At 47.0% G+C, this 139,328-nt stretch overlaps 2 protein-coding genes across 6 annotated transcripts; both read right to left on the minus strand.

Annotated features, from left to right (window-relative positions):
- Positions 1-13,441: 13,441 nt before the first annotated feature.
- On the minus strand, positions 13,442-85,875 carry PFKFB3 (6-phosphofructo-2-kinase/fructose-2,6-biphosphatase 3). 5 transcript variants are annotated; one of them, XM_074975634.1, is made up of 17 exons: positions 85,745-85,828; positions 41,577-41,691; positions 34,387-34,512; positions 33,684-33,780; positions 31,976-32,042; positions 31,092-31,166; positions 30,506-30,562; positions 27,324-27,448; positions 26,247-26,454; positions 25,824-25,970; positions 25,131-25,235; positions 23,200-23,329; positions 22,724-22,786; positions 22,468-22,532; positions 20,880-21,053; positions 19,571-19,593; positions 13,442-16,296 (listed from the first exon to the last, which is right to left on the minus strand). In XM_074975634.1, the coding sequence occupies exons 2-17, from the start codon at positions 41,653-41,655 to the stop codon at positions 16,290-16,292; spliced, it is 1,548 nt and encodes a 515-aa protein (XP_074831735.1). In that variant the 5' UTR covers positions 41,656-41,691; positions 85,745-85,828; the 3' UTR covers positions 13,442-16,289. The 5 variants fall into 5 exon arrangements, with proteins under 5 accessions (XP_074831735.1, XP_074831743.1, XP_074831762.1 ...); XM_074975642.1 differs by lacking the exon at positions 85,745-85,828 and adding an exon at positions 42,752-42,871; XM_074975661.1 differs by lacking the exon at positions 41,577-41,691 and having other exon boundaries at positions 85,745-85,875.
- Positions 85,876-103,712: 17,837 nt separating this feature from the next.
- RBM17 (RNA binding motif protein 17) lies at positions 103,713-125,901 on the minus strand. The gene is made up of 12 exons (XM_074984184.1): positions 125,751-125,901; positions 121,562-121,703; positions 118,630-118,746; positions 116,635-116,801; positions 114,649-114,746; positions 113,474-113,530; positions 110,646-110,787; positions 107,815-107,966; positions 106,721-106,797; positions 105,810-105,908; positions 105,396-105,468; positions 103,713-105,256 (listed from the first exon to the last, which is right to left on the minus strand). Exons 2-12 carry the CDS (start codon positions 121,682-121,684, stop codon positions 105,153-105,155), a joined length of 1,209 nt encoding a protein of 402 aa, XP_074840285.1. The 5' UTR covers positions 121,685-121,703; positions 125,751-125,901; the 3' UTR covers positions 103,713-105,152.
- Positions 125,902-139,328: the final 13,427 nt, after the last annotated feature.

The following is a 139,328-nucleotide window of genomic DNA, read 5'->3' on the forward strand; positions in this document are numbered from 1 at the left end:
CTAGGAAAACATTGGGGGAACCCTGCCATACGGCTGGGCCTGAGCCCCTGCAGAATCAGTCCTGCTGGAACACGAGGCCTCCTAATGAGGATTTGATTGCTAGAACCACTATAAATCGTTCCGGTCGCAGCCAGGTAAAAAGCCCGAAGAGACTGGCCAGGCTGAGCAAACAGCACTCCAGGCGTGTGGAAGAAGCAGCCGGAGGTGCTGAACCAAGGGGTAGCCAAGACACTGCGGCACCCCTTAGCTCAATGCAGTTTCCATCACATCCTGAGCGTACAGCCAGGTTAGATGTCTCCCAGCACCCCCCACTCTACAAACTCTTCCCATGCCCGTTTGTTGGGCAGAGGAATTTCTTTCCGTGCCCATCCGTGGCAAGTGCCACTTCTTTAGGTCCCAGCAGGGCAAGCACTGTCCTGTGGGGATGCACACCACATCCCCTTGGTAGGCTGGGACAGCTGACGCCAGTCAGTTATGGCGAATCAGCTGGCCCTTTAAGACCTCAGGGGTGAGCAGTGAGATGGTGTCATGCTCTCCCTTCCCCCACTGCCTGCCCATAGTGCACTGAACATGTAACAGGGAGACAGTGGTTTGTTAAGTAGGGCAGAGCAGGAGCCACACAGCCCCATTCTTCCGCCTGCTCCTTCCGTGCATGCAAATCCTCTGTGTCCATGGTTTCCCTCCTGCGCCCGGCAGCGATGCATCGCCTGATCTCTCTCAGTGGCCAATGAGAAGGCAGACCCTTCCGGCCCACTCCCCCTTGGTGAAGGCAGGAGTTGTCCTCCTTGCCCTTGCTTGGCCCGCCTGTGCTCAGTCACCACGGTAACGCAGCACAGAAACAAGCCAGGCCGGCTATTTTGGGCCAGCTCCCTGAAGGATGCTTCGGCATCCATTCACCCTTTCATTGCCACCAACCTGCTCTGTGTACATCCCACCCTTGCACTCTGCCAAATCAGTCACAGCAAGCAGGTGAACAGATCCCCAGGACTTCTCTTCCCCTTGTCACTCAGCAGGTTGCACCTAGGGACTCCCCAGTGCCTTCCCTCTTGTTTCCCCACATTCAGAATAGCCTGGGTCTTTCCTTTTCTTTCTGCACACAGTCACTATAGATTCAGGGCCAGGCATCACTGCCCCATCGCTGTGCAAATGCAACAACCTTCCCTTGGCCTCAAGAATGTTTTCTTCTTAAGCCCCAAGCAAATGCAGCAGCAGCAGCAAACACCACTCCATGCGGTGGGAAAGGCCACCTCGTAACAAAGGCAGGGAGGGAAACGTTGCATTATTAGCCAGGGTACATCCAGGTGCCTGACTAAAGGGGCATCTCTCTAAGGTACTTAGATCCACCTGGTACCCTAGTATCTGGGCACCCTGCAATCCATAACACCACGTTCTTCACACACACACACTCACGCAAAGTAGGGCATTGCTAACATACCTGGGATTACAGGCTTGCCCAACCACACCCAGGACTCCTGCAGCAGAACTCAGGTCTCTGAGGTCCCACCCCAATGCCCTGACTACTTCCTCCTTCAAAATACAGCTGGTGGGTGTTTGAACCTCACTAGGTCTGTAATTCTTTATTATTTTATTATTAAGCGGAGAGGAATCTGAGTCACAAAACTCAGATGTGGACCTAGGAGCTAGAATTAAGAGTGCGGGAGTGCTGGGGCGGAGGGGTGGGCAGTGAAGTGATTTCCATTAGATACAGAATTTATAGTTTGGTTCAATGGCTCTGAGCACCCCAAACTGCACACATTATTCCAGCTCCGTTAGAGGTGAGGGGTAGGGGTGGGGGGAGTTGGAATTCAAGGCTTTGGTCCTGTCCCTTCTCCAGGAATCAAAACAGAGGGGGTTGCCACACCACAACAGCACTCCAGTTAGCCCAGTATCCCATTTCCTACAGCAGCCAGTGGTGTTCCCTGTAAGCTGAGTGCTTGGGCCACCACCCAGCTGAGATTCAGGTGTTCCCCAGCTGATTATCAGAGGGCCCACAGCTGCCCACAAGCCAGCGCCATGTGTTTCTATTGGTGGTGCAGATCCACACACACCTCTTCACGTAACATTTATTCCATACACACGGAAAAAAAATTAGAGGGGACAATTGGTAACCAGTACCAGAGGAAGATGCAAGAAACTCTAATAGATCAGCTGCACAGATGAAACTTTTTCTTTATCTCAGGATATGAGATGACTCATGCCCTGAAGGTAGAAAGTTTCTATCCCCTTTCTAAATGTGGAGGTACAGAACAGTTTGTTAACCTACTAGGCTCCAGGCCTGCACCCTATTGCCTAAAAAGGAGTTTCACAGACTAGCTGCCATCTGCGTTAGCACTGTGAAAGCTGTTGCTTTTTCTTTCATTTCACGGCCCTTGAAAGAAGGGCTGAGTTGAATAAACCACAGCTAGGCGTTCCTGAATCACTTCCTCTGCACCATTTAACAATGAGGAGTCTTGTGGCACTTTAAAGACAATTAGATTTATTTGGGCATAAGCTTTCATGGGCAAAAACTACTTTGTCAGATGCCTCTGATGAAGTGGTTTTGAACCATAACAATCTATGCCCAAATAAATCATGTCTTTAAAGTGCCACAGGACTCTTTGGCCATGTCTACACTAGCCAAAAACTTCGAAATGGCCATGCAAATGGCCATTTCGAAGTTTACTAATGAAGCGCTAAAATACATATTCAGCGCCTCATTAGCATGTGGGTGGCCGCGGCACTTAGAAATGGACACGGCTCGCCACCACTTGGCTCGTCCAGATGGGGCTCCTTTTCGAAAGGACCCCACCTACTTCGAAGTCCCCTTATTCCTATGAGCATAAATGGGAATAAGGGGACTGCGAAGTAGCCGGTGTCTTTTCGAAAAGGAGCCCTGTCTGTTCGAGCCGTGCGGCGGCAAGCCGCGTCAATTTCGAAGCGCCGCGGCCGCCCGCATGCTAATGAGGCGCTGAATATGTATTTCAGCGCTTCATTAGTAAACTTCGAAATGGCCATTTGCATGGCCATTTTGAAGTTTTGGGCTAGTTTAGACATGGCCTTTGATGTTTCTGTAGATACAGACTAACATGACTGCCCCTTGAGGCTTGGTCTACACTAGGCAGATAAGTTGATTGCAGCTAAACAATTCCGGCTATGACAATTGCATAGCTAGAATTGACATATCTGCAATCAACTTACCTGGCCTTCCTCACTGAGGAAGGTCAGTGGGAGCATTTCTCCTGTTGACCTCCCTTACTCTCCTCATAATAGCGAGGCATACAGGGCGTCAACTTCCAAATCCTGTTAGGTCGATTTGTGCATATTTGCCAGGCATGAAAAATCGAACACCGGAAGATCAGCCATGAGCAGACTGATCTTCCAGGCAATGTAGACATGGAATCACTTCCATTGTCTCCATGCAAGTTAAATGCTCCCAATTTTATAATGCTCACCCCACCACTTCAGCAAATTTTTCCTGGCTTTCATCTATATCCTTGCCTCTCTTTGAGCTCCTTTCTGTTATGAGGGAGGAAACCATGAGTGCCATAATAGGCCTAATTCTGATCTCACAACTAGGGCCGGTTGAAATTCTTTTGATGTCAAGGGATATTTGTTTGTTTTACTTTTAGCTTTTTTAAACAATTGGATAATGAAAAATTGTATGTAAAACATCACTTTTTGGAAGTGAAACATGTTGGCTACATCTACACTAGCCCAAAACTTCGAAATGGCCATGCAAATGGCCATTTTGAAGATTACAAATGAAGCGCTGAAATACATATTCAGTGCCTCATTAGCATGTGGGCGACCGTGGCACTTCGAAATTGCTGCGGCTCGCACTGCGCAGCTCGTCCAGACGAGGCTCCTTTTCGAAAGGACCCCACCAACTTCAAAATCCCCTTATTCTTATCAGCAGATAGGAATAAGGGGATTTCGAAGTTCCTGGGGCCCTTTCAAAAAGGACCCCCATGTTGATGAGACGCGCAGCTGCGAGCCGAGGCAATTTCGAAGTGCCACGGCCGCCCACATGCTAATGAGGCACTGAATAGGTATTTCAGCGCTTCATTAGTAATCTTCAAAATGGCCATTTGCATGGCCATTTCGAAGTTTTGGGCTAGTGTAGACATGGCTGTTGGGGTGGGGGGAAGCCTTAAAATTTTCAAAATTTTTATAATTTTTTTGTACTTGTGGGAAAACTTCCGCACGTTTTTCCCTCTAGGAGTCTCTTCCTTTCCCCTTTGTCCAGTGGGCATTGGAGGACTAAGAGAAAGTATAAACGTGACAAAGGAGACCCCTGAACATTTAAAAAAAAATCAAAATGTTTGCCCGAGAATGGTGGTGGAAAGTGCAAACTTTCCAACTCAAAACTTTCATTTTTCTTTTCAAACTTTTCCCATTACACCCCTACCAAATTTCAAGCAGATCCCTACAACATCATACTGTCCCAGTATACCAGGGTATGGCTCACTGGTCAGGGTTGATCTTCCAAGGTTTGATGTCACGTGCCTAGTAGAGACGCGCAAAATCAAACAATCTGGGGTCAGCAGTCAACCCCTTTACAGCTCAATCTTGCAAAGCTTAAGGGAAGTCAATGGGAGAGTTTCTCTCAGCAACCTCCCTCTGTAAGGATGGCCGCATAAGTCAACTGTAGATAAGTCAATTCTAGATACACAATTGCCATAGAATTGTGTATCTATAATCAACTTTAATGTCTAGTGTAGACCTGGCCTCCATTTACGTCAGCTCTCAATCCAGCTCTAAGCGCTTCAGAATTCTTTTTGCATTCCATTTATGACTAGCTTGCAGAACCTTCCGACCCTATGACTCCTTTCCCTGTCTGTAGGAGACAAGCACAACCGGAGGGTCCAGCTGCCTTGCGAGCACCCCCAGGGGTAAATGCCACCCCAAATGAACTAAAGAGAAGGCCTTGCAGTTGGCAGTGGTAGCTTTAGGCTCTCCCTGTGCTCTGACCCCTCCCAGATTGGGGGTGGGAGGCAGGTCTGACAAGAAGCACCTTATGGCTACACCTGCTTAGGAAGAAGTACAGGTTGAATGTCTCTAGTCCAGCAAGTCAGAGCCTGACCAGTGCCAAACCACAGAATTTGCCAGACCACCAGAGGTCAATATTGGCTAGGAGCATTACCAACACTCCCACTGCTTACTGGGCTCAAGCCATTTAGGGCTAAATTAAGGTTACAGTATTTGAACTTTCAAAAAAGAGGACACCCCGGGGCTGGGGGGGTGTATCTGTATCAGTAGCTACCAACTCATGTTGTATTAATGTGTTATACTCTGTGTTTACACGAGCCCCTTCCTTTTGGAAGGGGCATGATAATGAGCAGGTTCGAAAGATGCTAATGAGGAGCTGCAATGAATATGCAGCACCTGATTAGCATAAGGCGGCCTCGGCAATTTGAAAGTGCAGCTTTTCGAATCGCACGCCACCTGTGGAGACGGGACCTTCCAAAAGGAACCCCTCAGTTTTCAAAAGCCCCTTCTTCCTATCTGGTTTTAGGAAGAAGGGCTTTCGAAAACTGGGGGGTCCTTTCAGAAGGTCCTGTCTCCACGGGCAGCGTGCGATTTGAAAAGGCCCACTTTTGAATTGCCGCGGCCGCCATTATGCTAATCAGGTGCTGCATATTCATTACTGCACCTCATTAGCATCTTTCAAACCCGCTTATTGACATGGCTTGTGTAGAGCCAGCCATAGTGTATATAGTACACTAATACACCATCAGTTGGGAGATACTGATACACGCCCTGTCAGGAGTGTCCTCTTTCTGAAAGTTCAACTATGATAACCCTACCTGTAAATTACAGCTAAATAACAGCACAACACACAGAGCCAGGACTGGTGGCTGTAAACAGACTTCATCAGACCACAGGAAACCTGGCCACACCCATGATAAGTGGTCACCCAACTAACTAAAATCATGCCAGATTACGGCTGTTGCTGGACCAGAGATTGCCGGACTAGAGGGGATTAACCTGGAGGGTCAAGTGATGATAAAGCACAGGCCTGCTTCCTTGGATTCTACTCCTGTAAGACCTCTGGGCAGAGCCTTTAACGTTTCTCTCGCCTGCTCAGTTTTGATTCTCAGGAAGATGCCAAACAATGCAAAGTATTACTGATGTTATCTCTTGTTGTTTTTTTGCCTCCCACCCCAGGCCTATCCAGATGCTGCTGCTACTTCAACCCTCTTTCGGCTATTGCCAGAAGTGGTTCATGTGTGGTTAGCGATAACCTCAAAGTTCTTCTAGCAAACACAGCTGGGCAGTGCTATTGCTGCAGGCAATGTTGGCTCCACACACAAGAGGGCAGACGGAAGAAGAGCAGACGGTCAATCTAAAGGGTGTTGTAAGGAAGTTGGGATGGAAAGCCCATGGCTAAGACAATGATGTCATCTGTGTTCTGAAAGAACATATCAGAGCCCATCATAAAAAAAACAAACCAAAAAACTATCTATCACAGGATGGCTGGTGGAACTCCTCCAAGGGGTGCCTCAGAGACAGGCGTGGTCTGAACTACCAGCGGCGTGCGCCTCCATGCTCATACCATGGTTGGGTTGTAAGGAGCATGGCCGTACCTGCTAGGACAACCCATGGGGAATGCAGGATGGCATTGAGTTGGCTCCACTCCTTCTGGGTTATCAGGATTATCATACTGAAAAATGGACACCCCTATAAGGGAGAGTGTCAGTATTAGTATTTGAGAGTGTATGTAGTACCTTAATATGACGTGAGTTGGAAGATGATACTGATACACTCATGCTCAGGACTGTCCTTTTTTATGAAAGTGCAAATTATAGTAGAACCCTATGGGTTATTAATGGCTTAGGAGTGGCCAAGGCAGGATGCAAAGCCCAACTGGATGGGATGGGCATTCAGAAACAATTATTCCAACTCTTCAGGCTTCATGGACCCTTAAGGAAGAGGCTGAGATGTGGTGGGAAGCAGCAAAAGCTGCTGGATCATGGCAGTTAGATTTTGGCTGGTTGCTCTGTTCTCACTCCCTCTGATTTCAACCCACTGCAGCAGCACTGGCCCCTGCCTGCCCAGAGCATAGGCTACCAAAGGTCACATTCAAAGCTGCTGAGCCTGATATTACAGGGCCACGTGCCTTGCAACTACGAGGGAAGCTTGTAGCCCAGGACTCACCTGTGTGTTTTGCTTCTCTCTCTTGAGCCATCCTGTTTATTTTAGGGCCTCAAGGCATGGGACTCCAGACTCAGCCATGAAATCTGCAAGGGTCGCATTTCCTCCAGCCCATCAGTGGTTTGGATCCTGCCAGCTGTAGAATCTGCCCCTCCCAACTCAGGCATTTCCCAGCGTCTACGGGAGTTGGTGGTACTTGGTGCAAGACTGCAGAACGGGGCCCCAGTTCAGGAATGACATGATCATTACTGTGCATGTGTAGCAGGGAGGATCAGGGCCCAGAGGTGAGCAGCGACTCAGGTGCTCTGTGACTCTCCGAAAGTGCTGGGGAGGAGTAGGAAGTGAGGGGCTCCAGTGCAGGAGAGAGGCATGAGAGAAGGAGCAAGAGGGGGTGGCAGGTAGAACCCCAGTGGGTCACGGGCTGCTGTGGCTCTCAGGAGACCCCTTCATTCAACCCACTCACTATTCATTGCCCTTTGCTGAGCTAGAAGGCAGGACATGTTGGCCAGGAAGCCCCAACCCATCTCCTCCAGCCCCTGCACTGAGAGAGGCCCAAGTAGCCCTACCAGCTATTTGTCTAGCCTGTGTGTTAAGCTCACAACTTCCAGAGCCTCATATCCCTCAGAGTCAGTGAGGCTTTTCCTGTGGGCTATCCTGAATCTCCCTGGCTGCAGAGTCAGCCCCGCGTGGGCCTAACTTCAGTGGACAGGAAGAACAATTAATTGTTCCGCATTCCTTTTTATAACAGCCTTCAATATCTTATCACGCTTTCCTTCAGCCTACGCAAGCCCAGTATTTTTCTCATTCCCTCACAGGTCAGGTTTTCTAAACCTGTGCGTTGTATTGCTCCTCTCAGGCCTCTATTCCAGTTACTTGAGATGGGTTCGGGTGCCTGCCGTCAGCCTAAGAGGTAAGTACCTCTGGAGGGCTCGTTTGTTATGCTGTAAAGGTTTACGCCTTTGGTTGCATCCTGGCCTGTGGTGCACAAAGGTAACATTGCTTGCCAATACTGTGCGGCACTGGCTTTGGCTGGGGGAGGACCCACAAGCTCCATGGGTTTGCTGCTGCTGGGACAGTGCACGGAGCCTGGTGAGAGGGTGAGGATTAGACTGTAAGAGCAGAGATGTGAGTGTCCTGACAGGTGTAACCTTTAAAGCTGCCCTGCCCAAGGGAATGGCTCCTTTTTGTGAAGGTATTGACAGCCAGTGAGAGCCCTGAGCCAAAATGGGAGCAGACCCCAGCTCCACACCCTGGAAGGGGCGGAGCCAAGGGCAGAAGGGGTGGAGCCATGGGCAAAAGTGGCAGGGCCTAGGGCAGCAAGCCCTATGCACTGCTCAGACTGCAGTGCTGGGTGCCTCCTCCCTCCATCAGAGCCACGCACAGGGGCAGAGCAGTTCTGTCACAGCAGTCCAAAGGGGCCCAGAGCTCCACCTTATGCCACTACCACAATGGTGCTGGCTGGAGCCAAGGGCTAGCATCCTTCAGTAGCAGAACGAGATCGCTTGCTGGCAGCCAAATCCTCAGCCACCACGGAATGAACACACAGATCTTTCCATGGTGGCTTCTTCATGCAGTGGGCATCATTGGAATAATCCCCCTGGCACAGTCAGGCATTGAGTGTTGGTGCTTTTGCACCTGTCTGGAGACCCTCAGCACGCACGATGGATAGTGATTTGTGTAACACGGCCACCCCGGACCAGAGACCTCAGGTCAGCAGCAGTTTCCTGATAGCCTTGAAAATACCCTGATCCAAGTTGTGCTTATTCAACAAGCTTCTTATCTGGGTCAGCAGAGCAAGGCCAATGCTATCGGAGCTCTCTGCACAGCTCCTGCTTGTCTGGTAAAGCAGAGGCAACGTGCTCATGTGTTATGACTAACAGCTCTTTCCACCTTTGGGTAACACATACCAGGGAGATTGTTTTTTTGGTCAGGGCAGCCCCCGCCAGACAACATCGACATTTAAACACTTCATACTTCAAACAAAAGGACAGTGCAAGCCCCTGGTGTCCCACCCTGGAGACCAGAGTCCTGCTGAGCCACAAACAAGGTAACAGGGGCAAGTTCACTGCCACCCTCAGGTCATCACCATCTGCCAGGGCACTTCAGTGGGTGTCTTTGGGCCCATTTAGGTTTGTGTGTGTGTCAGAGGCCAGCTCCTCAGCCTAGCTTTGTTATGTCAATGGCACTTCACTGACCTACACCAGCCGAAAATCTGGCCCAAGGCCTTTCTCACTTGGGGGAAGATTTTACCTTTCATGACCCCAGGGTAAATCCAGAGCAGCTCCACTGAGCTTAGGGGAGCTACCCTGGAGGTATACCTAGACAGCAAAGAACACAGTTTAGGGCCTGGGACAGTGGTTTTTCTGCCGTGTGCTAGCCTGAGGTGAGACACCAGAGTTTGTCTTTAGGCTATGGCTATGCATGCTACAAACGAGAACTGCCCCCATGAAAGAAAACATGGACATGGCCTGGACTGGAAACCTAGAATGGTGTGGTCTATGACCCTGAATAAATGAGCCAGGTATGGGGTTAGCTTTGGAGGTGCATTACAGCCTTCGGAGGCTTATCTGACCATGAGGAATCATTCCACTCTTCCAAGGCCCAGAGCCACCCTGGTACCCCCTGTTGGGCTGTGGACCCTCATGGGGAAGGAATACTGGCATTTCCTCTTCAGGGTCACCAGGAAGATGCTCTCTCCTGACTTCCCCATTCCCAGCTTCAAGAACAGCTCTCTAAACCACCCCTTCTCTTGGCCTCTTCCAAAGGTGACTGACTGGGCCTGCTCCCTCCTAGTGCTAGTTTGAAGGCTTGGGATGAAGCCTAGTGGCCCAAAAATCTTCATCAGAACCTGGGGCCCAGACCCTCAGTTTGTGTGACTAGACCTAGTTCCACTGATACTGCTCTATGGACCAGTCTACCTTGGCTGAGGCTCTTAAAATGGCCCAGTGCCCTCTGGACTCTGACTTTATGGGTTTTGTCCTGCAGCAGTGCACTCCAGGAAGTCGTAGTCTGTGAGTTTTTGGATGCTGTTGCTAAAAACGTAAGGTTGCTGGGAGCAGGGGCTGGATAAGTCACCTGTCTCCCAGGAGAGTTGGAGTAGAAAGTAAGCCTGTCAGCCGAGCTCCTTAACAGGCACACAAAAATCCCCAGAGAAAAGGCCTGCCAGCCCTCTTTGGAAGGGAAATTCTGGGAGTGCAATAAGCAGCAGGCAGGGTCCCCTGCAAACTGAGCACTTGGGCAGATGCCCAGGAGAGAGCCATATGCGGCCCAGGTGAGTAGCAGAGCGCCCCCAATCAGCCACACATGTTGCACCACATGGAGAACTTTCACACAGCACCCTCCTTTATGGCAGTGAGACTTGGACCCTGTATGCCTGCCAGGAAAAGAGGCTGAATGTCTTCCACTTGCGCTGGCTCAGGCGCATCCTTGGAATATCATGGAAGGACAGAGTGACCAACACCACCGTCCTCGAGCAAGCTGGAATCCCAACCATGCACACCCTCCTCAGGCAGCGTCAACTCTGCTGGCTTGGCCACGTCCACAGGATGAATGATGGAAGGATTCCAAAAGACATCCTGTATGGTGAGCTAGCCTCTGGCAAAAGACCTCCCGGATGCCCCCAGTTGCGCTACAAAGATGTCTGCAAGAGAGACCTCAGAGAGGTAGACATCGAGCTGGACAACTGGGAAGAACTAGCAGACGACCGCAGCAGATGGAGGCAGGGGTTACACAAGGGCCTTCAGAAGGGCGAGATGAGGATCAGACAGCTAGCAGAGGAGAAGCGAGCGCACAGAAAGCACAATAAGGACTTGCCAGACACCCACCACACCTGCAAGAGATGCAGCAAGGACTGTCACTCTCGTGTGGGTCTTCATAGTCACAATAGACGCTGTAAACGAAGTCCTCAATTGAAAACTTTAAAGGGCGCGATCCATAGTCTATGCAGACTGAAGGATGCCTACTACTACTACTACTAAACCAGTCCAGTTGGGACAGAGTGGAGGCTGACACCTGACTGTGACTAACCCATTCTGGAAAGCCTATTTATAGGGTGCACCATCTTGAAGGGGAAGGAGGGGCCAGCATCAGCCAAGGGGCTAATGAACCAAGATGCACCCCAACCATCTGGTCCAAACCCCTCTGGCCTGCAGAGATGTTCAGGACCTCCCCCAAGCTTGAATCTCTCCAGTCCAAAGCAAGGGGAGGTTTGCCAGTTGACTTCAATGGGAGCCAAATGGAGACCTAGATGGACAGATAGTTCCTCAGGAAGCAAAGTGAACACACTTGCGGAGGAGCTAACTAACAGCTGCCCCAGGGTCCCTGCTATCTTTTGTTTTGGCTGAAGGCACAGAGACTTTCATGGTCTCCAGAGAAAACTGCATGCTGGGCCTCTACCAGCATTCAGCATGGAAAGGGGAAGGAGGGCTTGAATTCTACAACTATCAGAGAGATAGCCATGTTAGTCTCTATCTTCGAGAACAACAAGAAGTCCTGTGGTACCTTATAGACTAAAAGATAGTCTATAAGGTGCCACAGGATTTCTTGTTGTTCTTGAATTCTACAGTTAGCCACCTTTGAACACCTGCCTGATGGCAGCTATTAAATCTCTTTCACATTCAAACCTACAGTGCTGAGTGGGTGCAACTGGTCTTTGTGAGAACCTCTTTTTAAAGAAGCTGGAGCCATTAAGTCATGAGCTTGTTATTCAATTGAGACATAAACCCCGTAAATCTGGCAGTCAAACCAGGGTTGGCATGTACTGCAACCCACCAAGGAGGCTGCATGGCTGAACGTTCACCCTGCTCTCCAGGGGCATCGGGACATCCATCCAGACTGTGATACATTTAGGAGCAGAGGGCTGTGTGTTCTTTTATCTCAAAGCACCAAGCGTACCAATGGAAGGCCCCTAAATGCCTTGTCTGTTCATTTTACAGAGCGTTTCTATTACGCTGTTACCTAAGCAAGAGTGGGCCAGTTTCCAAAGGTGCTGTGCATCAGTTGCTTCCATCAACTCCACTGGAAGTTCCAGATGTTTACAAGGTCTTAAAACAAAAACAAACAAAACCTACTCTGGTATCTCAGGTCTGGATCTGCCTGTCTCCAGACACCCAACTTTGAAAGTTCCGAGTACGGTAGGTGCTAAGGATTCCACAGTGCAAGTTGAACTTCTCTCATCTGGCACTCTCAGGATCTGACCGGACGAGAGAATTTGCTAGACCACAGATTAATATGGCCTAGCAGTATTACTAACATGTCCACTGCTTACTGGGCGGGCTCTTGGAAGACATTTATGGGTAAATTACAGCTAAATAACAGCACAGAACACAGATATAGAACTGGTGGCTGAAAACAAACTTCATGGGGCCAAGGGCAACTTGGCCACACTCATAAGCGGTCACCCAGCTAACTAAAATCATGCCGGATTACGGATGTTGCTGGATGAGAGAGGTTCAAGCTATAGTTTTCCACGTGAGTTGGATCTACCCCTGGGCTGCATCCGCTACTGTCACTATCTGCAGCATGGTGGTTGCCTGTCACTCTCCAAAATCAGAAGTGACTGAAACAGGAATGTCTACAAAAAGAAAAAACCCATGACTGGCCCATGCCAACCATTTGGACCCAGGGGGCTCGGACTAGAAGCTGATCTCATTCAACAAGTTGCCGAGATGGCACAGCAATGAAACCATTCTGCCTCCCGAGTTGTCTGGCATGGGTTTTTCCTTTGCTGTGCATACATATCCACAGTGAGAACCAGAAGTCAACAACACAAGAACTAGAGTAACTGAATGAAATTAATAGGTAGCCTGTTTCAAACAAAGGAAGTATTGCTTCACACAACCTGTGGAACTTTGCCAGAGGTTGGGGTGAAGATAAGGAATTTAACAAGGCTAAAAACCCCCAGGGGTAGGTTAGGTCCATCAATGACTATTAGCCAAGATGTGCTAGGATGGGGTCCCTAGTCTCTGTTTGTCAGATGCTAGGAATGGGCAACAGGCTGTTTATTCCCTCTGAAGCACCTGTTATTGGCTGCTGGGCTAGATGGACCTTTGGTCTGACTCAGTATGGCCGTTCTTAAATCACCATCGTAGTTTACATAGGCAACGTTGCCTAACTGCAATGAGGTGCTGTATGGGTTGTCCCTGTGCAGTTCCCCAAAGAGACATGGTAATGCACCAGAAGGCCTGGGGTTGATCTATACATATGCAATAAGTCAAACATGCTCTGTAATTCAACAGGTGCTTGTCTGTGCATTGGGCCAAACAGGGAAACACAAAGACCACTGTCAAATGAAGAATCATGTCCTGTGCATATTTCAACAAGGTATTTTATTGGTCCAGCAACTGCAAAATATACACATTTCTGAAAGGCATACCCTGTTCTTAAAGCTGGCACAGCTTTCATCTCAGGCAATTATTCCAGAAACACACACACAGAATACAAGTAACATCACAAGTCAAAACGAGAGACACCCAAAACACCCTACCCTTCTCTCCAAGCCGGGCAATACACATTAAATAAATAAACAAACAGCACTTTGCTATCAAAATCATTTAAAAAAAATTCAAGTATCACAAAAACAAAATCATTGGTGTTGGCTGAGTTAGTGCCTTCTGCCCATCCACGCTGTGTTAGAATGGCATGGCCCATGCCTAAGAGTTGCTGTTCACAGAAACAGGGGTATTGGTGTTAACATTCCCAAACCAAACAAGCCCTTTTCCCCCTGCCTCCTCTAAGCCACCAATCTTTGCCACAGAGATTGGTCTAAAGCGATATTCCACCACTTTCCCTTTCAAGTAAGCATACTCCTCTTCACACAGATTAACATTATTTTTTGTAGACCCTACCGATGCCAAGTTATTTTCAGAACAGGAGATAAAGTTTGTTTTGAAGTTTGGGTGTGTGTAAAATGGATCACAGGCCCGCATGTTTATGTCTGCTGTGTTATCTTTCCATAGCAGGGGGAGAAAGTTCCCCTCCTCGGGAAGTGGCTCAGAAAGATATGTCACTCATGCTCGAAAAATTAAGTCTCCCTAAAAGGAGCAAATCGAAACGGGAGACACACACACACACACACACAGTGTCAAAAAAAGAGAACTCACAGCTATTCCAAAAAAATGTCTTCCATTCCATCTGTACAAGAATAGCTGTATAGAAACAAACCTCATACTGGCAGGTCACCAATAAAAATATCTCCAATGGTCAGATATGGGCAGAGAGCCACTGCTGGCCCCTCCCTGGTGCTGCCTGAAAACATACAAATGTACAAAGCATTTTCACTGTGCAACACTAATGCACTAGGCACTGCGGTTGGTCTTTCCAAAGCAAAGTAACCCCCTTCCACTAGAGCCTTTCTGCTCCCACCTGGAGTAACCTCACCTACTAACCGTTACCTGAAGCGAGAACAAATTAAAACCAAACCAGAGCAAAGGACTCCCTGGCACCGAGAGTGCTCAGGGCCTCCGCCTGCTTCTTTAGTGGACTGCACAGCACGTCGGCTGAGCTTTAAACCCTTAAGACGGTAACATATTGCTTGAGCTCCATTCCTTTTAGCCCAGCAGCTGCGCGCTGGAAAGAACATGTGGCAGGGTCAAAACACAGGTGGACTAGGACTCGGAAGGCCAAGGAAAAACAAGCGACTACTCAATGTTTGTCTCCTCCTCTCCCCACTTCTGGAGTGAGGCTGGGCTGGAGAAAATGCCGTACAACGATAATCCAAGTGCGCGTGCGCACATACACTTCTGCAAAAAACGACAGTAGTGGTTATTCTGGGGATGAAACCCCCTAACTTGAAGCACAGAACAGACGGACTCACACAGAACAACTAGAAGTTGGCCAGTCCTTACAACCAGTCCATAAATTAGTACCCCATGCCCACACCTGTCCCCTCCCCACTGTGAATACTGGAACAACCCTCTGCTTTGCAGCCTTAGTCTGTCATCTTACGCAATACAACCTCCAGCTATCTGTAAGAGGCAGGATTTGAGGGGGTGGGGGTGGTGGAGGAGGAAGTCACACCCCTGCCACAGGTAAAGTGCAAAATCAAGTGGGTTTTTTTTTTTAAAATAAACTATTGTTTAGATGCCTCCGATTATGGGTTCTCACACTCTTACGTGCACACACACACACACACACACCCCCACCCCCACCCACCCCTTCATGGGCAGACCTGGATGCATCCTTAAAAGGGCTGTTGTCTGCCAAACCCACTGAGCCTAGCCACCCACTGTAGATCAGTAAATCCTGCTCACGTACGGGGTAGGAAGTGGAGGGTGGGGAGATTCACGACAAGGAAATAGAAACAGTGCGTATCTCTTAGATCTCGTAGGCCGTGCTCCCTCCCTTCCCCCACTCTCTCCTCAAAACAAAAACCTGGGGCTCCCCTCCCTGCCAGTCCAAGTCCCACTGTCATGTCAAGTCAGCAACTGGTTCAAGCCATCTCCCTCCGCTAGCGCATCTCAGCTCTATGGTAAGGGCAGCGTACGTGCTCTGCAGCGCTCTGTGATATTTACAACACAATCCAATTGTCCTTTTATTGAAGCCAGCAGCAGAACTCTGCCTGAACAGCCAAAGAGGTCATCCAGATGCCTCTGCAGCCAGATCACATGCCTTCAAGAGACTGGACATGTGTGTGTCACAGCGCATCGCTGGTGTCCATAAGCGGAGTTAAAAAAAAAAAAAAAAAATACAACCACCACCACCACTCGCTCCCCTTTTGTGTTTCTCTGCTCATCCCGCCTCCTCCACCTATCAACACAAACTGGAGGAGCTGGGGGAGCACCAACCACTCCTGCAAGGTCACGCTACTCACAAACAAAAATAAAGTCCTGGAGAACTCAGTGTGCTAGAAGCACTTTACAGCTTGCTACATGATGTCAAAACACCCAAGAGGACACACAAAGAGAAGGCCAAAGGATTTCCTGTTGAATCCACTTGCTCTGGGTTGATAAGTTCTTCTCTCTTCCGCCCCTTCCCCCCAACTCGGCACAGTCCAGCCTACAGATGAACAGCTATGGTAGAAGCAGCCATGGGTCGACCGCGAGTCAAATGGAGGAGTGCGATACAAGCAAGCTTCAGAAATGACGATGGGATGGAGTCGGCGTCGTCTGGAGGCTTCCAACGGCCCTGAAGAAATCATGAGTGCTTCTGGGGGCTGTTCATGTTCTTGCAAAGAAACAAACAAAACAAGGGTTAGATTTGCTCTGCAACTCAGAAACCAAGACAGCAAGAAACAGAGGCAACCTGTGCATGCAGATGGGACATAGGGAGGGGAAAGCTAACGGACCACTGTCGGGATTACTGCAAAGACACCTACGAGAGAGGCAGGTCAGACAAGGCCCATCCAGGGAACAGCCATGACAGAGGACTTTTGTCAGCATGCTGCCTGCCTGTCACTTGGGTCACACCTAGTTTGAACCCAGACAAGGACTAGGGACTGGATTCTACACTGCAAATCAACATCAATGCAGCAGGGATGGGAAATGTTACCAGCTCAGCCTACTTTGCACAGGCCTACATGAACACACAAAGCCCAGGAGAGCCGAGGCTCAGGCCCAAGGTCTTGCCTTCTTGTTGCCACAGACCTCCTGGTCCTTATGAATTTGCACTAGTAAAGTGGAATCACAGCTCTCTTTTCAGGAAACCTATGCTAAGTGCTACTCCTGCACTGCTGGTGAATAAGCTATGCGCACACTGGCTGTTCAAATGAGCAAAGGAGCTCTGCTTTCCACAGCTTGCCCCACCGCGAGTTAAGATTTTTCACTCGCCCCAGTACCAACAGACGTCCAGTAAACACCAAGGTCAACCAGAGAAGCACCAACTAATCCATGCCCAAGAGGTGACAAGGACACACGCACGTCTCAACGGCTAAACCACACACTAGTCACAATACAAGACTGACCCTTCCCCCACCTGCAGTGGTCACTACACTGAGCGGCTCCCGCTAGCTGTGATATTTGAAGGTTAGTTGCAATGTGGAAAACTGGCCAATTGCGACACCCAAGGCATGGGGAAAGGGGATGGGGGCAGGGGAAACAGACCAGTGTCCCCAACAGAAACCTCAGCCCTGGATGGTTTTACAGCATGGACCAAGATGCAGAAGCGGGTGGAGATCATCTCACTGCTTTCCGAAGAGACAGGGTCAGGTTAGGGATGCCAGAGCATGCACTGAGCCATTTACCTTGGAAATATTAGTAAAGAGAAAACTTTAAGGAAGTGATAAACAGTTCCTCTTTAAGCATGGAAAGTGAAGGGAAGAGAGAAGGGGAGGAGAGGGGAGGGGAAGAGACTTTAAATTTGACTTAATAAAAGTTCATTCAGGACCCAAACAATAAGACCACATGCATGCAACATTGTAGTCAGAAGGCAACAAAACATCTTCCCCACCAGCTCCCCAGTGCCTGAATCCTACAGGGATGGAGACTCTCTGTAGTTTCGTCCCTGCAAAGGTGTGCAGACACTCCCATTCAGAACAACAACAACAAAAAATCCAACTGGAGGGAGGGTTTGTCCTCCAGTCCCTGATGTAGAAGGTTGAGATGTTAGAGACTCTGCCCTCAGCTGGGGTAAGTGGCCAGAGTTCCAGTCAGGATATGACAAATTTACTTCAGTTAAGCATCTGCCCTCAGGGTCCCCCCTTTAGGCCTACTGACACCCACAAACCAAATGGGCAAGGGAGTGTACATTAGCATAACACATACACCCAAACAGGGGTGAAAGTAGAGGTTGACTATAATTGATGGAAGTCACCTTCTCTTCTAGCTGTGCCAGAGGCCCCCTGGATGCCTACGGAGATTTAGATCAAGAGATGTGTATCACTGTACACCTCCAAGTCAGTCGAAAGTGGGAAAATATACAGTCAGGGGATTGGAAGAACAAGCCTGCTCAGTAGAGTTCTTGGCTGGGCAACTGAAGATAGCTATCCCCAAAAGGCTGCAGGCCTCTGCTTCAGAGGGGCATCATCAGTGGCACACCCAGTCAACAGGCAATCTGCCCAGTGCCTTTCGATTACAACGTGGACAACATTAAGGGACATCCTCGAAGCAGTAAGGAAAGGGTAAAGCAGCCCATGCATGCCATGCCAAACCAATCAAGAACAGCCAGCAAGACAAGACTGCATTTGTCCTTCAAAATACAAGAATCCTCAGGGAGGGACTGCAAAACCCCCCCTCCCGATCCCAACAGCAGAGGTGGCAGAACTGGACACTGCAGCCACTCATGCACAGGATGAGAGGGCGGGGATCAGAATTAATGAAGGTTTGTCAGCGTGTTACAGCGGCTGTGTTCCAGCAGAGCTGAATTCTGCCTCTGCAGCATCTTGGAATGAGCAAGGGCAGAGATGCCCATTAGTGATGACTCAGGCTGAGCCAAAGGGTGTGTAAGAGGATGGATGTACCTCTCCCCTAGCAGACCACAGCACACCAGCGTGCGCCAGTAGGGTCCCTCTAACCAACATTCAGTTACTCTGCAACTGCTCTGCAGAAAGCCCATGCAGGATGGTGTATAAAAGGAGCAGGGGTTTGGGGCATTCATGCAGAGCTCAGATACAACAATGGCAAGAATCATATGCCTGGCCATAGGTGGAGGGGTCGGTCTGCTTTTCTGCCCTCTGTCCCTAAGCCAACGCGGATAAGCTATTCCCAAAAAGCCTTAAATCCCGACGTGTTTGTTAGTTTTGCAGGCAGATAGTGTGAGCTGCCGGGTTTCAGCCCAAGTCTAAACAGCCTCCTTTCAGGCAGGAGATAAAATCCTTCTCGGGTGGGGGGGAGCAGGATCATTTGGTGCAACCTCCCACTTACTCCAGTCTACAGAGGCAGAAAAGCTAAGGGGAAGCCTGCCCATGAACCAGGGACACAAGTCACACCTGGCCAGGTGGGAGCAGCATTAACCAGCCACGGGTTGGCGAGTGCAAGTGGAGAGCTGCACCAGAGGCAACACAGCCCCTCTTCTCTACTAGCTAACCAAGACATGGCAAAACCAATCAACTGATAAGTCATCTACTCAAGTAGGAGCATCACAGCCAATAGGAAGCCAAATTTACCCCGCCCCCCCCCCCCCCCCCCGCCATGAAGGAAGAACAAGCCAGACTGCAGGCTACAAGCACTGGTAAGAAACCTAAACAGGGTCTAAAGTCCTCGACCAAATGGTTGGAGAGGGCGCAGGCAGGGAGACACACATTACTTTCCTTCCCAACAGGAGGAGGAATGGGAGCTAGTGTTAGACCCAGGACGGTTTTCCATGTTTGTGCCGCACTGGTGGCTTACCCCAGTTGCACTTCCCCCTGCCCCAATGACGCAGGAATTTCTGACTTCTGAAGGAGACAGGAGCCACAGAATTAAAACCCAGAACTCAAGCCTAGTTTCAAGCAATGCCAACAAACAAGACAGCCAGCTGGAAGGTAGGAGGCATAGAAAGGGAAAACGCACAAGAAGATACTTACAGACACGCCTTCCCTAGTAAAGGCTGCAAAAAGACAGAGAGAGAATGGAAAGAGAAGGGTCAGTAACAGAGCACACGCCAGAAGGAGTCATTTGAAATCAATAAGAAAGAAAGAGCAACTCCAGGTGGAAGCCGGGCAGAGGGTTAACTGGAATGAGCACAAGCATGAAGGGCCCCAACACCCAGGTGTCTGTGAGCACCCTCTTTTGTGCTAATTGATAACCAGAGATTAATGCAAATCCGCCACCAACCAGAATCCCCCGCAGTTCATCTCAGCCCGGCAGCGTAGGCACTCATCACTTTTCCCAACGCGGCACTTGGGAATGGCAACCAAGGCAGTGGAGAAGGAATTAACATGGACCTCAGGGTGCAAGAAGAGAGCGCAGACCAGGCAGCAGGCTTTTGTAACTGAGGTCACTTCTGAGGCCTGAGCAAACCCCTCAAAGGTCACTTTTATAGGGGCTCGTGTAACTAGCACCTGGATCTTTAATTGTGGGGGGGAGGTGGAGAACTGACTCGGAAGAAGACATTTTACTACAATGTTAAATATCAGACAGGCGCATGGCAGGAGAAATAAGCACTAAGCAGGGCCCCTGGGGAGCTCTCTCCCTCTTTAGTGGACAGAGGGAAGCAACCCAGGAGTCCTGCTGGGATGGTGCAACCATACACAGCAGATGGTTCCTACCAGGCTGCGAATCAAGCCATGGCCAAATATAGTCAGTCAATTTATCAGCTCCATGGCAGATGGACATTAGGGCTGCTCTTCAATAAAGCAACACAGGTTGTAGTGCTTCACCTCCAGCTAGGCTGGGATTTTCGTCCAGCAATGAGAGGGGAAATAGGGCTGGTATATTGGTTCCTAAGGGGTCATTAGTAAGAAAGCGCAAGAACTATTCCCTTCCTGTAGCATCTAGAACTAAGCTCCCATCTGAGAAGGGACAGCTAGATCCCAGGGAAGTAGGGTGCAGATATCAATTAACGATATGCAATGGATAAGGACAAAACCAGCATCATGTGTCTATTTAGGAGCTTCACCATAGCTAAGAAGAGGCATTAGAATGGGGCTAAAGAGAACACAGTTGCTCAGTTCAAGCTGGATTTGGATTTTCCTGGGCTTCCAAAAGTCTCAATAAGCAAGAGAGAGAACAGCCAGTTAATTTAGGTGCTTTAACCAGAAGGGGCTACACCGGTGGTAACCTCTGCACTGAATCTGACTCAGAGACAGCAACATAATGAAAATGCTCAAGGCTGTTCCCTAGATTAATAAGCAACAAGAAGAGCACAACAATGAAGACAAGAATTCAACTAACTTGTCCAGGCAGCTGCGTGGGCACTTCTTGGGGCATACAGACTGGCAGAGCAGCAGAAGAAGAAGCCACATGCTCGTCAAAGCTGTTGATGCGAGGTTTTTTGGTGGGTTCTGGGCTCGCTAGAGGGGTAACGCTATTACGTCTCATGAGCGGGTTAGGTCCCTTCTTTGCTTCCTACATTAGAGCAAGACAAAGACAAAAAGGAAGAAGGCGAAAGTTATGAAAATAAAAGCAATTTTAAATTCTCCACTATTTCTCCCCACCCCCTAAAACCATCTATTTGTGTGGTGCATGGCTCTGATCATCAAGTGCAATATGAAAGGTCAGACCCTGGAGAGACATTTCCCAAGGGGGAAAAGCCCTACGCTCTGACTTGAGAATTCACCCCTTCCAGAGCTATGCACACAGAAAAGACCTTGGTTTGCAGGGATGGCGAATTAGAACTGGAAGGCTCTTCTGTCTCCTTTGAGATCCTTCCCTCTAACCCATGCAGACAGGCAAGAGGAGAGCAGAAACGCAAGTAGCACAGGAGGGTGCTAGCCCAGCCAATGAGAGACACCCGGCAATCAGAGCAGCCAGTGAAGTTTCGCTTACAAAGGATTGTGCTCACCAATGGGATGTTCCGCTTACCGGAACTGCCCGAAATTCCGCCGAGAAAGGGAGTAACAGCTGCCCATGCAGCACATTAGCAGAATAACCAAAGCACTTTGCACTCATCTATCACCACAGCCTACATCTTGCTACTGGTGCAGAACCCATGGCTAAAATACAGCCGCTCTCAGAGGATTTGGAAGCTCATGACCTGCACTACCCCTGCAGAAGTTGCTTCATCGTTGCCAACTACACAGACACCTCCAGACGTAAGAGGCTGACCTCTGGCAGCACCACGTGCCACTGAGCGCAGGCAGCAAAGAAAATGCCAATCATGCCCCACGCAGCACCCCCAAACACCAGGCCAGAGAATGCCCTCAGTGCTAACGCTCTGCATGGGGGCTGGCTCCTGTATTAACAGCACCAGATTCTATAACATCTACATGTTCCTTGGTGGTCTCCCACTGAAGTGCTGGCCAGGCTTAAACCAGCTTAGCTTAGAAACCCAGAGCATCAGCTGTTACACCACAGCACATCAACCTTCCTCCCAAAGGAGAGTGACATTCTTCCACCCTCTCTGAGCACAGAACCCACTTTCCCTTCTGCTTAACAAGTTACGAGGCCTGGTGGGTTTGTCCCTAACTACAGCATTGCAGAAATCATTCCCTGCCTCCTCCCTCGGGTGTTTATCAGTCTAGGCTCATTGGCTTTCAGAGGTCCTGATCCACAGCCTGAGGAAAGTCTGCCCACTGATATCAGTAGCCTTGGGATCAGGCCCCTAGGATCTAGGGGAAGGGCCTGAAGGAGGCAGGGAGAGGCCAGTCTTTACTTTTCGGAGCCTCTTGGCCTGCCTGTGACTCCTGGAGCCAGTTCACAAATGGTTTATACAGCATGCAGCCAAGGGATTCCTCGACTGCCGCCCCGTGGGACGTCCTTGCTGCCAGGGAACATTAGAAGAAAGGAGAGAGACTGAGATCTGAAGCCAAGCGCCACTCACCTCTGTCTGGTCTCTGTGGGTGTTCACCGCTTCCACGTTCAGGTAGATGGACTCCACTCGGCAGCCTACAGGAAGGAGCAGATCAACAAAGAGACTGTCAGCAATTTGCAGCTCCTCGTGGCTTTGAGGTAGATCCCCAGGGCCTCACTAAGGTCAGATCAGGGAGCCACCATGCTGGGCAGTGCACACACGCACCAGAAGGAGGCTCCTGTCCTCCCCAAAGAGCCATCATGCCCAGGAAAAACGTTCCACTCACCATAGGCCACAGGCGTCAGCTTCAGCACCGTGTGAAGGGGGCATTTCAGGTAGGGCATTTCCGCTGTAGGAACAGTGAACAAGGAGCGTTATAGCGACCCCACAGGTGGCAAAGTCCTCTCTGCATGCCACGCTAGCTTCAGAATGTGGTGGGAGCTACCCTCCCTGTGGGCACACTGCGTAGGTCACCAGAAGCCCAGGCAAAAGGAGCATCCACTTGGGTCTCAACTCTACAGCTGGCCCAATATCCCTGGCTACTTCTCAAGTCAAGTCCCACCTTCCACATCACCAGTAGGATGAGAGAGACTGACTGAGAGCCCTGCAGGTCACTTGGAGGTGCCAGAGCTGCTGCGGATACTCAGGAGAGTAAACCAGTCCACTTCATGAGCCACCCTCCTTCTTGAATCCCAATGTGGGACAGCCCAAAGCAATATAGGAGCCAAGTGCCTCCTGCTAAGGCTAGTGGGTGACACATACCCGCGCTCTTGTCTAGGAAATAAGCCAGAAGGCACCGCATCACAGCCTGGTGACAGATCACAAGGACGTTCTCCTGCCTCTCCAGCTCCATGATGACTGGCTCCAGGCGCTGCACCAGATCTTGGTATGACTGCAAAACAAAACAGAGTTCAAGATAAATTCACAGAGCTGAGTCAGGAGTTACAAGGAGTCAAAACAAAGCCACCGCTTTGGTCCATCCACCGAGGTCATGCTTTAAAAAACCCTGCAAAGGTCCCGGAGTTTGGCACCGTGCCCAGGACTTACAGCACAAAGCAGCCGGAACCCTACTGAAATGATGCTTTACATGTGGTCCTTCCCCTGCTGGAATCTTACACACTGGACATATATTCACAACCCCCACTTCCTACTACACAGAAGAAATCACCCACCGCCATTTGCAGTCCACCAAAGCCTTCCACAAGGCCAGCCAGAGTTTGCCTGATGTTCTCCTGAAGCAGGTCTGTACTGAACCATGGACGAAAATGAATTTGTGAGGTCTTCCCTTTAGTCACAGTACCGGAGGCAGAGGCAGTGGGAGATTCCACACAATACCAAACTATTTTAACTCTGAAGGATACGGACCACCCTGTCCCCTCTATGAATCAGGAGGCAGTTTTGCCTGAGTGGATTACGTGGCTTGGCTTCACTGAAGAGACAGCCAGAAAGGGGGCTAACCACAGTGGCCATCTACCTGCTAGAAAATGGACTTGTAGTCACTAACAACATGGATTTGAATGGGTGAACTCAGGATAAAATGGATTATTAACTCCTTCAAAGTAATTTCAGAGGATCCTAAAATGAACGCACCACATCTCACAACAGAACACTAAACACAAGGTCACTTCTCTGCTCAGGTACTGGGAGGCAGAAAGAACCTCAAGAGACACAGAATTCTGCTCTCGTGCTAAAGCCTGAAGGGTTTATTCAGCTACATGGAGTACGAGGATAATGCATGTCCATGTTTCAGCAGCTTGTTTACTTACAAGACCCATAAACTCTGGAGGCCTAGAATGCAGAAGCGCCCACATACCAAAACAAGAGCAGTAGCTGGTAGGGATTTGAGCCCCTATCACCAGTATTAGGCAGACTGCTATTCATACATGTTTGAGATAAGCCTAAGCTACGAACCCTACACGCCTGTATTTTTCCAAGAGCTTTGTGGATTTTCCTTCTTCATCTTTGTCTTTATCCCATAGCACTGAACTGACCTCCCATGTCAATGAGCACAAAACTTCATCCTCCTCTTAACAATACACCATCAGCTCACTCCTCAAGCCTGCAGGGAGCGCTGGAAGCAAGCAGAGGCGGGAAAAGTACCCAAAAAGTTACTTGAGTAAAAGCACACCTGCTTTTGGGGGGGAGGGGTGAAGGGTGTCCTTAAATCACTAGTGTCCCTCTGGAAAACTACTTGAGGGAAAGTACATATACACACAGACACATCTTCTTTGTAAGTAGCTGCACTTTATTACTCAAGTCATTTTTGGACACTTTTTCCACCTCTGGAGACAGGTTACCATCAACCCATGGCTGGTGCCTCCCGTAGGGGAGTAGAGATGCTAGGAGAGATGGGATGAGAGATGCTATTTTACATTAAATACAGGGCCAGATTCAAATACCTTTACTCAGGCTAAGCAGCACTTATGCCTCACGCAGCCTTGGTGTAACCAATGGGACCATCCATCACCTTGACTAAGGTATCAGACCCAGCCCATAATAATTTGGCAAGAGCCCAGAAGGGGTCAGCACTCATGTCTCGTTACCACTTAAGCTCAAGGCACTCTGCGATCCTGCACCGACCCATCTCTCTTCTGCCTTCTAGGACAGACGTAATGCCGGCAGCCATACGGGGAGGACAGGAAAGGATGAGACACTTTAGATGAGTCACAACCCAGAGGGCTTCCCAGACATACCTCTCCAGAAGGGTAGCGGTAGTAGTATTTGTCCTGATCACGTAAAGCAAATTCCTCTGGATACTGCTCCTTGATCTCTTCGTAAGTCATCTCTTCGCATACACCCTGAGGGAACAAGGCCCCCCGGAAGGTTATTTACAGGGCTCCAGACAACAGAGATGCAGGTGCCAACCAATGCCAGTACCAGGCAGCCCTACGGCAAACCCTTCTCCTACATACAGAGGATAAACTACACTTCACCCCCTAAGAATTCAGCTGTGCAGTGGTCAGGGGTGGCAGCAATTTTTACCCAGCTTTTGTCTCAAACCTACTAACGAGCTTCCTGGCAGTACCTCATTGGCTGGCAAAACCAGGCTAGGAAAACAAGATTGCCTCTTCCTGCCTCCTTACACCTCTTGAGAGTTTCATCGTCGCTGCTTCTGAAAACTCAGCATCAGCAGTAGCTGTCAGAGCTTGGCACTGAGTCAGAACTGCCACAGCACCTCGCTTCTGGCCTTTCTCGCCCCACGCTCACTATTAGAGCTCCAGGACTCTTCTGGATAGAAACAGGTGAACTAGCCAAGTCCTAGTGTGTTGGGAGTGGACAAACCTTGCTTCCACAAGGACACCTGGGCAGAGCTGGAAGGCCAATGCCATCAGGGCTCTGCTCACTGGTTGAGAGTCAGCGATTAGTAGCCCAATTAAGATGCTTACAGCGTCGATTTCATTGAGCGCCTTCCACTGCTCGTAGGGCAGCTCGAGGGCTTCTGCCGTTTGGATTGTCCTCTTGAGTTGGCTGGTCCAGACTTTGAGGTCCTTCAGGTTCTGCTCCTCAACAAATTTGTTCAACGCGTTGGCAAACTACGGGGAGATAAGACAAAGAGGTTGGTTGGACTCGACCTCTTGAGGTCCCTTCCTGTTCTAGTGTTCTATGATTCCAGACAGTCCCGCTTAACCCTGAGTTCAGAGGAGCACATTTAGGGGCTCTGAAATGCTGCCAATTCAGAAGACACGTCCAGGTCTACACCAAATGTAAAAAAGTGGCATCAGAAAATGACATGTTGCATACACAGAACAATATACAACCTGGGTTTTGGCTCCCCCTTCCCAAATACAAGAAGGATATTGCTCCCTTACCTTCTTGCCCCTGTTGGAAAGTCCCGAGTCGCCTCCGATCTTCCCTTTGAGGTTGAATTCACTCTCGCCGTGCCGACACAGGTAAATGGTGCGTGGCTGGACGTGGATGTTCATTAAGTAATAGACAATCCTGCTTTGGATGTGATCCTGGACCCTGTTCACCAGGAACCTCCGGCCAACGTCGATTACTTTGATCAGAGACAGATCCCTGTGGAAACCATGGCAAGGGGCAATGGAAACAGGAATGAAGGCAACTCAAGAATGAAATGCCAAGAGTTTTAATCCCCCTGCTGAAAGGATCTGTGGTGGTGCTAATCCACGGTAGCTGTAAGGCACTCCTTTGAAATCACTGCTACGTGGAGACCAGCTAGGTAATCTCCCTTTTCCTTGCTGTTTTGAAAGGAGATTCTATAAGATTCTTCTGACTCCAGGCCCACAGCTGGGAGCTAAGCGTAAGCCTCCACTGGACGAATGATCTAGAATAAGGCAGCATCCCCCATGTGGCTTTCACACCTTGTGACGCCTGGGTGTGACAGCCCACACTGAATGACTGATGAACACGGACACCCTAAAGGCCCAGAGAAAGCCACCTGCTGCTCCACACCCAAACCAGGTGCAGAAGGCCACAGGGTGCAGGAGGAGTTACTCAGCATAAACAAGTGTTCCCAAATAGACACAAAGGAGGAGATAAACAGGGCAGCATCTTGGACTAGAACTGATTCTATCCAGAGTCACTTAGGAGGACCAAGGCCTCCTGTGCCTCTGCTCTGACTGGAGAGTTGATTGTAACAGGGGATGGGTCGCTCCAAGGGCTTGCAACATTACACAGCTTTGATGGGACAACACCAAAAGGTTCAGAGAAACACTTCAAAGCTCAGCTGCTCCTCCAAAGCTTTTTGGGCCTGGTAGCTTGACGGAGAGCCTCAAAAAATTAACACATCCTGCTTCTGGAGCTCACTCTTCTTTTATTCTAATAAATTCACCTTATCAAACAGCAAGTGAAATACAGATCTGCATTTGATTACCCTTTAAAACACCTTCAACCCTCCGTATCTCAGAATCAAAAAAACTCCATACCTGTCATAGTCATCTGGGTCAAGAGGCTGGTAACTGGCCTGGTAACAACTAATTCTCTTCATGAAGTCTTCCATGGCATCTGTTGAGTTACAATCCCTGTAATCTGGGCTGGACAATTTAACTTCCTGCAGTGACACAGAAAGCAAATCAATGAGTCATCAGAAAGCTTTCTGTGCTGAAAAAACCTTACAGAAGAGTCAGTCAATGACCATGCAAACACTATAGGTCTCGGAATAAACTACTTGTTCTACTACCAGGTGTTAAAATTGTGCTGAGAGTCACTGACTGAGCGGCTTACAATGAGAATTTGGAAATTATTGAAAAAGTAAAATAAGAACTAATGAAATGTATAAGATCGGTAAAGATACCGGAATCAACGGTTAGGTAGCTCAAGCGTTTCTCAATATTGTCAGCCTCGGTACTGTGTTGCCAAGAAGTGAGTCCGGCAACAGTCACAGCTCCCTAACAAGCTGGCTGAGGAGACTCACACCACGCAAAAAAAATATGCTATCCAATGGCTGAAAGGAGAACCAGCGAGATCTCCCTGGATAGAGAGAAAAGTGTTCTGTGCTTTAGTTTCCCCCTGCGCATAGAAGTAGCAGTACTTTACTTCCTCCCTCTGGCCTCATTAATTGGCACTTATTAATTGCTTTAGGATCCTTTGCGTCAAGCTCTGGCATTGCACTTCAGGGTGCTGGAGATAGCACACTATTTGCAACGACATCAAACAAGCTGATCCTGCAAGTCTGAGAGGGGTAACCGAGTGTCTGCACGCACAAAAAATCATCAAGGAAGTCCCATAGCACCTTAAAAACTTGGGATTTATTTGGGCATAAGCTTTTGTGGGTAAAACCCTACAAATTGCTTATGCAGGTCAGCGATACTGTGAGTAACATGGAAGCCAATGCAGCATTCATTCAATGAAAGTTAAGTGTGTCCAGAAGTGATTGCAGGACCAGGGCTTTCTGTCATTACTGCTTTAATAATGTATTTACTTATATTACACCTGAGCACAAACAAACAATCTGTAATGGCCAGTACAGCAAAAGGTTTACATACACTTTAGATAGAAAATTGGCTCCTATTGGCATATTAATTAACTTGAAGTTATTGATTTGTGTAAAATAAAGCAATCAAAAGGGAAATATCCAAAAGAAGGCTTAAGACAGAGAAAAACCTGGTCAGCTCCCAAGAATTTGCTTTCGGTCCTTCTTGGGGCCTGACCATGGCAGCCAAACACTCACTGAACTCTATGAGAGCTGTGCACACATAAGACTGATGAGATGGACCCCACTCAAGCATAGGATGTTCCCACGTGCACCCTCATGTGTCTGAACACAACTCAAAGCTCTGCATGTAGCTAACGCGATGAAGGGAATTCTAGGGAAAGGGAAGAAACGAGTTGGCTTTGTGTGTGGCAGCACCAGACAAACCCATGCCATAAAACTGTGTCACCAGTGTTCCCTCTCTGGTTTTTAACATCCAAATGCAGAATAAAGTTTGTTATGTGCCCCAGGGAATATGCGGATGTGCACCACCCACAAAAGCACATGCTGCCCACTCACTCTCCCTTGGGCGGCTGCCCAAGTGCTTGCCTTACAGGGAACACCGCCTGTCACCATTACAAAGGGCATCAAGGCAATGGCATTTGAGGTACTGGAAAATGACCTGGAAAGTCATGGAGACAAGACTGGGGTTTGGAGCACTCAGGCAAAGTTCTTTTTCAGGACAGAAGTAAAACTGCCTGTCTCTCCGCTGGCCAACAACAAGGAAGGGTGTGATGGTGGGGGGGAATCACCTGTTATGACACAAGAGCAGGCAGGGCAGGGCCTTAAAAAAAAGACAACTTCTCAAGGAGGAAACAGAATTGCCATTAATATTTCTCCCTCGCGAAGATTTCATCCAGCAAGGGATAAGCGCATAGTGAGGCCTGGTTACCATCTTTTCTTGTGTGTGTCTGTAATAGAAGACCTTGAGTCAAGTTAAAAGCTCCAGAGACTTTCACTGACAGTTAGGCTTCAAGGTCATTTTTGAAGCAGTCACTTAAGTACTCTTGGGGGGGAAAAAAAAATGCCACTTGTTAAGGTATTGTGACAAAGTGGGAATATTTTGAGGCATGCGCGTGCCTCAGTTTCCCACATACTCTAGTTTTGCTACCCAGTCCTGGGAAAGAGGTGAGATTTGCTCTCAGGGCAGAATGATCAGAGTCCTTACAGAATTGGCTGAAACCAGCCCAGGCCAACATGAAGCCCAGAACTACAAACAATGCAAGCACAAGTTATGAGTCACCAGAGTCTTACTAGCAGGAAACTCCAGCCAGGGGCGGGGGGGATGTCGCCCTGAACTCAGCATGGCCCTGCCTGAAGCACAAAGGACAGACATGACCAAGAGAGAGGAAAAGTTGACTTCTGGAAGAAGTGCAGGGCTCTCACTTGAAAAGGACAAAGGAAGGAAGTCAGAGACACAGAGCCTGAAAATGGGGTTTACTCCAGCTTGGCTGATGAATTGTGGCTTGACCGGAATGGACTACACTTAAATCTTTGTTTCTCTGTGCTAACATAACAACTTTCAATGTTGTGTTCCATTTGAGGAATAAACTTACTCATGAGAAATTACTGTTTAGGGGTGTCAATGCAAACAGCAGCTGGGGTGCATTAGTCACTGAAGAGCAGACATTTCTACCAGGAATCTACTTCAGCTGGACTTGCTGAGCAGAGCAGAGGGGTGGCAGGAGGAGGGGGCAGAGCTCAGGATCTCAATCTCAGAGACTGTGAAGCAGCGTGAACTGCCCTGAAGGAAGTGTCAAATCCTGGGAGGAGTCTTGCACACTAACAGACCTTCTGAGAGACTGTTCAAAAGGATAAGTGCAGACACACCCTGTGCATCCATGACAGTTGTAAGTTAAAAGAACAGGCAGTGAGATGCTCAAAAAGGATGGAATTTGGTGGCTATACTATAATGCTTTTTTTTTTTCCCCCCCCACTGTCCTGAAGGTCCTGGTGCCAGAGTCTGGACTCGCTTTCTGCCCTGAGGCAGGTGAACACTAAAAATCCTCAGCTACTACCCTAGTGAACTAACTACCCCAGTGCCACTGAAGTACAATACGCTGATCCCCAGCTAGGGCCAGATGCAATATGTGCAAATAGAGGATTTGGAAACAGATAACAGCTTTCCCTTCTCACCATAACGTTGGTGGCCACCACGGAGGGGTCATTGCAAACAGATTCAATGAAGAACACCTGGAAGACAAAGCAAATGCTAACTGAAGACAGGCAGCAAAACAGGAAGTTTATTACATCCAGCCTGATGTCTGCACTCGCTGCTCCATGCAGTTCTGAGAAGAAAGTTTCAAAACTACTTCCTAATCCACCACAGCAAAATTTCCACTGTTGTCGGCTCATCTGTTTTATTCTCCTTGGCTTGGAGATCTTACAGGGGCGGGGGAGTAGGGTGGAAATGTTCTTCAGTTTGGTTCCCACTAGTCTGGACTCTGGAAACCCCATGTCAGTTCCCTGTTCCACCACCCAGAAAGTCCATGACCTCCAGCAAATGATTTAGGCTCCAATCCTTAAAAGGTATTTAGGCATCTAACTCCCAAGTTAGGTATCTAAATATCCTGGACAACCTGGGTCTTCACACCTGTGCCTTTGTTCTCCCACCTGAAAACAGCACCACAAAGGTGTGTTGGGAGATCTGAGTGTTTCTCAGACACTATGGCACTGCAGGCCTGATAGGCATTTGGTAGGCAGAAGTCTGGTGAATACTGACCTTGAATCCATTTTCTTTGGCAAAGTTTAAGATCATTCCTCTTCTCTCCCTTGTTGTATTGGTAGCATCAAAAACCTGTGTAATAAAAATGCCAGTGCCATCAACTTCTGGGGGCATTTAAATAACACCTGGGAGGATGGGGGAGGATGGTCCTGACAATATATTTGCAGGAGTAGAGACTCAGAGAAAGAAAGTAACAAATTTGTCACTTAAGGCAGCATTCAGTTATAATCCTTAGTTTCTTAGAAATACGTGAGTAAAAACCTCCAGGATGGAAGCAAGGGAGACAAAAGAGTTGCCACACACTTAATGGAGTGTGTGTCTGGTAGTGACTGAAGTTGTGGGTTCAGTACTTGGCTCTCCCAGAAGCTTCCTTTGTAACCTTGGGCATGTCATTACATTCTTCTGCCCATTTTCACTCTTGCAAGCAGAGGTACAATACTCACAATGGGGGCTGCGAGGAAGACTTGGCTGATGTTTTGCAGGCTCTGGATACTGTAGTGACAGAAGTGTAACCCACACACCTGCGTGTGGTTAACTGTCCCATGTAGTGGTACCTAGACCACTTCACAGCAAAAGAATAAGTGTCCTCTATAGCCTAAGCTGAGAGCCAGCAGGCCTTTAGCTCAAGCTGCAGAGGTGCCGGCACTAAGTTCCAGAGGGCCCAGGTTTGAGTCTGCCTTGAGGGCAGTTACAAGAGGACTAAGGAAGTCCTGCAGTAATGATGGGAACTGCCTCTTTCCCAAAGTGCTGTTCCAGCACGCAAAACATTGGGCAGCAAGATGTGGTTTTGCTGAGGGACCATCTCAGGACATGCTCACGGGGGAGCATTTCGAGGATGGAAATGGATTGAAACCTGCTAGTTGAAACGAGGTCCAACTTACAGCGATTTGGCCACCTTCCTCCGACAGGTACAATTTGACGTCTCTCAAGGCAGCTAAGGCACATTGTCTGCAGCAGAGGAAGAAAGACGTGTTTCTTAAGTAACTAGAGATGCAGATTGGGTTTAACGAAGAGGACAAAGTTCCAACTACTTCCAACCAAACTACAACCCACCATTCCTGGTACGTGCAAGGACTGACATCCACTGATCGACAATCTGGACCCGCACGGCCCAAAGCCCCATTTGGGTCTTTACCACCAGGCCATGGGCAAGCAGATTGACACCCAGGACCCTCAGTTTACTCATTTTGCAGATGGACATCACATCCCTGATGCCCAGCAAGCAATTGATTAAAACTAGTGCTCTGGGAACATGAAGCCACTGTGCAGACTAATGTTATTCAACACCCCAGTGGAGAGGGGCAGCCCTTGCACCTTCTTGTGGCTCTGACAACCTAAGAGGGAGCTGCTCCCCGACCCCTGCTGCCTCAGGGTTTGCATTTCAGAAATGCTGAGTGCCCACAAGTTCAGCAGACATCAGTGGGTCCTCAGCAACTCTGAGGAATCAGGACCCAAGGTCCAGATCCTCATTGAGAGCTGGTTCTTAAATGCCTTTCAGAAACATTCCTCACCCCTTCCCCCCAGCCCCACAGCATACCTGGGACCACCCTGAATGGGGCAGCTCTGGCTAGCTGGAGCATCCCCTTCCATGGTGTGTCCCGGACCACCACACATGGGAGCTGCTCCAGCAGGGATGGAGAGCTCCTACCTGCAGTGCTCCCAGACCAGGCTGCTGGGGACAGGGGCTGCTTTGGAGTGTGGCAGTACTATGGGCAGGGAAGCTCCAGCCAGACCAGAGCACCGGTTAATATGTTAACCCTAGTGATTAGCCACTTAAGTCATTAAATGAGATTTTCCATCCCAAAGTGCAGATCAGACTGTGCTTCCAGAACAACAAGAAGTTTTGTGGCACCTTATAGACTAACAGATATTTTGGAGCATAAGCTCTCGTGGCCAAGGACCCGCTTCATCAGATGCATGAGTGGGGGGGTGGTTTCATGGGGGTATTTAAAGAGTGGGGTCCCAGTAAGAGGGAGGGCCAGAGCTGACAAGGTCTATTCAGCAACAAGGTGGAAATGGCCCAGTATCAACAGTACTTATCAAAAGAGGACAAAACAAGTCAGATCAGACAGGGGGATGTGAGCCTTTGTCAGAGTCTAATGGGGAGATATTAGACCCACAGCAGAGAAACTGCCTTTGTAAGCTGCGAGCCACTCCCAGTGTCTGTTTAATCCATGGTTAATGGAGTAAAATTTGCATATAAATTGCAGCTTAGAGATTTCTCTCTCCATTTGGCTTTTAAAATTCTTTTGTTTCAAGACTGCTGAATAGACCATGTCAGCTCTGGCCCCTCCCTCTTACTGTGACCACACTCTTTAAATACCCCTCTGAAACCACCCCCACACTCATGTATCTGATGAAGCGGGTCTTCGCCCACGAAAGCTTATGCTCCAAAATATCTGTTAACCTATAAGGTGCCACAAGACTTCTTGTTGTTCTCAAAGCTACAGGCTAACATGGCTCCCTCTCTCATACTATGCTTCCAGTTACACTAAGGGCAGGGTAATCCCGCTGCATCAGGGGAAAGGTTACCTCCACACTGCAGAGAGAGCAGGGGGGGTTAAGAGAACAAGCCAACAGCTCACTTACTTCCGGACTCTCATGGCCTCCTCGTTGTCGGGGCGGAAGAAGTCATAAGAGCTGTAATGCTTCACCGCCTCGCGGCGATACTCCCCCACGTTGAACACTGAAAGGTGAAGGCAGGCAGTGAGCACGGCGCTGGAAAGGGGCCAGCGAGCACGTCCCGTACACAGCTCAGCAGGCTCTGAGAACACGACAGCATTTACAGAACCCATGCAGAGACTGGCAGGAAAAGGGTTAACCTCCCCCTCTCTTTCTCCACACCCCCACTACAAAAATAGCATCTCCAGCAGATGTTCTCCAGGGAGCCCAGCTGCAAGGGGGTCAAACATGGCTGGGCCCTGCAAGGAGCTCCTGGGAAATTGCTGTTCCCTCCGGATATATCGGAGAGCCAGATTCACCCTTGAAGGTGAAGCAAGAAGTCTTTGGGAAATCCCTCAGGCCCTTTTGACACGTGAGCCTCACAGATGCGGCCCCCTTGGCGGAACAGAAACATCTCTGCAGAGTCACTGCTCAACAGAAGAGTTGGGAGACTGGCTGGAGCTGGGTAGACACCGCCACGTGCTCAGGATCCTCCTAGGGATCTCTTGCCCAGATGGACACAGAAGAAGGAGATCCTGCCAGCTGCAATCCACTGGAGTTTAACCCAGCAGGAACATCCCTGGCAGACCAGGGTACGTCTTCGAGCAGGAACAGGTGGTTGGGGCCTCACCTTTGGTTGGGACACCGATCCAGTTGAGGTAGCGGGTGAGCTTCTTGGAGATGTAAGTCTTCCCCCGTGCCGGAAGGCCAACCATGACAATCACAGTGGGGGAATTGGTCAGCTGTGGGCCGCAGGCTACAATGAGAGAAAACACACAAGCAGCTATTACAATCCTTCAGCCTCAGACCGTCAAGGTTTGACAAAGCCGGCATCAGGGCGTGTGCTGCTCCTCCAACATCCCCTCAGCCCATGGACAGCAGGATTGAATCAAATACCTCCCCTTTTTACATTAGCCCCCCCTCCACCACCCAAACCACTGGCGCCAGCCACTGAAGCCTTCTGCTGAGTCAGTCTGGCAATGGGATCTGCTGAATGAACCCATGTCAGAAGGAGCAAGGCTGGACAGCAGTCAGCTCTGGAGTCACTGGGTTTGCGAATGGGAGGTGGAAATCATGAGGTGATTATAAGCACTGACGTACCAGGAGGAGGGGTGGAGAAGTCTTACAGTTGAAACGTAGGATTGGAGACATAGGTCTACTCCCTTCTCTGCCACAGACTTCTTGCATGACCTTTGGCAAGTTACTTTGCCCTTCCATCGCTCCATTTGTGAAAACGGGGCCAATGATACCTCCCCCACCCTCACAGGGATGTGGACTATTTCACAGCTCTTCCTCTTTGCCCATGAAAGCTTATGCTCCAAAGTATCTGTTAGTTTATAAGGGGCCACGGGACTTCTTGTTGCATTATAGCCAAGTCCTTTAATGCTCCATGGTATGCCACATGCAAAACCTCCCAGCCTTCATGCTCAGCATAAAAAAGCCTTAAATATCAACACAGAGTGAAGTTATCTGCAGTCCTCATTTTTATACACAATCCCTTCAAGGGCACACTGCTTCACACACAGATAGTTCTGTCTAGTCTGTCAGACTCATCGGAATGACATGCAAGGAGTGAATGTCTAGTGTTATTACTGAAAGAAAAACTTGGCAACTGTACAGACTGAACACGAGTATTGCGCACCAAATACACAGGACTCCGGTATCCTCTGGCTGCATCAGATCAATCCGGATCATGTGATTTGCTGAGCTCCACCAACATTTTTAGATGGTGGAAAGCAGCAAGGAGGCTGACTGCTGAAAAGGAAGGTGGATGGGCCTTTTCTCAAACTACATTTGGGGGGGTCACAGTCCAATTTAAGGCAGGTAGATGCCTTTCAACGCTGATGTAAGTTCCTGCACATCTAGATCAGGAGAGATTTTCGCCACTTGGAATCCCCCCCCCCCCCCCCCCAAAAAAAAAAAAAACAACCCTAAAGCTTTTGGAAAAAGCACAACCAAGTACAAAAACTAAAGCAATGGTGAAAAAGATCAGTTAGCTCCTCAAGCCCACTCTCCTTGCCAATGCATGATAAAGCAATTGACAGAGTACTGGAGCCTAGCCAAGAGGGGTCAATACTGAGAAATAAATAAAGACAGAACTAGCGAACAGAGAGGTTGATGTGTTAATCTGTATCTTAACAAAACGAAAAAGCAGTTGTAGCACTTTAAAACTAACAAAATAATTTATTAGGTCATCACCTAGTAAATTTTTAGTCTTTAAAGTGCTACAGAACTACAGATGCTGAAGAACTATTTCTAGTGTACAGGACATCTTGTGAAGATGCAGAATCACCCCCCTATAGAGGGATCCAAGCAGTCTGGGAGATTTCCCACATATTGCAGCCTCACAAAAGGCCCAATCCAGCTCCCAGTGACTTTTTTTTGTATTGGGATGAAGCCCTTGTTCTGCAGGAAACTCATCCAAACAGCAAAATACCAAGAGAGAAACCTTTGAGGGGTTCAGAGAGCCACTGGCTTCCCCCTTATTGGGCAAAGCATATTGTTTAACAAACACAAAACAAAAAACTTTAAAACAAACTGAAGTGGATCTGTCCCACAAAAGGTCATCACCCAATGCATTATTTTGTGAGAGTCTTTAAACTGCGACTTTAAACTTAAAGACTAACAGATGTACTGGAGCATAAGCTTTGGTGGGCAAAGACCTGCTTCGTCAGATACCAAAGCTTATGCTCCAATGTCTGTTAGTCTTTAAGGTGCCACAGGACTTCTCGCTTCTTTTTTGCTTTGTGAAGATGCAGACTAACACAACTACCACTCTCTGATTAAATATACACGTGTTGCTTGAACTAAAGGGGAAGAAGCAAAGAACATCTTGAAACACTACAGTAGAAGCTTAAAGCAAATCTAGAGTTCTCACCTCTGGGCAGGGAGGGTGGGAAGTGAAGGGAGAAACTTACTTTGCTCCCTTCCCCCACAGCAGACAAGAAGAACCACAACACTGAGCCAAGAGGCATGTTGCCAACTGTGCTGACATTAAAAACAGATACTTGAATAGGGAAGGGAATTGCACCATTCGCTCTACTGAATATTTCATTATTCTTATGCTCCAATTAATTAAATCTGACCCTGTGAGGATGCAAGTGCATAGACACACAGGCAAAACTACCTATCTTAGGGTCTGATCCTCAGAGGTGCTGGGCACATATCCTGCTCCCAATGACTTTAAAGGGCATTACCAGGCATCCTCATTTGGAAATTTTTTCATCAGGTGCATTTTGTGAAAATCCAGCAACTCTGGGCTGGAGAGAGTCACTGGAGTAAAAGAGAAATAGCAGCTGGGAACAGGACATGCACTTGCTTGTTAAGAACCTGGTCTAAAGCCCACCAATGTCGGGGGGAGGGGTGTTAACAGGCGCTAGATCAGGAACTAAAGGAAAAACCTGGAAACATGCAGCATGGAGTATGTAAAATGAGCCAAAGATTTAGTTAATCCTTTCTGGCCACCACTAAATATAATACAGGTTTTAAAATAATCAGGACAAGTTGGGACTGTAAAGAGGATTCAGACAAGAGCTTCAGATGGGCAGAAGTCAGTGTAAGCATTTTCCAGTGTGCCATTGTATTCACCAGAGCGTGCAAGGGGAATCTTCTGCCACCACCAACAGGGATTTAAAACAGAAAATCCCCCCATCAGTGTTTATTTTCGCTTTCTAAAGAAAGGTCAAACACCAGATGCAAGATCAAGACAAAACAGAACACTCTGTTACGAGGGAATGCAAAAGAGAGCTAGGAAATATACCTGTGCAGCCATTTCTATGATGCATACACTTTATAGCAATATATGTGCATGTACATTTATGAAGAGATCAAAACATCTAGGTAAATTAGAGCATAAAGCGTTTCCATTGTCTTTCCAGCAGTGCATGGAACCTGGTAGTCCACCCCACAGAAATGTGTGTGTCCACGATATGCATACGCATTAGGCATACAACAACATTATGCATATAACCATGCACGCACACTGCATATGCAATACTGCTACACATGCACGGTCAGCAAGCACAAAGGAAAAGTACCAGCCCGGCATGCTCAAATATTCCAGGCACACACCCACCCCCCTTGTAAACCGAGAGGCGCTGCCCATTAAGCCGTCTGCAGTAACGTAGCCTCACAGACCCTACGTGAGAGACGTGCAGCTTGACAGAAATTTAATGGATCCCCACCAAAAGGAGGGAGGAAGGCATCACTTCACATCCACTCAATCCCTCCTAACGCGAAGCCACGCAATTAGCCTGATTATTTCACAGGCGCGCACGCAGCAAAAATGCAAACTGCTGGCCCTGGGAGCTTTCAGATGGTGCTGAAGGGAGACACTATTTCACAGGCGCGCACGCAGCAAAAATGCAAACTGCTGGCCCTGGGAGCTTTCAGATGGTGCTGAAGGGAGACACCCTCCCCGCCTCTTTTCCCAGGGGTTTCTCGCTATTTGTATGAGATACGGGTCTCGATTGTTGCTCAGCAGTGGGAGTGATTTGTTTGTGCAGATTTTGAATGGAGGAGATGCAGGAGGAGGCGGGGGGGTGCGGGGGCGGAATCCTTCATGCCCCAGTAAATAACATTTAATAAGTATCAGAGGGGTAGCCGTGTTAGTCTGGATCTGTAGAGCAACGAAGGGTCCTGTGGCACCTTATAGACTAACAGAAAAGTTTAGAGCATGAGCTTTCGTGAGTTAACTCACTTCTTCAGATGCTGGCATCTGAAGAAGTGAGTTAACTCACGAAAGCTCATGCTCTAAACTTTTCTGTTAGTCTATAAGGTGCCACAGGACCCTTCGTTGCTCTATTTAATAAGTATATTCCCCAGACTGGGAACCACCCCCGAGGGGACCCACTCCACGCTAAGGGAGAACAATTACAAGCTCCATTATCACCTTAACTAGCACCTTCCCGGAAGTCTTGATAAACCAAAATACATCACAAGTTCTCTCCCCACCACAGCAATTCAGGCTGATGACTGTGAAATACCGGGGCTAGGGCCATGGATGTTTTAGAGGGATTTCTTTAAAGAGCCAACCAGCCAAGTGGAGCACCCTGTAAAAGTCCCATCTGCCAACTGCATATCCCCAGAAAAGCAGCGCTCAATTGCAAAGCAGATACTCGAGCCTCCTCCACAAAGCTACTTCCTCTGCACATCTGCCTGACAAAGGAAGGCAGGGGGTGTCACCCAGCCCCTCACATAGCCCTGTTCTGCAGAAGCCCAAGGGGTTGGTCTTCTTCCTATGCTTTGGGCTTCTGTCATGGTATAATGTAGCAGAACAGGGCTATGTGAGGCCAAAGAGTCAGAGACTGCATTTGTTTTCCTTACTTGTGGTAAAGCCATATTGGCATTCAAGTACTACAGAGGCAGTCAAGTTAGTCTGTATCTTCAGAAACAACAAGAAGTCCTGTGGCACCTTATAGACTAACAGATATTTTGGAGCATAAGCTTTCGTGGGTCTTTGCCCACGAAAGCTTATGCTCCAAAATATCTGTTAGTCTACAAGGTGCCACAGGACTTCTTGTTGCATTGGCATTCAAGACGCATCACAAACCATTACATATATTTCATAGGCAAGAAGCTGGTTTTTAAACCCCAGGGGCAGAATTTCTGGTCCAGGGACACAAATGTGCAAGCCACTTGAGCACAAGTCAGCTGAAAAGACTGCTGTATATTCCCACAGGGCAGGGTCCGTGCAACCCTCACCTCACAACTGCAGTACTTTTGCAAAGGTTTCTTTGCATGCATCTTTAGGAATTGTCAAAAGGGACATCTTTACAGCTTTACTTATAAGTAAGCTGGTCAGCTCCCGGATGGTCAACATTTATATTGATTATTTGTATTGCGGTAGCACCTCCACAAACCCAGGGGTCCCACTTTTAAACTATGAGGCTTTATGTTCATGCCATTTTTTTTTTAAAAGTAGAATTACGAAGCTGTTCCAGCTTTACTGCACTATTCTCTCTGCTTACTCCTTTCGCCTACCTCCCAAAGGGATCACAACCTGTCTGTTAAAGCCCAGGCACTTATATGGCTCATTCTGCACAAGAAAGCAAAGGGCCGAAGGGACTCTCAACTGCTAAATCTGATCCCACTGAAGTCAGCAGGAAAACCCAAGCTGAATCAGGCTTCTGCCAATCCCAGTGGAAATAAAAGAGGAGCGAATGGGTTAACAGCTGGAGTCCGGTCACTCCAAGGTGATCTCATATGTAATTTTTAAAAATTAGGGCACACGTGCCAGCCCATCAGCAAGTCAGGGGATGCGCAAGTGGGTTAGAGAGATCAGTATTAGCATCCCTGATGGGGGGGGGGGGGGAAGTGTCGCGTCCTTCCAATGTCTCTGTGTATTTGGGGGCGGGGGGGGAAACGGCTGGACTTTCCAGTGCTAGATAATGGCAAATAAACATGTGATCTGCCACTCCTGCAGCACTCAGTCACCAGAGCTTAAAGGGCCCACGGGGAGAAAAGGAGGTGGGGGCAGGGTAGGAAAAGATAGAGGGAGGAATGCTACAGACTCGTTTTTGCTCAAGAAAACGGGACTTTGCAGCACTGCTCCAGGGAAGAGCCCCTTTAACCAGCTGTCGTGGGGAAGAGGGAGGGATGATGCTCTGCTGCAGCCACCCGGCTCCCAGAGGTGGGAGAGGGAGTATCTGCTGGGGAGGTAGCAGCTTTGGCGTGCACACAGAGGTCTTCTTCGGGGGCGTAGCGAAGTAACGATGGTAGAGAGCGTGGAGCTTTCCAATGCACGAGCCCGGAGAGATGCAAACAGGGCCCGCGCCCTCCGCAGCTCCTGAGCCTGCCGGGGTTGGGGGGGTTTGCTGTTGGAGAGGGCTCCCCCCCCGGCTCCACGGCATCTTTCCCAGCCCGGTCGCATCAGCCATCTCCCGGCAGCGCTAGGGGGGTAGGACTGGAAGGCGGCGGCTGCCCAGCGGATCTGGCCCGCTCCCTCCGGGGCTGGGCCGCGGAGCACGCACGCAGCCGGCAGCGCCCAACCCACCTCCGGCACCCGCACGGAGACGTCTCACCCGACAGCGGCCGCAGCCGGCGGCACCGCCTCTCGCCCGGCCGCAGCCGGAGGCGTGCCGCGGCTAGACCCGGCTAGAGAGCATTTCAGGTCATCCACATGGGCCGTCGTCGTCCCCCCCCCACCCCCGGCCGCACGCCCTGCTGGCGCACGCACTGAACACGCCCCAGCTCAGGCGCGCGGCTTCCCGGGGGATCGGCCCGCCGCGTGCACGCTCACGCCCCCGGGCTCAGCCTCCCAGCGATGCTTTGCTCCAGGGAGCTAGGCGCAGACGCGGGGACAGGCCCCCCCTCCCACCGGCCTCTTCCCGCTCGGCTGGTTGTCCGGATGGGAGAAGCCACATGACAAATACGGAACGGCACTTGGATCCCAGGGACATCCCATTTCCTGAGCCCGGCCGCCCCCTGCCCACACAACCCCCCTCTTCCGCCCCCGCTGCTGCAAACAGGCAACGCAACGTGGGTGGTCGCTGGAAGGGATCAATCAGCGGCACGCGGGAGGGCCCCTTCCAACCCCCACCCGCACCCAGCTGTGCGGGACGCACCCCGCTCGCGCCGCCCCACGACACGCAGCCACCGCCAGACACCGCACGTGGCAGGACCCCACGGCTTGCGCGGCGTTAGCGCGCAGAGATGTGCGATGCGCTGCCCCTACGGCTCATTCCCGCCCCTTCCCACAGAGCTGTCCTCCGGCCGCCCCTCCACCATCGCTACCTAACGCACGTCCGCAACCCACCCCCCACCGGTCTGTCCTGTACCCCCATCTGACACACACACCCGCCTAGTCTGCGCTTTACTCACATCTGCGGGGCAGCGTAGGGCGGTTGTCACTGGGGAGCCAAATCTTCTGGATCCGGCTTTGCGTCAGCTCCATGGGCATTTTTACAACAAAGGGGGGCGTGCGCTCCAGGTCCGCCTTGCACGGGAGAGAGAACAAGGGGCCTTTAGCCGGCGGGCCCGCGCGCTGCAGCACTGAGGGCGTTAGTCCCTGAAGGCTTCGACGATGCAATTATTGCAAAGCGGGAAGGGGGCTGGGAACGGCCGGGGCGGGGGAAGATGCCCGAGGAAAACCCGGCGGCGATGCACGTGTCAAGGGCAGGGAGGGCGAGCTGGGCGCTGGGCTCCTCCGCGGACGGAATTTCACTGGGACCTCCCGGGGTGTGGGGGGGGGGTAAGATGTGCTCCCGGAGCCTCCTGCAACCTCTTGCCTCTCGCGTGTGAGTGCCCCGGCTCCCACCTCGCCGCAGCTATTTCTACTGCAAAAGACCGGCCGGCAAACGCTGCGTCACCCGCAGCCCGCCCCTAGCAGGAGGGCGGGGGAATTCGCGCCCGGCCCGGGCATTGCAAGCGCCGGCTGCTGCCCCCAGGTGGCGGCTCGCCGGGCTGCAGGAACCCACCGCCCGCTTTGCCTGATCAGACAAAGGGCTCCCGCCCCACGCGTGGGACGAGCCGGCGGGAGTCAGTCCCGGGCAGGGCTGGTGCGCTCCACTCCGGAGTCAGGCCCGCGAACCTGCCCGGAGAGCGTCACAGGCCAAGCTGGGCAATGCCCCCCCAACACACACAGAGAGAAACCCTCCAAATTATTAATTCTCCCAATTAACCCTTCTCCTATTCCTAGGAGAGGGCAAACGCCTGGGTTTTCCAAGGCCCCGTTACAGCGAAGTAGCTGCACTGCAGTGGGAATGCACGAAATGCCAAGGGCATTTTTTCCCCTGAGATACACCCCTAATATCAGGACATTGCTCCCCAGCATATTGTGTCTCCATGAGCTAGCAGCGGGGGCGGGGGGAGGGAATATCTCTTCCCCCATTAAGGGATGAAAGAGAATTTCCAAGACCTCGTTATTAAACCACCAGAAAACTCCCCTGGCTGGAGCCCTGTGCTGTCTGCCCCGGGCCGGCTCCGGGAACTGAAACGCAACCGAGAGGAGACAAGGCGCTGCTTTGGCTAGTCAAATGCAATTTTCTATCTCCTACCGAGCATTTGCTTCCTCGTAGGGAGCTCGGCTGTGGCAAGCGCCACAAAAGGCAGGCAGAGGTGTGGGCAGCCGGGTGCAGGCACGTCCCTCACGTCCCGCATGACTCTGCGGGGAAGCCTCAAGCCCGGCTACAGACGCGCCTTTCGGTGCAGCTGGATGCACTTGCCGCGGCGGGGAGCTGCAGTGCGCCGGCGCTGGAGCGGGTCGTGCGCCAGCTCTCCCCCTCCTCCCGGCCCGCCGGCAGCTCTTGCTGCAGGGTGGGGAGCCAGGAATCTTCAGCATCCACTACGGAGTGCAGTTTGCTTCTTACTACAGCAGCAGTGCCTCGCTTCTCCTGCTCAGCGGTCTCCCCCTGCTGGCCTGGCAGAGGGGTATTAACAGCATAGCCGACTCACCTGTGTTTGTTAACAGTCATTTACACAATACAATAATAAAATCAGTGGTGAGGGAGGGAGAAATGTCACGAGTCTCCAATATCCAGGTATTAAGGACACAGAACCTCCGCGGACACGGGACCGATCTATGCCCTTAATACTCCCTGAAGGCTACAGAAATGTTGAGTCTCCCCTCCCCGGGCAGTGGACCTAGGGACTCAGAAAAAAACCCTTCCATTGGGTTTTGGATTATGGACTTCAATAGGTTTTGGATCAGGCTCACAGTGATTGAGGGGAGAGGGAGCTCTTGTGCCCAAAACGTTAAATACATCATAAGGTTCAGGGCTGGAGAGGGGAAGGATAAACTATATATTGTCCTTGGCAAAGTTAATTCCCCATAGGATTAATAGCTTATTATGGTTAGGATTCCATTATACATGGGGAGTGACCTATAGGGACCATTAGCCTGATGGGGCTAGGTCAATATTTGACAAGTAGGGCAATGCACCAGATTGGTTAAGGTTTAAATGGACAGATTATTATCTGATGGACAGAGATTCCTGCAAGCTACCTTTTCAGTTTAAAGCAATGCTTCTAACAGATGCACCACAACTGCCCTAATAAAAGCAATCCTAGGACAGCTGAAGTAAATTAGCACAGAAAAGAAAGATGTAAAGATAAAATTATGAAAGAGCCAGAAAATAAATATACTCCCTGCTTGTTAAATGGCATGCCCCCAGCAGCCCCAAAGCTTCATTTCAGAATCATAGGACATATCTCAAGCTGGACTAAAGGTGTTATAACACTTTCAGCAGAGCAATGACAGCTTAAGACAGGAAAGGAGCTGTACTTTATTTCTGTAGAAAGTTAAAAGCTGTCAGGAACTCAAGCCGGGCTGATGAGCACAATGTGAACACAAGCGCACCACAGGTATTTACTCCCCTTATGCAATAGTGGGAGTCATCAGTCTGCTTTAATCATTTTAAATCATTACAACAAATTGATACAGTATATAGTGTTAACTAGTTTCTTTTCCTATGTAATAAATCCTTGATCCCTGTTATAAATAGATATGCATACGCACACACACACACACACAATTGACCACAATTTTATTTTGTTACACACACACACTATCAGCCATGTAAATGTCATCTGGATTAAAAAGATCAAATTTAAGACCCCAAAAACATACTGGTGGGGTGGAGAGATGTCTAATAAGGAAGCTAGAGGAAAAAAATCCCAAAGGGCTTGTCTAATTTAAAAAAATGCATATCAAGAGCAGAGACAGTTGTTAAAAATCTGGACATGCTGGTCCCTACAGATCAAAACAGTTAAAAAGTACACCATGCAGTTTCTGTATTACCCATCCTTGTTATAGCCATAGGATACAGGTAGAATCATCAGTTTAGAAGGGACCACAAGGACCAGTTTAATGTTCCTGCTAAGGTACGGTATAGCCTCGTCAAAACAAAAAAGCAGTGGGTTTATCTCATGAAAGCTCACCACTTAATAAATTATTTTGTTAGAATAGCCTCTGATTTGTTTATAACCATACGGGTAAAGACATGCAGTTTTCTCCTTTCATCAGTAGAAAAAGTTTACACGAAAAATTCTTTCAAGGAGTCACAAGTTTCAGGGAAGGGTTTAGTTGTGTCTGAGCTGCAACAGGCTGACCTGATGCTGTTTTCACTGCCAAGGTACAGGAACACCATATCCAGAATAGTCAGTGGGTTCACTCCGCATTTAAAGGTAATATGAGAAGGCACTGAAAAATTTTTGTGCCTTATTCAATGGATGTATAAACTTCTTCCTTCTGCTTGTTCCTTTGCATGAAGAATTCAGATCTCTTGATGCCATGCTTCCCCAGAAAAGGGTTACAGTGCCTGATGGAGAGAGGGTGTATTAAGTAACCTGACTGTCTACACCTGAAGGATAGTTAAGCTTGATAGTCAAGCACCTACTGAGGATAGAGCCCAGCTAGGCAAGACTGGTATAAGGTCAGGAAGAAGGCAGAAGTGTAGTGTGGATGCCCTACAGTCAGAGAAAATGAGGAAACCCAAGAAGGGAGTAAAGATGCTGGACTCTTGGTCCTCAGGGGCGATGGAGGAAGAAGTTGGACAGAGGGGGAATAGACAGGAAGCAGCACAGGGAAGTGGCAGGAGGAATTTCAGAATGGAGCTGACCTTGGCTGTTTATTAGGGTCCCTGGGCAGGAACCTGGAGTAGTGGGCGGCCCAGGTCCCCCTACCTGCCACAGGGGAAGTGACGTAAGTGTTGAACTGGAAGACTGCTGGAAATGATACCCAGAGAGCCAGGGCTCAGACACTTTGGAAGAGAAAAACCACATGGCCTCTTTGCAGGAGGTCTGAGTCACAGAGGCAGCCCCACAATTCCTGGAATGTCAACAAGGCCGCAATATGGATGAGAGATAGAAAAGGGACATCAGACGAGGCAGAGCTGCCCCCCCAGACACAGTCACAAGCAGGCACCTGAGCACAGAACACCATGGCTCTTGCATAGCCTGCAAGACTTGTGGATGACAGGAGAGCTAATAGGGTAACAATATCACAATTACCAAGGAAGTAAAAGCAGCTTGAATTAAAATCAGATCCCCCCCGTTCAATGGGACTACATAATAACTATTGGCCAAGTTTCCCAAAACAAAAAGAAGCCTAAAGTTAGGTTCATGCTTAAGCACAAATGATCTGATTTTTCAAAGGTGTGAGCAACTAGCTACACCTGCTGAGTCAAACCCATGATATGTTCACTGGTGTCTGTCCAGCACCCACATGCTACAATGGGATCATATAAGTAAACAGACCACAAGGAAAAGCACTAGGTGCTGTAAGACAGCTTCTGTCTAAAGTCCAGTGGTTAAAAAGCACAGCTTCTCCTACACCGACAGGCTTATCACTCTTGTAAGTACATTTTCACACTCTGCTTCCCCTTTCAGGGACCATGAGTTGTTTGGTTAATTCCCTTTTATGAGGGTGAGAGACTGGAAGTCGTTTAGCAGTGGCTGTCTGTGTGTTACTCGACTGTGGAGTCATGTGGCCAGTCACACAGTGTTTCCCACGGGTCACCCAAGGTGAGGGCTGCCTCTGTCAAACAAAAAGGAAATAGCAGTTCTCTCCAGATGCGACGCCACCACAAATGGACAGAATCTGGCAGTAAAGAAAGCAGCAGAGGGAGAATACAAACAACTAGTCGTTATGGGGGTATTCCGGAATGAATAAATCTCATGATTTGGACCCAGAAAGCTTCCTGTTCATTGGCCAGCCAAATCCCATCAGTGGAAAATGGTGTGATTAAAGGACCTAACTAGAGACTGATCTGGATGGGGATTTGGCTGCAAGAAGGTTCCATCCCTTTCGTATTTGCCATACTGCTGCCGCAGAAATAAAATTAGACAACACAGCGTTCTTATCCTTCATCAATTCATATGCAGCACTGCAGCCTCTTTGTACGGCCGTAGCTTATGTCTTGGAAATTTCACCTATCCATGCAGGGGTTTAAGGAGCCCCTCTGCCCGTTATCACCATAAGGCTGAGTGCTTCCAAGATCAGAGCTGGAGTTTCATGGACAGAGCTAAAACAACAAGGAATCCTGTGGCACCTTATAGACTAACAGATATGGACAGAGCTGCACAGGTATCCAAGACTGGAGTAGAAGGGAGTGATCCTTGGGGAGTATGTGGAGATGCGATGCAAATATCCCATGCAACGAATCTCATTCTTTTCTATGCTAGGTCCTTGCTATCAGGAGAACCAAATGTAAATAATTTTAAATCAAACAAGCAAATGTGCGTGTAAAAGTAACCTAAATGAGGCACAAATCAAATGGAAGAAAATGTGTAGAACTTAACAAGTAAAACCCAGGACTTCCTGTCTGCCACAGACAGCAGGACCCGAAATCACAGTACAGTACTATTTCCATTACCATCTCCCTTTGCTGGCTTTAGGAATTTAAAAGTCAGCATTTGAAATTGGATTTGCTTCCAGTCTCTACCAGGGAGCATTTCTGGTGGTTGGTTTTTTGTTTTTGGAGTGGGGTGGGGAGTCACTTTGGTCCATTTTCCCTTAAAAGGGGAGGAAAATCCTATGCACAATATTTTGGTGCCTTTCTGATGCTTTTTAGCCTCTACCAGATTCTAGCAAAGTGACTCACATTAAATAATACCTTCTCCTTCAAACAGCTTCGTTAGATCAGCACAATTAAGTGTGTCAGATTTAGGCTCTGGATAAGCCCCAGGGCTCCTACTCCTGTTGGAGAGAGCGGGAACTGGAAGTGCCTTTAAATAGCTCTGAGCCAAGAACCTGTGAGTTCTGACCTCCTCAGTAATAATCTCTCTCTCTCTTTCTCTTGTTAAAAAAACAAATCAGCTGTCACGCAGCACTTTAGAGACTAACAAAATAATTCATTAGGTGATGAGCTTTCGTGGGACAGACCCACTTCTTCACATCTACTAGTTCTTATTAGATCTGATAGATCTTATTAGATGTGAAGAAGTGGGTCTGTCCCACAAAGGCTCATCACCTAATAAATTATTTTGTTAGTCTCTAAAGTGCTACATGACTGCTGATGTGTTTTGTTAGAATACAGACTAACACAGTTATCTCTCTGTTAACTACCCTTCTCTTGTTGTTCAAGGATGCTGTTGTTCTGTAGATGATTACTAAAAATGCACTGTCAGCTTTTTCAATCCGTACAGCAGTGCTGCGTAACAATTCACATTCAAGTTAATGGGAACTGGATGTCAAATGACCTTTCAACCATTGTGAAAATCCCAGCAAAATCGCTAAGAGCCACAGACTGCTCAGCAGCACTTTAGATAATCAAGCCGCATACTGAGGTGCCTAAATATAGTCTGAGATGCCTTCGATTTAGATGCCTGGTGGATTTCCCTTGAACTCCTTTAAAAACTGAGACTTGTGTTTTTGAAGTCTTGGCCTATGTGTTTAATTCACTTTTGTGTCCCAGCTGTTAGAAACACGAGTGTCTGACACCAAATCCCACATCTGCATATGCTCCAAGTCTTTGGAAGCATGAGTCAGGACTTAAATATAGCAGCTGGGCCTTGTACCTCTGATGGGCCAAAACAAACCCATAGAGAGCTAAATGCTCCAGATTTGACCCAACTTCAGTAAAATCTCTTCTTCTGTTAATAGCTACTGTACAGAAATAAACAATGAAACCAATTTGTTTTTGAGAACACTGATTCCAAAGGAACATAACTCTTTTTCTTATTCCCAGGGAAGTCTAAGAGGAAAGCATGTGTCATATCCAGGTTCCATGGTGTGATGTTCTGAGGGGAAACCAAGTTCACTTCTCTACGATCTGACACAAAAACCCACAGAATGTAGACTGCAGAGGAAGAGACTGAGTCAGCCAGAGCATCCTGATAACAACATATAAAATCTCAGGGAATCAGAAAGGGATTTTACCTATGTATCATTACAATGACTCTGGACTTAGTATGCATGCCAGATGATGTCAGTGTGTATTGGGAGTATTATGCAACAGCTGCCCAAAGCTTACTTGCTCCAATGGCCCATCTCAGATGCCAAAGAGAGCTACTTCCAAGGCCAACAAGGATAGTTACAAGACAAATAGTGGGCACTCACTGGTAGATTGGGATATAACTGCAAATTCATCATTTGGATCACTTGATTACTTATCTCTCTCAAGCACTTGGTATTGTCCAGCGTCAAGATGACAGGCTACTGAGCTAGATTAACCTTTGCTCTGACCCAGTACAGCTGCTCTTATGTTGTTCTTATTGGGAATTACTTCACATGCTGTTATGAAATACTTGAAACCACTGCGCTTTCCTCCTGGGACGCACAGGAAATGACTGAAAGCAATATAATGAGGATTCGAGTTTTTTGAAGTTGATGACAAAGGCATGAGCTGAATACAGGCCCAAGGAGCCAGGACCAGAGGCCTAAATTCAACACAGTACATAAGAAAGTGCTAAAAATGAACTATGCCTATTATTAATTATAATACTGATACCTTAAGCAGCTGCTTAGGAGCATGGCTGAATTGATGCTCAAGGCCCAGCTCTCCAAAGGTCTTTAGAAACTTAAATAATTTTGAAGATCAGGGCCCAAATCCCTGACCTCCAAGCGCCCTGCAACTCCCTCGTATCTACGGCTATGTCTGCACTACAGCAATCTGTCGACAGAAGTTATTGTTGGAAGATATCTTCCAACAAAACTCCTGTCAACAGATTGCAGCCAGACAGCAAAGAGGATTGAAAAAGCCCGGCTGCTCTCTCAACAAAACGGCCAACCAGAGGCACAACAGACAGGGCTGCCCAGTGACCCGGAAGCCCTGTCTGTTAACAGAGGGCCCCCTGGAGCGTCCACACAGCTTTTTTGTCAACAGATTGTGTTGGGAAAGGTGTTCTGCCTTGTGGGATAGGGGCAGAAGGCTTTTGACAAAAGCGCTGCGTTTTGTCAATTTACTGTTGACAGAACGCATTTTGAGTGTGGATGCTCCCTGAGTTTCATCAACAAAACTGGTTCTTTATGGAGGTGAATACTAATTTTATACCCACACAATGCTCTAGTGATTCCTACAATAGAGATAATTATTCTGTCCTCTCCGCCATTTTTACCCCATATTTCCACCGTACTTCTCTCTTTTCTGTGCCTCCCTTTTTCACTTAGAGCTTTTGCTCTTTTTAGCCCAGGCTCTATTTGATAGATGACAAAATGCTAATTAGACAAGCCAAGAAAGAAAAAGAAACTGAAGAACAACTGGGAAAAGAAACAAACTAAAAGCAATTTTTAAAGTATGTAAGACACAGGAAGCCTGCCAGGCAATCAGCAGGGCCATTGGACAATTTGGGTGCTAAAGGAGCTCTCAGGAAAGGGGAGGCTGTTGAAGAGAAGCTGAATCATAGGAGATTAGGGTTGGAACAAACCTCAGAAGGTCACCTAATCCAATCCCCTGCTCAAAGCACAACCAACCCCAACTAAATCATCCCAGTCAGGGTTTTGTCAAGCTGGGACTTAAAAACTTCTAGGGATAGAGATTCCACCCTCACTGTAGGTAACCATTCCAGAGTGTCACCACTTTCCTAGTAAAATAGTTTTTCCGAATATCCATCCAGATCTCCCCCACAGCAACTTGAGACCATTTCTCCTTTTTCTCAGTACTGGCAGATGACAGCACAGCCTAGCTCCATCCTCTTTCGAACACCACTACAGGTAACTGAAGGCTGTTATCAACTCCCCCTTCAATCTTCTCGTGCAGACCAGTTTCCTCAGTCTTGCCTCCTAAATCATGTGTCCCAGACCCCTAATCATCTTCGTTGTTTTCCACTGGACTCTTAGGTGGTCCTCAACCTGGGATTTTTTCACCCTAAGTGTGGGACTGACTCTACACGTTTCCTGTTAAACTTCATCCGATTTCTTTTGTTCCAATCCTCCAATAAGTTTATGTCACTTTGGGCCCTATCCCTACCCTCCAGCACATCTCTCTCTACCGCCAATTAAATGTCATCCATGAACTTACAGCTCATGAATTCCATCTTCTAAATCATTAATGAAGATGTTGAACAAAAGCAGCCCCAAAACCAAGCCTGGTGCGCTCTTGATACTGGCTGCCAACTAGGCATCAAGCTGTTGATCGCTACTCATTGAGCTCAATAATCTAGCTAGCTTTCCAGCTACGCTTAGTACATTCATCCAATCATACTTCTTTAACTTGCTGGCAAGAATACTATGGGAGACCATATCAACTAGGTTGGGGGACTGAGAGGCTAAATCAATGAATACTTGGTATCAATATTCACTGCAGAGGATATAGGGGAGATTCCAAGACCCGAGCCATTCTTTTTAGGTGAGAAATCTCAACCATCAATAAGAGATTTGGAAATAAATTTATACACTATATAGTAAAATCACTAAGACCAGATGGTGTTCGCCCAGAATTCTGCGGAAACTCAAATATGAAATTACAAAATTAATAACTGTGGTATGTAACTTATTGCTTAAATCAGCTGCTATACCTGGTGAAGGGAGGTTAGAAATACTGGGACTGTTCATCTTAAAAAATAGAGACGGAGAAGGGAGAATATGATTGAGATCTATAAAATCACAACTGGTGTTGAGAAAGTATTACTTAACTTTTCTCATCATAACAATCAAGGGTCATCTAATGAAATTAATAGGGAGCAGGCTTGAAAGAAACATAAGGCAGAATTTCCTCACACAATGCACTGGCAATGAGTTTCACCCACTGATTGAAGATGTTGTGAAGGCCAACAGTATAACTGGGTTCAAAAAAGAATTAGATAAGATCCTGGAGGATACATGGCTATTAGCCAACATGATTAGGGATGCATGCAACCACATGCATGCAACCACATTGCTAAACCTCTGCCTGCCAGAAGCCAGGAAAGGATAACAAGGGATGGATCTTGATCATTTCCCTGTGCTGTTCATTTCCTCTCAAGCATAGGGAAACGGATGCTGCTGGAAGACAGGAAATTGGGCCAGACGGACCATTGGTCTGACCCCGTACGGCTGTTCTTAAGAGATTCCACCAATGCCAGAAGCTCCAGCAAGCAGGGAACTAATTAGGTCAGATATGCCCAGATATCCTCATGCAATAGAGGAAGGCAAAAAAAAAAATTCTGTCAATCTCTCTTGGGGGAAATTCCTTACTGATCCCACATCTGGCACAATTTTCCCAGACCCAGTATGAACTATTTCAAAACATATATTACAATGTAGCATATAGCTGAGCATGTAACATACAGTACCCACCCACAAATTCAGAGTAAAATTACATTCTCCTGTCAGGGGTCTCTGCAGAGCAGTGCTGTCACTTGCTAGGTCACTTTAACTACCCCTGATTTCTAAAGTCAATAAATAGATTGATAATTAGTATACAAGAAATACAGGTTGAACCTCTCTAATCCAGAACTCTCTCATCTGGCAACATCCGTAATCTGGCATGATTTCAGTTAGCTGGATGAACGCTCATCATAGGCGTGGCCAGGTTTCCCGTGGTCCCATAAAGTTTGTTTACAGCCACCAGTCCTGGCTCTCAGTGTTCTGTGCTTATTTAGCTGTAATTTACCACAAATGTCTTCTAAGAGCTCAGTAAGCAGTAGAAGTGTTGGTAATGTTGCTAGACAGTATTGGTCAGCAAATTCTCTTGTCTGGCACCGGTCAGTTTCCAAGGGTGCCAGATTAGAGAGGTTTAACCTGTATTTCAAATTCTCCAAGAATTTGGGTCCATTTTCATCCAGCCACAGGGCAGCCATTGCAAAGCTACAAAGTGTAAGTGTGCATACATAAAAGCAAACCACAAACACAGATCATGAGCCAGACATTTCGCTACAGCCAAAATGCTCACAGTGGCTGGTATGCAGAGCTAGCCTAGACTTCCCCGTGGTCCTGAGCTTGATGTTCTATGCAGTGCATCTCTGATGTGCTGTGATGTAATAGCTCAGAGGATGCACTGGTCTGTAACAGCCCAGGGTCGGCATGGCGTTCCAACCATGCTCTTCATTCACAGCCATGCATCCTTTCTGAACTGGCTGAGCAAAGGCATACAAGCCTCTGATTTGGAGCTATGTCTTTGTACTGGTGTGATCTCCCTGGGCCAGGCTTTGCTGGAAGCCTTACTCAGGCAGTGATTCAACTGGGACTACTAGAGGATGAAGAAGCTGTAATCAGTGAGTAAAGGTAACCAATTCTGGGCCCCTGAGAGAGCCAGAGAAGGACACCATCCTCATAATTGCAGCACCAAAGCACTCAGTGTCCAGTTTTGTAACATTCAGATTTGTCACTCGACCTGATGTGCAAGTGAAACTCCTTCCTTCCCCATTAGACAATAAAAAAACTACCCATTCTGAGAAATGATGATACATCATTACAGCCGTTGATCACTTGGCCCACTGCCGAGCAATGAGAGACAAATGTCTGTCCTCTTTAAAACTGCTGTGGGTGGAGCAGTTTGAAGAATCTTGACTTACTGTGTTCCCAGGCAGAGTAATTTCTGCTGCTGAGGGAAGTCCCTAACAGCACAAGAAGCTCAGTTCAAACACTGCCCTGGGAAACCTGTCCTCCAATTTCTAAATACAGGTTGAACCTCTCTAATCCGGAACTCTCTCACCCGGCAATATCCATAATTCAGCATGATTTTAGTTAGCCAGACAATCACTTATCATGAGTGTGGCCAAATTTCCCGTCATGCCATAGTGATTTTTACAGACACCAGTCCTGGCTCTCAGTGTTCTGTGCAGTTATTTAGCTGTAATTTATCCCTAAATGTCTTCTAAAAGCCCAGTAAGCAGTGAAAGTGTTGCTAAGGTGTTTAACAATACTGACCTTCCACGGTCTGACAAATTCTCCTGTCTGGCACCAGTCAGGTCCCAAGGGTGCCAGATAAGAAAGGATCAACCTGTAGTCCAAACTTGCATCTGACGAAGCGGGTGTTTGCCCATGAAAGCTTATGCTCCAAAAAACCTGTTAGTCTATAAGGTACCACAGGATTTATTGTTGTTTTTGAGGATACAGACTAACACAGCTATCCGTCAGATCCTTGTCACCATGAAAGTTTTAGCTGACTACCCATTTACGACAATGTACTTTGTTATGCACTGTGGGATCCCTTGGGATAGAATGGATGCTACAAAGATCATGAGAGACCTCCCAAGCTACCCCAACACTAATACTGCCAGCCACAGGAAATCAAACAAACATGAGTAATAAGGGCCCCCCACAACAAATAACTTATTGAAAAAAAAATTATCCTGTGTCTTTTCAAGCTACCTTTTGATTTTTGAATGCCCTTTGCTCAACCCCTATGTGTGTGACAGTTACCCACTCACACAATTATTGAGTGAGGGGTTTTGGGGCCTCACAGACACACCCCAATACCTGCCTATCCCCTGACCAGAACTTATCCTGTATTTCAGTCCTCCCATCATTTCTATACCCACTCAGTCCCTGTCCCCGCAATTCAACTCCCCAGCAGTCCTCAGCACCCTCCAACTCACTTCTGCTCCTCAATTCCCTCTCCACCTTAGGGGGGACTCCAGCCAGAGGTGGGGGAGCTCCAGCAGATCCCCCTTCAGGCTGTGTGCTTCAGGGGTGTAGGAAGGAGAAGATACACCTTCTGTCCCCATTGCTCACAGGAGGGGAGAGACCAGGAGGAAGAGAACACGAGTGGAGGGGAGAAACACTGCCAGCTTGCAGCAGGGCTGAGCTACGCAAATGGGCTGGAGCTTCTTGTGTCATTCATCGCGAGCTGAGCTCTGGCACCCTTGGAGGGCCCATCAAGAAAATGGCAGGAAATGGGAGTCAGCAATGCTGGGACACCAACACCACTGAGGAATAACCAAGGCCCACAAATACAGACCGCGTGCCGACTTCAGAAAAGAAACAGCCTGGAGAAGGAGAGTGTTGTCCAGAACAAAGATCAACATCAAACGTGCCGAGAACAAAATTTATGAGCTTCTGAGGGACTGTTACTAAACAAGTCAAACAAATATCACAAATAAGCTTTTTAAATGTAAGCTTGGCATCCTTTCCAATCTATCACTTAACTAAAAGCATTTAGTCCCAATTAATGCACTTAACCACAAGAGAGGAAAAGGAAGTAGAAAATAATTCACAAACACAGGGGAGGGGAGGCATGTATGAATAGTACAGAAAAACCATCAGGAACAATCAATAAGACACCTGAACAAAGATGGGAGAGTCGATTACTTAAGAACCCAGTCGAACAGCAACAGAAGCAGTCTGAACTGCACAGGTCTAGACCTACCATACACATAGAGGATTAAAATCCATCTCCAGGTAAAATATTTAACCTTGAGAGTGGAGTATCAGAGTGTTTGTTCCAGCACAAGGTTTTGTTTAGTCGTACAGGCTGTCCTGGTGGCCTGCAACAGAAACCGCTGGGCAAGATTCAGGAATAACAGTAGTTTTCAAGCACACAAAAGTGGACATCTCCAGGGCACTTGAGCAACAAACTCAACTAGGGAGATCCAGGCCCTACAGAAGCCAATGAGAGTTCTGCTGTTGCCACTGGTGACAAGATTTCATCAGGTGTGACCTCACATCTCTCTCTTTTAAGAGGGAAGACAGCCATGGAGAGATGTAATCCAACACTGACAACTTTGGGAGCCTAAAACGAGCATTTTCAACCATATTTTAGCCACCGCACTACAGGCCCCAGTTTGCTGAGGCTTCAGTGATATCATACCCTTGACCAAATGTACATGGGAGCTGTAGGCCTCGAAGTCAGGCCATTTCCTTATGCGCTTCAATTAAGGCACCTCTATTTGAAAAATGAAGGACTTAGAGAGTTGTCCAAAGCCCACAAAGCCAATCAGGACCCGAGAAAGAACTCAGAAGTTGTGGAGTCTCAGCACTACGCTAAACCCGTTAGTCAATTTTAGAGGTATTTTTCTATTTAAGAAACATAACCGCTGACAGTTGTGAAGACAATATGCATTTATCATGGCTTTTAAAAGAAATGACTCAGTCTGAGGTGGCCAACCACTGCTCTATGGAAGCCTTCCAGATACCACAGATTTAACCCATTCACTACTGGTCCTCCAAGTTAGCTACCTACTGAGCTGCCAGAGTTCTATGAAAATCAGTGGAATCGTGGAACCCTGCGGGCCTATTTGCACAGCTGACAAATGTGTTTCACTGGATTGAATGAACCCTTGGCATTAGCCAACTCATTTAAAGGTACACTCCGTATCTTTCCTCTAGTGTCTGAGGAAAAGGTCTAAAATGATGCAGGATCAGTGGCGCACATCTGTCCGTGGCCAGCACCGTTTACTAGAACAGGAACTTTTCTCAACGCCGTACTCTAGGAAGAGTATGCAAGAGGCTTATGCAATGTCCTCTGAACCTACTTGTATGCGCAAATCTAACACTGGACAAAACCAAAGCATGAGGCTATTTAGCAAACTGATACATCATGAAGTAAGCTGCTGTGGCTTTCTAACCCACAAGCATAATTCTTCCGTCTCACATGTGTAGAAAGTAAAGATGGGGCCTCAGCATGTTCCAGACAGGGGAATCTGATCCAGTCCTTCATAGAAATACACGCTGAATGCAAAATTCAAGTATGGAGCCAAATATCAACATTCAGGGGCATTCAGCTCAATCTGTAATAGACATGGTCTGCTGTTCTCAGGCACCCACATCTGTACCAGCACAGATTGGGCCTTCAAGATTTAGCAACCAGATTCTATTACCAGGTCTGCCACCCACTCACCATCATCACAGTCAGGTCACTTTTTACTATTAGTCTTGCATCTTCTTCACTGAAACAATGGGAACAATAACTCTTTACCTATTGGGGTACATGTGGAGCTTTAAAGTTCATAAAGCAATTTGGATAGTGGGGTGATGATTCAGATTCACGGCTGCTGAAAATGACCACTCAAGTCAAGGGGGCTACTCAGATTTATATCCGCTAAGATCATGGCCCTTTATAAGTAGGGTATTATTATTAGTCATACAGTTTTAATAATAGGGGTACAGTGGCTTCCTTTAGGGTCATGGTTTTGTACCCTTTATACCTCAGCCTAAGAACCTGATCCATAGCCCATTGAAGCTAGTGGTCTACAGAGAAAGCCCTACTACCTTATTCTGTTATTAGTCCCATTCAGTTTAATTGGGCTAATTGTGCCACTCAGCATGAGTAAGAGAGTCAGACTCTCACCCTTAGAAAGCAAGTTACTCTATCATCCAATAAACTTCACTGCAAGGAAGCTTTTTCTGCTCTCTCGTTTATATTTACCTTTTGTCTTTTGCCCCAGTTATCTCATCACTGCCATGTCGGAAAGCTGAGGTTGCTGTGTCCTTCAGCCCAGCCACCTTCCTGGGCCTAACTTACCCAGTGACGTCATAAGCCAATGGCAGTGACAGCCCCATTGCTACCGTGGGAACTAATAGTGGCCTCCTACATGAACACAACTCCAGGACTTCATGGAGTAGCAAGGTTAGAGAGGAAGGAACTTCTCCTTTGACTAAAATCACCATAACAATCAACAAAGATGGAAAAGGAAATAAGACATTTTTGGCAATATCAGCTGTTTAAAGTTCTCCTGATCACTGTTCACAGCCAACGGGAGTGGCGAGAAGTCATGCTCCAATTCCCACTACTTCCCGCCCCTCCCATTGGCTGCCAATGATGTTCCACAGCCAACGAGAGCTGTGATTGCTCGATTCCTGCTGAGGTGCAAGTGAATATAGAAGTGGGGACTAACCCGGTGGGCCACTGCTTTTGTATTGCCCTGATATAAGTTCGTGTCAGAAGTGGACATAAAATCCAAGAATCCTGACTATCAGAACAGCTTCATCATACTCCTTCTCCCCTTCCCATGTGGCAATGACTTTTGGATACTACTGTCTAGGGCTAGATGGATCAAAAAGTTAGAGATGAAAAGCTCCATATGCCACTATCTCTCATGCAATTCAGATCCCAAACTTCTTTTAGATGGGATTGAATCTAGATGCCACAAACACATCACCTCTTCATTGTACTCAAGTACCCAGAAGTGAAACCAGCTGCACTTTTACTCAAGTAACTTTTTGGGTACTTTCCTCACCTCTGCACAACACATCTTCATTGTACTCAAGTGCCCAGAAGTGAAAGTACCCGCACTTTTACTCAAGTAACTTTTGGGGTACTTTCCCCACCTCTGCATAACACCTTAGGGTGGATGTCAAAGGGCAGCTGGGTCTTCTAAAGAGGTTAGGGGCAACATTCACCCTAATTTTTTCCATCCAGCTGCAGAATAAACTTTGTTTTGTGCACTGAGGCATGTGCTGATGTGTACTATCCAAAAAAATACATGATGAGAGTTGTGAGCGCTGTAGAAGCTCTGTTAATCAATGGATATTAACATAGCTATTGAAAGTTGAAGCCTGCCATATGTAATCATTCAGAACCTCAATTTTTTTCTTTAAAAGCAATCAGCATTCCTAACAATTTCTGGAGTAGGAAAGAGATGAGACTAATGACTGTAATGTAGATGGGGGTGCTCAAAGTAGGGGGGCGTGAAATTTTATAAGGGACCCGCAGTACCGTCAGCTGCTGGGTCTCAGGCTCATCCATCTCATTAAAAACATTGGAATATGTTGCTGTTTTTATACATGTGTATTCACGTTCATACACCGGTTAATACAGTTGTTATATTTTACATACATTTTTTCTGACACGTGCCCAAAGGGATTTTTTTTTTTATTGTGAACATAACCAAAATGTTGTCAATTTGGATGACATTAGACTGTTGGTGAAGTGTCTTTCTAATTGCAGGGATGAAAAGCGGGCGCCGACATAAAAGATTTGCTCATCCTGATGTAAATGTGGAATAAGAATGTTTCCCCCTCCAGTGTCTTCTTGGATTTTCCTCAATGCAGGGCTACAATTTAAAGTAATTAATTTATCCTCCAATCTGAACCAGCTGTAGTAATGAAAGGCTTGGTGTAAGACTAAAGGCCCAGAACAACAGTCAATGCTTTGTTAGCATTCAGCAAAGCTAAAGGCCTCAACCCTGAACTACAGCGGGTTAAAGCAAAAACTGTGGCCTAGGTAGATTCTACTCACAGGAATTTGGCAGAGACAGGGCTGATCAGAACGTTGCTCCAAAGTGCTAAGCAGTCAGTTATACACACAAACACATCCTGCTTGGAACCATACACTGCGCAGACCCTCCCCATAGATAACAGTTTAGCACCAGCTACTTTCCGACTCAAGTTCAGGATCAGATCGTAATGACAGCATGATGGGTAGTGTTGTTTTGACGGTGCCACCATTATTCCCCAAGTTAATGGTTAGATCTAGTTACATTAAGGGGTGTCGATGTAGCACAATGAGGGGGTTGCACCTGGATACGTAACTTGTTTATACTTGTGTATAAAAGTGTGTGTAAGAGGAGCTGTGTTAAGTGACATAGGGGATGATGGAGCCCCCTTGCCATCAACTGAGTCGCATCCATTGTCACGGCGTATGCATGTACCAATGTAAACTGTTGAGCCATACTGGAGACTCATGACAGTGTTGGAGACCATACGTCATTGACAATAAACCTGGTTCCAGTGCCTTGGTACCTCACTTGATTTGTGGTTCTTGGGGGTCTCTCCGAGGTCTGCATTGTCGGCTAACTGCAGGGTCTACACTGCTGTCCAAAGAGAGCACACGCACCCAGCCAAAGTGATTAACATCAAAGGGAGCAGACTGGACATCTGAGCAATGTTCCGTTAACGGCGCCCAACAACACCAGCTATTTGTAATTTGTACATTTTCTTTAATGAAATTACAGTATTCACTAAGTGGATATCTGACTGAAAAACGGGGAGAAAATGGCACAAAAATATTCATACAATTTTGTTTAAATTTTTCAGACATTTTCCAACCTTCCCAGATAAACATTAACAGGAAATTTCTCTGAAATTTTGGGACAAGCTTAAACAATATTTAGTCCTTTATATTAACATATTTTCCCAAAGGCATTTGCATTTCCCAAACTCCCAATGACACACTGAACAGCTATTTGAAAAAGAAAACAAACCACCTTTAAATGTTTATCTACTACGTTTTGGGTTTACTATGTAACAATGAGTCAGACCATGGTGTACTATAGCACTTCAGAGTTGTTGTCATTATATTATCTGGCACTTCAGAGCAATAGTAACGATAAAGAACTCCAGTTCCTTTTCCCAAAAAGCAAAGGCCCCAGTCACTTGAGCTAAAAAAGGCATGTCCTTTTTAGAAGTCGTGGACCTATAACGTGCAGTTGACCACATCAGATTCCAAAACATATCTAGCAATGATGCATCCCACATGCAAGTGTCCGCTCATCATAATATTTACTGACATCCTGTTAAGATGGATGGGGAAACTGGCACTATTATTATCCATGGTTCCAGTTGTGCTGGCTATAAAACCGATCAAGTAATTCGTGCTTTGCTGTATCAGTGAGTGTACCCAGGAAAGCTGACAGTTTCTCTTTCCCATCCCTCACAACAAAACCTTAGAATACAGATTACAGCACAATCTGCACCTTCGTTACTGTGAAAGCTGATGATCACACTTGTCGTTTACTGGTTTTGGTCTCCTGGCTTTGCTCCCAGGGAGGCTGCGGCAGGAGCAACGTCAAAGCAACCGTTTCACATTTCAGAGCCCTGCAATTTGCCAGCAACACTTGGTGATTCAAAACAAGTGTAATAGATCCGTCTGAGTCAACAGGAGAGCTGAAATTAGTTATGCACTGTCCCATTCAGTGTCTGTGGGCAATTCCCCAATAAACATGTCCCAGGGTCAGACCCAGGGCAAGACATTTCTTAACTTCATCCATGTGTTCATCAGTTCTATGATTTTCCAAGGCACCTAAGAGATTGGGGCCTTTAACTTCAGCTGACAGCTGGTGGCGGCGGGGGAAGGGAGTGTTTGCTGCTTACCTCCTTTTGGCACCCTGGAAAATCTCAGCCCTTTGCGCCATAGAGATTTTACTAAGCAAAGCACAATGCCATGCCCACTGACCACAGGGCCAGAGGGGCACCTGCCCCAGTCCCATTTGAATTGCCGTTGGAGCACTGAGGGCTTGCGGAATAGGGCACTCCACCATCTGGGCAGCAGCAGGTGTGACTGCCTTCAGCCCCTCCCCTTCCTCCTAAAGCCCCAACCTGCTGTGGGCGCAGAGCTGCCCCCCACCATACCTTGCCCTGGGGCCTGCAGTGGCTGTTGATCCCGCTCCATAGAACGTTTCCTGCTAACATACCGCCAGCACTCTGGCTGAGGTTAGACGTTCTATACCAGGCAGCGGGGTTGGTGTTCAGGTTGATAATTGAGCTACCGTGGATGTTTTATGACTTCAGCATCAGCAGATGTAGCACTGTGATATCATGTGATATCCAAGATCACCCCAAGGGCCTAGGCCCAGATCCTGGACAGCAGGATGGAGATGATTCTTGCCACCAGAACACTGGGTGTGGGCTTCTGGATCACAGGCTCACGTCACGCCGCTAACAAGGCAGCTCAGGGTGGGTTTGTTGAACTTAATGACTACAGCCAGACCCTGTTCCTCTCTGGGGTTGCCCAGCCCCTGTGTGAAAGCTGATCACAGCAAGGACATTTATCTGCCTAAAGGAGAAGGAGAGGCTCACAAGTGGTGTAGCCAGGAGTCTTAGTGGTATTGTGGATTTGAGCCTCACATATGGTGCACACATGCTACAGTATTTGCATAAGAAATGGAGTAAGGCTAGCAGAGGGTGAGGCTTCGTTCACCAGGACTCAGACATTATTAAAGGTTCATGTGCAAATGGGGCCTTAGCTGTATCCAAGCAGGCTATCTGCAAGGAATGCCAAATGCCCATTCAGATTATGACAGGCATGCCAAACTCTTATCTGTCCTTCCTCAAGCCAAAGTCCCATTATCTCCCCACTACTAGAATTATGCTGAAAGGTAACCACGCTAGAACCCCTGATAACAAGATCACCTCTGGCTGATCAAGGCCTCCGAATTGGCTGAAAATATAACTCCCTCTGATAGTCTGAGCACCCTAAGACCACTTGAATCCAGGCCACTCACTGAATCTCTCTCTTCTTTACACCAATGGGGAGCTGTACAAGGTGTTATTCAAGCCTGTCCAGGGCTTGTTTCTCCATTCAGACCAACCTGATGTTCAGTCACATCCTCAATACAACATCTGGCCATCAAGGTGGTAGTCAGCTTCTTGGTTGGATTGACCTTGCTCATGTCTGTATAGCCTGACTGGCTGCTGGGGCTCAGACTCATCATTAAAAGTGTTGAAATATGTTACTATTTTGATGTATATGTATTCACATTTATGTAATGATTAATAAAGTTTTTACATTCTACATACTTACTTTCTTACACGCAGTGAAAGGATTTTTTTTTTTTCATATGAACATAACCGAAATTTCCATGGATTTGGATTACATTAGGCAGGTTGGGGGAGCCCTGAACTCAATTCGTAAGGCTCCTGTGACTGGGAATGATATTAAAGCTTTCTCCAGTCAAGCTAGTGCCATGCACAAAGCAAAGGGAAGGAATGATTCTGATCATTTGTCTGTTAGGTGTCTGTTAGGGGCAATGACTTGCCTATGAACAGTTTCTCTAGAAGTATGCCACCCGTTTGTGCAGAAAAGCAGTGTGTCTGTAAGTGAGATTTCTGAATGTTGGTCTAATGTCTCAGAAAGGAACCTAGAATTAGATCAAGCACAGGGAGAAGCTAGTGACATGGAGAAAGGTGTTTTAGAGCAGACTGAAATTCTACCTGAGGAAAAGAGTAAAGTTTTTGATAGCGATGACTTGTTGGCTAATGAAGCTTGTGACAGTGACCCAGAAAAAGATGAGAATGATTTTTTTAAGGGCACTCAGTGTAATCAGTCACTGTCTGTGGAGGAGACAAGCAGTCTACCTGCTGGGCGTGGCAGGTTGTCTGAGAAGGAAGCTGTCTCAAGTTCTAGGAGAGAAGGTCTCCCATCGTCCGTGTGTGTGCTGGGACAAAAAGTGGGGCCCAACGTAAAAAGTTTGCTCACCCCGGCTCTAAAGCACAGCCAATATCCCGGAAGATTTTTGCTGGCATGAAGCCCCACACGGCAAGGAGGGGGCATCTCCAAGGAACACTTGACTCAGGTGTAATGGGAACCTTGTCTAAAATTAATTTTGCGACTGAGCAAAGTGTTGGCCTGACCTCCTCAACTCATCTCCCGAATTAGACCAACCTGGCACCAAGAGCACCAGCTTCTCCCACGCTGTCCCCTCCCAATGCGTGTCTGACCCCTGCCCCAGTGGGAGCAGCTCCCCAAGGGAGTGGGTAATCCAGCCTCCACAGCCCCATCCAGCCCTCAGCCTTTAACAAGGCTGCCAGCTAGTGTCCTGCTTCGTCTGAGGAACTGGACTGGCAGGCAACTCATTTCACACGGGCCTGTGCGATACAGAACGTTTGTCGCTGCCAGCCCCAGGGCTGGATTCCACCTGCCAACCGAGAGATTAAAAGTATTGCTCATAACTTTTGCTTATACCAACTATAGGAAGTTAAACAGCCAGAGCAGCCTCAGCCATGAACACAGGAGATACATGGGGTGCAAGTTCCCCCAAATGACACGGGCGGGAGGGGCCTGCCAACAGCCAGCCCTGGGCATCTGTGGACACAAGCGGAGTGGGGAGCATCCTGGCACCCATAGCAGAGGTCCAGCCCTCCTGCACTCAGCAGTAGGGGAAGCACAGCAAGGGGGAGAGGCAGGACCGCCATCACACTCACTGGCAGGAGGCAGAGCAGAACGAGCTGGGAGCACGTTGTTCTGCTTCCCCTGCCGCTGCTGGTGAGTGCAGACCCTCACTGCCAGCTCCAGCCTCCCACGACTCTCCCACGCTGCCTCGGGTGGGGGAAAAGGAAGGGCGTGTGGCAGAGGGGGTTTGTTGTGGCTGATGGCTCCCCGTGACCTCCTTCACCACCTCTCCCAGGCCACAAAGGATTGGCAGGAAAACATGTGGGCTGATGGGAATGATGCAGTCGACTCTCCCAGTCTCTGTCCATGCCCAATAGCTCCAATTCAGCAATCAGCAGGTGCAGCTCCACCCCTGGGGATAGGTCATTTTAGATGCTTACCTGGCCGGCACTACCCCAGTGTCTGCAGTGGATGTCCCCCCAACACCCCTGGAAGGCAAAGCACTGCCCATCTCCCCACTGCCCTGACGGGCCCAGAGAGACTAAATGACGTGCCCAACTTTGCACACAAAGTCTGTGATGAGGAAGAGAGTTAAACCACTTCTCCAGAGTTGGAAGCTCGCGCTCTAACCACTGGGCAATCCTTCAAAGCACAGGGGTGTGGTCTTCTGTCCCATCTGGTGACTGAGGAGTCTGCTCTACAGCCTTAGCTAAGGTCCACATGCAGAAGTGCGTCATGTGTGAATGTACGTGCCAGGAATTACTGGTATACCAGGGCCCAAGGCAAGGTGGGGAGGGCAGCTCAGGGCTGCTGGAAGGAGGGGGGCCCTCAGGCAGAAGAGGTGGGTGGAGGGCCTGACTACGTCAGCCAGCCCGTCAGGGCTGCCACTGCAATTGTCCTCCTCACCAGGCGGATATAGGGTCCTACCAGACACCAGGTGGGGGAACTTTCCTTGAATTGTGAGGCTTTCACTGTCATGGCAACCAGGAGCCCTGGGGCTCCAGCAACAATTTGAATGGCCTGGGGTGCCCAGCAGCTGCCGGAAGCTCTAGGTCCTTTTATATCGTTGGGCCCTGGGAAAGTTGCCCCATTTGCTCCCCTGGCCAGGGCCCTGCAGGTAGGGTCTGGAAGTGCTGCCAGTGTCAGACCCTACTGTCAGAGCCACAGACGGGAGGCGGGGAAGAAGCAGGTGACAGTTATATCCGCCGTGTATGGGCTGAAACTCATGGGTACTGCTTACCGGTACACCTTAACCCTATTTTTGACCAAACCCTCATAGTTGGCCCACTTTCACCTCTGGTTTAGCACCAATGCCCACTGCTGCCTGGGGGCTGTCAATGTTGCACGCAGAAAAGGGAAGCCAGAGTATGCACCAACTGAGCTAATCAGGCATTACCCCTGCTTCAAGCCCTCGTGAGCCCAGCCAGAGCAAACCTGTGCAGTGCTGAATGGGTCTATTCCCAAGCCCTGGGAATGCCGTTTTGGATGTACAGGTTGAACTCTTTAACTTGGTATGCTCTCATCCGGCAACCTCCATAATTCAGCATGATTTTAGTTAGCTGGATGATCACTTATCATGGATGTGGCTAAGTTTCCTGTGGTCCCATAAAGTTTGTTTCCAGCCACCAGTCCCAGCTCTCAGGGCTCCGTGCTGTTATTTAGCTGTAATTTACCCCTAAATGTCTTCTAAGAGCCCAGTAAGCAACGGAAGTGTTGGTAATGCTGCTAGACAATATTGACCTCCCATCATCTGGCAAATTCTATCATCTGGCACCGGTCAGGTCCCGAGGGTGCCAGATCAGACAGGTTCAACCTCAACTGTGCAGTGCTTGACCTACAGCAGCAGTTTAGAGGAAAATCACACCTGAAGCTTGAAAAATATGTTTTACCACCTGACCCTAATATCTGACTGTTTTCTCCCTCAAGTGTGCAGGAAAACACAAAGCACCAGGGAGTTAATTCTCCTCTTGTTTACCATGCTCAGCTGTTCCCGACGTTTCTTGGAAATGGGTTCTGAGCAGAAGAGGCTGAGAAGCAGCAACAATAACTGTGCATGCCCCTTTCACGTGTCCAGGGAGGAGACACAGCTATTAACAGAGCTGGTTGGGGGCAAGGTCAGGCAGGGGCTGGAGAAGAGCCTTCAAAACAGCACTTCCTTCTCTGCTGTACATGTGAAGAGGGCATGCACAGCCAGTGCTGTGGTGGGAGTGTTCACATGGGCAAGAGGGAAGAGAGCTCGGCAAGCAACCCCTGCTGTTTACCTACACGGGAAAAACTATTGTCCTCCTCCCCAGGCGGATATAGGGTCCTGCCAGGCGCCAGGTGGGGGAACTTGCCCTGAATTGTGAGGCTTTCACCTGTCTGGCAGCTGCAAAAATTGCTAGTTAAAGGCTCCCTCCAGTTCCAGGGGGATAAACAAGTTTACAAGTTACTCAGCAAGCAGCCCAGGCGCTGAGAAAAGCACTGACAGGAGTTTCACGTTTCAGCAGCTGAGTAGCCATTCGCAGAGATATATACAAACGGCTTAACTCCATCAGTGCTGCTTCCCAGGGCATGCTACCGCCTGGGTACGGCCCCCTGCCCAGGGAGCCTGCCCCACCCTCACCTTTGAAAGACACGGCACATGTCAAAGTCAGTGCCCCTGGATGGAACATGGCTCTGGCTTGTAGCAGAGGTTCAGTTTCTGAAGCTCTGCGCTGATATATTCAGGACAGGTCATTATACACACATCTCATAGAGCTAGAAGGAACCTCACGAGGTCATTGAGTCCAGTCCCCTGCCCTCTTGGTGGACCCAAGCACCATCCTCCCCTTTTTTTTCCCCTTTTAAAGCTATTTGCCCCAGAGCCCTAAATGACCCCCTCAAGGATTGAATGCACAACCCTGGATTTAGCAGGCCAATGCTCAAACCACTGAGCTATCCATTTGGAGGCGCACAGTGGGCAGCAGACAGCGAGCCCCAGGTCTGGGCTCTCCAAATGGCAGAGGCGCTGGGGGTCCTTTAGCACAATGTTGGGTCTCCACAGATGTCCCAGTCCTCATGCATAAGGACGATTTTTTTCTGCTCGTTACCTGGACATTAGGGGGTGTCTCCACTGCACTGCCAAGATAGACCCGGGCACTCGTGGTCTCGGGTGTTTCCAAGTCTGTGCGTAGTCATCCACACAGCACTGTAAAGTCCCGGATCCAGCACTCACAACTCTGCTGACACCCCTACTGCAGTAAACAGACCTCCTGACACAGGTCTGCAGCATGACTAGGCTTCCCTCTAATTTTTGCCACCCATGAGCGGAATAAACTTTGTTTTGTGCACCAAAGCATGTGCCAATGTGCACCACCAATAGAAATACATGCTGCTGGCTGGGGACACTCTGCCAATCAGCTGGGTGGCCCCTGAATCTCTCCTGGGTGACCAGCCCAGCACTCAGCGTACAGGGAACACTGAGCATGACCCATGTCCACACTGCAAAATGGGCTCTGGGAAAGCTGCCCCATTTGCTCCCCTGGCCAGGGCCCTGCAGGTAGGGTCTGGAAGTGCTGCCAGTGTCAGACCCTACTGTCAGAGCCACAGACGGGAGGAGGGGAAGGAGCGGGTGACAGCTACATCAGCCATGTATGGACTGGTACCCTGGGGACCCAGGGGACCTGACAGCCATGGCAGGCCCCTGGGAAAGATGGGGGAAGCTGCCTTTGCCTCCACGCCACCCCGTGTGGACCAGATCTAAGTATGACCTGGGCTTTGACCACCCCACCCTGTCAGGTCTGCAGGCCTGAGTCCAGAGTCCCTCAGTACCTCCGCACGAAGGAGAATTATAAGCGGCCTCTATCATGAAGCATTTTGAGCTCTGCTAATGAAACATTAGGCAAGAGCTAAGCACGAATCGTTACAGGGCTAGGGCAGCTCGGTGCATAAGCTGCCACCACTGTTCTTCCTGGGGCCAGCCAGTGCAAAGGAGACGTTCCCCGGAAAGCATCCCTGCCACCCACACAGGTAGGAAACCCACGGCCGGGCCAGTGGAGTTCAAGGGAGTCAGGCAGCAGGGGCCTCCTGGGGAAGGAAGGGGAGACAAGGCCACAGCAGGGGCTGGAAATGGGGAGCAAGATGGAGCTTCATGTTGGGCACGAGAAGGGGAAGTGCCAGACCGGTGCCTCCCAGAGTTATACGGGGATAGGGCTGGCAAACCAAAGGGCTGAAGTTACCCGACACCCCTGCAGGTAATTCACCCACGCTCTTGGCCACGCAAGGTAAGCAGCCCCTGTGCAAATTGCTGGTTTCTCCCTATCGAGGCTGCTGTGAATTTCCACGCCACCTGCGCTGGTTATTTCCTGCCAAATTACAACACCCAGCAGCTACACTGCATAACAGCATCTTCCAACTGGCTCCAGCAGAAGTAAGTCATGGAGGGGACTCCGGCACCGGCCTGCACAGCAAGTGCGGCAGTACTGTACATCAGCTATGAAATGGCAGCAAGGAACAGTAAATCCGCCAGGACAACAACATACCGACATGCAGTATCAAATCCCCGGCTTGTGCCCTGACTGCACATGGGACTGCATTCCCCAGGCCTGGAATGTGTGGAGGATCTGCGGGAAGCCTGGATCAGAGGCATGGCAGAGGGATCCCATCAATCAATGGCTCACTAGGAAACCCAGCCAGCAAGAGCCACCAGGAGCAAGAGCAGCATTAGGAACAAAACCGCCCAGCAGCCAGCAGCCCTTGGTGCGGGATGGTTAACTGGGAGGGAGGAGCTGCAGAAAGGAAACAAGGCCCAGTTGTGAAGGAGCTAAGAGGGATTGGATATCGACATGAATAGCCAGAATATCCAGCGTTACGAGAGCGACCGCCAACTAAGAGAATGCTGGAAGGGAGAGCAAACCTCATGCCTCAAGGTTTAATCCAGGCACAGCAAAGGTATTTCAAAATAACTACCCTAGTGTCTACACGACGCAACTGCTATTTTGAAATAAATTTGAAACAGCTGTTGGCTTATTGCGAAATCAGTAAGCCCCATTTCACGAGCAATAGCGCCGATTTTGAAAAAGGTTTTTTCAAAATGAGGGCTGTTTAAACAGGGAATAGAGCCTATTTCAAAACAAGCCACAATGGCCACGTCTACGCTAGCCCAAATCTTCAAAATGGCCATGCAAATGGCCATTCTGAAGATTACTAATGAGGTGCTGAAATGCATATTCAGCACCTCATCAGCATGCCGCTGGCTGCGGTTCTTCGAAATTGCCGCTTTTTGCTGCCACACAGCTCATCCAGATGGGGGTCCTTTTCAAAAGGACCCCGGGAACTTCAAAATCCCCTTATTCCTATCAGCAGATAGGACAAGCTGCATGGCTGCAAAAAGCAGCAATTCAGAAGAACCGTGGCTGGCAGCATGCTAACTAGGCTCTGAATATGCATTTCAGCGCCTCATTAGCAATCTTCAAAATGCCATTTGCATAAATAGAGCGTTCAACGGCTCTGTTTCAAAACAGGCTCTATTGTGTGTGGAAGCTGTATTTCAAAATAGCTCAGTGTTATTTCAAAACGCTTTTTCGTGTGCGGCAGCTTTATTTCAAAATAAGGTATTCTGAAACAGCTTAGTTTGGAATAAGACTTCTGGGTAGACATACCCTTAGGCTGAGGCTACACTACAGCTTCTATTTCAGGATATGTTTGTATTCTGAAATAGAAACCCTGCAGCCAGACACCATACTCGAAATAGCGCAGTATTTCCTTCCCGCTAATCCTCATTGTACGAGGAATAGCAGGAAGTTCGAAGTAGAAACTTATTTTGAACTCCAGTGCAGTGTAGCCTGCACCGGATTCAAAATAAATTCCCTTGAAATAACTTATGCAAATTCCATAAGTTATTTTGAGCTAGGGTAGCTCTAGCCTTATGGGTTAGGATGCAACCTTCATGAAGGGCAAATTATCCCACATGTGCTCACTGCTGGACTGCTGATACCTTCCTCTGAAGCAGCTCGCATTGGCTACTGTCAGAAACACTGCACTACGTGAGCCGTGAGTTTGACACAGCCTGGCAAGTCCTACCAATGGGCAAGTTTCCATCCGTGGGCTTCAAAAGCAACAGCTGGAAAGTCAGGAAGTCTGGTAAATCCAGAGAGGGATCCAAGGGGAAGAGAGACTGGAAATAAACTGCCCCAAAGAAGAAATCTAGAGCAGGCAGGGAGGGTGACAAAAGGAAGGAGGAAAACTACTCAAAGATGTGGTGAGGGGAGAAAGGGAAACCACCACTAGAAGGAGACAATCACAAAAGAGGGTCTTAGTGAAGTTGTGTATGGATAGAATCCATCCGTCCCTCTGCCACAGAACCACCACCGTCACTGGCCTACTTTTTTGCAGTCTCAGGCTACGTCTACGTGAGGCAAAGTAAGTCGATTGTGGGTGCACAGTTCTAGCTACGGCAATTGTGTGACTAGAATCGACATATCTGCACTCAGCTTACTTGGCCGTCCTTACAGAAGAAGGTCGACAGGAGAAACTCGACTGCAACCCGAGAGGTCGATTTCGCGTGTCTCTACCGGACACACAAAGTCAAACCCCGAGCAGGTTGATCTTCCAGGCTAGTGTAAACTTAGCTTCAGACACATTTATGATGGAACGGACCATGGACAATGGGTCCCAAAGTTGGGCTGCAGGAGGTCGTGGGTGGGTGAATTTGTCTGCACTGGCCCATGTAGACAGAGGTTTCAAACTCCAGGGCTTCACATCTACATTCACATGGGAAAAACCACAGCTAGATGTGAAAAGATCATTTTAAAAAATCCTCCAGGATCAGAAAGGAGAGGAGGGTTATTCCCAAATGAGCTATTGTGGGAAGGCCAGAATAACATTTGCATCTTGATACATCTTAGACCCAGCAACACGGAAAAAAAAAATCCAGTCTGAGAGTTAATCTCCAACTCTTCGATGCCAGTAATTTCTGAAATACAGATGCCAGAACTATCATATTGCACACTCTGAACACAACAGGATAGACAAAGGCAGCAAAAGAAACAAGTAATTGTAGCCTAGTGGTTAGAATAAGGGACTGGGAGCCAGGAATTCCCAAGTCCTGATCCTGGATTTCGCTGACTTCTGTGATTTTGAGTAAGATACTTAAACTGTGCCTCAGTATCCCCTCATCCATAAACCCAGGCACTTAATCCTTTTCCTTCATCACAGAGGATTTATAAGACCGATTGAACTAATGCTTGTAAACTATTTTGAACAAAAAGAAATGCAGAGTGCTACTACATACATAACATTACTGTCCAGGGATTTAGCAATGTAAACACAGCATCTGTGAAATCTACCAGCTGATCTGATAGACTGAATGCCTAGCACTCATGGCGGGGAGGGTGGCGGCAGAAGGGTGTGGGAGAAAAAAAGACAAAGGGGAAAAAAACCTACCTACTGATTTGTGATAAACCCACTGTCTGGTCAGCTGGTGCGTTGTGACATGTCAGACAATTGTCACAGTGATAAAAAAACTGATAGCTAAAAATAGAGCTGCATTGTCCGCCTGTGTAAATTACGCCCTCTATAGTACAGCCTTCATCTCTCCTGTGTATTCTGTCTGCAGGACACTCCAGAAATGATCAAGCTCACCGAGTTCTCAAGTAATTGAGACCATACTTCTCAGGGGTGCTGAATGGGATCTTAGACACTGTGAATAGTTATTTGTACCGAGTCAAACATGTCCCCTACTCATCTTGGCCTGTCCTGTACATCTGATCCAACAGCCTTGCTGAAAAAATAAAGACGGTTATGACAAGCTAACAGGTACAACCCTGCAGAGATTCCCAGCGTCCTATTTGACCGTGCACATGGAACTACCCACAAGCAATTTCGAACCTGGGACCTCCAGAGCTTAGTGCGTGAGCCTCTGCAATTTAAGCTAAAAGCCAGCTCGCGCTCTTCTCAGGCTGTAGAGAAGGCTCATTCTTTCTCTGTGTAAGTGGCCTAGGTGCCATTCCATGGGACAGCAAACCACACTCCTGAGTTTGCGGGTTATACATGCTGGAGTCAGTGTTGCCAATATGAGTGTGGCAGCTAGACTCTCCAGCCGGGTCCCGTTGTGCTAGGGGCTGTACACATTAGTGACAGCCCCACCCTGGCAAGCTTACAGTCTAAATAGGCAAGGCCGACAAGCAAAGGGAGAAAAACGCGAGGCCTCAAGAGGGGAAGAGACATGACAAAGGTTACAGGGCATGGCTATGAACAGAATCCAAGTTCCTTGGGTCCCAATCCAGCACTCTAACCATTGCCCCAAACTGCCTTTCTACGTAAGTCACCCGCAAGCGTCCCACGGCAGACAGCACATGGGGAGCTAGCCTGGGATTAGACAAAGGAACAAACCATTCCAAGCGGCTTCGGTGGCCAAGATACAGAAGGGTGAGCCAAACCCAGGGCTCTCAGCAGGGTACCGTTTAAACAAGCAAGACTAAAAGAAATGAGAAAGCCAGAGGAGCAGGAGCAGCCCAGGAAAGACCACAGGCTGGCTCAGTGCACACTGCAGCATTCATGGTCACAGCCCCAGTCTGTGCTGCCCCCTAGTGGCTGCCACCAGCAGCAGCTGAGGACTGATCTGGGCCTGACTCCTCACAGTCCAGGGGTTCCATCTCCCCACAGGACTCTCCAGCCTGCTTCCTGCCATGGTTGGATGCGGAGGAAGCAGCTCCCTAAAGCATCTTCTTCCTGTAGCTCACCTGAGCCAGGCTGGCCAGAGTTTTACCCCCGATCTCTCCCGGAACCCAGCTGCAAAGTCCTTCCATTGCAGCATGAGAGACATTAAAAATAAACCCGAAACGAGGGAGTCTTTCTCCAGAGAGGAGCAAAACAGTGCACGAAGGGTGACTCAACGTGAAGGGAGCACATAGCACCCGAACGCCAGCCTCTGTCCTACGGCAGGGGCCCCAGCGACGTGATCGTGTGTTGACAGCTGCTGTCTCAGACATCCTCCCCCACGCTCCTTCTAAAAACCTTGCACTCCATTTCTTTTATGCTGATCCACCTCTGGAGGCAGGCTTCAGGGAAAGAGGCGTGGGAGCCTTCCCTTTGTCAAGCTCCCCTAAAGGTTGGCTGCAGATCCACACATGAGGTAAGGATGAATCAGAGCTCGCATGTTTACCTGACAACCATCTGCCTTTAGGGACTTGGGCCCAATTTACAGCCCCCTCTTTGCCGTATCTCGGGGCCTCTGGTGTGGTTTGAGAGAGGCACAGAAAAAAAGATTTCAAGAGATTCATCTTTCAACTGAATTCATGCCAGTAAATCCCAGTCCAGCTATCAAGCCACAAACCCTATGTCTACCCTGTAATCACAGGGTAATTGCAGCTGGGGTAAGCACCCACTCAGCCTGCTTTCACCTCGCTGGCTCGGGTTCTGGACCAGCAAACCATGCCTGCGTGCGCTTCAGCACGAGCTGTATAAGCCTGCCCGGAACCCAGGATAATTATGAGCAGGGCAAGCCCCTGACTCGCTGCTCCATTACCCAAGCTAGCTAGGGTACAGCTACCTGAACTATAGAGTATGCGTCCAAGTTCCCTGGGGGGACACTGACAGGCTGCTCACAATCACATGGGACTGTCCTGCAAGGGCCAGGTCAGGAAAAAAACAAGCGTGTCTTGAGAAAAACCTTTCCCATCAGTGATTACCAGATTCCAAGACAGCACAAGGCCCAGGTAAGAAGCGTAACATTTTAAAAGTTAATAAAGTTCAACAGGGAACAGCATAAGACATAAATTGCCTTGGCCACACTTTACATGAAAGGTTCAGTTACAAATAGCTTCTAAAGGGTTAATGAACTATTAGAAATGTGTGTTACAGATAGTTAAAACACCTCTGTGGGAAGGTGCCATAGACAGGGAGAAGCAGCTACTGCTCTCAGCCTCTATTAAAAACATCTTCGAACCATTTCTTAGCCCTTTAAAGACAGCCTTGATATAAAGGGTGACTGCCTATGTTCCCTGTAAGATGAGCACTCGGGCAGCTGCCCCAAAGAGATTCAGTTGTCACCCAGCTGATCAGAAAAGCACCCACAGCTGGCAGCTTGTGTTTCTGCTGGTGGTGCTCACCTCTTTATGCCTGGGTGCACACAACAAAATTTATTCTGCCCATGGGTGGGAAACATTAGAGGGAACCCTGGTGACTGCTACTTTTAAACTCATTTTTAAACAAACTTCCTTTCCGTTTGATGGTGCCCCGTTAGCTCACAGTGTCTCAGACGACCGCATAGGCATATGCATGTAACCCACACATCTTCTGATGTGGTTCGCTGTCCCATGTATCAGAGAGCTAGTCTGTGTCTTCAAAAACAACAAGAAGTCCTGTGGCACCTTATAGACTAATGGATATTTTGCAGCAGAAGCTTTTGTGGGCAAACTCAGAGCGAGCGAGCGAGAGAATGAGTCTCCTCTACAGCCTTAGCTGAGAGCCAGCTGGCTTTCAGCTCACGCTGTAGAGGCTCATGTGCTAAACCCGAGGTCCCAGGTTTGCTTCTGCCCGTCAGTGGCTACATGTATACATACAGCAGTCACTTCCCCAGTTACTAAAATGCGGCCACATCTGTGGTGGAACAGTCGCTCATCAGGCAGTAGCATCGCAAAACAATCTGTAAGGGTCTCCCATCGTCGGCCATTGGATGGTACTGATTTTGGACGAGTGACTTACAGGATCTGTGTCCTGCTACTAAGATGACCCTCAGTCATCCAGTGTTTCCCATGATTCCTTAACATATAATCGTTCACGACACTGATGAATGTAACCAGCAGAGGCACAGTCCCCTCAGCAAGACAGGAAGACTGTGGAGGTTTGCAGTGCTCAGCACCATCGGGATTAGGCTTGGAATAGCTGGCGCCCTGCCCCTACTCCAGAGCTGGTGTGACCCATGGCACTACTCTCCCAGAAGGAGGCTTCATGTGTGCAGACCTTCCCAAGGAAGGGCTGGGAGAAGGGGTGGTAGATGGGACGGAAAGGAACCCTCCTTCCCCTAATGCTCACTTAGTGATGCGTCACATGGGGAAAGATAAGGCCTCACCTGAATGGGTTACTCACCACCTCACACCTCCCGAACAGCTGCAAGGAAGTAACCTGCACACTCCAGGGGTGGGAGGAAAGGGGACTTCCCAGCGCATGATCACCGAGTTCTCTGGATAATCTTTCTGGATATTTATGGCAGGAAACATGATACTAGGGTGAAGCCCCAGGACTGTGACTCAGGAGAGCTGGAGCCTTATCTAGCTTTGCCACAGGTTTCCAGCATCCCGTGCAGCGCTCCCTCTCATTGTTACCATCTGTGGGTGGAATAAATTATATGTGCGCCCAGGCATGTGTGGATGGGCACCACCAAGAGAAACACATCGTGCTGGCTGTGGGCACTCTGCTAATCATCTGGGCAGCACCTGAATCTCTCCTGGGCCACTGCCCAAGTGCTCAGCTTACAGGGAACGGTGATCCTCTGGCATGCTGAGCGCTCACCACCCATCCTGCTCCTGCCAAGGTCCCACACAGGCCAAGGTCTCCTGAGCCCAGACCCTTAACCTCACTGGGACTCAGTTTCCCTCTCTGTAAGACACTGATCTCCTGTGAGAGTTAGGAGCTTAACTCATTACTGCTTGTGCACCCTCTGAACTCCATCAATGGAAAATGCAACACCAGTGCAAAATAACATTAAAACGTGACATCAAAGCCAAGAAAGATTCAGATACTTAACAGAATGGCGCATGAGTCTACACAGGGTCGTACCCTGCAGAGCTTTACAACCATGCTGGAACAGAGCCAAAGGCACAGATGGCCATTCTAGTAGGAAAGAAGGGAAAAATGCAAGCATCAAGCACAGTCACACTGCTAAAAGACCTGATTTCCCAATAGTGGGTGCTATCGCCCAATTACGGCTAAGAACCTGGAAAGAGAACAGCAGGTGCATTGGTTCGGCCCTGTCCTTTTTATCAGCACTGTCGACCTCAACAGATCGGATTAAGACAGGATGTTTTTTCTACAGAAAGTTGCTCTAGGAATTTGGGGGCTGGGGGGCGGGGAGCAGCTCTCTGGTCCATGGTACACAAGATGTCAGACCAGATGACCACAGTGGTCCTTTCTGGCCTTGGACTCTATAGAGAGATCGGATGCCATGAGTCAGACGCCAAAACGTGAGGTTTTTTTCTTCTTTTTTGGGTTAAACAAAGCCAATAGCTTGTTTCTTTGCTCGGTCTGTGGATATGGGCCTAGCACATGGTGTGGAAGAGAAAATAAGAGTCACCAAGGCACACAGAGGTATTGGGTAAAGGGATTTTTGGCTCTCACCCGAACATTTGCTCACCCCCTGCCCTGCCATTGGTTCTGTCCCCACCTGTTCTAAACCCTCAGGCCCTAACTCCCTCAGGTTTGCACCTGTCTCGGATCCCACCCCCACAGTTCAAGTCCCCCGTGGCCTTCCACCTCTCTTCCTGCCAACCTTTTCCATCCATGTGCAGAATAAAAAAAAGACATGCACCGAGGCACGTGCCAATGTGCACCCCCATAGGGACCTCTCCTGAGTGGCCGCACAATGACGCAGCTTACAGGAAACACTGCTCCTCGCTCCCCCATCTCCAGCCTGGGAGACAGCAGTGGGGGTCCCCTCTCCCCTTTCCAGACTGGGGGGGGATGGTGCTCCAAGTGTTCTTCACCCCTGGCTGTGCCCCTCCCTGGGGGGTTCTGGGAGGGTGGGGAGCAGAGACACTGTGCTGTCCCCATTACTCATAGGCGATGGGACAGGAGGGGCTACAACCACCCTTCTCTGATGAGAGCTCCCTGCTCTCTTCCCCTGAGCATGGCTTCAGGGCGCTACGGGATGAGAGCGCCCGCCCTGCCAGCGGCAGCTCCGATTGGTGGGTCTATCCCCAGGAGGTGGGCAGCCAATCGGTGGGCTCCAATTCACTCAGAGGCTGGGGCATCTTATGGCCCCTTCGTGTTGCTTCACGCTCACCCACAGCAGGGTGTACACATGCAGTTCAGACAGCAGAAGCTCTTGGCTCGCTGACACTTTGGGGCACCATGTCCTAGCAACAGAAGCACTGCTAAAAGGCAAATGCACCTTCCTGCCCTTCCCCACCAACACATTGAACTCAGGCTCTGAGCTACCCAGGAATCACCTCTACCAGATTACTCACTCTTCCTTACACGTCTTGGGAGGGGAGAGCGCCAGTTTAGCAGAGGCTGCTTGTGCTAACGCACAGGCAGCCTCCTGGGAGGTGTTTCCCTGAGGGCTGCCCTCTGGCAGCAAAGCAGCCCCATCCCAGCCAGAAAGAACCAGGGAAATTTGGCTTGCAAAGTGACTTATCTGCTCATTTTATGGAGCTCTAATAGTTCAGCGTGCATGTCTCGCTGTAGAAGAACATGCTGAAGAACATACCTCGCATTCTAAACGTTGATGGGGACAAGTCTGCTCCAGCTGGGTCTGATCCAACGACCTGCTGAAATCAACAGGAGACTTTCCACCGCCACAGAGCAGAGGCTGGGGCTCTTAAAAAGAAAGTGAAGCCAACTGAGTCCCCCCGGGGGCTTCTCCGGTACCCTTTCTGCTTGATGCCAGGAGCTGCAAAAGGAGGCCGAATGCCCAACAGGAGCCCAATGCATTTCTTGTTTCTGTTGACTGATTTGGGCCCACCAGCACTGCGTGTGAGAAACCACCACTGTTGTGCCCTCGCCCAAATGTACTGGAAAAGGGATTCTGGCACCTGCTGCAGAAGCCCAGAGCCCAACGTCCTCCTCAGCTATTCTGTCCCCACCCCAGCCTCTACCTTCCTCAGTTTTGCTTCAGTCAAGCCCCATAATTCCCACACGCACATCCAAACTCACCTCTGCTCCTCCTGGGGCTCATCATCCCCCTCTCTCCAGGCCTCAGGGGCAGCAGTGGGGTCCCTTCTTCCCTCTTCCAGGCTGGGAGGCAGTGCCAGGCCAGGATCTTAATGCCAGTGCCCCTCCCTGGGAGGTACCAAGGGAAGAAGGGGGAGCAGAGGCACTCTCCTATCCCCATTGCTCACAGCACGGGGAAGAGGGGCAGGAGCCACCCTGCTCTGCTGGGCTCTCTAGCTACCTGCTGCCACCGGCGAGTGCGGCTTCAGTGCGCCATGGAATGAAGGAGCTCTGATCAGCTGTTCTGTGCCAGGAGGTAGGCAAAAGAGGTGGACAGCCAATCAGAGGGCTCCAATTCACTCGGGGCGTGAGCATCCCACACATGTTGGTTCACACTCAACCAGAGCGGAAAACCCACTCCCACCAAGGACAACAGGGCATACACTTTCATTTCGAAAAGCAGAATGTGGGCCAACAAGCATTTGGCTCTCGGACAGCACAGGGGAAGATGTCCTAATAGCAAGAGCATTGTGGTAAAGGCAAATCTATCCTCCTGCTCAGCTCCATAAACCCCTTGGAATCAGAATCTGAGCCACCCAGAAATCACCCCTGCAGCATTACTCATTCACTATTCCCTAGACATTTTAGGAGGGGAGCTGCAGGGGCAGAGAAGGGAGAACCCCAGAAAGAAATGTTCGGTTCAATTTAGCAGAATCAGCTTGTGTGAACATACAGGCAGCCTCTTGGGAGATGATTCCCTGAGGGCAGCCCTCTGGGAGCAAAGCTGTAGCACCTGAGGTGGAGACAGCCAGGGAAATTCTGGTTTGCAAAGTGACTTATCTGCTCATTGTATTGAACTCTAATAGTTCTGTGTGCAGCAATCTGGGATTTTCTTTTCTGCCCATCACTGCCATACCTGAGACAGATCACACCTTCCATTAGAAGCTCTGAAAACCATTTGCAGACAAATGAGTCAATCTTAACATCTACCTTCGGAGGCTCCTGTAATCGCTGCCATTTGACATGGGAAAATGGAGTCTAGGATTCCAAGGGCCCCAAAGGCGTTAAGAACCCATTGCCTTTCACAAGCTGCCTCCACAAGGCTCCTCTGAAAATATCAGCCTAAGTGACTTACCCAAAGATACACATCAACTCCCTAGCAGGGCTGGGAACAGAACCCACACGGCCTGATTCCCTGTCCTGTGCTTTAGCCACTAGACAATAAAAGAAGCGCCATGGAAACGGGAACCATTCCGTTGGTCTTATAAGGAAACACACTTTCTTTCTAGGTAAACACTCACGCTTGGCTCCATGTGCGGAGCAGCAAGGACATACAGAAGCCGTTCGGTGTAGCACAGCATGTGCTGACTTGTGGACATCCCAGAAAAGCCACAATTACATTGCATGTGCAGTTAGCATCTTCCATCTCATGAGTCACACTCCCGCACGCTTGAGCAGCAAGAAACACATCGCCTTGCTCAGCACTAAAAAGGCATCATGGCAACAGTGAAATGTGACACCTGTTTGACACCTGCTCTATGACACAGGAGAGAGGTCTAAAGTAAAGAAAAACAAAAACCTCACACTTTTCCAGTTTAAACTGCAAAGGGAATCACCCTGGGTTTCATGGCCAGAAGGGATCATTACAGTCATCTAGAGTGACCTGCACAACATAGGCCGGAAAAATCTCACTCAGGGACCCCTGCATCCAGCCTGCAACTTCTGTTCCACAGGCAGCCAGTTTTGAAAGTCTTAACATGATGCACACACCTTAGGTCAGCTCAAATGAGCAATCTGGGGTTCATCCATGAAGGTGGGGAGCACAGCTAAAACAAACAGCCTTTGTCTCCTGGCTACATTCTATGCCCACTCACTACTCCCTGGTTTTGTGTGCTTGTATTTTGTTTTAACTGTTCAGGGCTTTGGGGATTACCTCCCACAGACACGGCAGTACCTCCATTATCCCCTAGCAGCAGGCTCCGATGGTGGCTTAGAAGCAACTCAGAGAAGAGCTACAAACAGCATATCATTTAAAGGAGTACAGTGGGTTTTCCTTGTAGGCCCAAACAGTGTGCAGGCCCAAGCCTGTGTAACCCCAGAGGCACTGGAACCACTGACAAGGAAGAGCAAAACCTGGGTCCATCTGCCTTATTTCACTGCCTCAGCTGCCAGCTCAGAGCCCAGGGAAAAGTGATGTCCAGCTGAAAAACTTCAGCTGCTTCCTTAATTCAATCAGCGCACAGAGCTCAAACATGGATGGGTCAGATTGGTTCCAATCTGTGTTTTTTAGAGGGCCAGATTCTGACCCATCACCCAAGTGAACATAATTCTGGGGTAACTCCACTAAATTCTACCTGGACTTACATTAGTGGTTCTTTGCCCACGAAAGCTTATGCTCCAAAATATCTGTTAGTCTTTAAGGTGCCACAGGACCTCTTGTTTTTGCAGATACAGACTAACACGGTGACCCCTCTAATAATTAGCATTACTGACATCAGGAGAAGTCTAGGCCTAATTCCTAACTTGTAAGGAAAAAGGGAGCACATTCCCAGCTTACACCTCTGGCAGCCAGAAGGTTGGCATGCTGAAGAACATGGCCAGATGGCATTCAGAAGTTTGATGGGTCCAAGTCTGCTCCTGTGGGATCTAATCCATCTCTGGCTGAACTCAACAGAGTCTCCATCTACTGCAATAGGAATTGGCCGGTTCTCTTAGGCTACATCTACACCGTTTGCAGAAGACCGACCAGCTAGGTCCAATCTTCCAGGACACTATTTTGCACACTCACAAAACGGCGCATTCTGGGGTCAATGTCAACCCTGGAAATCCTTGTGAGCGGCGAGGATTAAGGAAAGTTGACGAGAGAAGCACTCCCGTCAACCTTTTGCCATGAACACGGACACAGAAGTCAACAGCTGCAAAGTGAATTTTTGGTACGCACTCGGTTTACCAAAAATTGCAGAGCAGCTGTCAACTTTCCAGGCAGGTGTCGACATAGCCTGAGTGCAACCAACTCGTTCCCCACAGTGGCTCATGCTCTACCACTTTTGCCCAATGCCAGAAGCTTCAATGTGAGGTGAAATCCTCAGCAGGCCCCTGAAGCTCATACTTCCTAGCCCCAAAGATGGGTGGTCCAAGGAAACTCCATAAGCTCCTAAAATTACCTTAAAAAATCTCCAGTTTCACAATGCCAGTGCTGTAGGTGTATTCCATCTCACAAGGATATGGCACACAAGCATGGACTGGGGTCACCAGCAAAGATATATAGATTGCAGGTATGGGAACAAGAAGGGAGGGACCACACCTGTCACAGAGAGGACAAACTGAACCTCTGCTGTCGGGCTGTGTGTGTCTGGTGGGGACAGGGGGAAAGGACATTACATTTGTGTGCATTTTATCCTCTACCAGTGTTTTTCTCTGATGCCAAAAGGGAATCTGGGGGAAGCTGGTCCATGTTCCCTGTAGGCAGCCCTGCCAGGATGCTCTGTGCACCCAGGCTGAAAGCTACACTGGCATCTTGCCAGAAAACCCATGCCTAAAAAGGCTGAGCAGGTGCTCTGCTACCAGGGAAGGACCCCAGAGCCAGACTCCCTGACCTGTTGCTGGAAGGAAGAAAGGGCTCATTGCTCTTCTCTAGGCTTCTTCTCATCAGAGCTTCTTTACCGGATCGGACTGGCATCCTGAATCCATCCCTGACCAATGCCCTCAGAATGGAGGATTGTGCAATCACCTGGCCACAGGGGAACATCTTGGGCAATTAGCCGCCAGCTTCTGTCCTGACTCTTAAACGTTGATCTGCCTCAGAGATACACTCCTGGCAGCTAGGAATGTTACAACGCGGCCCTCCCCTTAAGGGAGCATCTGGGACTTTCCTCCTACCTTCCAATCCCACTGCAATAAAAAAAAGCAGGAAAGGCTACTATTACTACTGGGCCCCAAACATGCAGGGCTGCTCACCGAGTCCTGTGCCACTGATCAGTATCACCCTGCCATTCCCACAGGAGGCAGTGTGGAAATTCCACTGCAGCAACACTCAAATTTGGCTTCCACATAACATTTGCAAAAGGGACAGTTAAACCCCATCAAGGCACGACACAAAAAGTCAGCAATGTAGCAGCATGTTTCCTTTTAACTCTACGCCAGCAAAGCACCATAACTTAACGGGCTGCCCAGGGACCCAGATGAGCATTCACGTCATGCTCCCACTCAGAGAGTGAGGCAATCAGATCCAACCAGTGGCCCAAATTCGGCGAGAAATGCTGGTTCCCAGCCACAGCAGATGCGCTAGGTGCCTGCTAAAAGGAAGAAGGAGTGGCTGGGAGAAGCTTTGTTTGTTTTTCCGCACAGACCCAACTTTGTCAAAGATAGCAGTGGCTGTCTCCAGGACTGCCCATGCCCAGCTTTAATATGTCTGTAGGATTTTTAGAAAACACAATCAAGTTTTATACTCACTCACAGGTCCAGCAGGGGGAGATTACAAGACTGGCTGGTTTGCAGCACAGCCTCTCTGATCTAAGGTCTACCCTTGTAACTGCCCACAGGAAGACTTGAACATGGGACCTCGGGAGGTCAGTGCAGGCACCTCTACAGCTTGAACTAAAGACCAGCACAGTTTTGGCTTAGGCTTTAAGGATACTTGTTCTTTCTCTGTAAAGTGGTCTAGGTACCTTTACATGAGACAGCTAACCACACATAGGTGGGTGGGTTACACCCACGCCCCCAACACACACCCCACACACCCGCCAGAAGCAAACGAGCGGCTTGATTGTCATAAGGGATCATTCAAGCATTCTGAGCCCCTAGGTGCTCAGCACTGTTGAAAGTCTGTCCTCCAGTCTCTGGCTTATTAGTTTTTCCTCCCCGGCAGGCTCCTGCGTTTCTCCGTCTGTTACAGATAGTTCCATCCTTCACCTGACGACACATACCAACATCCGCACAACCCAGCCGCAAAGATGGACAGGCTGCTCCGAGTCTCAGAAAGAAACAGAAGTACGTTCCTAGGCTGGACTCACTTACGGTACTAACACGCCTCCAGGCAAGTCTGTACACACCCAGATTACACTGACACTCAAGCCATGTCTACATTAGGCAAAGTAAGTCCACCACAGATAATTCTAGCTATGGCAATTTTGTAGCTGAAATCAACATATCTGCGCTCCGCTAACTTGGCTGTCCATAGGGGGAAGGTTGATGGGAGAGTTCTCCCACTGACCACCTTTACTTCTTGTGGTTTGAGAGAAGAACAGGACTCGACTGCAAACCCTGAGGGGTCGATTTTGGGCGTCCAGACTAGACATGCGAAATCAAACCCTGGAAGATCAACACTGAGCGGGTCCATCTTCCGGGCTAATACTGTAGACGTAGCCCAAGACAGAACTAGGTCTCTTCTCCTTACATCTCCCATTCCCTCTGGATCCTCAGGCCTCCCCTGGTCTTCCCCACATAGGTTGGGTCTTGGTATGTAGCTGCACTGTTTTCCATGCCTCTCCTTTGTTGCCAGCAGTCGTCCTGCCTATCTCATTCACCACTCTACATCATCTCCTCTGTCCAATGGGCCTCCCATCAGACAGCCCAGCTGGGGTGATCCGGTGGAGCGAGAAAGAGCAGCATGGCCTAAGGAACCGGGGAGGACAGATGTCACAGGATGATGGGATGGAGACTAAGAAACTCAACATCCCAGACCTGCTGCCTTTTCACACGCAGATCACAATGGATTTAAAGGGCGTACACTAATGCAGCAAGATTCTCAGGCCCACCTTCCAGTACAAGAAAAGGAGAACTATAGGCAGCATCTGAGCTCAAGCGGTCCTTTACTCCACTTCCTTGATGAAATTCTGGAGCCGGACCCAGACCCAGACCCAGCATAGTGTTCACCACAGAATCCAGAGGGGACAAAAACCTCTAGGAGGTTGTCCACTCCGTCCTCCTGCCCAAATGACTTGCTCTGCACAGCCCATTTGACAGTGCTTTGTCCAACCTCGTGTAATATGTGCAAAGCTGTGAAAGTGACTCAGACTTGCAGTGCGAGGTGATTTCACCTAGCTGATCTGATTGCCTCACTCTCAGGCAGTTGCCTGTACCACACATACAGCAGACCCCTGACTTAGGCATAGGTTGCGTTCCTGGGCAACCACGTGTAAGTCAAATTTCGCATAACTCGGGACTGGGTTGGGGAGAGGTCCTGCCGCCTTAGGGTCCCCCAGTCCTGGCTGTGCCTGGCTCCCTGCTCCCATGAGCGGTGGGGAGCCCAGAGCCCAGCACAGCAGCGCTGGTCACTTTCCCAGCTTCCGCCTGGCTGCCGCCTGATTGCCAGCTCCCCACCACTCGCGACTTCGAATCATGTTATTGCAAGAAACATGTAAGTCAACATCATGTAAGTTGGGAATCTACTGTATCCCATCTTGCCTGAAACTCCTCTCTCTCAGGCTACACCTTCGCTAGCCCAGCAAATCGACCCGCTCACGATCGATCTTCCAGGTCTCGATTTCGTGCGTCTAGTGGGGATGTGCAAAACTGACCTTTCAGGGGTCACAGACGACCCCTTTGCTCCTCAGGAGATGCAAAGAGTAAGGGAGGTCGTCACTCTGCTCAATATGGACAGCCACGTAAGCCGAGCGTAGATTGGTCAAGTCTAGCTATGCAGTTGCCATAGCTAGAATTGCATATCGGTGGTCGACCTACTCGGCCTAGCGTAGACATAGCCTGAATTTCGTCCCTTAGATCCTCCTTACGTCACCTTAAATAGTTCCTTGTCTGAGCAAAGTGTCAGGGTTAGTCCCTTCAAGCATGTGCAGTAGCTATTTCCCCCTTGGCTATCAGCCAGACTGCATGCATTCAACTCAGACTCTCTCTATCAGCCAACCTCTCCAGCTCCTGCATCACTTGGGGTGAACTCTGCATCTTGATCCAACTCACACTGTTTTGGACCATCAGGGATACCAGAACAGACCCAAGAAACAACTGTGTTGTTGGACAAACCCTTTAAATAAACGTGTGCGTTATTCAGAGCCACATGCTAATCCTACCGTCATGAGACAGTGAGCCCAGTTCTCCCCTCACTCAGTGTCACACGACTCACTTTGACGGCATTGCTTCTGAGGTACATCAGTTTAAGTGAAAGTGAAAGGAGAATGCTTTTTGAAAGGCTAAGCCATTGGTGTGCTTGAGGCTATGCTGAATCTGCTCAGAGATGGGCAGTTTTGGTTTCCCCATGTCCCGTCCAGTTCTGATTCTGCATCCTGGCAGACACCAAGCTGGGATGCTGCAGCTGTCACAGAGCCCTGCTGGCAGGCAGACTGAATGTGTGTGTGTACATGGGCAGGGAATTACTAACAATCCCCCGTTTTTAGATAGCTCTAACAATGAAAATGGCTCAAAGCACTTAACAAAGGAGGTCAGGAGTTGTCCTTACGGTTTGATGATGGGGAAACTGAGGCACAACACTATGAAGTGACTTGCCCGAGGTCACTCACCAAGCCACGGGCAGAGCCAGACATTTGAACCCAGGTACCCAGCACCCTAGTCTGCTTCTCTTAAAGGAAAGGCCCTGCATTGCAGCAGTTCGAGGAGAAAGAGAATCTACATCCTCTGCAGCACCCATCAATCCTACACCTGCCGGGGGTGTTGGGGTGTGGGGGAGAGCGGGACACTTCAAAACCAGCTGGTAGATGTCTTTGTCCCCTGTGAGCTCCATGTTTGCCTGGTAGCTCCTTCACCCCACTCTGGCTTGAGGAGCTTTGGGACAAGCAGACGGGGCTGACCTTGGTCAGTCGCTGAAGTGGAACGTCTCAGAAACGTAAGACGGATTTGACTCCGTAATCAACCCACAACTACCGAGTGATTCCAGGCTGCCACATTACGAAAATTTCACTGTCGCTTCTTGCACAGAACTCAGCTCCTCTGCCTCCGAAAGCCCAGGCCCTACCCCTGCAGCCAGAAGAGAATCTCTACTGGCAGTCTAGGTCGTATGACACACAGCTGGGCAGTTCCAACTGTATCCAGCAGAGAGCAAGGACACCCCCTACCCACTAGCCAGTTCCTCTCAGCCTCAGCGGCCGAAGGCCCTCCCCCTACAACACAGGGCTGGTCCCTGCTGGTATCTTCTCCCCCCACCGCTGCGTCCTGTCTTTAAGTGACTGCCCGGCCACCGCACAGGGGCAGGAGGTGTTCATCAGGGTGACCAAGAGCAGTTAAGTTAATGACGGCGAACAAGGCAATCCAAATGTGCCTTTCCAATCGCGGGGCGGGGAAGGTGGAGGGGGAACCCTCCCACCCTCCCGGGTGCTGGGGCTCAGTCACTTAAAGCCTGGACCGGCGCGTGCCCCCGTTGTTAGCGGAGGGTGAGGAACACGCGCTGTGCCCGCAGGCAATGGGCGCAGCCCGGACCCAGCTCGAGCAAACAGGAAGCGAGCAGCTTGCCAAAGGCTGCAATTGTCAACCAGTCGCTAAGCCCAAGGCGGAAAGCGCAGCCGGCTCCGCGGGGCGGCCGCGGCAGCTCCGGCCACTGGCCCCCGCGGCGCACAGGCACAAGGGGGAGCACCCGCGGCCCCCCGATCCCTGCTCGGCCCCCGCCCCGGGCCAGGCGCGCCCTACCTTTGCGGAAAGGCATGGCGAGCCGCGCCGCCAGGGACCGCTCGCTGCCGCCGCTGCCGAACCGGACGCCTGGGTTCCGCAGCCTCCCCCTGCCGGACGCCTGGGTTCCGCAGCCTCCCCTCGCTGGCGGGGCCGGGCTGCCTCCAGATTTGGCCGAATCGGCGTCACTCGGGCGAGGCAGGAACTGGGAACGAGGAGGAAGCGAAGGCGGGGGCAGCGCGCTGTGCCCCGGAGCCCCGGCCGGCTGGGGCACGGAGGGCAGCCGGCGCCGAGCCCCTGGGGAGGGGAGGGCGACACTCCGGGGTGGCCGGGGCGGGGCGGGGCAGGGCAGCCGGCGGGCGCTCGCAGGCCGGCTTGGCACGCAATCGGGGAGGGAGCCGCAGAGCTTGCAGAGGCCCCGAGCAGGCGGGGCTGGATCCGGACTTACTGGGCGCCTGGGCACAGAGCACACAGCGGGGCCCAGGAGCTGGGGAAAGCCGGAGTCTGGCCCCGCTGCAGTGGCCAAGCTCCTGCCCTTCGGGTGAGGGCTAAAATCAGAGCTCCCTGTAAGCTGAGTGCTTGGGGCCTGGCCAGGAGAGAGTCAGGTGCTGCCCAGCTGCTTAGCAGAGGGCCCAGAGGCACCAGCCTGTGCTTCCGGTGGAGGTGTACATCTGCACACGCCTTCCTGCACTGAACAACATTTATTCTGCCCATGGATGGGAAAAGTTAGAGGGAATAGGGTGCGAGATGGGTCTCCTCCCTACTTGGCCCCATGCCTTTTCCTCTGCCCTGCCACCAGGTCAGCCAGGGAGCCTGGCCCCTCATCACAGCCCTGGGCACGCCACCTGCCCTGAGCAGTATGACCAGAGGAGCAGGGACACAGTACAGAGGATACTCCTGGGCCCCCTACCCCGGGCAGGTGGAGGGTCCTCCCCATGGTGGCCTGGCTTCCCTGGACAGAACTTGCCATGGCCTAGCTCCATCTTCTGGCCTGGCCAGGGGTGTGGCCTTGGAGGGCAAGAAGAGAAGCAGGACCACAGTTCCCAGGATGGTGCCCCTACCCCCACACACCTGTACACAGCTTTCAGTGCTTCTGCAGGGGCCCCAAAATTGGCTGGGACCCCAGGCCTTGGCCTGTCTGTTAATCTGCTGCTGCACCCAGCCACAGAGCTAGGGTTGCCACCCTCAATTATTGTGCTGGAGTCTCCAGGAAGTAAAGATTAAAGTTAAAATTAAATTTCTGTCACATGACAAATCCTCCAGGAACACATGCAGCCAAAACGGGCAATACTACCATGATCAAAACCCCATGGTGCTGAGTATGTAGGAACACAGGTGGCCCCTACTCCCCAGGGTAATACGGAGGCCAGTGCAGTGGGATGGTGCTCAGTTTATGGTTGCAGATGCACTGGATTAGGGGAGTTGTGAAGATTAAGAATTCCTCTCCTTGTGTGTGCAATTTCCAAACCCAGCTCCACCTCAGTCCTGACAGCATTTGCATCTGCTGTCCTGCAGACATAGCTAATTCCTCCTTCCCTGAACAGGGAACCCTGGGTAAATGCATCTTCCACTCCCTGGCACTGAGTTGTGTATGCAGCGAGGAGGAGGGAGAGCAGTTATATTCCATATGCAACAGAGATGTAAATGCAGTGGGTGTGGGCACACAGACTATTGGGATGACTCAGGGCAGTGCACTAATATTAGTCCTGGGGGAATTCTGTGCCAAAGGTATAACTTCTGTGCACAATATTTGAAATTTCTGCAAATTTTATTTGTCAAAATAATACAAGCTAATCCCACCAGGTTCCTCTTCTCAAAGTAACTGTCAACAACTATATCCATAATACAGACAAGAGTAAAGAAGATTCCCCAGCAGAGAGTTAAATCCCTAAAACATCCTGGCTCCAGATGGGGGATGCTGGAGGGAGTTTTGTAGGACCAACAGAGCCCAGATACCTACATTTCCATTCCCCTGGAGACCAGCTGCTAGACACCTCCCCCACAGATACCAAACTTCACCTCCCTACACAGCTCATCCATGGGGCAACACCCAGAGATTAGCCCCCAGATCCCAGCTTCAGGGACACAGCAGCGTCCCCCCAACCCTGCCAACCTTTTCTCAGCTTCTTCACTGTCACACCAGACAACAAGTGGCTGTGCAGCCCTGCCCTTCCTCACCTTTTCCTAGAGCTGGTTGGGTCTGCTAGGCTCTCCCCCTTTCAGGAGCAAATGTCACTTAACATTTCTTGCAGGTACTGTCCTATTGCACCCCAGGTCTCTGCCAGCTCTTTAAATAGCTCCTTGCTGGCATTTGCCACAGCTCAGCCAGCTCTCGCCGGAGCTACACACCTGTTTACTTTCACTTCTGCTCTCATTCCAGGAAAATGAGGCTCAAAGAGCCTCCAGCCAGGCTGAGTGCTCTGCTTACTGCCAGTTGGGCTCTGCAGAGCCCAGCATCCCATAATAGCAGCTAGAAATCTCTGGGGGTGGGGGGAAACAGGGAAGTGGCCTGGAATTCCCCCTGGAGTAATTTAATAGGCGATAGAAGGGTGAGAACCTGATCAGAAGATTGGACCAGTCTATATACGGAATACTGCAAGGTGTGAGGTAAAACCAATTTAGCTAAGTCCGTGTACATTTGTGTGTGCAGGCGAGAGTTTGAAATGCTATGCAGTTGCTGCATATTTCTCCCTGGGATAAATGCAAAACCTGTTGTTTGAATTGGGAGCGGCTAGGGAATTGGCATAGGAGACTAGGAGGCCCATCTCTTGCAGCTGCCTTCCCTTTGAAATTCACTGTGGTAACTCGTAAGGGTCATGACTTCAGAGACCTCAGTGATACTTGCAGCCCTGGGTCAATGGGACTGGAGCTGGCACCTCTCCAAAACAGACAATCTTTATGCTTCTTGGGATTTGGCTGGCAAGTTTTATTAGGCAAAAGGATGGATTCCTAGATACTTAGCCCAGGTTAGTTGTAAAGGACATACAGAGCTTGCTTATCAAAAAAGTTTCTATTATCTTTTGATACCTAAGACTATCTCATTTGTGTGCATATGTTTACTGTTCTTATCTTATAAATAACGCCTTCTTTTTCCTACTTAGTACAGCTTCAGATAGCCAGTCATATATAATAAACTTCAAAAATTATCTTTGGTTTGAGATCTAACGTGCAGCTGATCTGGGTTAAGTGATGGTCCTGTCTACGGCTGTAAGTGAAGTTTAGCATTTAGAAAGCATTTTCTGCTTTTGTTTTATATGTAACTTTTTACTTGTGGTATCTCTTAAATTGTAGCAAATAAACACTGTTCTTTTCACTGTGTCTCAGGGCAATGAGATGAAGCAAGGTGGTGATCATGTCTTGAATCATACAAACTGGTGTGTGCACTATCAAAACAAAAAGCAGTCAAGTAGCACTTTAAAGACTAGCAAAATAGTTTATTAGGTGAGCTTTCGTGGGACGTCCCACGAAAGCTCACCTAATAAACTATTTTGCTAGTCTTTAAAGTGCTACTTGACTGCTTTTTGTTTTGATAGTGTATAGACTAGCACGGCTTACTTACTGGTGCGTGCACTGTTTCCTTGGAAATGACAGACCTGGTCCTTTTGTGAGCGTTTAGTGGATAAGGGGCTGAATGCTTCAGGGGAACACTTCAAAGAGGGCAAGGGACAAGTGAGTCTCTCTCACAGTGGAGGCAGGGGGTAGTAAGGTGACTCAGGCCTAGGTATCCTGAGAACCATCACAAAAAACACTTAGATTGTCATAAAACTGATGGGCCCAGGGTTGCCAGTTGGAGCTCTGGGCTATAAGACTCCCAGAAGAAAGAGAAGTATCAGAGGGGTAGCCATGTTAGTCTGTATCCTCGAGAACAACAAGAAGTCCTGGGGCACCTTATAGACTAACAGATATTTTGGAGCATAAGCTTTCATGGGCAAAGACCCGCTTCGTCAGATGCCTGCCTCTGATGAAGCGGGTCTTTGGCCATGAGAAGAAAGAGAATTGTATTATTCGTTCTAAGATTTAAAACCAAACAAACCAGGGTTGCTCCCGATCTGAGCGGCTCAAATGAAGAATCCCTTGCTTTCTTTCCAGCTAACACCAGAAAAGAGCAAACTGGAGTCACTTTTTTACTTTCCCCAGCCACACTGCTTGGTTGCCTTGGACCCTTCTGGTTACAGAGGGAATCTGAACTGACTTCTGTGTTACATTTTCTGCTCCTAATGTATTAGCCCCATGCTGCTCTGCATTGTCTTATTGTTATTGCATCAAATTCACCACTGCAGCCAATGCTGTTCTTCCCAGGACGGATTTGTATGCAGCTTGCATTAGACTGTAAGGGCTTTTGGTCACAGTACCTCCTTCAATAGGACTCATATCTCCTATGGGGCTCTGAAGATTACCATGTTAGAGTTAATAATTTGGGAGCTAGCACTCCCTCACAGCACCCTTGCCTACATGAACATAAGAACAGCCCTACTGGGTCAGACCAAAGGTCCATCCAGTCCAGTACCCTGTCTGCCAACAGTGGCCAATACCAGGTGCCCACGAGGGAGTGGACCGAACTGGTAACAATCAAATGATCTCTCTCCAGTCAGCCATCTCCAGCTTCTGACAAACAGAGGCCAGGGACACCATTTGTTACCCATCCTGACTAATAGCCATTAATGGACCTAACCTCCATGAATTTATCTAGTTTTTTAAAACCTGTTATAGTCCCACCCTTCACAGCCTCCTCTGGCAAGGAGTTCCACAGAGTGACTGGGCTGTGTAAAGAAGAACTTCCTTTTATTTGTTTTAAACCTGCTATTATTTAGCTGTAATTTACCCCCAACTGTCTTCTAAGAGCCCAGGAAGCAGTGAAAGTGTTGATAATGCTGCTGGACAATAATGACCTCCTGTAGTCCAACAAATTCTCTCGTTTGGCACCAATCCAGTCCTGAGAGTGCTGTATTACAGAGATTCAACCTGTACTCCTCCCTACGAGGGTCCTCTCTGTGTCAATAAAGAACCCCCTTATACTCATTGAAACCAAGCTTTATGGAGCCCTCTTCTGTAAAACTCTACATTACGCTCCTCTCCTGCCCATCTTGTGTCCAAGCACTGACCAATAATGACGACATTAAGCACAGCTTGTATTTACATAAACTGAGTGTGGGGGCTGAAATGTAACACCAGGATAAACTGCTCAGCATTTCTCCCTTAAGGGAGGTATAGAAAACTCTCTGGCTTTTCCCATGGTAATCGGTGTGCAGTAGCAGATGAGGCATCAGTGGCTGCCCAGCCAGGAAGTTAGCATTGAATTGATCTATCATTCCAGTAACACAGTCCACAAGATACAGAAACAGTTTTAGATTATTTCCCATGTGTGCCTGATGAGAAGGATGTAGTGCAACTTGTCTGTGGAATCAGGTAAAGCACAGATTGCTTCCACTGAGCAGTTCTGCAGAACGAGCGTGTTACAGCCCAACCCCTGGGTTTGTTTTTGCTCAACTCCGGCATTAGAGCTCATCTCTCCATATACCAGAGGCTGGGTGTTTTCTAAATACCTTGAGACAAGAGATCAGATTGGCAGCTGTCAAAAACGCCGTGCCACGTACTGTTGTACAAATCTATGGGCCAATTAGTTCAGTATCCGGTTTCTAACAGTAGTCAATTTCAGATGCTTTAGAGGAAGGCATAAAATCCATATATTGACTAAGTGCATTTGTCATGGGAAAGTTGGGGACAAAAGCTTCTTCAGCCCCTGCCATCACCGCTTTCCTGATTTTTCGTCTGTTTTTGAAGCTGCTTCCATGAGCTGATTTAGAAGCATGTCCTTGTGGCTTACATGTAGTTAGCTCTGCCTTAGGATCTCCAACCATTCTATTGACGTCAATGGTTTAGACTGGACACTGCTTATCCATTGCAGTCATTTCAGATACCTGAGATAATGAAATCTCTCAGCCATGCTTACAGCACATTTGATGTGTTTAGAAACCAATACAAGTTATTTACAGAAAGCTAAATCTAAATCTTAAAGTCGTTATTCAGTTTCACTTTCAGGAAAACTTTCCATTGAAAGGGGAACTTTAACTGAATGTGTAACAGCAAGGTGAGGAGGTAGGATTTGTCCTTAGAGGAGACAGCTTTGCTGGACATATCAGAAATAAAACCGGATGTGACATGTCAAACCAGTGTTTCGTACCTGTTTTGAGACCTTGTAACACTGAACAGTATTTTTTTATGGAGAACACCTGTGAAAATTTAAAAAAAAAAAAAAAAGGCAGCAACATATACAGCAAAAACAAAGTGAAGTAATTTAATCAGGTATCATGGAAATGAAGTAATATTTTATCTGGTTTAATAACAGAAAAAAATATACTTTGAATTAATTTTGCAAATGCTTGTGGCATGCCTGTGAGTTGACCACATAAGATAGTTTAAAAAACACTGTCTAAACTATTATATGGAAAGTAAACTGTAGAATGGAAGACAATAATGTATATGGGTTCTTACTGCTGCCCAACTCTTCAGCAGTTTTATTTGAGCTCAATCCTTAATTTGCTCAGAGTGCTGAATGGTTGCTGGTGGGAAAAGGGCTCTCTGTTGGTATATTCCTAATTGACTATCTTATCAACCCACTGTGGGGCTCTGAGCTTTATTCTTGAGATTACTGCTGCTGGCTTCCTAGAGAAAGGGAGGGAATGCTATAAGGCAGCAACACAGAGGGGAGCGGAAGTGTCTGCAATGAAGAAAATAATGCTTTTCCATCAGTCAGTGCTCTACAAAGATCCGAATCATTAGCCCATTTTAAAGATGGGGCAAATGAGGCACAGGGGAAGGGAAGTGACTTGCCCAAGCCCACCCAGGAGGCCAGCAGTAGAACCAAGACTGATTGCAAGAGCTCCAGCCCAGTGTGCTGTTCACTAGGCTATACTACATCATGACCATAAGAATGGGCTACTGGGTCAGTCCAATGATCCTTCTACCCCACGGGGAGCACGTCTTCTGACAATGAGCAGTGCCAGATGCCTCAGTTAGTACGAACAGAACAGGGCAATTATCAAGGGATCCATCTCATCATCCAGGCCCAGCTCCTGGCAGTCAGATGTCTAGGGTCACTGAGAACACGGGGTTGCAATCCTTCATTCATCTCCCCTGGTACATGTTGGTACCAATGACATAGGGAAGGGTAGAAGAGATGTTCTGGAGGCCAAATTTAGGTTACTAGGAAAGAGACTGAAATCCAGAACATCTTTGGTGGCATTCTCTGAAATGCTTCCAGTTCCACGCGCAGGGCCAGATAGACAGGCAGAACTTCAGAGTCTCAATGCGTGGATGAGACGATGGTGTAGGGAAGAGGGGTTTAGATTTATTAGGAACTGGGGACACTTTTGGGGTAGGGGGAGCCTATACAGGAATGATGGGCTCCACCTAAATCAAGGTGGATCCAGACTGCTGGCATTAAACATTAAAAAGGTCATAGAGCAGTTTTTAAACTAAGAGGTGGGGGAAAGCCGATTGGTGCGGGGGAGCACCTGGATCGGACGGAGACTTCTCTTACACGAGACTCCATAGACAGGGATTCCCTAGAAGTTAGTCAGATAGGGAACGTGGGAAATAATATATGGGCAAGATCAGATGTGAAACAATCGTGCATAAAAAAATCCAACGCGTCTGTGAAAGGCGGACATATAAATAGTGGTAGTTTTCTAACATGCTTTTACACTAATGCTAGGAGTCTGTCTAATAAGATGGGTGAACTGGAGTACCTCATATCAAAGGAGGAAGTTGACATAATAGGCATCTCAGAAACATGGTGGAATGAGGACAATCAGTGGGACACTATCATACCGGGATATAAATTATATCGGAAAGACAGAACAGGTCGTGCGGGTGGCGGAGTGGTACTATATGTGAAGGATAATATAGAATCAAATGAAGTAAAAATCCTAAAGGAATCAAAATGTTCCATAGAATCATTATGGATAACAATTCATTCCTCTAATATGAATATGGCATTAGGAATATATTACCGACCACCTAACCAGGACAGTGATAGTGATGCTGAAATGATGAGGGAGATTAGAGAGGCTATCAAAATAAAAAATACAGTAATAATAGGAGATTTCAATTATCCCCATATTGATTGGGTGCATGTCACCTCAGGACGGGATTCAGAGATTAAATTTCTTGATGCCTTAAATGACTGCTGCTTGGAGCAGCTAGTACAGGAACCCACAAGGGGAGAGTCGATTCTCGATCTAGTCTTGACTGGAACGCAGGATCTGGTCCAAGAGGTAACTGTTACTGGACCGCTTGGAAATAGTGACCACAATATAATAACTTTTAATATTCCTGTGTTGGGAAGAACACCGCAGCGGTCAAACACTCTGGCATTTAATTTCAAAAAGGGGAATTACACTAAAATGAGGAAGCTAGTTAAACAGAAACTAAAAGGTAGAGTAATTAAACTAAAATCCCTGGAAGCTGCATGGAAACTGTTTAAAGACACCATACTAGAGGCCCAACTTAAATGTATACCCCAAATAAAAAAACACAGTAAGAGACCTAACAAAGAACCACCATGGCTAAACAGCCATGTTAAAAAGGCAGTGAGAGAGAAAAGGGCAGCTTTTAAAAAGTGGAAGTCAAATCCTAGTGAGGAAAATAGAAAGGAACATAAACACTCCCAAATTAACTGTCATAATGTAGTAAGAAAAGCCAAAAAAGAGTTTGAGGAACAGCTAGCCAAAAATTCAAAAAACAATAGTAAAATGTTTTTTAAATACATTAGAAGCAGGAAGCCTGCTAAAAAAGCAGTGGGGCCCTTGGATGATAAAGATATAAAAGGAGCAATCAAGGAAGACAGTGCCATTGCGGAGCGATTAAATGATTTCTTTGCTTCAGTCTTCACGGCTGAAGATGTTACAGAGGTTCCTAAATCTGAGCCAGCCTTTTTAGGCGACAAATCTGAGGAACTCACTCAGATTGAAGTGACATTAGAGGAGGTTTTGGAATTAATTGATAAGCTGAATAGTAACAAGTCTCCAGGACCAGATGGCATTCACCCAAGGGTTCTGAAAGAACTCAAATGTGAAATTGCGGAGTTATTAACAGTGGTTTGTAACCTATCCTTTAAATCCACTTTGGTACCAAATGACTGGAAGACGGCCAATATAACACCAATATTTAAAAAAGGCTCTAGAGGAGATCCTGGCAATTATAGACCGATAAGTTTAACATCAGTACCAGGTAAATTAGTAGAAACACTAGTAAAGAGTAAAATTGCAAGGCACATAGAAGAGCACGAATTGTTGGGCAAAAGTCAGCATGGTTTTTGCAGAGGGAAGTCGTGTCTGTCTAATCTATTAGAATTCTTTGAAGGGGTTAATAAACATGCGGACAAGGGGCACCCAGTGGACATAATATACCTAGATTTCCAGAAAGCCTTTGACACGGTCCCACACCAAAGGCTTTTATGTAAATTAGGTGGTCATGGGATAGGAGGAAAGGTCCTTTCATGGATCGGGAATTGGTTAAAAGACAGAAAACAAAGGGTTGGAATAAATGGTAAATTTTCACAATGGAGGGGGGTAACTAGTGGTGTTCCCCAGGGCTCAGTCCTGGGACCGATCCTGTTCAACTTGTTCATCAATGATCTAGAAAATGAGGTAAGCAGTGAGGTGGCAAAGTTTGCAGATGACACCAAGTTGTTCAGGACAGTCAAAAGCAAAAGGGATTGTGAAGAACTACAAAAAGATCTCAGCAAACTGAGTGATTGGGCAGCAAAATGGCAAATGAAATTTAATGTGGGTAAGTGTAAGGTAATGCATGTTGGAAAAAATAACCCAAATTACACGTACTACATGATGGGGTCAAATTTAGCTACGACAGATCAGGAAAGGGATCTTGGAGTTATAGTGGATAGTTCTCTGAAGACATCCACGCAGTGTGCAGCGGCAGTTAGTAAGGCAAATAGGATGTTAGGAATTATTAAAAAAGGGATCGATAATAAGACAAAAGATATACTTACCCTATATAAAACTATGGTACGCCCACATCTCGAGTACTGCGTGCAGATGTGGTCTCCTCACCTCAAAAAAGATATATTGGCATTAGAAAAGGTTCAGAAAAGGGCGACTAAGATGATTAGGGGCTTGGAAAGGGTCCCATATGGGGAGAGGCTAGAGAGACTGGGACTTTTCAGTTTGGAAAAAAGGCGATTGAGGGGCGATATGATAGAGGTATATAAAATCATGAACGGTGTGGAGAAAGTGAATATAGAAAAATTATTTACCTTTTCCCATAATACAAGAACTAGGGGACACCAAATGAAATTGATGGGTAGTAGGTTCAAAACTAATAAAAGGAAATTTTTCTTCACACAGCGCACAGTCAACCTGTGGAACTCCTTGCCCGAGGAGGCTGTGAAGGCCAGGACTCTATTAGGGTTTAAAAAAGAGCTTGATAAATTTTTGCAGGTCAGGTCCATAAATGGCTATTAGCCAGGGATAAAGTATGGTGCCCTAGCCTTCATAACAAGGGCAGGAGATGGATGGCAGGAGATAAATCACTTGTCTTCTGTTCTCCTTTTCTGGGGCACCTGGCATTGGCCACCGTCGGCAGATGGGATGCTGGGCTTGATGGACCTTTGGTCTGACCCAGTATGGCCATTCTTATGTTCTTATGTTCTTATGATATCACACCTTCCAGTTAAACAGGACTCTGATTCCTTCGGCTTTCACCTCTAAATTTCCATTTCATTCTTCCATTCTTTGCTCCCATTATTTTTTCTTCTTATTCATATAAAATCTTGTTCACTGGCTCAGCAGTGCTATTAGCATTTTAGCTCCCGCATGCTAAAAGATGCAAGAGTTGAGGTCCTCCAAGCACCACCCACATTCTCGTCGTGAGGCATTTACACCTGACATGGAGCTGGTGAGAAAACAAGAGCATGGTTAGCTTCAGTATAGTAATACACATGACTCACTCCAGCAAGCTGTCTGCAGCAGTGACGGGCATGACCAAGTTTGTAAAAAGCTCTTGCCGCTGTGTGATTTGGGGGAATATATAAAGGCAGTTTCTGCTGAGAGGGAAGTCTGCAACCCAGTGTATCTATGCAGAATTGAGAGCTGTCCAATTCACCCAGCATTTTTAATAAAGCAAAAAGCCCTCAAAATTAATTTCTCGCACATTAGCTTGCTCACTGAGCTGTGATTTGAGTGACTCAAAGACACTATAAATAGTGCATAAAATCATCTTATTAAAACAAATAATAAAGGCAAACACATTTTATCTAGTTCATCAGGAAGTGTGGGAGTTGGAGAAAGAGAAAGTGGAAGGTCACCTTACAAGAATTACTTTTTGATTAGAGACTTTCACAGTTCACAGACCCTAGCAGGGGGAAATAAGTGGGGAGATAGGATTAATCCTTAGGATACAAATATTTTCCTGACTACCACTGCGTGGATAGGGACGTGCGGGGATATAAGTCAGACTCAAAAAAAGGACTAAAATTTTCAGGACCACTGAAATAATCCAATTCTAACAAATAACTCTGTGGTTTCAAAAACTGTCCATTGTCCATCTAAGAAGCACAAATTCCTCTGAGGTCAAGGTTTATTATTAAGCTCTTTTTAGAGATGCATAAGCCGAGCTTCAGAGAAGTAAAGAGATTTCCCTGAGATTATGTATTCACAGCAAGTCGGTAGCAGAGCCAGAAATAGAACCCAGGAATCCTGCTTCCCTGTTCACAGCTCTAAGCACTGAACCTTATGGTTCCTCCCCACGTCAAGAGATGCCTTCCAGACATCCAGCTGTCCCTTGCAAAATAATAAACCAAATCTTTCAAGGCCAACATCAGAGACTTGGGAAAGCAAATGCCTTTACAAAATAAAATGCTTTGCAAGGGAGAGGACTGGAAAGCACCATGCTATAAGGGCATTCAGTCTTGTAAGGGTGAAATTGACCCTCGTGCTGAGGGGCGGCATGGGGTGGTTTTCATCCAATATATAGTATTATGCTGTGCAGCATCATGACAGAAACTTCAGAATGAGTGAAATTGGGTTCATGCTGGCATCTGTTACCCAATGGCTACCAAAGTTACTGCTGGTGTGCTAGATCTTGGGGGCTGCAACTGTCCTTTTGTTTTGTAGTTTGTACAGCACCTAGTTCAGTGAGGGCTTGGGCCACAACTCCTAGATGCTACTGCACACACAATAAAGATTTGCCCTGGAAAGCAATGAACCAAGACAGGTAGGAGAAGTGCCCCAAATGGAGGATGCATGTTGTGTGCTAACTTTCCTTAATACTGCAGGCGTGGAATTTTCATAGTAAATTCATTACTGGTGCCAGACTTGCACATGGAGTCTTCTCTCCCCAGATCAGATACAGCACACAAAGCTTTAGCGCAAGCTTCCCAGTTACTACCGTCAAACTGGAGCATTCACCTCTACAGGTAATAGTGAACGGGATTCTCATATTCTTTCCGACCTTTGTCTCTCTGCTGAGAGCTCTAGTGAGGTTGTCAATGGAGAGTGTAGTGTCTGTGACACAGACACCAGCCCCCAAACAACTTAACTGAAACTGACAGTATTCCACATAAGCCATAAAAACTGACTGAAATGGTGAAGACTTCTGAACATGCCCTCTTTGACTCTGACTTTGAACTATTAATATCTAGGTGACTAGAACTGTTTCTTTGGCCTCACTGATCAACACAGTGATTAGTATTATTTAAGGATTATTCTATCCCAGTCACAAACACCAAAGCTGTTTCATTAACAGAGAAATTTATCACCAGCTCTTGGCTATGTGAATTAGCAAAAACAGGGTTTTGCTATTCTCCATCCCAGATCTGGGGAATCCATCTTATACAGGTTCATCTACTGTCCTGCCTGCACATGACAAAAACCAAGCTTCCAGAAGATGTATCATGGGTAATTAAAGTGTTTAGAAGATAGAAGGTACTTCCTTTGGTACAGTATAAACCCCCCAATTTTGATGCTGACAGCTGTCAAGCAGGAAACCGGAGACAGGTTGTGTCAACAGATAACCCCAGTCACTCAGCTAATCTACGGCACTGCCTGCCTGGTTGCAGAAGGCTGTACTTCCATAGGAAATTGAGATAGACAGCTGGTTTATATACTGAAACACTGCATTACAAACTGCAGGAATTGTCGAAGTAAAATAGTACTTCAATAAAACCCTCAAGTCAGAAATAGGCCATATTGTACAGGCCTTGGACAACGTCAAATTAGCATCATGAGTATATACTCTACTAGTAAGAGTCTGCATGGCTCACACAGAAGCCAAAGGCACAGCATCAAAAAGAGACAGGCCTACTCTCATTAGAGCCATATTCATTAATATACTATGACAGGCACCTGCACTGACATTTATTGGTATCTCTCTTCCAGTATATCATCAAACCTCTTGCTCATGTGAATTACACATATGAGAAAAGTGCTGGTTTGACAGCAAGTCCTCTATTAAGTAGAGCATGGGATGTCTAAGCTGTCTCACACAATCCCACAAACCCAACATGGAGGAAGGTGACTTTAGGGCAAAAAAGCCAGTTTGGCCTCAAGGGTCCACTCAACCCTTAGCCCTGCAGTAGGGGACTCAGTTGTGAGGCTACTTTAAGGGGTGTGGCTTAGGAATGTCAGCCCAGTATATCAGTAGGTCTGTTGCACCAGTAGGCCTCGAGGCCCGCTGTGCAAATGGGGAAAGGGCAGCAAAACTCCAATTCCCACAAATCACTGAACCATATGATCAAAGTGGCATGAGCTCAGAGCTTTCATACAGCAGCGCAAGCATTATTAATGGCACAAACTTTATTACAAGTTGGAAGCTAGGGGCTAGACCTCAAGGAGCCTTAACATGCAGATTCCAGTCCCACCTGCTCAGATTCTATGGTATGGTCTCCCAAACGGGGGGTACCATGAAGAAGTTCTGGGGGGCACAAGGTGACCCCCCCCATTATGCCCCACCACCTGAAGAAAGAGCCAGCGTTTGCTTGCAGCGCTCAGCCTCTGCCATTTTACATGAGTGACCCAGCACAGCCGCTATAAAAAGCAGGCAGCCAGTGAAGACCCAAGTGCAATGGTGAGTGCGTGTGAGTTGGGGGTGAGAAGGAGGAGGATGGGGTTAGATGGGGTGCTGGGGGTGCCTGGTTCAGAAGAGGGGGATGGGGTAAGAGTAGGGGGTGGTGGTGCCTGGCTTTATGGGAGGGGAGGGGCTCAGGTGGGTGGCTTGTGGGACTTGCAGGGCTTGGGCAGCTGGCCCGGGCATTGCAGGGCTTATGCAGCTTGGGCTGCCGGGTGGCTGGCTGTCCCCAGCAGTGCGGGGCTTGGGTAGCTTGGGCTGGCAGGAGGGCAGCTGGCTCTGGCAGCGTGGGTCGGGGGTTTGGGTGGCTAGCCTGTGGCTGGGGCAGGCGGCTGGTCTTGGCAGTGTGGGCCTCGGGTTGCTGGTGGGTGGGCGGGCAGCTGCCCTGGTGGTACAGGGTTTAGGCAGGTATCTCTGGCAATGCAGGCCTCAGATGGCTGGTGTGGGCAGCTCTGGCAGCGGGCTCAGGCAGCTGGCCAGCTGGGCTGCACCAAGCACCCAAAAGTCCAAGAAAAACTATTTGTGCTTATTTTTAAACATTTTAACATTTTTAAATAACATTTTTATGTCAAGTTTTTGTGTTTATTACAAATTACAAATTGAATTTTTTTGTTAAAGGGGGGTTGGATGATGGTAAAGAAGAGGCCGGGGGGCATGAGTGTTTCTCAGAAATCAAAAGGGGGGCGTGATGCCAAAAAGTTTGGGAACCATAGCTTCTGGGCATGTTACCTAACTTCTCTGCCTGTTGTTCCCACTGTAAAATCAGCTCCTACGTGCTCCTCCTCCTCCACACAGCAAAGCCCTTTCAGTTCCTCTGGAGGAAGGATCTACACAAGGAAAAAGTGTTACTTTGATGAACTGTGTACAACAAATGAAATAAAAAAGGGATTAATTATAACTAGAGGTTTTTCTATTTCCCTCTCAGTGAGTTTCAGAGTTTCAGCATCATTTTGTTTTACTGTTCGTAATTTACCATCTGGCAGTGTCTGGGGTCCTCAGATAAATACACTAGCTTTTGAAACGAAAAAAAAAGACAGAAAGAAAGGATCCCTTTTTCATTCTCTGGCTTGGGATAGTACATTCCATTCCAGAAGCACATTCAATACTACAGCCTTGATTTCCTTTTCACAAAGCTTTTAAAAGAAAGATAACAAGAAAAGATGCAAAAAAAGGGCACATCAGTCTCTGGAAACTCCCGGCTAATCAAGTTTTAATTTCATTTTAACTGCACTTTCTCTTCTGTATTCCTCTTCAGGTAAACTGCCCTGGATGCATGCACCCAGAGCAAATAAAATGGGTTGATTTAACATTGTGAGTGAGTCAGGGAAGACCAATGTTCATGCAGCACAAAAGTCGCACCCCCCTCCTTCTTATTTTAGAAGATTGTGCAGAGAATCTGACATTTTTGGAAGTTATTTTAAAATCCCTTCTCCTAGCAATGGGTTCTTTTGTTTCTATTGAATGTCAACATTTTTACAGCAAGGTACATGATTATAATCCCAGCTCTGACACTGGACTGTTTGAGGTCTTTGGACAGTCACTTCCTGTCCTCTCCTTCCCTACTTATACCTGTTACACCTATGGGGATTCAGTTCTGTGAAGTAGAGACTCTCTCTTTCTATTTGTACAATGCCTGGTATTCTGGTGGCCGATGCAGTTTGAGCCTCTGGGCATGATCATAATGCAAACATTTTTGCTTGCTTGTTTGGTCTGGACATTGGTTTGCAAAATGGATATTGAGCCTGGAATATTTTTCTTTTCCTGCCTGACTACCACATCAAAGCCAAGCATACCTTATTTAGTCTGGATAAAACTATCTCCAGCCAACCTTGCTAAAGTTAAGCATCAAAGCCCAATTCCCAGAGGTACAAAACAAACAAAACATCTACTGACTGATGAGAGCTACCACTGCCCCGCACCTCTGAAAATCAGGCCCCTTAAACGGAGTTAGATGCCTAACTTTGGGCAGCCAAAATTGAAAATACTGGCCTTAATTCCTTGGTAAGTGGATACACAATATAAATATGTTCATTTCCTTCTTAATTAATAGTAGCTTTCCTTAATGATAGCTCATTTCTGGCATCACAGGTGTTAAAGAAAAAAGTAACACATGCTTCAAACCCCACACTAATCAACTTAAGACACACAGAGATTTGTGTGTGTGGACTGTGTCACTCATTTGTCATGGTTTATTTAAAAATAAGGGAAACTTTTTAAAAAGAGCGAGAGAGCAGTGGATCGTGTGGGCGATGTGCATTTGCAGAAGGTGTTGAACAGCTGAGAGAATAAGAAATGGTAGGTTTTAGAGAGTAGCAGTTTAAGCTGTAGGTGTGGCAAGTAATTTCAGAAATTAAAGAAAAGAGAAGCAGGCACTCGCAGTCAGAGCTTTTAATGCTGGAGAAGTGAAAAACAAAAAACTGAAGTGAGGAGGTTGCACAAATTACCTGTGGGGTGAGATCCACCAAGGGATATAAGGCTTTGCAACACCGAGTATTGCAGCACCTAACTTTGGACACCTAGACAATCTAGAAACATTGCAATACATAAAGTTAGGTGGCCAGGCTCCCTGCGCAATGAATGTGCGGAGAGAGATGCCCATGAATGTGACCCACAAGACACCACTCTAGGCAGACAGCCACCTCTTAGCCCATCAGAGATGCCAATGAAGTGTGCGCTAAGCCATGCACCTCTAGCAGAATTAGGTGCCTAGAAATAGGCCAGGCTGCAGTAGGTGCCTGCCTCTGCTATACTGGTCCATGAATGGGCACCTCCTGCTTTGAGCCAGATATAGCATTCTCTGCTGGAATGAATAAATTGCTTGTCTCATGCCACACAAAACAGGACACACGATAGTGATGGTACCAGTGTCCACCTTAAAAATTTTAGCCCAGTTGTTGGCGCACACACCTGGGATGTGGAAGTCCAAGGCTCAATTCCCTACTCTGCCAGAGGGGAGAAAATATTTCAGAGACCACCCACCCTCCCACTGAGCTACGGGATAATCTGATGTGAAGCTCCCTCATTTTCTCCTGTTGAACCTGCTCCACTATGGATAATGAATGATAAACAGGGGGACCACTATTGTTATCTTCCATTTCCCAAGTGGGTGCTCCAACCAGTGGCATTCTGACACTGACACAAGTTTTGTTTCTTGGACACCAATAGCTGGTCGCACACACAAGCCACAGCCCTCCACGCAGGAAATGTGTAAAGGCTGTAAATCAGAGCATCCATATTTGGCAAAGCACATGTCATTGATAAGTTACACTGCTTATGGGACATGTCAGGGCAGGCTTGAGTAGAATTAAATTGGATACTCAGGTCAGGATATTTCAAGAGCGCCTTCATTCTAATGATCTAACATTTACAAACAAGTTAAGCCTCAATCCTCATTACAGGCATTTCCTCATTTTAAATATGGGAACTTAAAATCCAAAATGGTTGTTCAAGGACACAAAGCAAATCAGTGGCAGAACTGAAAACAGAACCTAGATTCTGTGCCTCCCATCCTGTCCTTTATCTATAGGCCATCCTGCCGCTCATTTAGAAATAATATCTCAATGGCTGTAGTCAAGGTTTTTTAAGAGCAGATGCCAACCATCACCACCACCAAGAGACTGTGTGCCAACAGTACAAAACACATTGCACAGGTGACTGATTCTGAAGTTAGGTTCTGAAGGAGAAAAAAAGCTGTAGTTAATGCAGCAAAGAAGCAAACACACTAGGTAGAAGCCAAGTTTAAAAAGTAGCTTGTAAATCAGGACAGAAAGGTTCATACAGAGATTGCTGCAAGTAAATAGACAAAAACAACACAAGTGAAATAACCAACACGATCAAGGTGATTTTCTTCTTTTTTCTTTTTTAAAGGGATCAGCTGATAAGAATGAAAGGACTTACTAGCCTACACACGTAAAATACATTTATTTATATACAGGGGAAAAGACAACCAAGTATTTTCTGACCATCCAGAAAGCTAAAAGGCTTGAGGGTGCATCTATTTTAACCTTTGTATGATTTCAATGGCACTTCTATCATAATGCAGATCGTGAGAGATACGACCATCCAGGGCCTGCTCTCCTCCACACTCCACACACACATGGCGTTGGGGGGTAGGGAAGTGCCCTGAGCCCAAGGCATTTTCTTTTTCACGAAACAATAGAGTAAGCTGTTATGTACAAATCAATGTGAGACAAAGAACAGTCGTTAAATGTTCTGTGTATCCAACTCCTCATCCTCTTTTGGATTCTTACACATGGATTCTTTGGAATATGCTGGCGCTGCTCACACCATATTTCAAGAGGAGTTAAAATGTTAGGTTCTTTAAAAATGTCCAGTAGAGATTTCACTCCAAATGATCAGACTTGGAGTTACAAGACCAATTAGTAGACAGAGTTGGTGTTCATGGAAGTGAAAAAATAGATAACTGGCTAGAACCAAGTATGAAGATGACACCCTCCCACTGCTTTTAATGTCCTTCACTAATGACCTATACTCTGCTAATATATCAGTCCTGGACCTTTCAAGCAAAGAGTGCCAATAACATATCACAGCATGGTGGTTTGATGAAGTGTCCACTTGGAGAAGATCTTCAAATCAGACATAAGCTGGGGTTCATATACAGGTCTCCAGCTTCAGATGGCTAGTTACATTAGGTTCCTTCTCCTGGCTTAAATGGGTGTAATTTATGTTTTTTGTCTAAATTCAGGTGAGAGGAATAAGAATTCCACTTCTTTTCTTGGTACTTTTCTCTACATTCTGGGACACAAAAGATTTTCTCTAAAACAAGTCCTTAAGCAGGCAAAAGAGAACAGACAACCTGCTATCTATCCATAGTCCCCAGATTACTCTGGACTGGGGAATTTGGAGTTTATGAGCTGAATAGAGATTCTGACACAAAGCACCAAAAGAGAAATATATTCCAGCCCACAGTTCTTTTCCAAAGCTTGCTGCTCACAGCAGACGCAGCATAATGCAGTCCATTCTGCAGCACTGAACAAGGAAACAAGAAATACATATAAAACAGTTCCTCACCAGTGGGTTTCAGGAGAGTGCAATTAATTGAAAACTACAAAAAAAAAAACAAAAAAAAACCACACATACCAACAAGGATTCCAGACCAGTAAATAGTACTTGTGCAATCAAAACACACAAATGTGAATTTTTCAAAGGATTTATACTAAAAAAACAAAAACAAAATAAGAATCAGTCACAATGAATGTGAAAAATCCATTCAAGAGCGCTTGTTTCCAGTTTGCTAGGAATGTTGCAGTCTGCTTTCTATTCCCAATCTACAGCTGAAAACAACAATTGCAGGCCCGGTGACAGCTTGAGCTTGGTCCTTAAATCAGACTATCTCTGCCAGATCCAGTACTCTGAACTTATCCAGGTTGTAGAAACAAGCCTTCACCACTCGTCCACCGAAGTACCTTCCATTCAGATCCACCACAGCTGGAATCCAACCCAACAACAGGAAATTAAACATCCACCAAGGTAAGCAATTCTCAAGCTAAACAGAGTGCCGTTTAAAACGTCTTCTAAAAATTTAACTTTTAGAAATTAAACAGGGAATTCTAGTGCAATCTCTCACCTTTAATTGCTGATTCAACCCTCTCAAACTCTAAAAATATTCTCACAGCTTCATCATCAGGGGCACCAGGAATCTGACAGAGACAATTGATCAGAATGGTCAAAATGTAGCTTTGAACTCTTGGCCTTTACAGGAAAAGCAGGTAGGATTAAAAACATACAACATCTAGGCATGGTCCCATCAAGCTGCCTATCAAGATTGAGTCCCACTTCTCTATGGGAAAAGGCTGTTCCCTTGAACAGGTCTATAGCCTTACATTGCTAAAATGCCAAATGTTGATGTACAAGGCACAGCTATCGCCCCAGGAACTGAAACAGCCCCAAGCTTTCCCAACATAGGGTTGTTGCCTACTTCTTGATCTGAAAAGTTAAGCATGTATATATGTGGAAGAGAAAGTGGCCAGTTAATTCTTACCTCAAAGATGACACATTTCCCAACCTTGCCATATTTTTCACATTCTTCTTTGGTTTCACCTTCTAGATCTTCATCGACTTCTCCAGCACCTACCATGTTCTGCAAGGAAAGGAAGGAAAAACATTTCAACAAATGGATGCTAAACAGAGGGTGCATACTGCCACCATGGGGTGCCTTATATTGAAACTATGAATGAATTATCAGTTCATCAAATTCCAGGTCACCTGCTCTAGCATCATATAGTTCTAGACAACTTATTGGCTCTAATACATGATCCTTTAGTTAGTCTTTCCTTTATAGGGCCCAAAATAATGTTAACTAGTCAATACAGTATAAACCAGATGTGTTATCTCAAATTATTGCTCAAGACCTCGTACTTTCAATGTATTCTGAAACTGCAAAAAACCAAAACTTCTCGTCATAGAATCAGACTATAAGGACTGGAAGGGACACTGAGAGGTCATCAAGCCCAGTCCCCTGCCTTCATCACAGGAGCAGGCACCATCTAGTTCATCCTTGATATATGTTTATCTAACATGCTCTTAAATATCTCCAATGATGGGGATTCCACAACCTCCCTAAGCAATTTATTCCAATTTTTAACCACCCTGGCAGTTAGGAAGCTTTTCTTAATGTTCAACCTAAACTTCCCCTGCTGCAGTTTAAGCCCACTGCTTCTTGTTCTGTCCCTGAACAAGACACATCAAGACTAATAATCACAAGTATTATGGCAAATGTTAGGTATTTTCCAACAACACAGCAAGCCAAGAATGAGACTATAGTGCACCACAAGGGGGGTAATGACGTTTGCTCCCACGAGCTCTCACAACAGGAGACAGGGGGTTAAGCACTAAAGCTGAAGTACACAGTATGTATTACAAGAAGTGAAATTAATTGTCCTGCTGACTCACCCTTAGTAAAACCACTTTTGTTGGGCACTTTAGTATCTCTGTTAATGGATTTGAATCAGATTTCTTGGCTGCATCTACTATAAAGAGAGAAAGACATGGCATGTGTTATAAATATTAAAATGTGTTCATTTGGAGTCTACAGTGAACTGCTCCAATAGCTGCATTCATTTATAAACTATTAAACATAGTGTTTCTGGATCTGCCTTTCACTGAACCAAGTCACTGAATGGCTACTTGTAATTACTAGACCTGGCTCTGTTTTAACAGGCTATTCAGATCACTATGACCAGATCAATACCAAGCTGAAATACAGGCAATATAATATTTGACAATAAACTCAGTTAATTTTAACAGATACCAGATCTACTAAGGTTCACCAGATTTCAGATCAGAGGCTTCCACTGGGAAAGCATGTTTTAAACCACGGCAATAAAGCGTTACCAGGAAACAAAGGAAAGCAAATGAGATCAGAACAAAAAGTAGCATTTACAAATGAGCAGTAGCTTCTGCCCATTACATTCAGCATTTAATTTCCCAGTGGTGATAACCTGGAAGACAACTGTTTTTAAGGGCTGTTAAGTGAGGATGTTACTCTCGAGATGATCACTTTTACTTGGATTGCCTCCCATCTCACTCTGCCCTTAGCACTACTCCTCCATGCTTGGGGTGAGGTCACATGCAGCTCCCCTCCTGACCTGAGCTGGGGGATGGAAAGCAGCAGCAGAGGGCTCTATCACAGGTGCTTGCTGGGAAGAAAACCTGCATGTGCAGGGAGCAGACTGCAAGAGGGCAATGAGATGGCTGGAAGGGCACATGCCTGACTGTACCAAGGGAAGGCATAGGATGGAGCTGGCAAAGGTGAAGGGGAATAGGATGAAGAGCTGAAAATTTCAAGCAATATGGCTCATTTGAATTCTTCCATGTCCACAAAGAAAATGGTCATGAGTCGATGTTCCCCAACTAGTCAGCAGATACAGGGTAAACAAAACAAGAAAACCCACCACTAAGCCACCCCTAACTCAACTCTCATTTCTCTTCTCAGAAACTGTCAAGGTTAACAGCTTCCCACTTCTGCCAGAATGGACTTCAGTTACCTTTATCTGCTGCATCACCAACAATGATCTTGCCACCTCTCTTGCTTGTTTTCTCCACTGACAGTGCGGTGCTTAGTCCTTGTTCATGCTTCCCCAGCCCTTGGCCCTCTCTGAAGCCATACTTCTGCATGATTTTATGAGCTACCGTGCCTCTGTTGAGAGATAAAGGACCAGCTGTCAACCATTCATTTCATTTCTTAAACAGCACTGTCAACACATTTCATTCTTAGTGCCCAAAGAATTCAACATAGGCCCTCCCAATAGGCAACTGCCCTCAACAGCAACTGTTGTGTGCAGATGGTAACTACAGCTACTCTCCCAAGGAGCTTACAACCATGTCTTAGTTAAGTGTAGCTACAGTATTTAAGAGAACACATAAAATAGTCCCACTCCTAAAATCTTATTACATGAACATCAAATATAAGAGCTTATGACACCTAAAATGTTACAGCACTTCAGAAAGGTGACTATGGTCATCTCCATATTACCACCAGGGGCACAGACTGTTTAATCGCTGAACAAAGCTCATCACACTTGTTAGGTATAGCATGATTTTCATTAGCAACAAACATCAGTTTCGCAGATTCCACAGGTCCACAGAAACTGACAGATTGGATCAGACTGGAGGTTCAGGTACTTAAATATCCCAACTCTGACGAAACTCACCATGAGATGCTTCAGAGGGAAGCATAAGAACTCTGCAATAGCAGATGTGGGGAGATCTGCCCCCATAGTAGATCAGATAGATAAAGCTCAATATCTCTTTCACAAAACTATTATCATTACGACAACTCAAGATATTCTCAATAACCATTAATGCCTAATCCTTTTCCAAATCTTGTCATTTGCCTGAATGACACACTGTGGCAATGAGTTCCACTGTTTAATTACATGCTGCATTAAAAAAGTATTCTTCTGCATTTGATCTTGATTCTTCCACCTTTTAATTTGTCATGAAAGAAACCATTTACTACACAACTAAATGGGTACCTTTTCAAAACACAAACTGTGTTATGTCTTTAAAACATTTCATATGTAGATCATGAATGGATGAGTCAAAATGTAACAGGTCTGACAAGGCTACAGAAGTTTATACTGCATCAGTATAAAGATCCCATTCTCTGATTTATCAGATTTTTTTTCCACTTGATAGGAATGAAAGTCGAAAGAGAAATGAAAAAATCAGTGACCATTTAGCTGTTTTTAACAATACAGCTAAATACAAATATAGTACACCAGAAGATTTATCCAGCATTGCTCGGGTCCTTAACTCAAATAATTTTTGATATTCTTTATTTAAAATCATTGCTGTGGGGGTGAGGCTAGGGATGAGGGGTTCAATATACAGGCTGCCCAAGGAAACAGGACAATCCCAGCCCTCTCTCACCACAGTAGCTTGGGGCCAAGTGATAAGCCCCAGTTCATGGCTGCTGCATTGAGTACAACCAGGGGAGGGGTGGCATGTATCCCACCTGGGGTACAAACATACAGAAGACAAACTCTCACATGTTTGAATAGATAGCTGTCCCTTTCTCCACTTCTGTCCCCTGCTGCCCAAATGGGGGTATTGCTGTCCCAGTCTGTACCTGACCCCTTGCTGCCCCCCAGTGATCAATATTCAGTGTACCTGTCCTTACTAGCAGAGCCCTCCCTTTCTGTTTTATGAGAAACAATCACATTCCTGGCACATCCCACTGTCCTGGCATAACCAAATCGTTACTTTTCTTTACGTTTTGATAAGAGGAAGCTGCATACCAAATTTGGTAGTCTTAGTTCTTACTGTTTAGGAGGAGTTTTTGAATAGACTGACACACATAGATGAGATACTCTCGCAAATATGCTGTAGATTAAGAGTACCTAAAAGCTTTGGCTATGCAATTTATTGCCTGTGGGCATTAAGTCAAAGATCAAACACTTGCCAATGTCTAGTCAAGACAGGGTAGCTAGATAACATTAAGGTTACTGTCTCCATGACCCAAGATAAGGTCTCCAAACAATCCTAATCAAAGAAAATGACTAAATCTGACTCAATATATTGGGGAAATCCTTTTTCACATGCTAAGAAAAAAATTATCAGAAAAATTGCATGAGAAACAAAGTACATAAATAAAGAAAACTTGAGCTATTAGTATTCTACAAAATACTTGTACACTTTTAGAGCTGTGACTCATATGGGTGCCAGCACTGTAATTATACTGCAGTTATCTAAAAACTAACATGTAGACTTTAACATAACCCAAATTATCAAAAATAAAATATTACACCTTTCAGCTAAGGTCTCCAAGCACTTTATAAATATTTTTTAAGCTTGGCTATATTGCTGTAGGTGGTATTATAAGAATTTTTACAAAAGAGTTCACTAAGGCAAAGAGCGGATAGAGGTGTGGCACCCATAGGTACCACTAATTTCTAACAGAGTTGAGGTGTTCAACACCTCTTACAGAATATCATTATTTGCTGAGAGTTACACAGAACACGCCTCTGACAAAAGAAGGATAAAGTAATCGGCATCTTGAATTAGCCACATGTACTTACTACTAGATTGCACCAACTCGGCATGGTGCAAGCCATAAATCTTTCATTGGAGAGGGCTACAGAACTCACTTAAAAACTTGTCATTCGTCCTCAAACTCACTGGTCCAATTCATGCAAAGCCACTGTGTACTCCATTTCCTTCTGGGTGGGCATGTATGCATTCAGATTAGAGTATTACAGTGAGGAATATGCATGCAAAGATAGTGTTTTCGTCTTCCTACTGACTCATTTTTGATTTTCATCCTCTCCCCCATGAGACACTTCTCATGAAATGTTAACATGTCAAAGATATTTACCCCATGTTAGCAAGGAAAGAGTTACTAGGCCCTGTTGGAGACCGGGGTCTTTCTGGCTCATCGTACACAGGGGGTGGAATAGCTGCTTTGGCAGATGGTGCACGAGGTCTTGACTCCTCTTCAAATGGAAAAGATGCTACAGCTGGAAGGAATATGAGACATTTACCAATTAGTCAAAATCCATGTAATGAACTATATATGTCATCCCCTCCCACCATTCTCTAATCTCTTCCAACAGCATCAGAGACCTCTCTCATTTACTCTGAGACCTCTTTATAGGCAAACTATATTTACACTCCCTTTAAGGTCCTTTATACTGCCAGAATAAGACAATGTGGTCTTAGTGTAAATGAGCATCAGGCCCTTTTGTTTCCCTGGCTTATACAACTTACTATGTCTCCTCAGCAACATTAATTCTTTCTGTAACTACTTTTAAACCCTGAAGTGTTTGGGGATATATTTGTAGCATATTACACTGAATTTTTGTTTCTACAGGTAATAAGGGTTCTATAATCTCTCCTTATCTGCCCTTTGCTAGTTTGTCTGAATTCTCCACTGCATCTTAAAAGACCACTGGTATTCTCAACAATAAGTTCTTTGGAAAGAGGGAACCGAAAACCTAAATGTTCTTTAATCATGAACTGAATTATGGAAAGACTGCATTAATATGTACAATGTGGTAACAAGAAGCTTAAAAGAAGTGGTCTGTACTCTTATGCACAGAAAGAATGACTCCATAAGCTAGAACTGGTGCAACTCTAAAACTCACTCCTTTTCTGTTGATAGCTTTAGCATAACAGACTTTCACTTGAGATGAACGTATCAGTATCACAAGTCAAGTCAAACCATGCTGGTGCTAAGGCAAGTAAGGCACAAATGTGAATTTCAGTGTGTTTTTGCATATTTAATACTATGATTTCATTCAAAACAATTACTTCTGTTAATTAGTAATCATACCCAACAAGTTAGACATCAGTCTGGAAAAATCACAGAAGCTGAGACAGAACAGACCTCACTCAGCTGTCCAAAAGCAAGACTGTTGCCTGTATTAATACTTAATTTGGTATGGTTTATCCAGTCTAGATTTTATTGTCACAGCCAATGAAGACCAACATTAATTCCCTTAAGAGAGCATTTCACACTTCAAGAGACCTCATGCTTTTGTTATTTTTTTCTGAATTCTAGCCTATGTTTACCTTTCTTTTACTCCACCCAATTGCTCTGAATTACACTACCCTAAACAATTCTTTTTTGACTCTGGCACTTACAAGATTAAAATATTTGCAGACAGGTATGTCCCCACTTGGCCTTAGTTTAGTCAACCGTTACATCTTAATTTCCTCCCCTCTATCACCCCCACCTTCTGATACATGAGTCCAGAATACCCAAGGGAAAGAGAATGCGATGTGCAACATATTCACAAATAAACAGATATACACTTGTACATGCACAACAAGATGTGAAAGATTTTAAATTAACTACAAAACAAATGTCAAAAATGCTTGAGAGTATTTTTGCTCTTTTAGCAAATGTATGCATCCTAATGGAAGAATGCATACCAGGTTGGATATAAAGAGATGATTTTTCTTTTCACAAATTTTTTAAATATGTTTTTTTCATTTATTTAAATTATAGGGTTTTCTTTTTTAAAATAAACCAGTTTGTAATGAAATCTGAATTTAATACAAAATGTTATGGCCCAAATTTACCACAATCTCTTAAAACAAATAAAATAAAATCAGCTTCTATTAAAAATTCTGAGTTAAAAGGCTTTTCTACATCAGGAAAAAGGTACTTTCCTTAATTCTAACCTGTGAGATCAAGCTTTACAAACAACACAAAAGGTCATATATCATATTTAGGATCTGGTATATAAAAATACATTTTATATGCTACTCTGAGTTTTGAATTCTAATCTCCATCCTAATGCAGCTTGATGTATATCTTGCAAAAATTAATTCTCTAGTGAACAAGAAATGTATACTTTATTATTGTCAAACATTAAAAAAATATATTTAATAAGAATCAGAAAATATAAGCTATATAATTACTTAAATAAATTTATATATTTATAATGCGCCTTCCCAGATAGCAAAAAGTAATGTAAAGGTTCTATTTAGTTGTAAAGCAACATGATTTAATGATTATAGCACCCAATGAAAATGCATCTTTCTTTAGAAAATAACTGAAGTAAAAATAGAGAAGTTCTTTAAAATTGAGGATTTAAACTGAGGTTTTCCAACTAGAGATTTAAACTGCCTTGATTTAAATCAGTCTACCCTGATACCCACATTGCAATCTTTTCTTTAAAGTTAACACCACTGAGAAATGGAGATCCACCAAGCCCTCTCCTCACAAGGGATAAACTCTCAGCCCCATCCACAAACCCTTGAAAACAGAACACATACAGGTGTGTCCTCAGGGTGTGGTAAAGGTGGAGAATTCCCCCTGTCAACCAATCTGGAGTGAAACAGCTCTGCAGCTGCACATCTGGTATACCTGCTGTACTTCTTCCTTTAATGAAGCATATAAATGGCTGATGCAATCCATGGCATCATGAATCAGTCATTTACGCCACCCCACTCGGAAGAAACCCCTGTGACCTACAGCTCCGAAACATGCAGCTAGAGCAAATCCTCTGCTCAAGCTCCTAGCATCCTGTCCTCCTACCCTCTGCAATGGTTCCGCTGTAGCCAGGGACCTCCATGCCTGTGCAGAGGAATGGTAAGATCCGTCCTTCACTGAGCACAAAGTTTAAGTAGAGACCAAAATTGTTTTGGCAGGCTTAGAAAACGTAAATGTTAATCCACTCATTTTGGTATACATACGTTCTTTGTCCTTCTCGACAAGGGATGTTGGTGGTGCGATGGCAGCACCTCCCATGCCTGTGAATAAAATTAAAAAAACGTGATTGGAATATTGATATTCACGCAGATGTAGTGTTTTGTCGTTTGAGATAACAAAACTCTTCTAGACCAGTGGCTGCCTTGCATTATTGTGATTGCAAACATACACCCCTAGGAATCCTAGAAGAAATCATGGGATTTCGTGAAGGCCTTTGTACCCACATTTTTATAGAGCTCGCTACAAATACCAAGCCATCAAGAGAGTGGAAAAAGTGTCTTTTTCTGAAAATCTTTTTGATGACTGTTAATAAAGTGAGCAAACACACAACTTCTAATATATCAAAGGGTACCATCTCATAACCAAGCTGATGTGCTAGAGGGATGTGAACACAACAAATTATGCAATACAATTGTCTTAAAAATCAATATCCATAATTTTGGAAGACTGTAGCAATGAAGGAAACAGCAGTAAAAACTGCATTAAAATGAAACGTCAGTGGGAAAACTGCTCATCAAGCCAACTAAAAATATTTTGTACTGAAGAACAATTACATTAACACAAGAGTGCAGAACAGAGAGCTTTTTCCAATCAGAGAAGTGTGAATAGCAAAGCAGTTTTAAACGTACCCTACAGAACATATGCATTTTATTAGGTAAAACTTTGTTTCAAATTACTGTTTAAGAAATGGGTTTGTATTACCAAGAGTGAATCTGCTACTGAAATTCAGAGCAGATGTTTAGTTTTTCTGAATGGAGAGAGATAACCATCCACCCAGAGACACATTTTATTACTTGGCTCCAGGGCTTTCAAATGAGAGATGCAGTTACAGAACATGTTAACAGCAGTCAAAACTCAGGCTATTAAAAATCAAATCACAAGAATGAGCTCATGCATCTCTTGTTACTGGAATATCTAAAAACTAATGTAAAAGGGGAGTTTCACATGCCAAAAAAGGGTCTCATTTACCCATATACAAGAATATGGTTCCCTACTCTACAATAGGTATTCCATTATAAAGCGACAAATGTATTCTAGAAAGCCAATGGACACAGGATTCTAGGGGCAAGAAAGGAGCAAGAGATTACAGAAAAACAGGAAGAACCTAACTGCAGAGAATTGATTTGCCCAAGGACAAAAGTAGTCAATTCCCCCTTACTTCTTTTCCTCCTTTCTCTCTCATAATCTTCATCTTCATCAGAATCTGGATCTGGTCTTCTGGAAAACCCGCTGGCTTCATGCCTGTCTTTACGTCTCCTAATAAGCGGAACAGGAATTTTAGTACCCAACATGTGAAAAAACTAACATTTCAGAGCAAAGCTTGCAGTGGGACTTGCATTACTAGTTCATCATCTGCATTTCATATAATGCATTATCAGCTAAGATGTCTCTTGTAAACAAATTGTCTTCCACTTGTTTTAGTTGATTCTTTCAGGTTTTCACATTTTCTGTTTTTATTCTTTACGGAACAAAGCATTTTTAAACAGTAGATGGGGTCCGATCCTTACTTTATGATGAAATCAAGTCAATAAGAATGCATGAAACTGAAGCTCCATACACATGGATCTGTTTGCAGACCAAGCCCTGAATGTATGTGGTTGTAATGAAAGAAATACTTTATGTTTTTATTAACTTCCTAGTAATTACACCAGCTGACTCTCTTGCTTTGCACAGTATATCCATAGCATTCAAGGTTTTCTGCTACAAAGATTACCACCACGAACCATGGTTCAAAGAGTCCAAACATTCATCAGGTATAAACCTCAAATTGGTGAAAGTGTAGATTACTAAAATAAAAAACACATATATTTTGATCTTAAGGTCATGTTGCATCTTTATGTACCTTAGTACAATTTTAAATTGGGATCATGACAGACCTGACTGTTTTTTGTTTACGTACGTACTTGTAAGACGTTTATAAATATTACATCAACCACCCCAAGCACAAAAGAGAAAAAAGCCCCATCCCCAGCACTAGCCATAAAATTTGTGCCAACAGAGGTCATTCAAGATGTCACACAGTAAGGTATCCTCAAGGCATCCAACAAACAATCTCAAGTGATTCACTGTATCAATAAGCAAATATCCCCATATATATTTTCCAGAGACTGTATCATACAAATATTTGTGTTGCTGCAACAATGCACACATGCTTAGTGCAGAGAGGATTGCTGAAACACATTATGTATTTTTATTTTTATGTAAACCCAACAAAAGAGAGGAAAAAGGAGCCCCTGTTCAAAAGTTCTAGAAATAAATGATAGAAGTTACAAGATTTATTCCACCCTCCCCCCCAGCCCCAGCCTGGCAATCAATAGTGAAGCTGCAGGTAAGGGTTCATCTACTGCTTAAGACTGAGATACAATTTCCAGCCTGGGTAGATAAATATGCGCTAGACTTGATCAAGTTAGTGTTTAAAAATAGCAGTATAGCCATGGTGGCACAGGCAGAGGTGGCCAGCCACCCTGAGTACAAACATGGCCCAGCCCTCAGTATTTACTCTGGTGGCTAACTTGTCCCACCACACCAGCTTTCAGAATGCTAGCAAAATCAAAGCTGGTGTGTGCACATCAACACCAAGCTGGAAATAACCCCTCTAGCCTGAGTGTACAGTTACCTTGAAGGTAATCCAGATTTCAGTGACCCTTCATGCCAAATAAAGGAAGAACAGCATGAAAAGACCCCAGAGAGTATCCCAGGCAATCCTCTTTCACTAAAAGGATGGTGATCATATCTACAAGAAGAGCATGCAGCCTACTTGATCAGAAAGGCAGAGGAAATTAGCATAAGTAGAACCCTGAGGTACCCTTTTCATAACTGGACACACCTCATAATGGAATATGACCCATTTATCCTATTAAAAATCTGGACATATTTTCAGTACTGTATTGAAATAGCCAGGAACACATCTGCCATCTACCCAATAAGATTAATCAGTTACTACCTTAAAATACAATCATCATATAGGAGCCAAAGAGCTGAAGAGTGAATACATGTTTTAATGGCATCAACACTTTGACCTGAACTGAAGAACACTGTCCCACAAATTTTGATAAGCCATAAATAACAACAGACAATGAACTTGTTTTAACTGAGTGCTGAATAAAAAAGCATCTCCATTGCAGACACCCAACTGAAGTCTTACTTTTCTCTTTCTTCAATCTCTTTTTGCCTCTCCAGCTCACGCTGTCTTTGTCGTTCCTCTCTCTGGCGCTTTACTACTTTCTCATAATCGTTGGGAAACATGGGATCATATTCATCAGCCAAAGGAATGAGTACGTCTCCTGCAGAAAAACCACTAGGTACGGGATCCTTACACAGAAAAAGCATAAATATCAATGTGATTAGCCACCTGAGAGCAGCATATGCTACCCACTGAGACTAAACTGACTGCTTTTACCACTACTAACTAAAAGCTTATGCTCCAAAATATCTGTTGGTCTATAAGGTGCCACAAGACTTCTTGTTGTTCTAAAAGTATAATATCTTTAGACTGCTCAGATTGAAGGTGAAATCCTTGTCCTGTCAAACTCAATGGAAGGTTTGCCACTGACTTCAGTGGTGCCCATATTTTACCCTACGTGGCTTTCCTCTCAAATTTTTGTATGCAGAAAACAATTACTCCACTCCCTCCTTCCAAACACACTTAGATGCCCAAAAAAGCATAGCTAAGGTCACATAAATACCCAGTAAGTTCTCTATCAGAAATTGCATCCAGCTTGCCTGCGTCTGAGAGGGGTGCTTGGATGCAAGCTCACAGGTTTCTTCCATTTCTCTTGAGACCATATAATGAGCTGACATCCACAACCATTCTTATTCTACCTGGAAGAAATATCCACTTTGCAGCAAGTAACTTTCAAAAAAGTTTCATTAGGAAAATTTGTCTTGACCTATTACCAAACACTGGAAAAGCTTTTATTAATGATAAAACATTATATTTCTTGTGTTATAAAGAACCACTTCCAAGCATGGTAGGGTCCCAATTTAATTGTTTTTCAACCTACTTAACCTCATCGGGTTGCTTGCAAAGTACTCTGAGCTCCTCCAAAGGTGCTATGTAATTGTGTAAGTGGGGGTATAATTTCTAAAGCGCACTAACGCATTGCGTATTAACTGGCTTGCGTATACACTCTCGGAGCACGCTAAAGGTTCCTCAGTGTAGTTTAATATTGTACTGTTTCAAACAGTACTATGTTAAAGTGCATCAGCACGATTTACATTGACTAACTAATGTACAATTATGTCAGTGAACTTCAGAAATCTCCAACATTTTTACGCCCAAGATAACTTTAAATTCAAGGGAAAATCTCGGATCTACCTCGCAGGAGCAATGAGTGAAAGCTCTGGGAGGGAGTTTGCCCCAAGGTGGAGCCTTCTCGTGCACCCAAATTCCCTCCCAGAGCTTGCATCCCTCACTCTAGCTAGGGCACTGCCAAGTGTAAGAGGGGGTGAGGAGTGCTGACTGTGGGAAGGAGTTTGGAGGCAGGCTGCAGCTGGTTACCATAGGTGGCTGCCAGCCAGCAGTGCAGTGGGACTCAGGAAAGCTGTCTCTGCCAGGCCCCATGATGCTCCTGCAAATAGCTGGCTGACTGAGCGCAGACACTTCTTCATGTGCTGCCCTTGGGGAACGGAGGGAGACTCCACTCCAGTCAATGGAAACAGTCTGGACGATGCTGGAGGAGGAGCAGCAAAGAGCTGCCTCATTACCCCTTTACAGGGGCCGCAGAGATGTGCCTGCACACAACCAGCCAACTGCTTCCAGGAGCAGTGTGGAGTCAGGGAGGCACAACCTATGTGAGGATTGGGATTGACTGCAGAGGCTCCAGGATCTACCAGCTGATCATGATTGACAGGTTGGTGACCACTTTCTAAGAGTGTATAACAACCCCCATGTTCATAAGTCCTCCTTGATCTACAGATTTACAGACTATAGCACCCAGAGAAGTTGGCACACAGCTGGAATTTTCATTAGTGAAAGCAAGTCTGAACAGACGACGGGACAAAAGTGAGGAGAACAGCTTACACCAACAGATCAAGTAAATTAACAAATAAAATGCAGACTAATAAAAATGGCAAGAAAGGAAATGAATGTTCAAAATCAAAAGTCACCTGGTATGTTTTCAAGCTGACCTGCCCTTACCTTTAACCCAGCGGCTACATGAGGTGGTGTATCCACTATCTGTCTGTCATCAGAAGAGCTACCGCGTTTCAGGTCTATCACTGGAGCAAGAACTGTTGTTTGTTTTGTCCTCTGACTCTAAGACCATCAAAATATAAAAAAGCAAGACAATACATTTGTTTTAAAAAAGGGATTATTTTCTATATGTTTCTGAACTAGATGTTTCCTGATTTCAAGAAAGCTTAAAAATGGCTGAATATCACCTCAGGCCTCAATTCTGCCTCTCTGCCCCATACAAAATCACCATACCACTTGCATTGTCATTTTACCAACACATAGTCCTTCCTCTGCATTTTTAATAGTGCCTGGTATTGTCTCTGTACATTCCATGTTATTTATGCTCCAGCACCCTGAATAACAATACAGCTCTGTGGTTAAAATTGACTACTGCTGTAGAGTTCATACAGGAACACAGATCCTACACAAATCATAACTGTTGTTAAATGGCTTTATCTTACCCCACATTAAAACTCAAAGGGAGTTTTGCCATTAATTTCAACAGGAGCAAAATCAAGCTGGGAGAAGTATTTGTTTTTTAAGTCTAGAATTGAAAAATATACATTTAAAATCAAGATCTCCTCTGTGAAGAGTTTTATTTCAATAAGTGCAGTTTGAGGTGTCTCTTCTTACACTAAAGTCCTGCTGCTTTTCACTTTTCAGCATGAGGAAAACAGAACTTTTAAAAAACAGGATTATTATATATTTTTAACTGGATGGATTTCCAAGATGAGAGAGACAGAGTTTTGTGTATCATGTCACAGTGCCACAGAGAAGGGAGTGCTTTATAAAAACACGTCTATCAAATGGAGCCTTATTTTAGGTTTCATTTGTACAAAACACATTGTAAATTAAGGAACAAATTCTGCTCTCAATTATAGCAATGTAAATCTGAAGTAATTGCATTTATTTCCACGAGGATAAAATCCAAGAAAGGACTTTAGTATTTTAAAAGTTTAACTACAATTTTTCAGGCTGTTAAGCGATTACAACTAATTGCAAGGAAAAAATTCAATCACAATTAATTGTGCTGCTAAATAATAATAATTGATTTAAATATTTGTAGATTTTTTGATGTTTTCAAATATAGTGATTTCAATTATCACACAATACAAAGTTAACAATGCTCATTTTATATATATATATTTTGATTACTAATATTTGCACTCTATAAAAAAAACTATTTTTTTGGTTCACCCAATACAAGCACCATAGTGAGAACAGGCATTCACATGGTGCTGTTGTCTGCATCACAAGATATTTACATGCCAGATGCGCTGAAGATTCACATGTCCCTTTATGCTTTAACCATGATTCCACAGGACATGCAACCAAGGCTGATGATAGGTTCTGCGCGATAATAATCCAAAGCAGTACAGAGTGATGCGTGTTCATTTTCATCATCAGCGTCAACTTTCACTAGCAGAAGGTTCATTATCTTTTCTAGCAGTTCGAGTGTTGTAGTTTTCACATCGGAATGTTTACTCTTTTAAGACTTCTGAAAGCACGCTCCACGCTTTATCCCTTGTGGATTTTGGAAGGCACTTTAGATTTTTAAACCTTGGGTTGGGTGTCATAACTAACTTTGGAAACCACATATTGGTACCTTCTCTGTGCATTTTCAAATCTGCAGTGAAAGTTGTTCAATTTTAGGACACACATGCTGGGTCATCATCTAAGGGTGCTATAACATGAAATACATGGCAGTAAGATGCAGAGCCATGTATTTCATGTTATAGTAAGATGCAGAGCCGGAGACATACAACTCTCCTCCAAGAAGTTCAGTCACAAATTTAATTAAAGCATTACTTCCTAACAAGTATCATCACCATGGAATCATGTCCTCTGGAATGATGGCTGAAGCATGAATGTTTAGCACAAGAGTGAGGTGCAAACACCTGTTCTAACTTTCAGGGGATACTGTAAACAAGGAGGCGGCAGCATTATCTCCCATAAATGCAAGCAAACTTGTTTGTCTTGGCAATTGGCTGAACAAGAACTGAGGACTGTGTGGGCTTATAGGCGCTGAATTTTTTTAACTGCTGAGTGCAGTTATGTAACAAAAACCCCTACGTTTGTAAGCTGCACTTTCACAGTAAGGAACTTGCTTTATAGTACTTATATGAGGTGAATTGAAAAATACTGTTTCTTGTCATTTTTACAATGCAAATATTTATAATAAATACTATAAAGCACTGTACCTTTTGTATTGTGTTGTAATATAAATCATTACATTTGAAAATGTAGAAAAAATATCCAAAAACATTTAATACATTTCAATTGGTATTCTATCATTGTTTAATAGTGCTATTAAAACTGTGATTAATTTTGATAATTTTTTCAATCATAATGAATTTTTGAGTTAACTGTAGTAAACTGACAGTCTTAATAATTTTTTCTCTTTTTATCTTTTTTACACCAGAAACTACAGACTTTGACAGCAACAGTCTGTGACTCATGAAAACAGATTCAACATTGATGAACAAAGTAGTAAAACAATATTATGCTACAATATTTTAAGAGAGAAGACAGCCCAGTACAAACTTGATTCTTAGTTTTGCCTTAAGAAATTAGCTTATAACTTCCTTGCTTCCCTTTCAATCCTTTAAGCGGACTAGCAATATTCTCAACAGCAATTTCTGATCTGACTAAAAATAATGGGAATCACAGTACAGCCTCTAGAGACTTTTTAAAACAATAACAAAGAATTATGCAAGTTGGCCAATACCACCAGTTACCAAATACAAAGCAGGACAAAGAAATGAATACCTCCATTTACCCATCACAGGCTGAACCAGCCTGGTCTATTCATTTATGCATTTCAGGAGAAAAACTAAAAAGAGAGCATTCCCAATCGCCAGCAGTCCTGAGCCATCAAAAGCAGGAATGTCTGTACCTTTGCTTGAGTAAGAGCTGCCTTCTTCACCTGTAGCTGAGACTGTAGTAGTTTAAAATTTTTGGACCAGCCTTCTGTTTTTGAATCACTGGTCTCCACTCCCAAGTCATCATATAGTGACATTTTCCCCTTTTGTTTAAAACTAAAAAAGAAAAGAAAAGTTATGCTCAATTAATAACTAATTATGTCTAATATTTAGTAAAATTAAAGAAAGATTATTTTTTTAAAGAACTATCAGAGATCATCAACAGACCCAGAGCAAATTTCCTGTTCAGAGAAAGGGCAAATTCTTCAGAAACAGCAACATATTACAGGCTGGACCTTGGTCTGCCACTCTGGGGACCAGACCGGTCCCATACAAGGGAATTTGCCAGACGTAGGTGGTCCCTTGCTGCGAGCCCTTCAACACTTCTGACCAGCTAGAACTCTGCCACTGGCTCCTGACAGGCTTACCTGGCCCCGGCTCCCAGCCCAGTTGCAGGCTGCTCTGTGGTGGTTCCCACCCCCAGCCCTATAAAAGCCGCCACCACAGCGCCAAGAGCCCAGGCTGCCACACTCCAGCTGTGTGGCCTGACTTCCCACTACTCCCAAGCCGCTGCTCCCCAGCCCCAGTGGTGGCAGTGACTCCCGATTGCAGCTCCCTAGCCACTGTTTGGCCCTACTCCGGCTGCCAGGCTCTCTGGTCCAGCAACATCCACGGTCCTACTGGACCATAGAGGATCAGATTTCAGGGGTGCAACCTGTAGTTGCTATTTACTTTCCAGACAGTGGTACTTGCAAGCATTTCTCATTCTTTCAAAGGCTGTAAGGCAATAAAACAAGGCATCGTTCAAAAATCTGTGCAGTGCTTCTATAAATGTTACCTAAATTGCCATTAGACATTTTCTAATATTACAGATGTGGCATCACATGGTGGATTAACCAATGCTCAAAACTTTTAAATCAAGACTAGTTGTATTTTTAAAAGGTATGCCACAGATGAAGCAGAAGTTGCGGGGTAAATGCTGAAACTATTATGTGAGTTCCCCTGACATCAAGCAGGTCATACTAGGTGAGTCTAAGACCTAAAAATTCTCTGCATGTATATGCAAGTTTTTAAATTTAACTCTTCCTGCTGCATCTGAGAACTTTTGTATCATCCTACTAAGTATAAAGCAAATACCCTTGTAAACTAATTATGATCACCAAAATATCATCTGGCATGTCCATAGCACACAAAGTATCCCCAAGTGCTTTAAAAATTATAAACATTCATCATAATATGAAGATCATGGAAACAGCCACTCCATATGTTTAAACCTGAATTTGAAAAAAATTTCAGGCACACGTCTTGTATGCATTAGGGCATCTAAACCTACTGTTATCACTAACATCTAGCCATGGGCCTCTCACTAGAAAGACTTTGATCCTACAATCAGGTCCACGCAAGCAGCCTGTGCAGAACCCCCACAGTCACACATAAGCAAGGCTTTTTTGTGTGGAACACAGAATTGGGGCTCCAGTGATATATGTGCCATGTGACAATTCACTGTAGAATGAGTAACAGAGAGGTAGCCATGTTAGTCTGTATTCTAACAAAACAAACCAGCAGTCATGTAACACTTTAAAAGCTAACAAAACGGTTTATTGGGTGATGAGCTTTTGTGGGACAGACCCTCTTCTTCAGATCAATAGCATTTCCGTTTCATCACCTAATAAATTATTTTGCTAGTCTTTAAAGTGCTACATTACTGTAGAATGAGGGCACCGAGCAGTACTGGAAAAGAAAACGGCTATATTGTGTCGAGACATGTTACACATATTGAAGTCTGTGAAAAGGCCAAGGGAAGTTTGAACACAATCCACCACTACCAAGAATACACAGTCGAGTTTCCCACATTTGGAGAAACTGCAGGTATCAGCATAACAGCAGTGGAACGGATGAGCCTCAACCTGAGAACTCTCATCACTCCTGCAGATAAGTACATGAGCAAAAATTTTATTAAATTCATTAAACAACAGTCAGGACACAGAGCTATCACCCAATATTATTCAGCTTCAAGTTAATTTTCATCAATTGCTCCTAGCAATCTGATCATTCAAACAGACCAGGACTCTGAACTTTGGTGATACCATTACATCCCTCGCTGTAAGTAGTTAGTATAATATACATTAAACACAGTGTTCTTAGACTGTGTGTGAACGCTGTGAAACATATAGGCCAGTCATTATAGAGTAAATTGAAGATGATGTACCGAAACTACCTGCACATACAGAACTGATTTCAGAAGGAGTTCAACTTGGGGCGAGAACACTATATAAAAATAGAAGGAAATTGTGTGCACTAAGGCTAGTTTTATTGGTTGCACTGCAGTAGCACTCAACAGCCACCCTTGGGTCATATGTAAACACAGAACCAGGGATGACTCCTGCCTAAGGAGTCTATCACACAAGGCCTGTAGTGAGAACATGAGGAGTGGCAGGAGGCCATCAGCGACAAACCCCTGTTCTACTGAGTGCCATAGGCAGCAGCATCTGTATAGTGCTGACAAGGCATTGGCCACTGAAGTCCCAGCATTAAGGTGTGTGAAGGATACAGCGCTGGGTCAATGCCCGAATATGTGGCATAAGCCTGTAGTGACACTGCCATTCAGTTCCACTCCCCCCACCCTGGACCACAAGCTATCACACTGGCCTGCAGCCAATCACCCCAGCTTATTGGATCTGGCCATCCCCATGATCATCCAAACAGGCCTGGCCCCAGAAGCAGCTGGCAGAGCAGCTTTTGAAGCCTGAAAGCCCCTCCCAAACCAGAGTCCCCCAGCTAGCTGGGCCTAGCATACCCAAAGGTCTATAACCCAGTACCCCAAAACTCTCCCAATACACCTCCCAACCACCCAGGAGCTGGCTGCCACCTCAAAATACTAAAGTTTCCCATAAGCCTCAACTATTCTTTGTCACCTTCCCTGGTCCCAGCAACCCCAAAGTTGGCCGTGCCCTCCACAAAACTTTCTGCCACCCGAACAGCCCCCCACTGGTCATGTCACCACATGACCTTCCCTCCACCCCAGCAGGCCCCAGCTGGTCACATCACCCCATGAAGCTCCCCCACACCCCAGCAGCCACCCACCTATGCCTGTCCCCCTCTCATAAGCCTCTCCAGACCACAGCAGCCCTTTGCTGGTCCTATCCCCCCCACAAACCTCTCACCCACAACTCCTATGCCTCCCATGAACCTCCCTCTGCCCCAGTAGCCCTGCCTGGTCCCATCCCCCCATAAACCTCCCTCTGACCCCAGCAGGTACCCACTGGTCCTATCCCTCCATGAACCTCCCCCACACCCCAGCAGCCCCCTCCCCCAGCCCTGTCCCACCCCAGCAGGTCCCCATTGGTTCTATCCCTCCATGAACCTCCCCCATACCCCAGCAGCCCCCCCTGGTCCTATGCCCCATAAACCTCCTCCCCACCACAGCAGTCTCCCACCCGGCCCTGGCCCTCCATAAAAATCCCCACCACCCCAACACTCCCCGCTGGTCTTGTCACCACATGAACTTCCCTCCACCCCAGCAGGCCCCACCTGGTTAATCACCCCATGAAGCTCCCCCACACCCCAGCAGCCCCCCAGCTGGTCATGTCACCCCATGAAGATCCCTCACACCCCAGCAGCCCCCAGCTATTCCTGTCTCCCGCATAAGCCTCTCCAGACCACAGCAGCCCTCTACTGGTCCTATCGCTCCACAAACCTCTCACCCACCGCTCCTATCTCTCCCATGAACCTCCCTCCACCCGAGCAGCCCTGCACCTGGTCCCATCCCCCCATAAACCTCCCTCTGACCCCAGCAGGTACCCACTGGTCCTATCCCTCCATGAACCTCCCCCACACTCCAGCCCTGTGCCGACAAAAATCCCCCCCCGACCCCAGCAGGTCCCCGTTGGTCCTGTGCCCCATGAACCTCCTCCCCACCACAGCAGTCTCCCACCCGGCCCTCGCCATGGCCCTGCATGAACCTCCCCGCAGCTCCCCCCCCGTCTTGTCCCCCCAAGAACCTCCCCCCCGCTGATCGAGCCCCGCATAAACCCACCCGCCACCCCAGCAGCCCCCCCGGATTCCCGCCGGCTGGGTTCGGGCCCTGCGCCCGCCTCGGAAATGGGGTCTCCCGCCACAGCCTAACGCCTAGGCCTCGCTCGGTGCCGCGCGCGCCCCGCTCACCGCCGGCAGAAGCCCGCCAGCGAACCGCCGCTGCGCTGGCCGGGAAAGGCCTTCTGGCACCCGAGAGACACCGTCCTCGGCCGCTGCGCAAGGCCACTACGCAACCTGCGTAAACTCTGTCCCACAGGCCGTCGGGGAGAGCGAGGGGAGAGTTACGCAAATTCCGTAAAGAGAGCGGAAGGCGGAGAGGAGCCACCGGAAACGCCGCTCTACGCAAATTTCGTACCTGAAGGGCCGTGTTCCGCCAATGACGTAGATGGCCATAGAGAGCGCCGCCACAGGCACGAGCCCGCTGCTGACCCCTAGCGTCAGCACCGTGGTATTGCACGCGGAATGGAAGCCTAGGAATTGGTCCAATAATATTACGTCACGCACATTACCTGTGTAAAGTCCCTACAAGAGAAGCCCCTGTGCGGGAAAGACCAGGGGCTCACAGCAATTAATAATGGATACATAACTAAGATTTTAATTACTTCCCTAATCTTCTGCTTATGAAACACTGGGATCACCTCCCTGACAGTCATACAGGCCCTGCTAGCCTTGAGTCCATACCCCATGATGTGACTTGCTTGCAAATTTTAGGACCTGCTGTTTGATGCTAGAAGCTCCTCCCCTCCCACAGGGATCAGGGCTGCCCCCATGCAGCAGCAATACCAGTTTTTTCTACTAAGTCCTCTCTCTTCCCTGCCTCCTGCTGCTGCAGGTCTTGTCCTCTGCCTGGGGCCCAGTGTGGATATGCTTCTCAGGAGAGTGTTGCCACCTGAGAGGGCAGTGAGGTAGTTCGTGCCTGGTGCGCAAGGCTAATTCACCACACCGAGAGTAGAAGAAGAATCTTTATCTGGCATGCCAAAGGTGCAGGGGGATCTCTCCTCAAAGCCTGCACACCCAGCGTTTGGGTGATAGCACATATATACAGCTGTTCAGTGAAAGCCACTCCCCACACAGGTAATACACTCTGCCTTCCCATAGGTAATATACTCCGCCTTCCCATTACACAATCTCCTCGTACTACACAGGCGTGGGGGTTTCTGGGGGTCCTCTGGTGGTCGTTTTAGACAGGAGACCCAGGCCCCGAAATTCAAAGGTTACCCTCAGTTACATCTTGTTTGTTTCATAGCAATGGAGCAAAGCCAGAGGCCGTTTGTTTCCTAGCATTGAAGCAAAGCCAGGTATGGGCTGTACGTTCCACATTATTGTTTTACTAACTACTCCCTTTCTACTTACTACTCCCTTTGCTCCGGCTACAATTCCCCCCTTTGAGAATTCTCAAGATGTTCCATATTGAGTTTTCTCATATTCCTTGCTCAAAACCTGATTCATGGGCTGCATCTCTGACCTTCTCGTAGTTATACTGTCCAACAAGTGAATCCCCACTGGAGGACGAAGGAGGTTAATACCTCCTCTAAGGAAAGGGAAACCTATCTGAATGCAACAACAAGCCAGCAGAAAGACTGCCGCTATGACTACTAACAAGGAAAACATACTCTTAATCCAACTCATCCATCCTCCTAGACCCCAACTCCACCAACGGTCATCTTCTGAATCTTGCTTAATATGGGTGGCTAGGTCTCAGAGTTTAGACAATTGATTCTCAATTGTTTGGCTCTTATCAGACAAATTGAAACAACAAAGTCCCTCGGAATCTTTACAACCGTGATTATGGCGTAGGAGAAGATAATCAATGGCCATTCAGTTCTGTAACACTCCTTCTCGTACTTCAGCTAATTCTTCCACTAGATCTTCAATTAAAGTAGAAGTAAGATTTATAGACTTGGCCAGGGCACAAGCTACCTTTGACAATTGCACAGAGTTATAGGTAGCTAAACCGGGGACCCCGACCAATGAGGCTGCAAGCATCGCGGCCTCAGGTTTCGATAGGAGACTAATATTAGAGTCACAGGCCTCGCTGATTGTTTCTAGGCTACGCCTAGCTCTACGGGAGGAGCTGAAGTGAACGCCCGGTATTATTCCTATTGTAAGCCTACCTATAGCACAAGGTCCGCCAGTACTATTAGCGGGTATATACGTATAAGCTGTAAGGCCACATATCATAAACCATCCTTTTGGCAAGAACATTGGAGTCCTGGCATATGACACCTTGGCTGTGTCTACATGTGCACGCTACTTCGAAGTAGCGGCACTAACTTCGAAATAGCACCCGTCGCGGCTACACGCGTCGGGCGCTATTTCGAAGTTAACTTCGACGTTAGGCGGCGAGACGTAGAAGTCGCTAACCTCATGAGGGGATCGGAATAGCGCCCTACTTCGACGTTCAACGTCGAAGTAGGGACCGTGTAGACGATCCGCATCCCACAACGTCGAAATTGTGGGGTCCTCCATGGCAGCCATCAGCTGGGGGGTTGAGAGACGCTGTCTCTCCAGCCCGTGCGGGGCTCTATGGTCACCGTGTGCAGCAGCCTTTAGCCCAGGGCTTCTGGTTGCTGCTGCTGCAGCGGGGGATTCATGCTGCATGCAGAGGGTCTGCAACTCGTTGTCGGCTCTGTGGATCTTGTGCTGTTTAGTGCAAGTGTGTCTGGGAAGGGCCCTTTAAGGGAGCGGCTGGCTGTTGAGTCCACCCTGTGACCCTGTCTGCAGCTGTGCCTGGCACCCTTATTTCGATGTGTGCTACTGTGGCGTGTAGACGTTCCCTCGCAGCGCCTATTTCGATGTGGTGCCGCGCAACGTCGATGTTGAACATCGACGTTGCCAGCCCTGGAGGACGTGTAGACGTTATTCATCGAAATAGCCTATTTCGATGTCGCCACATCGAAATAGGCTACTTCGATGTAGGCTTCACGTGTAGACGTAGCCCTTGTTAGTTATGTTACATGACAGATCGGTATTATTATGATTCGCCCTGATTTTGGTTGCATTCTCAGATATGAAACAATTGGAAGCCGTACTTAGATTTGTCAATTTGATCGCTAAACTCCGCTGGTTGGAGTAGCAGTTGGGATTTGGACTGGGGCCAAAATTATACAAATTAAGAGCAGTCAGGTTAATATCAAAATTTCGAAAGGAGATATCATTTTGTATGGCCAGTAAGGGGGTGGGTATCCCGATAAAACAGGTAGTCATTATTGACCCTAAGGTATAGCTGTTTCCCATATAAAAATGTGTACTATTAGTTGCAGTAGTAGCTAAAAGGACCCACCAATTGCTCTCTATTGGGTGGAGAGATAGAGGCGCCACCCATGTTTCAGTACCAATGATCCCAGATATCCAAATACATAATAATGGATAATACCACATAGTCAATTACATCAAAACACTACTTTCGTCTAAACAACAATTTCAGTCCCAAGTCCTCTCCTTCCTCTGGTGTGACGTGGCTCACAGTCCACTCTGAGTCCTCGGATGCATTAACCTTCTTTAAACGTGTGAAATGGACCCAAGGCTTAATCGCTTGTAATTTAGCAGCAGTTTTAGTAGTTAATAAGACAAGATGGGGTCCCTTCCACTTCTCTTGGAGAGGCTCCTCCTTCCATGTACGGACCAGCATACTGTCTCCTGGCTGGACATCGTGAAGCGGCTTGTCCAACGGGATGGGCTGATGATCACGAACAAACCTGTGGACTGAAGACAACACAGACGACAACGACAGCAAATATTCTTTGAGATACCCTTCACCTACTCCCCATTCTATAACCATACCAGGAATCCCATTCATTGGCCATGGTCTCCCAAACATAATTTCAAATGGGCTGAGCTCCCATTTCCCTTTAGGTAATATTCGGCTTCTTAAAAGAGCAAGGGATAAGGCCTTGGGCCATTTGAGTTTAGCCTCTTGACACAGATTAGACAAATGTCTCTTCAAGGTCTGATTCCCTCTCTCAACTACCCCACTGGCTTGTGGTCTATATAGGGTATGATATTTCCATGGGAGTTTAAGTCCTTCTGCCACCTTCTCCACGCATCGAGCGGCGAAGTGAGTTCCCCGATCTGATTCAATCCATTCCGGTACTCCAAACTGGGGAACAATTTCCTTTAGAATTTTTGTGATGACTGTTTTGGCCATACAATATCTGCATGGGAATGCTTCAATCCATCCTGTGAAGCGGTCCACAAGTACCAAAAGATACCAAAGTCCCATGGTACATGGTAGTTCAGTAAAGTCAATTTGCCACACAAGTCCTGGTCCCGGGGCGGACAGTAGCGGGGATGGTACTACGAGCTTCCCTGCTCAGGGGTTGTTTTTCTGACATATCGTACAGTCTCTAACCGCCCGTCTAACCTCGTAGTTCCCTGCTGGCCCCCCGTACTTGGGTTTATTACTGATTGTGTGATCAGGGGATACAGGCCAGTTGAAGGAGCTGATGGAGGGGCTGACAGAGGGGTTGACACCCCAGCCCCTGTATCATAAGGTGGAGGCTTGGATGGAGGGGCTGAAGGGGTTTCCTGGTCTGGGCTTACAGACAAGATAATATTAGGCTTAGGAGTATTCCTCCTACTGTCCATCTTACACTCACCCCGTAAATCTAATCTATTCCTAAAATATTCAAAACACTGTCCATACATATGTCCTCCCATTTACCAGTACGTTGTAAAAACAAAAGCAATTGCAATATGGTGTTATAATTCAGGGATCCCTCCGGCGGCCACCGCTCTTGTCCCTCTAAGGTGTATTGTGGCCACTCTACTGTGCACAGCTTTTTCATTTTAGACTTATTCATGGGGTCCCCACCTATGATCTTCCAATGCTGCAATACACAACTCAAAGGGGTGTTATCTTTAAGGGTACCCTGTCCTTGCCCCATTCTCTATTGTGCCCCAGATCACAATATCTGTCCGGCGTCCCAGAAGTTCCTTCTGCCCAAAAAGGAACTGGGTCTTACCTGCTCAGAGGACCGGTTCTACACCGTCGCCCCTTAGAGGACCAGTTCTACACCGTCGCCCCTTATGTCCCTTTTTCTTCTTCTACATTTTAGCGTTGCACCGTTGTGCCGTCTCTTGTTGGAGGGCCACGGACTCCAGATACCAAGTTCCCCGGTAAGCTCACTGGTGCGCGCTGGAAATCAGATACCGTCCTCCACTGCCTCCTTCAAGGAGCCGGTCCAGGCAAGGCTTCAATTTAGGATTGCCCACGCAGGGACGCCAAAAACTGTTGCCACCTGAGAGGGCAGTGAGGTAGTTTGTGCCCGGTGCGCAAGGCTACTGCACCACACTGAGAGTAGAAGAAGAATCTTTATTTGGCATGCCAAAGGCGCAGGGGGATCTCTCCTCAAAGCCTGCACACCCAGTGTTTGGGTGATAGCACATATATACAGCTGTTCAGTGAAAGCCACTCCCCACATAGGTAATACACTCCGCCTTCCCATAGGTAATATACTCCGCCTTCCCATTACACAATCTCCTCGTACTACGCAGGCACGAGGGTCTCTGGGGGTCCTCTGGTGGTCGTTTTAGACAGGAGACCCAGGCCCTGAAATTCAAAGGTTACCCTCAGTTACATCTTGTTTGTTTCATAGCAATGGAGCAAAGCCAGAGGCCGTTTGTTTCCTAGCATTGAAGCGAAGCCAGGTATGGGCTGTACGTTCCACATTATTGTTTTACTTACTACTCCCTTTCTACTTACTACTCCCTTTGCTCCGGTTACAAGAGCATGGCCTGGGGTTCTGCTGGCAGAGAAGTCCTGGAGCAGCAGGAGGCAGGGAGAGTCAGGGAGGCATTGTGGAGTCCAAGGGCCACAGAAGACAAGCAGGGGACAGCATCATGGAAGTGCTGCTTAGTCCAAGAGCAATGGCAGGGGGACTGGGGAATCATAGGATACTAGTATAGTACCCAGAGGCACTGAGACCTCATACTAGGGTGAGTAAAGTCTCTGCTCTACAGCCTCAGCCGAGAGCCAGCTGACCTTTAGCTCATGTGGTAGAGATCATCAAGTCCAGCCCCCTGCCCTCATGGAAGGACCAAATACTGTCTAGACCTCTCTGATAGACATTTATCTAACCTGTTTTTAAATATCTCCAGAGATGGAGATTCCACAACCTCCCTTGGCAATTTATTCCTGTGTTTGGCCACCCTGACTGTTAGGAACTTTTTCCTAATGTTCAACTTAAACCTCCCCTGCTGTAGTTTAAGCCCATTGCCTCTTGTTCTATCCTCAGAGGCAAGAAGAACAAGTTTTCTCCCTCCTCCTTATGACTCCCTTTTAGATACCTGAAAACCGCTATCATGCCCCCCCTCAATCTTCTCAATCTCAATCTTTCGATTCTTAAGAAGGCCATATGGGGGTCTGGGGCAAATAGATTAAAAAAAAAATCTCTCGAGGTTGGTGCTTGGAACTCCCAAGAGGGCAGGGGATTAGACTCAATGATCTCCCAAGGTCCTTCCAGTTCTATGAGATGTGTATCTCCATACTGGAAGAACCATTGGACCTCCACATGGCTGGCACCCCACTGCATGCAGCTGGAGCTGGCACTTGCACACTGGGAGGAGCATGTGGAAGCGATGATGGAGGAGGTGGTGGTTTCTCTAGGCCACAGTAGAGTGAAGTCCCTTTACTTCAGGGGGAGGGGTAGCTCAGTGGTTTGCATGTTGGCCTCCTAAACCCACAGTTCTGAGTTCAAGCTTCCAGGAGGCTAATAGGAGCAAATAAATGTCAGGGATGGTGCTTGGCCCTGCCAAGAGGGCAGGGGACTGGGCTAGATGACCTCCTGAGGTCCTTCCCAGTTCTAGGAGATGTGTATCATCATTATTTTTATATATATATATATATGCATGTGTGCTCTCTAGACCTTTGATCACTTGCTGGACCCTCTTCAATTTCTCCACATCTTTCTTGAAATGCACCGCCCAGCACTGGACACAATACTCCAGCTGAGGCCTAAGCAGCACAGAGCAGAGCAGTGGAATGACTTCTCATGTCTTGGTCACAACACACCTGTTAATGCATCTCAGAAGCATGTTTGGTTTTTTTGCAACAGCATCACACTGTTTACTCATATTTAGCTTGTGGTCCACTATAACTCCTAGATCCCTTTCTGCCATACTTCTTCCTAGACAGTCGCTTTCCATTCTGTATGTGTGAAACTAATTGTTCCTTCCTAAGTAGAGCACTTTGTACTTGTCTTTATTAAACTTCATCCTATTTACCTCAGACCATTTCTCCAATTTGTCCAGATCATTTTGAATTTTGACCCTGTCCTCCAAAGCAGCTGCAACCCCTCCTAGCTTGGTATCATCTGCAAACCTAAGTGCTGCTGAACCCTGGACAGACCATGATTTGAAGTTGACAGTACTTCAGACATCTGCCCCCACCCCTATTGATTGTTGTGTCCTGATTTTTATAACCACCCACTGGCACACTGGGCACCTGAAGGTGCTAATGAGCAGCTGAGCTAGAAACTCTAAGGAGTGTTTCTCAACCAGGGTACATGTACCTTTGGGGTACACCAAGGTCTTTAAGGGGGGGGGGTACATCAACTCATCTAGATATTTGCCTAGTTTTACAGTAAGCTACATAAAAGCAGGAGTAAATTCAGTACAATCCAAAACTTCATTCAAACAATGACATGTTTCTACTGTTTCATAGCCTTATGCTGAAATATAAGTACAACATTTCTATTCCAATTCATTTATCTGATAATAAGATAGTAGAAAGTCAGCAAGTTTTCAGTGGTAGTCTTCTGTGATACTTTGGCATGTTTTTGCAAGTAGTTTTTAAGCGAGGTGTAAGTTGGTGATACGGAAAACAAATCTGACTCCTGAAAAGATAGTCATCTGGAAAGTTTGCATGAAATTTGCTTCAAGATCTCAGATTGCCTTAGGATCATGTTTCTCAACTGGTAGTATGCGCACCCTGAGGGGCATGCGAGATAAATCTGGGGGTACTTATAATTTTTTTAAAGAGGTACTTTATAAAAAAGGGTTGAGAAACACTGCCCTAGTGCCCTGCCAGTAGGCCTCTCAAGCATGGGCTTCCTACCGCTGTCTCCATTTCCAAGCCCCCAACCCTCTGCCATCAACTCCTTGAACCATCCCTATCCCCCACACATAGCTAATCCCAAAGGACACTAGCAAAGGGTTTGGGGAGGGGCTGCCTGGCTGTGAAGAAGAAATGAACTGCCGCTTTTCACCCACTGATGCACACGTCCTTGAGGTGGACCAAAACCATCCCCTCATTCACGCCCCAAGGCAGAGGCCTTGATTTTTACTTTGCAGCTCTGGGAAGCAAGATTAGCTTGGTGACCTCAGCAGCAACACAATGAGATAGGAGCAATTCCCTGTGCACATTATCCTGCTCATCCGTTTTTACTTTGTGTAGCATTTTGCACTAGCACTGTGGGGGAATCAAGCCCTTTGTGCATGTAAAGCACAGGAGTTTTATGTCATCCATTAGTGGCTGTCCTGGGGGTGGGGGGAGTGGGGGACTTATTATTACAGCTAGCAAGCGGAGATTTCCTAAAGTAGACAGGCCTATGTTTTTGGAGAAGACCTTGTGCCTCGTCCACCTCCACGGGTACGTGTGATTTGTCCGGCATTAGCGACGTGGCTCCTGCTAAAGATGGATTCATTACAAGCTTCCACATAATTTAATAGGTTCATTATGCAAAACTCCTTGAGATCACAGATACACCTTGCGTAATATTATCCCACTAACTGCCTGAGAGGAAGAGGATGTCTGAAAGAGATGACAAAGTGAGGGCTCTCTTGTACAGTGTGTGCCTCCAGCTTTGCATCCTCCAGACAGCCAGAGAGGGGAAAATAGCTTCAGAGACAGGAGGAAAAAAAATTTTTTTTAAAGGTCACTGGAATGAATAAAAGAGTAATTTCTAGTCCTTATTTTCGCTTGTTCTTTTAAACTAATATGACATCCCCCAACTCGCCTTAGGGAAACTTGAAAAATGAACTGACATACTAAATGACATAGCTTCTTCAAACTCACTTGAGACAAATTCTTTGGGTACTGAGAGACAGCAGCTGAGCCCAGAATATCTTTGTAAGGAGGCAGATTGGGGATCTGTAGGGTCATGGATCAAGACAAATGGGGGCCACTCCCCATCTGCAATCAGAAGACCCTGGAACTCAACCCTGCTCCCCAGAAGGAATGTTAGGTGGATGGGTGGAGCAGGTCAGGGTGTGGGGGTGACTATTTTCCCCTTCTCCCCAGTTGGTCAGGGTCCCTGGGCACAGGCCCTGTTGGTCCAGTGGCTAATCTTGCCACTTTCTTTTCTAATATAAAATACATGAAACCACTTAAGTTTTCTTGTTCTATCAGCAGATTTATACTTTTATTAAAACAACATCTAGTTCTGCCTCCTTTTCAGCACAAGCACACATAGGAAGACCTACTTCCCTATTTCAGAGTATAATGAGTAGGTTTTGGCCTTCTACCAACATACCTGTGTAACTGCCTCATGGCCTTATTTGGCACCTGATCCAAAACCTACTGAACTCAATTGAAATTTGCCCACTAAGTTGGATGAGCGCTGAAACATGATCTAGCGTGTGTTATACGAAACGGTATCAATTTAGAGTACCCACACTGCATGGTAACACTGGTGACCCCACAGTTACCGTATCTATTCTGATATTCATGTAATGCCGGCTGGGGGCTTTCCAGATCTGAGCATTCTGGTCCAAGCTTCTAGATCAGAGCTCCCCATATTCTGGGGCATGGCTGCCAAGGGAAATGTTGAGGAACATCTGGGAATGGGAAGGAGGGCCCAGGCCAGTCTTCCTGGGAGGCAGGGAAGAAGCACCACCCAGCCGCTCTGCCCCTCCAGCTCCATTCTGGTCCTGCCCCCAGCCATGTGCCTAGCTCCAGGCTCCTTGGTTGCTCACCCCAGCTCCATTCCCAGCTTGGATCCGAGGCTGGGGGGAAGGCCAGGAGCAGAAACACATCTGGCTGCAGGTCCCCACCGCAGCTTCTGCCACCTTTCCCCTGTCTGTGTTCCCCACCCACACCTGGACTTTCAGCTCCTCTCCTTGCTCCGGTTTGTGGGGGAGGATGTGTACAGGCAGGGATAAGGGGGGTGCCCCCCACAAAAGTTTGAGGACAGCTGTTCTAGAAGGCCTCATCAGCTGAACAAAAGCTGAGAGGGATACCCAAGCTCCTTCACTCTTGGAGGAAGCACTGGGGATAGAAGATACTAACTTTCTCTGTGTAAAACTTTTATACAGAGTCAGATGGATTTTAGTCACATTGTGGCTGTGTGCCAAGGTGCTGTCAAGTCCCTGTAACTGAACCCTTCCAGGTCTGGTCTTCAATCAGCCTCTGTGTGGCTCTGCTGGTGGGCTTTTAGCCCCAGCTGGGTGCCTTCATGGAGACCAGAGATTCTGGCTCAGCAGGACATCATGGTGGGGCTCCCCAGACGGCAGGTAGGGGAGACTCCATAGTGTGATCAGCCTGTCAGGTGACAGACTTCAGGGGACCTCTGTGACCCAATCCATCTCACTTACCACCAATTAATTTTCAGTAATCCGGACAGGACTGTCACAAATCTTAGACCAACTACTACTACTAGTACTACTCCAAGGCACTGTGGAACAAGAGGTTCAGACTATATTAGAACTTTCTTGGGATCACCCAAGAATCCAAAAGTCCTTGGTACAGTCGAATTGTGCTGCTGCCTAAACTGGTTGGCACAACCCGATTCTTTGTGGATTTTCAAGAACTCAATGCAATGTGCAGTTTGATGTCTACGCTATATCTAAGGTAACAACCTCCTGAACCAGCTTGAGAAAGATAGGTAACAGGGAGGTAGCCATGTTAGTCTGTATTCTAATAAAACAAAACAATAGTCATGTAGCACTTTAAAGACTAACAAAATGATTTATTAGGTGATGAACTTTCATGGGACAGACCCACTTAGGTCATTTTGTTAGTCTTTAAAGTGCTACATGACTCCAGTTTTTGGTTTTTATTTTTATTTTTTTTAGAAAAATAAATACATGACAATGCTAGACTTGACAAAGAGGCATTGGCAAACACCACTTATGTCAGATTCAAGAGAAAAGACAGGATTCACCACTTTGCTTGGACTGTTCCAGTTCACAACTTTGACCTTCAGCTTGCATAGGACAACCCTCACCTTTCAATGCCTCATGGACCACATGTATTTTATCACTGTTAGCAGGAGCCTATCTTGATGAAGGGAGGATCTTCAGCACGGATCATCGCTCACTGGCAGAAGCCAGGTTCATGGCAAACACTAAACATGCAATTTTTTTGCATAACTATTGGTCATATCCCGGTTTTGCTTCTGTGCTTGCTACTGCTTGAGAATTAATAGAGTTACTTAGCTTGTTCAAAAGATTTTGTGGAGGAGATCTAAATATAAAGTCAAAGAAAAAAGACTCACTGTGACTCTGAGGCTCGTGATTGACCAACTGTCAACCCTGTCAGCTGTAGTGTGAGTTTCTCTTATCAAGTCGTTGATACTGTCATACAATCAGTCAACAAAAATTTTTCTCATCTTTCAGAACATAGCAAATCTTTCAGTGTTTTGTTTAATATGCCAGAACTGTCTCCAAGCAGTCATGAAGTGTTATTTGAACGACAATCTCCAAGTCACCCTGACAGATGGCAAGTCAAAACATACAGATGCTTCAAAGCCTAAGTCTCCACTGGTGCACATGCATTCCTGTATTTCTGTTTGTGGATGTACCCTATACTTAAACTGAGTGATTGCCTATGTTGTGCTGGACGCAGGTACACAGTATATATGCACATGTTCTCATGCCCACACTTCCGTTTTCGTGTCTGGATTTAGCGATAACATTTCAGGGATGGTGTCCCACGGTGCTGTGCATCAGAGGAATCAGCTTGCAGTGTGTTGTTGGTAACGTCTGCCAACTTCATATATCTGGCGATGACAGTTACCGCTTTCAATTCTCTCCTGCCCAACGTGATGGAAGACACGGAGCCCATGCCCTCTTCCTGCTCCTGTTTCTTCTGACACGACAAATGTATGTGCACTGTGGTATGTGACCAGTGAGACTCTGGTGAATGAACTCAAAGCTTTCTAAAAAGTTGAAGACACATGACTGGGATGGTGACTGAGTTGCCATGACACAGAGATACAGGAGACAGCCGGTGCTGCAACTTTATGTCCCTCCTTGCATAGGTGGCAAATTATATTGGCTCTAGGTGCTCAGGAGCCATGAATATTCAAACCCAGGGCTCAGCTCCAGCAATGTGAACTGCCACACAGCCTGAGAGTGACTGTGATGAATTCGGGAGCAGAACAGCCTTTGTGGCAGGGAGATTAACACAAGAAAAGTCTTGTCATTAAAATGAACTAAGGATCATTAGATTATCCAGAAGCATTGAATTTGGATGGAGGAGAGGCTCAGGCTCTGGGCACCATGAAAATTTCTGCAAATCTGCCACCCCTGCCTTGGTGGATCTCTGCTTCTGGACCACAAGAACCAGCACAGTGTGGTGGGATCACATGACCCTGGAAACAACCAGAGTCAGCAGAACTGCAGAATGAGTAAGCAGACATTCCTGGCGCAATGTGAGAAGTTACTCGCTTCTGTAGACCCATACCAGTGCAGAAGAAGATGGCTATCATGCTCCAAAAGTTTGCAAAGTTGGACAGCTACCAGTCAGTCTAACCACGATGGGATATTAGGCTCATGGTGGTGCATTTGTAATGCCATCAACGCTCATCTACCCACATATGATTGCAATCTCTAAGGATCCAGAAATTGTCACTGGGTTCTCCAGAGAATGAGGTTTCTGAACTGCATGGTGGCCATGAATGGCACCCACATCCCCATACTTTGCCTACCAAAAGGAGCAAGTCAGTACATCAGTCTAAAGGGTTACTATTAACACATCCTGCCAGACTTAGCGGATCACAAAAACATGTTCACGACTACTAACTTTGGACACACAAAGAATGGTCATGATCTCAGGATGCTGAGAAGATTGGTACTGTGTTTGTAGAAGGAGGAAGGGACTTTGTTTCCTGGAAATAATGTGGTTCTGTTTTTCTGTGACCCTGCATACCTGCTCTACCCTTGCTAATGAACCCTTATCCTGGCATCAGTGACCCTGAAAGATGAGAATTCACCATCAAACTAAGCAGCTGCAGTATGGCAGTGCAGTGTGTCTCTGGATATTTGAAGGCTTGTTGACAATGTCTACCCAGCCAGCAGGATGCCGATGCAGTTAACACCATCCATATTATTGTGCATGTTATGAGACTAAAGTTGAGCACATTGAATAGAGTGGGTAAAGGAGTGCACTGGCTTGAAAACATGATGAACAGCCTGATTCAGGATACATATGTCCTTTCACTGTATTAAGACATGAGTATTAGGCTTACTGCAAAGACATTCCAGCCAGCAGAGGACAAGACAATACATGACATTGTCCAGTAACAGAGAGGTAGGCATGTTAGTCTGTGTCTTCACAAAACAAAAAAGCAATCTTATAGCACTTTAAAGGGTAACACAGTGATTTATTAGGCAATGAGCTTTTGTGGGACAGACCCACTTCTTCAGTTCTGGAAATTTTGTCTGTCTACTAGCCAGTAAGTTATAACACATTGGAAATGGGCTTGGCGCAGTTCAATTTTTATTTCTTAAAAATAATTTAGATGGAGAACTGACTGTTTAAGCATA

This window comes from Carettochelys insculpta, chromosome 1, assembly GCF_033958435.1.
Source record: "Carettochelys insculpta isolate YL-2023 chromosome 1, ASM3395843v1, whole genome shotgun sequence".
Lineage (NCBI taxonomy): Eukaryota > Metazoa > Chordata > Testudines > Carettochelyidae > Carettochelys > Carettochelys insculpta.

What these genes read in the sequence shown, in the direction of transcription:
- PFKFB3 (XM_074975634.1), bottom strand. Translation starts at nt 41,655, where the DNA reads ATGCCCATGGAGCTGACGCAAAGCCGGATCCAGAAGATTTGGCTCCCC. An exon ending in GCTGACGCCTGTGGCCTATG is followed by an intron (nt 22,533 to 22,723) that starts GTGAGTGGAACG and finishes TCCTTCCTGTAG; the next exon opens with GCTGCCGAGTGGAGTCCATC. An exon ending in CCCACAGAGACCAGACAGAG is followed by an intron (nt 21,054 to 22,467) that starts GTGAGTGGCGCT and finishes GCTCTAATGTAG; the next exon opens with GAAGCAAAGAAGGGACCTAA.
- RBM17 (XM_074984184.1), bottom strand. Translation starts at nt 121,684, where the DNA reads ATGTCACTATATGATGACTTGGGAGTGGAGACCAGTGATTCAAAAACA. An exon ending in TGGTGATGCAGCAGATAAAG is followed by an intron (nt 106,798 to 107,814) that starts GTAACTGAAGTC and finishes CTCTCTTTATAG; the next exon opens with TAGATGCAGCCAAGAAATCT. An exon ending in GGAAATGTGTCATCTTTGAG is followed by an intron (nt 105,469 to 105,809) that starts GTAAGAATTAAC and finishes TGTCTCTGTCAG; the next exon opens with ATTCCTGGTGCCCCTGATGA.